Source organism: Electrophorus electricus, chromosome 5 (assembly GCF_041902795.1).
Source record: "Electrophorus electricus isolate QZ-2024a chromosome 5, ASM4190279v1, whole genome shotgun sequence".
Taxonomy (NCBI): Eukaryota; Metazoa; Chordata; class Actinopteri; order Gymnotiformes; family Gymnotidae; genus Electrophorus; species Electrophorus electricus.
In genome coordinates, this window is record NC_137501.1 from 5,792,706 (window position 1) to 5,932,412 (window position 139,707).

Consider the following 139,707-nt stretch of genomic DNA (forward strand, 5'->3'; position numbering starts at 1 on the left):
CCACGCAGATCAGACGAGCGAGCGGAGTCTGTGTGCTTCGGTGGAAAAAAAAAAAAACATTTGTGAATAAGAGATGCCATGTGAGCGTTCGTCCTTACCATCAGCACCACATCCAAACCCATTCTGAGAAAACCAGCTTGCAGGGCCCTGCAGAAGCATCTCAGCTTTTCTGCACATCCAACATCCCCTCGCGCCCTGCTGGAGCCAACAGGGCGTCCGCAAGTGGGGGAGAGACGCAAGAGTCACCTGCTGCTCCTCGACTCCTCCAGTCCCTGTGTTCCCTGGCACGGCTAAAGGCAAGCTGCTGTTCCCTGGGGGCTTTCCAGGGACACTGACAGCCCATACAGCTCACAAGACTCGCCGCACGAACTCTCACATACACACACACACACACACACACACACAGTTTATCATCTGAGATGGTGTGTGACCGACACAGGAGTCCAAAGGCCACTGGAAATCCCATCATTACATCTGCGTGGCCTGCCGGAACTTGGGAACACACACCGCTGTCTCCTGGCCCTGATTGGATCACAGCTGCAGTGTGACACGTTGTGTTCGCTGAGAGCACTTTCTGAGGGTTTTCTCTGTGATCACACTTCGAGATCACTCCCTGAGAGCACATTCCGAGAGCACTCACTAAGGGCGCTCTGTGAGTCTTAACCAGTCTGTGCCTCTTTAGCCGGGCCCAGTGCTCCTGTTCGCTGGGGCTCAATTTGCCAGCAGGAAGAATGTTCCAGAAAGCGCCCAGGGTCACTGTCCCAAGGAACCAGGCTGCTTAAGCGTCAAGGTAGCACACTGGTCATCAGCACCTCCGTTTTACCTTTACCACGGCAACGCACGGCCTCAAGTTAATCATTGACCCCCTGATGCTGATCTGGAGGAGATAAGGAGGTTTCACTCAGAGCAAAGCAACTTTCTTACGTTGCATCTCCCTGGCTTGCAATACGCGGAGCATTAATAGGGGTCAAGCTTCAGGACACTTAAAATGTGCTTCCCGTACAGTGGGACAGAGGACACTGACCCTGTGTGACCCCGAACCCTTAGGTTGTGCCGTGCCAGAAAAAAAATCATGTTGTAACTCGCTGAGCTGCGTTTTGAAATCTAATGTTTCACCAGCACATTCATTTACAATGCACTAATACCATCAGCGCAGGCACGGGTGCACACATTGGCAGTTTATTAATGCTCCATTGATTTTGACAAGGCAGCATCCTTTCCTATATAGGAGCTGAACGAATAACATGGGTTATGTGGCTGTGATGGACTGGACTACACAATTCACACTTGGGTTGGGATGCTCACTTCAGGCCATTTAGTTTACAAGTGTTGTGCACGCGCATGTGTGTGTGTCTATATATATCTATATATATATCTATATATATCTATATATATCTATATATATATATATATATATATATATATATATATATATATATATATATATATATATATATATACACAGAGAGAGAGAGAGAGAGAGTTCACATCAGTTTCTGTGAACGTCTTTTTGTCCATGAGTAGAATAAGGTCACTGCAGTTCAGCGTTGATCTTGTTGTGGAATTCAGAGCTCAAGCTGTAGGCCACTGCAGGGTTATGGCACAGTATGCTTCCTGGCTGCATTCAAGTATATGTTTACTGCACTGTCTCTGAGCATATGGAAACCTCTCCCTTTTCCTGTCTAAAAGACACAGCAGAATGAAGCCTTCTCCCAGGAGGACGACGGCAGCTGTGGCCAGTATCTCCACTGTGCGGGTATCCCAGCCAGGTCAGCTGGAGAGTGGGTGATATTTACAGTGCTTTCACTGTGCAAGCAGCTTTGCAGTACAGCTATCAGCTCGAATATTTCAAGTATCAAGACCATCTTTGTGCATGTGTGTGTGTGTGTGTGTGTGTGTGTGTGTGTGTGAGAGAGAGAGAGAGTAGGCGGGGGGCATAACACAGAAAATAGAGAAGGAGAGAGAGAGAGAAAGAAAAATAAGGCAGTTAGAGATTGAAAAAGTTTGGTGCTCTTCATCTCAGTTCATTCATTTTTCATTAGAGAGAGGAGGAGAGAGAGAGAGAGAGCAAGAGAGAGAGCGAGAGAGAGAGGAGAGAGAGAGAGAGAGAGAGAGGGGGACAGAGAGGGGGCGAAAGAGAGAGAGAGAGAGGGAGAGAGAGAGGGGGGGGGACAGAGAGGGGGAGAAAGAGAGAGAGCCAATTTAAGTCTCACTGCACCACACTCTGATGTTCCTCAGCCTCAAAGCCATAATCAGGTACACTGAACATTCAGAACTACCTCCATGTCCCCGTCACCATGCTGGAGTAACTCCGCTGCTCCGCACTGCTCCCACCTTGTTCTTTAGAGCAAAGCGTCTAACCGTTAAAGTTCCTCAGCTCCACGTGTGTCACTGTGCCCGAGGCCAGCTCAGCTCCCGCAGCGTGGTGGAACACTCACCCGACCTGCTCCCCTGCACGAGCAGGTGCAGAGGGGTCCACCTTGGTGCCTTCACTGGGTGGCAAGCGCCACGCGGGGTGCCAGCATTCCAGTGCAGACCCACCGCTGAAACCGTCTTCCTCGCTGCCTGCTCCTGGTGCCTGGCTTCCTCCAGGGATCTGCTCCCAAACCCAGAGCTCCTGCAAAGGGTTCTGGAGTGCTGCGTCCTGTCCTCCAGCGCTTTTACTGCAGTAACCCAGGCAGGCAGTCCAAGTGCGAGCTTCGCACACACAGGCACATGCACTTTCTCTCTCTTGCTCTTTCTCTCACACACACACACACACACACACACACACACACCGAACAGTGGCGGTTGTGCAGGAAGCAGAGACAGCAGTAAGAAGTGATCTGCTCTCTCCTGCTCTCTCCTCCTAGCGCTCGTTCTTTCTAGCACGCCATCTCCCCGCCTGTCTGTTCTGCTTGTCTCTCTCTAGCTGAGGCTGCCGTCTGTAGTTGCAGGTTCTCTTGCCAGCACTTCAGCCGTATGCGGTATTGAGAGAGTTGCTCAGGGGATGCTAACACAGCAGGAATTCTCACAGCACTCTACTTTCTCCCCTCCCCTCCCCTCTCTCACCCCTCCCCTCCCCTCCAACCCCTCCCCTCCCCTCTAACCCCTCCTATCCAACATCGCCCCTCCCCTCTAACCCCGCCTCCTCCCCTCTAACCCCGCCTCCTCCCCTCTAACCCCGCCTCCTCCACTCCCCTACCCCCACCACCTCTCTCAGTCGCATTATTCTCTCTGTCCAATTCTTTCTTCTCCTCCACATACACCCCTATCCTCTCTCTTATATATATGTGTGTGTGTGTGTGTGTGTGTGTGTGTGTGTGTGTGCATGCGTGCGTGCGTGCGTGTGTGTGTTTTATAAGGACCTCTGTGTGATGATTACAGAACATGGAATTTGGCCATTCTGATCGCTCCCTGTTCCATTCCGTTGCTTTTTTTAAATCATTTTTTGGTTGCTGAGGTTAAGGTTAGGGACAGGTTTAGATGTAGGCACTCCAGTGTTTCTCACTGCCTCCATCCTTCTCCCAACTGTCTCCAGTGTTTCTCACTGCCTCCATCCTTCTCCCAGCTGTCTCCAGTGTTTCTCACTGCCTCCATCCTTCTCCCAACTGTCTCCAGTGTTTCTCACTGCCTCCATCCTTCTCCCAACTGTCTCCAGTGTTTCTCACTGCCTCCATCCTTTCTTAATAGACTTAATAGACACCTGTACTTGTACCTCCACACTCCTGTCTCTCTTCCTGTCTGTCTCTTCGGACCCCTACACTCCACACACTATCCCAACAGTTGATCTGCATTTTATGAACTTCACTGTTGTTGTGTGCTTTGACTCAGTGATGCAGTGCATTAAACTTCATTGAGCTCCTCTGAATTGCACGGTGTGTGTGTGTGTGTGTGTGTTTTATGAGCATTTGTTTGCACTTGGTGCAAACAAATCTTTTTAGATCTTCTTGTCCTAATACGTATGTTAGAGCAGGAGAGGAAAGGTCAAGATGAATAAGATGTCCATGCTGCTGAGCATGCTAGCTCTCCCTATCAAACCTCACTGCACTAACGAGTAACAAGCAGGCACACAGGTAAAGGCACCTGCCACAGGTAGGTGTGTTGCCTCAGGTGAAGTGGTATTGTAGTGACTGAGATACTAATAGAGCTATTAACTTGCTTCCCTCTAGTCTTAGCCTCTTATTTAGTGTAGCTTTAAGCTTTAAGTTTGTTTTTTTTTTACTAGTTTTGCAGAATTACGATAACTTAAACTCACAGGTAGGTTTTTAGATTTTTGTGCCCTGTGTGCTCTCTGGTGGTTGGGATGAGAACTGCACTATGGTGACTTCGGTAGCATTTTCAGCCCAAGCAGACAAGATGATACATCATAACAGAGCACTGATCTCCCCTTCAGGCTTAGAAGACAAACATATGGCACTCAGTTTAGTCTAATTATACAGTGGCCCATATACAAGGCTACATTACCCTCAAAGCCATATACGGTGAGACAGAAACATATGCAACGAGAAACCATATATCAGCCATTTCCCCTTATAGTATAATCCGTTATTTTAGCTTTTACTTTTACTTTAAAATTACATTAAAATGCTAAATATGTTTTATATAGATATAATTCATAGACAATTCATTCATTTGAGCATTTAAAACTAAAACTTGCAGTAATGCTTTATATTCTTGTTTTTATTTTGTTGAATGCGGGAAAACAGTGAATGGACATGTAAGGTTTTTCATTGCCAGGGCTCATATTTTAAAACAGAGTGTGGTGTTGAATAATGTGTGCATTATTAGCTGCTCTGAATGTTAATGCTGGTACCCTGCGATTGAACACTTCCACCAGCTAAAGTCCCCCCATGAAGCCTGTCAATAACTGAAAATAATTAATGGCTTTTTTTCAGAGGAAAACATTTCAGAATGCTGGGAACATACAGCAGCAGGCATGGCATTACCCATGGAAACTGAGTATAGTTCCTGGAATTTGTTTGTTTGTTCGAATACCTGTCAATGTCTTATTTTGTCATAGAAGTTAATTACAGTGAAGTTGCTGACTCTTAAAATATACAAAAGAAATTAGACCATCCTCCATCATTTTTGCAAATTTTGGATAGCTACCTCATAGTTACCCTTAGGCTTAAAAACTCGAAACATTCATTTAACAAGTTTAAGCAAAAAATGGAATGGTAGACATAAAAAAGGTTAATGCAATGAATTTTGTTAACTTCCCTCCTCAATAGCTTATACTAGATAAAGAAACTTTTTTGAGACATTTTTTTGAAACATTAAACTTGTCACTTTTTTAAGGAAAAACCTTCAGGCCCCGATACAGATCCACACACTTGTTCAGACACAGATGGCCCTCTCTCCCACACTGCTGAACAGCTAAATGCCCTGCGCTTGGTGCAGTGGCACGTGTAATGGTTGGAATTAAGCTCCGATTAATAATAAGATGCACACCTGTGCTCTGCTTGTCCTCGGTGACCGTAGAACCTGCAGCAACACTAGACATCAATACTCTCTCTCTCTCTCTCTCTCTCTCTCTCTCTCTCTCTCTCTCTCTCTCTCTCTCCTTTAGCCCACCACTGAGAGATAGCACATCTTTAAAGGGTAGGAGGAGAAAAACATTCTCTTGGGCTGCTCTCTCTAGCTTTTGCCCTCTGTTCCTTTTGACTTTTGTTCTTTAGTTCTCTAACTGTTGCCAAAATGACCATTAGAGGCACCTCCGCAACACACACTCTCCTGCACTAACAAAAACGGAGTATTTCTAACAAAATGATCACCTCACATATCTGGTCAGCTCTAAATCCTTTTGTCCACTGGTAATATGGTCAGTTGGTTAGTAGTAATAACACATTAACATTTCAAAACTTCAGCAGTATTATTTCATTAGAATTGGACAATGGATATTTTCATTAAAATGACCTTTTAACACAAGAAAATGCGACATAATGGTGTTAGTTATGCATAATTATTGCTTGTCATTCAGTTAAGAAAGTCCACTCCATGTCAGAAGCCACCATCAATGCCACTCCTCATATTGTATTAAAATCTAAATGTATGTATGTCATGTAAAGGTGATTCAGATAGACTAACATATTCCAGAACAATCTAAGGGGACTACACAGACAAGAACATTCACTTTTATCTAATATTACTTATCTCTCTCTAAGTATTCTTAAAGCAAAAAAATGTCATGACCCACCATTTATGAAATTGTGTTCGTATTAGTTATGACGGTCAAACAACAAGCCGAACATCAACAGAACAAGTCAGCCTGCTGGAGTTGTGGAGTTTTAGCTGTCCCACAGATATCATGACACAGCTGACACCGAGGCCCTGCGGGACCTGAAGGTCTCGAGAACCTGGAGGCTGTTAGAGGAAGAGACCTTCGAAAGCTTCTGAGGCTGACGGATGGTTTCACATTAACCAGAAGGAATGGACCTTCCGCAGCCAACGCTGAATTCAAACCGGATGTTGTGGTTGTCTTAAGCTTTTTTTGGTTGTACCGTAAAATCCATGAATGGATTTATATTATGAGCCATGTCACTAAATGTTTTGTGTAATATATAAACAAATATGTGGAAGCAGAAATTCTCTTAGATTTAATAAAGAACAATAAATGTTGCCAACAACCAAAAGGAAGCAATATGCAGATCTTTTTTTAAAAATTAGATATTAAAAAATCGGGTAAATGTGCATCTTTCTAAATTTAAAAAATGGCTTTCATATTGCTATATCAGACTGTAACTCTCTGCAGAACAATCTAATAGAGATGAAACTATAACACTTCCGTCTTTAGGTAGTGCTGGGTCTTTGGTCGCTGCTCATGAGGAGGCGTGAAAATTTCCTTTCGCTGTCTGGCTTCATGGTCCCCCATACACACGGCTACGAAGAGGAACGTCCCTCCGACCACCAGCAGAAGGCCGGAGAACCAGGCGGAGAACATGGCCTCTCCATACTCCCACCGCGGCATCACGTCGGGCAGGCTCTCATCCCAGAACTCCACCACCATCACGTACGCGATCAGTGATACCGGCACCAAGGTCGTGACCCCTGACACCCAGATGAGCACGCCGCCAAGGACGAGGAGCGTCCTCTTCGTCCTGTGGCAGCCCGGGCCGATGGCCACGCCGTCGAGGCCGAAGAAGGCGGCGGCCACGCCGAGCAGGCCGCTCGCCACCGACACGCACATGAGCACGCGTGAGGCTAGCGTGATCGGCGGCAGGGCCAGCAGCGACTCGAAGGCCTTGCAGTGTAGGCCCACCTCCTCGGTGAAGATGCACATGTGCCACAGGCCCTCGTACCAGTTCTCCATCTCGTTCAGGTCCGAGTTCATCGTCTTCCACAGCGGCAGGAGCGTGGTGACGAACGTGGTCACCAGGCCGCCGAACGACACGAACAGCGATGCCCTCTGCACTGCCTTGGGGGTCAGCAGCACCATCCCGGCCTTCGCGTCTGTCAGCTTTCCCTCCGTCTGCCCAGCCAGCCGCTCCGATCGGCAGTACCCCACTGCCGGCGACCCACCCCGCCCCTCATCAGCAGGCCCGGCCCACCTCCCGTACGGTGGGCGTTTTAATAACAAAAGCAACCTGTTCGCTTCCAGCTAATCCCTAAGCATGCGGGTGCTCCACAAGAGCTGTTCTGTTCGGCCGACGTTGATGGATATCGTGGTGGGGACAATAAGGCCTTTTTAAAAGCAGGGAAATTAGATATCTGCACACGGTTGGGCAATTGGAGCTTCTGCGGCGCGAAACATGAGACAAGCGTGAGATCACAAAAGAGACTGCAGGGAAAAGTCGGAGAAACTCCCGATTAAGCGTCCTGTAAGGAGCTTCCATCTCCCCATAGGGGTTACACAACAGGAGAACAGCTGTATTTTGTACACTGTGTGCACAATTATTTGGCAAGAGAGTATTTTGACCATATCATCATTTTAATGCATATTTTCCATCTCCAAACTGTATAAACTTGAATGCTTACTGGATTCAAGCAAATCAGGTGAAGTGTATTTGTGTAATGAGGGAGGGTGCGGCCTAAGGAGATCAACAGCCTACATCAAGGTGTGCAGAATTATTAGGCAGCTTCTTTCCTCAGGCAAAATGGGACAAAAAAAGAACTTTAACTGAAAAGTCAAAAAATGTAAAAAGTCTTTCAGAGGGATGCAGCACTCTTAAAATTGTTAGGATATTGGGGCGTGATCACAGAACCATTAAACGTTTTGCTGCAAATAGTCAACAAGTTCACAATAAACGTGTTGAGAAAAATTAACTACCAAAGATTTGAAAAGAATCAAACCTGAAGTGGTCAGGAACCCATTATCCACAGTGTTGTCATATTCCAGAACTGCAACCTACCTGGAGTGCCCAGAAGTACAAGTACATGTCCAAGGTGAGGAAGGCTGAATCCCAACCACCACTGAACAAGACACATAAGGTGAAGCGTCAAGGCTGGGCCAAGAAATGTCTGAAGACAGATTTATCAACGGTTTTATGGACTGATGAGATGAGCGACTCTTGACGGACCAGATGGACGGGTCCGTGGCTGGATCGGTAACGAGCACAGAGCTCCACTTCGACTCAGACGCCAGCAAGGTGGAGATGGTGCTGTGGGCTGCTATTATTAAAGATGAGCTAGTTGGACCTTTTCAGGTTCAATATAGACTCAAAATCAACCCCAAACCAGTTTTTAGAAGACACTTTCTTCAAGCAGTGGTACAGGAAAAAGTCTGCATCTTTCAAGAAGACCATGATTTTTATGAAGGACAATGCTCCATTGCATGCATCAAAGTACTCCACTGCATGGCTAGCCAGTACAGGCCTTAAAAATGAAAGAATAATGACATGGCCCCCTTCCTCACGTGATCTAACCCCTACTTGTGGGCCCTTCTTAAACGGGAGATTAACGGTGAAGGAAAACAGTTCCGCTCTCTAACAGTGTCTGGGAGGCTATGGTTGCTGCTACACAAAAAATTGATGATCAACAGATAAAGAAACTGACAGACTCTGTGAATGGAAGGCTTATGACTGTTATTGAAAAGAAACCCTATAAAATCAGTCACCGATTTTTTCTTTAAATGTCAGAAATGTTTATTTGTACATTTTGAGTTGTTTGATTATTATTCTCACTTTATCAGATGAAAATAAACCAGTGAGATGGGAAAATTTCCGTTTTTAATTTAGTTACATAATTCTGCGCATATAGATAGTTGCCAAATAATTATGCACACATAGATATTCTCCTAAGAAAGCCAAAACCTCACTTTGACTTTCTTAAATATTCAGGTTAGAGGTTTACTAACATTTTGGATTGACCGACAGCACTGTAGTTGTTCAATAATAAAATGAAGCTCTCTACACGCACTGCTGTGGTCGTTGTTGTGTGCTGACTGAATTAATGGCCCTAGTAAGTTCAACACTTGCTCTGCCTAAACTGGGTCTGGTAATGGATTTCAGAGAACTGGTCCACACAATCAAGCCTGAACTCAGTCTCCTCGCCACTTGTCCTCAAATACGCAATAAGGATGTCCTTCGCTGCGCTCTTATGCATAATTCATTTTTAAGACAACAACGCATTTACATTTAAAAGGGTCAGATCTTGAGTTCATAGTGCATTACTGGACACATTCCATAAACAGTTGTCCATAAAAACATGTTTGGTAAGCTCCAGTTCATGAATATATTAATCTTTGATCGCCTCCTACAACTGCCTGCTACTTCCTAAATTGTCCCTCTATGGTACTTTTATGAGTGAACTCTTGCCTTATCATTATTTTCCACAGAGGTCCATTGTTTTGGCTTATCTCGGTCAAATCTCAGGTAATTGAACCTGCAAGTCGCATGGAGGACACTACGAGTGGGCAAGGCTCAAGGTTAAAGTAGGGGTTGCATTTCTGTGCAAGCAGGGACATTCATTAAGGATCTCAGAGCTGGCACACTCATCCACAATTAGATCTACTGATCTACAGCCATTTTTCACCCACCTAAAGCCTAAATTACTAATACTTATAGCAAATTCCCAAATTGTTCTCAAATCAGAACTTAATTTAAAAAGTGAGGCTAAAGGTCCCTTTCAGGCAGCTTCTGTGATCACGGTCCCTCTCGCAGTGAGTTCAGTTATATCATTCAGGGGTTACCTGGTTCACGTCCTTAAAGGAGCCACATGACTCATGTCAATGATTAGCCCATTTGTGATAATATTCAGTATATTCAGTATTGGATTAACTTAATTCAGTTAGTTTAAATATAGGGCACAGGACACATATTAAAGATATTCTTGGAATAAAGTGTAGTTTCCGTAGTGACTTACCATTAGAAATCCATTTTAGTCTCATCTTAAAATGAATGTTGGTCTCATGTCATTTTTGCATACTTATCTACTTGACTACCAAGTATTGCTTACTTCTGAGTTGTATCGGCCTGCTAACTGATTGGGGACAGGTGAGACTACAATCAGAACATACAGCCCATCTGGGGAAGAACAAGGATGTTTCCAGTTCAGCGCAATCATTTACCACAAAACACAGATTTTCATCAACAGAAAAACAAACCCATGCTGACCACGGTTAAAACGATCAACCAACTGCAAAATTTTATATATGGTCCTCCAAATACTTTAAGGTTTTCTGTACTCTTGATATTTGCCATTACACTGGAAACGTTGCCTGGCAACGGCGAGGCGGTGCTGCAGTCCAAAGGTTCCGAGCGACCCGAGTGAGCCCGGGGATGGTTGCACAGGCTGGTGGGCGGGTGTAAGAGTGCACGCTTCTAACGTGAATGGGCCTCCTTGTGCTGCCTCCTAAAAACGCACTTTCACGTCTTTTGTTTCATCCCTTTCATCCGAAGGGCAGCACGGATCACAGGGAGGTGCAGTTGGAGAGGGACATACCACCCACACAAACACCCGGCCACCAGCAAGAGGCCGCTTTCAGCTGGTAACTGTAAACCTTTCATTCCATATCCGGCAGGCTATTGTAGAAATCAGATGTGTGTATATACTAATATGACTAATCGATAAATAAATAAATAAACAAACAAACTATGTATATATAGCAAGGGTTGATATTTCATAATATACATTTAAAAGTACTTAGGAGAGTCAACTGATGAAGTTTTTAAAAAGGACTCATATTCGCTATCTGAATTACTAAGACAACCAAATGAAGTCACGTAAAGGATTTATTAACATTATATGATCAGGTTACGCAGGGCCCATAAAGTCATCAAAGCAGTCACAGAATAGAAATGGCACACAGTAGCATGTGAAGCCGTACATATAATCACTGAACTGCATATTGTCCTGAATAACTGGCAATACTGAGATTGAACAAACCCAAGGGTTTAGGCATAAAGGTTTGAGCATTTAATATTTACAGTATGCAGTGTGTGTATATATCTCTCTGTTAATCATTTTTAATTTTCATTTTGTGAAACAGGCATTTTAAACCTATAAGCAAAGTACTGAATAAATGGAATAATACATTTGTCAGAATCCCCCACCCCCCTTCAGTAATCTTAAAACCATGCGAATACATTTTGCACACATTTGGGTGTGCAGGATACTTTCAGGTAATGAACATGGATCCTTCAGCATAGATATGCCAGTCGTCAATGCATAACGTCTCCATAAACGTAGCCTTTACATGAAGCTGTGTTTACAGAGTCTACACAAGGCCTACATGTCTCTCTCTCTCTCTCCCTCACACACACACACACACACACACACACACAGAGCAGGGAACAGACAAACAGGGAAGGAAGGAAACAACAGATATGAGACAACTGAAGAGTCAAACAAACAAACAGATGAGAAGCAGAGAGAAGGTCATGCCTATATATCGGAGCCCATCTCAGCACATTGTTTATCTGATATGTGAGATGCCAGGGACTCTATGATGTCCAACAGCAGTGGCTGGCTGAGCGATCGCAGGTTGGGGAGCTTGGACACCTTTAGGGGAAGCAGAGCAAAACAAATAAACAAACTGTAAACAAACTGTAAATAAAAACAACACCAGCCAGATAGGAGTGCAAAGCAACCGATAAACACACAAGCAAATAAAACAGCCAAAAAGAATGGAATAAAAAGCAATTTGGATTATGGTATTTTTATTTTGACAAGTGGCGTTTTCATGCTGCATGCAAACACAACTTATGATGTATAGGCTGATACACTGACATTTCATTACTGAAAAGCAGATCACTGTGAATTGATCATACTGATTGTCATTGATCACGTTAATTTGGTATAGATGCAAAGCCAGTCTCTCTCTGCTGATCGTTCTGATCATGTGCATTGATTAGAGGCGACGGGGTCAGCCGTGGTCTGGGAGCCAGCACACCCGCAGGGCACCAGTCAGCAGCACACCCACCTTGATAAACTGGTGCACTATAATATGCAGGCAGTGCTTCTTCATGTCCAGAGCCTGGGTTTTGTCAGCTGCCTCGAGTATCTGAGAACCAATCAGACGACAAAGCAAAAGACAACCCGATGAAACGCTGTGATCTATAACTAAACAGAACATCTATGTAACCCAAACCTCAACAACTAGATGGGAGACATCATACTGTATCAATGTCCAGTACAAGAGACAGGAGACCAAGCACTAGAAAGAGTATTAAACCGGGCCAACAGCTGTCAAACACTGTCAATGTGGACAAAAAAGGGATGAGAATTTTCTTCATTTATTTACTGCCAAGATAAGAAAGACAGAATGCCTGCTTTGAGAGGACAGCATTCAAAATGTTTCATTGGCCTTAAATCTAGGATTCAAGGAAAAATGCTGTTTGAACCATTCACAAGACAGCACACAAACAAATTAAAAATAAATCAATCAATAACCACACACCTAAACTGTGCATGCTGCGATTCTCGTCTTTTTAGGGCACATTTTGCTTAGCACCCCAAGCAACCTTGGTGACAAGGCCAGCTGTTCAGCTGTGCACAACACAACATTTTGCCTCAACCCTCCAGGACGTGGCCATTTGTAACAGACGTTTCCGTTCTGAAGCTGGAGCAGGAGGCCTCACCTGCAGCACATTCTCCACGGTAACGTTCATCTCCAGGTTCTGCTTGCAGTAGGCCTGCAGCCTGTTGTTGGAAAAGCCATAATAGTATGGCGCAGCAAACAGGTACCTGCGCTCAGGCTAAGGAGACAAGGCAACGGGCCCCTCCGTACGGAGCAGCCGGGACAGATAAAAAGGGAGGGCCTGGTGCAGCTACTACTGACATTTCATGTTGCGTTTCCCGCTTGCGATCCTAGCCTTTGCTCATTCTGAATCTAAGAATATTAAAACCCTCTAGAGATAACAAACTTGTACATTTGCCCCATTCTCATCATTTAAAAACATCTCACGCACTTATTTGTCTCAAGAGTTATTGACCTAATAGTCACACAAACACACACAAGTAACAAGGCATCTAGTATTAGCCATCAATTTTATATAATTTGGCAAATACTCTTATCCAGAGCAACACACATATTTATAGTATATGCACTGGGAATCGGTCCTATGACCTTGGTGCTGCGTCACATGCTCTACAAGGTGAGCTACAGGAGCCTCACAGAAGGGAGAGGTGTTTGGAAGGATACAGCGAGTCCTCTGGAGGCATGTTGACGTCTCCGTAGTAAATGTAGCGCAGCATGGACTCGAAGGCCTGCTTGCTGGGCACCATCTCGCCTATGGAGATGTTCACCTGTCCGTCTTCAGGCATGAACGAGCGGAACATCGCTTCAAAATAGCTAACAGGAAAAATCAACCAGTCAGGACGCAGGATCAGTACACAGAGAAAAGGGGCAGCAAGGGTACTGGATTCGGCACTCAGGATTCAGGATTCAGGCTTTTGCTCTGTTCCAGTTCCAGTTCCACCTAAGTAACCAGGGGAAGACTAGTGCTAACTGGCCCCAGGTGTGCACAGAGCTGCAAAGGAACAAAACGACAAACGTGCTCCTCAGTGATTGTATTAAACACCTCTTCGCTTGTCATGTGTTAAATTTAGAGATCAGCACTGGCTGTTAATTTAAAAAAATAAATAAATAAAAGTAGGCGTTGTCAAAATGTTGAACTTCTAAGTGGAGCTGAGTGTACAACACCAGTAGCAATCCAATGAAAAATAATAATTGTAATAATAATAATAATAATAAGTGATCCGGATAAAAGGCGTGCTACTGTCGTTACAGGCATGTAAGATACTTATGGCCACAGAGTGCCTGCTGTGACTCAGCAGTGCATCCTACCTGGAGCGGGCTGCCAGTATGGCTTTATGAGCTGGACGAGGATGGCCGTCCAGCAGCAGGATGATGTCACAGAATTCCAGCCCCGCCCCTTCCAGATAAGCCTTCATGTCCTGCACCAGAGACGTTCCTGAGACACAAACCCCAGGACAGGTTAGGACAAGGACTCAGGTTGGCCAGTTTTTGTTTTTGTTGTTGTTGTTGTTTATGAGGTGGAGGTCACTGCCTTCATCAGCGCCCGCGTCTTTACAGCCTAGCAGCGAGGCCCGAAAGCGTGTGGACATGTACCTATGTCCACCGGCTGGTCCGAGTAGACTCTGGGAGGAGGTTGCTGCTTTCTCCTCACAATCTCCACAATGAGCGGTGTGGACAGGAGCTCGAACTCTTTGGTCATGATCACCTGGTTAAAGTGGGTCTCCTTCACTACAAAGTTAAGGCAATGCTCCTGTGGACACACAAACGGAGACACGTGAGGAGATGAGCAAGGACCTTGTATGTTACAGATGTTCTCATTAAAAGCTATAGCTCATGTCTGTTGATTAGATGTCACTTCTACACTCCAAGCAGTATTACACAACTACAGCTTATGCTATTAAATGTAGCAGAACCTGGATTCTTGGTTTTTGTCTACGTGACATAGACTCTGATGTTTATTATGAACTTAACAGAGGAGGAGAGAGCATGTCTACTAGTCTCACTAGCTCACGTCTAGAAGTCAGCGCAGAGGCTCAGAGAAGTGAGCTACATCACCGTGTGGGTCCTGTCGGCCTGCCCTCCAGCTCTACAGACACAGCGAGAACTCCTGCTTCCTTAGTGTGATTTGTGCTAACAGCACTCGTCACCTTGAGTTGGTCGAGCTGGAGCTTGTTGGCGTTCTCGCACACGCTGAGGACGTTCTGCAGGTCAACTGAGGCCTCGATGTACTGCACGCACAGCTGCTCCAGTCGCGACAGCTTGAAACTCAAGGCAAGTTTATAAACGTCCATGATCAAGAGGACGTCCTGAACATGACCTGCGGGGGAAGTCAGAACAGACAGAGTGATATCGTACCACGACAGTACACTCTGATGAAATACGTCTATTGCACAACTCCAAGCATTTAGTGGCATTGGGTAATATTAACATCAGTTAATCTTGTATTTATACAACTTCTTCATTGTGCATGTCTTATCTTAACAGATTATTCTGGATTCAATTCAAACATCTACCAAAGGCTCTGGGGCCTAAGTTTTGCATCCGTCATGAATGGCAGGTGCTGGGAGCTAACCTCGCCGCGGGTACTGGATCTTGTCTGTGTACAGGAATTGCATCAACACTTCAAACGGCTGGGCCTCGGCCTCCCTGATGGACACCTCCAACAGGGCGGGGCCTCCTGAGGACCGCCCAGCACCGGGGCTGTCCTTCTGCCTGCCTGCGGTGGCCTCCTCGTCCTCCGCACCCGCCTCCTGCTTCCCCTTCTACAGAGACATGGTGCATCAGAGCGCATACTCGGAGCCATCCTCTACAGCTCACGTCTAAAAGTATAACGCAGCGTTCCTTTTGGATGCGCTTGACGCACTGTTCAGGTGCACATATATGACATCTTTTTAAACATCTAGTTACACTACATAAATTATTTCATATTTCACATAGTATTCTGGGACATTTTTATTAAATTGTAATCTTGCGCTAACTTGTTTCTGTCGATCTCTGGCCTGAAGAATCTTCTTCCGCAACCACTGGCAACGGGCCGTTACTATGGCAATATGACCTAGAACTCTCTCCTCCCTCTGGGGTTTTTGAGGGACATGGAAATGAATGAGAATATGGTCAGAAGCCGTACATTTTTACACAATGGAAGACCATCATGTTCATGATGTTATTAAACGCGTAAAGCTCTTTCAACACAAACATTCTCCCAACCTCTCCCAAGATAAACTCCACGTCACAGAACTGCCGGTTCTCCCATAGCTTGCCATAATCTTCATGAAGAGTGCACTTCGGATAACAAGAGAACTAGGAGAAGGGAGACAGGCTCAGGAAAGGAGTCTGTGTTTTAAAATGGAGCAGTTTGCCTAATACAACTTACAGTGAATTCATGCAAACAGCAAAACATTTTGCAAAGATCATGCTAATCAACAGCTGTTGGGTTGCCTTCATTGCCAGTCACCTTGGCAACTCCCCCCCCACCCCCATTTCTTTCTTCAGGTTTCGCACTGTCCTTCAACTTCAAAAGGCAAAAGACAAGCGTGCACGAGAAACAGAACCAAAGTCCTGCAAGATGCTGTGTGCAGCAGTGAGACAGTGCTCACCTGAAACCTGTACATCTCTCCACTGCGAACATTGTTGTCAACGGTGCCTCCAAATATGTACATGGCGTCGTGGATGACAGCTGCTGCATGGAAGAGCCTCCCACTGGGCATCTGAGCGAATACGTTCCTCAGTAATGAGCAATCTCAGTAATTCCTCAGTAATCCCAGTAATGAGCAAAGATGCAAAAAAAGATCTAAACCGAATGATTACATAAGCCATCTACTTAAGACAGTTAGGGATGCATCTTAAGAAACCTACTCGCCACCATCTTCCCAACATTCACAAAAGAAACCCATGACCTAGACTTAAGCTCACCGTGTAACTGATGCACAGTATTACTGGTGGAATTACCTCGCTGTCTGTGCTGGGCTGAATCACCTCCCACGTCTGAGAGTCTACGTCGTAGCAGTGGAGCTCGTTGGGCAGCGTGTTGTCTGCCGCTCCCCCGAACACGTAGAGGTGCCGGTCGAAAGCCACCATGGTGTGGCCGTAGCGCCTCTGGGGGGGTGGGGGCGAACCCCTCAGGAGGTGCTCAGTGGGGATACGGGTCCATCTGTGGGGAGGAGTCGCACAGGGATTGGTTCCTAACACACAGGCTTGAATTTTACGCACTCGCATACTAACAAGAAGGAAGGAACACTCGAGCGACACCCGTTAAGTGTGTGTTCTTGTTAAGACTTCGTGTGTTTGAAGAAACAGCCTGAGCTTCAAAATCTGCAGCTGACTTTGTTCTCAATGAGACACCAGTTTCTTCTAAGTGGTCGAGATGTGATTTTAATCCTTCCTAAAACCTTTGCTAACATTCACAAAATTAGTTTATAGTACTGCTGAAAAGAACAACAGAAATATTGATTTTAAAAAACTTGATGCATCTCTGGAGAACTCACATATGACCTTTAAACTCAAACTGGAACAGATTGTTGGTGATTTTGGCTCCACTTTGGCCGGAGAAGACAAACATCTTGTCCCGACACACAGCTACAGGAAAGTTACAGCAAGAGGGGGGGATCTCACCACTCTGTTCAATCTGATGAGCAACAGCACAACAAGGCCAGCACACATTAAACAACAGGACATACTGGTTCCTCATATCCTGAGTCAATGTCTTAAACAACTTTTAATAAATGAAAGCACATATGAGAACTTGCTATAAACTATGTAGCAAATAACTCCAAAGACAAGCTTTAACAGGTGTTTTCCGTTATCGTCACTCTGAAGCTTATAAAAGGCAAATATTGCTCATTTAAGATGCTTTACTGTCAGTATGTTAGTTTTAATCCAAATCTACAAAACGTAGCCTTAAATCCTTATTCACCTCTTCCCAACAAGCCTGCTCACGGTCCTGAAGACCAATGGTCCACATGTCATTCAACCTGTGAATACAAATCAGATCTGATTTATGCCATCGTAGCCTTCACAGATGAATACAAATGAGTAAAAACAGCACAAGTTCTTCCAAAGCACCAGCCTTCCCTGCGATGTGCAGAGATCAACACCAAACACCCCACCAAATACATTTAGTTGGTCTTAAAAAGGATGGTACCTTGCATTTCCATCATAGCCAGCAAAGATCCACAGCTTATCATCATAGACGGTGGCTCCATGGGCGGACCTGGCTACTAACCTGAAACAGGGGCATTCGACAGACTTTACACATATGGCCCCTTAAAACTCAGTGGCTGATTTTCTCCAAATGTCAGCACTACAAATCTACACCTCACCTCCCCTCCACTTTCCACTCTGTCCACTGACCAGTGGCAAACTTGTACTCAAACAGATCATTTTTGTTCTTCAGGTTGGAGTTTGAATAGATATCCCCTGTGTAGCCGCCTAAAACAGCGCAGACGGCAACTTATCAGCGGAAAGTGTTATTGTGTGAAAAGTGTCTCCGAGAGTACCAGAATGTTAATAAGAGCGTGTTATCCAAGGAGTTAAAAGTGCATTCTGGTCCTGAGTTTACTGACACACCTACCAAACACAAACATGCTGCTTCCATACACGACAGCGGAGTGGTGATATCTGGGGGCAGGGGGGGTTCCAGTGGTAAACGCCCTGTTGAATTACAAACATCAATGTCAGTAACAAGCCAGGGTATGAGGTATTATCCTAACAAGGATAAGCTTTTCCTTCACAACAATCAAAAATACAGTCACCGAGGACACGTACCGACACCATGAGCAGTCCTTCACATCGAAACGCAACAGGTCGTTGAGCATGTTTTTCCTGTATGAAGGACAGATGTGAGACGTTGGCAATCCACCTACGAGGGTTTTTATTTCCATTATAAGGAGAAGGTCCAATCTCTTACCCATTGTCGCCTCCAAACACGTAGATGGCGTCCCTGTACGCCACCACTGTGTGCTTGCTGCGTCTACGAGACAGGGGTTACATGTCAAATCCGCGACACTGGCGGAACACTGACTCCGCTTACAGGGGTACAAAATGATTTACCTTGCACCCACGAACTCGTCGCACGGCGGGAGACGCCTCCAGCGATGCACAGTCTCGAACGGACCGAAGTTGAGCGTCAGATACTCGACGCTGTCCGAGCAGCTGTGGTCGAAGTCGACGCTCGGGGCCACTTTGGATTTACAGGACATGGCTCCAGGAAACCATGACATTCAGTTTGAACATACCACCGCAGTCGTAGTTAGGGCCCGGAGAAGACAGCGCACCTGACCTGGGGAGCCAGTTAACTTAGATTAGCTAACTCAAACCGCTTCGCTAGGCTTGAAGATAGCTAGATACCCAGCTATATGCAGCACAGTCCAGAGCGCATACTGGACTAGTTAAGGTTTTTTTTCTCCCTGTTTTAGAGAATCTTTACCGAACAGTACGGGACTAGGAACATTACTGGTTGACAATTATTAACAATCTACCTGCTGTCATCATCCCAACTTCGCTTGCTAGCTAGTCATGAAAGCTAACTATTCATATACCATTAACACGTTGAGTTAATTTACCAGTTAGATCACGGAACATGTAAATCCAGTTTCAAGCAGTCCACACGTACAGTACAAGAGAAAAAAGTACATGCGATAATGAGTATTAATGTAATGTCACCCAACTACAACAACTCTCAGATAACCTAGCTATAACCTAGCGTTAGCGATGCTACTTCCCATACCATGGGAGGCGCCTGGGGAACAGTTGCCATGCGTGATTTCAGCGTTTGTGATTGGTGCACAGCTTCTCAGTGACGTGTGTGTGTGTGCCTGCGTGTGTGTGCGCGCAGGCACGCGTGTAATACATTTTTGCTTATTAAAAACTCCTGTTTTTGCTTGCTCGAAAATTTGCCACTTTTGCCACTGAAACAAATCGTCTGTAGTATTTATTCTTAATGGCTCGTATGTGAAGAATTAAAGTGCCTAAAAAAAAACGGCCTATACGCACTGAACTCTGATTGGTCCACAGCCAACAAGGGGCGGGGTAATGCAGGCGCAAGATAACCTGGACTCGCGGCAGCGAAAACGCGCCAAATTCTGAGTCGGTGTATTGACAGGAATATAAACACGACTTTTGCTGTAATGGAGCTAGCTAATTAGCTAACTTCGATATATTGGCCCAGTTAATAATAACAGCTTTTCTGAACCTCCATGCTAAGCAGAACCCTCAACTTGGTTAGACGGCACAACTTTGGTAAAAGTGACTGGGAAAACGGGCCGTTAAATGTAAACGCTTTTCGATATATTGCAGCGGCTGGCTAGCTAGCGTTAGGTTAGCAGTGGTAGCTAGCTGGTAAACTCTCTTACCAAACACACTTCTATCGAGCTAGTTAAGAGAGGTTAACAACTTCTGCTGACTTTCTTCGGCCTTTCTTGTCAGTGTTCTTGTCCACGATGGTTTTACAGAACAGCGGGCGATATAAAGCGGACCGTAGCGGAGGAGATCAGGACAACCCGCAGTAAGATGTGACCTGTGCTACCTAGCTAACGTAACCTAGCAGTTAGAATTTTAGCTACCTGTAATAGTCGGATTAGAAACATAGTGTGTAATTATATTAGCTATTTTAGCTGTCTTCTGGGCAGTTACTAACAGCCTGACGGTACCGTTTTCTTCGTGCAATAATGTAATGTTGGTCTCGCACGTAGGGATGACGTTTCTGCCTTGTCCGCTGTCAAGCGGCTTGAACGCAGTCAGTTTACCGATGAGATGGACACACGCTTCGGCTTCGAGAGGATGAAGGAGCCTGGCGAAAAAACTGGGTGGCTGATCAACATGCATCCGGTAAGACTGAGCGTTGGCGATTCAAGACAACCACGGTTATTGTTCCTTTCTTTTTTTCATTTAACTTGGATTTCGGTAAGTTTTGTATTTGTAATACGGAGTGATTCACCCAAGGAACATGATCATTTGCGTCTCTTTTTTGTCACGTGGATGCTAAAGTACTTGTAATAAGGTGCTGGGACGTCTACGTTTCTAACCTTCAATGCCTCACTCCGTTTAGACAGAGATTCTGGATGATGACAAGAGGATGATTAGTGCTGTGGATTACTACTTCATCCAAGAGGATGGCACCAGGTTTAAGGTGATGATCGTCATTACGAATGAACATTTAATGTGTTTGTGTATTTTTTAACCCCTCCATTACAACCTATAACATGCAACACTGCTTGTTTTAATAGGTTGCACTGCCCTATAAGCCGTACTTCTACATAGCCACTAGAATGGTGAGAACGCTAAATGCATTCAGTGCAGTATACAGTACATGTGAGTCAAAAGTAAATATTCTGAGTGGGATTTATGGCAATGTGACATTTTGGGTGTCATCCTCATCCATTTTTGTGTAGAACTGTGACAGAGAAGTGATCTCCTTCTTGTCAAAGAAGTTCCAAGGGAAGATAGCCAAGCTAGAGGCGATCTCCAAGGAAGACCTAGATCTGGTAAGATGTACTCAGTTTTTTATTCATTCAGACATTATTCTATCCTTCTTTAACACCATTATTTGAGACCCTTGGTTTAGTAGTAGCTGTTCAGTTGTTTATAATCTTTGAATCTAAACGTATTTACTGCCATGTGTTTTTGTACTGTATATCTATGGATTGTGTTGTGTCCTGGTTTTGTGTTTCCAAGCCTAACCACCTGGTGGGATTGAAGAGGACATGCATCAAGCTGTGCTTTAACACTGTGGACGACCTGGTGAAAGTAAAGCGAGAGATCTGGCCAGCTGTGAAAAAGCACAGGGAGAGGGAGAAGTCCAATGACATCTACACGAACATGCTCTCCAGGTGTCTGCTTTAGCGGACGGTTGTCTAGTGTGGCTTTGTACTAGTGTAATACGCTCGTCATGGCGTATCGTTAATAAGATCGTTAAAGTAAAGATGGAAGCCTTCTCTTGCATGCTGGCGATTGTCATGCAGCATAAAATTTGATGAAATTCTAAATGAAGTTTATAAAAATTCTAAAATTGTGTGCATTGATCACACAGCCTTTAACATATAAAATGTGTGTGTGTGTGTGTGTGTGTGTGTGTGTGCGTGCGCATGCTTGGGTGCATGCGTGCGCTCCTGCATGTACGTGGGGTGCAGTGCGCTGGTAGGGGGAAGCGTGATGTCACCCGAGGAGGATGGCTCGTCTAAGAGAATGGCCGACCAGCTGGATAACATTGTGGACATGAGAGAGTATGATGTTCCTTACCATGTCAGGCTGTCCATCGACCTCAAGATTCATGTGGTAAAGGCACACATCTCAGACCTAACTCCATTCACAAAGCGCTGATGGAACAATTGGAGAGAGGGAGCATTTTGTTTGATAGTCGTGTGATCACATTCCTGTGAGCTCTGTTAATGCTAGAGCTATCTCCACTGTGCTGCAATGTTTTACTAACGAACAAGACATTGATTTTATTTTAGAATCAGATAACTAAACGTAACTCCAAGTCTGTCATTTTAAAAGCAGTACTCCAGTTTTTCAGCCTAATCCTCTACCTGAATCTGTAGTTCATGTTAGTCACTTAAAATGGACGTGTAAAGGCCTTTATTGGTCTGTATCTTTTAGAACTGCTGCTAGGCAGCGTCTCTCTAACCATCCTTGTTTGGTTCCAGGCTCACTGGTATAATGTGAGGTACAGAGGCAGTGTTTATCCTCCAGAGATTGTGCGCAGGGATGACCTGGTGGAAAGACCCGTGAGTATCAGTATGACAGAAGTGTAGCTATTTTAGCATGATTCCAAGCACGTGTGCTTTTGTGTGCTCACTCTGTAGCCCTCCTTGGTCTCCGTCATTCACAGGATCCTGTAGTGTTGGCGTTTGATATTGAGACCACTAAGCTGCCCCTGAAATTTCCTGATGCAGAAACGGACCAGATTATGATGATCTCCTACATGATTGATGGCCAGGTTTGACTCGACATGTTAATATAGACTAAACTAATTACATGGTTCAGTATTCTATCAGCCCTTATCACTTTGTGTAACTAGGCTTTGAGAGAGTGCTTATGGCCATTTGGGATTTGTCACTTTATGTCCTGGTAGGGTTTCCTGATCACAAACAGGGAGATCGTCTCTGATGACATTGAGGATTTCGAGTTCACCCCTAAGCCGGAGTACGAGGGTCCCTTCACTGTATTCAATGAGCCAGACGAGGCAAGTGAGGGGGAGCTCTCGCCAGCTGCTCTCCAGAACATGGAGACTTCTGCTGCCACACTGCTCTTTATGCCTGAGGAGAACTTCACTAACAGCATGACTTGTGTCTACTTCACAGGCTGCTCTTATTCAGAGATGGTTTGAGCACGTCCATGAGACCAAACCCAACATCTTTGTGACTTACAACGGTGACTTCTTCGACTGGTGAGCCCGAACATATGGAAGTGACCTCCTGTCGCCTTGGCATTCTAGAGACCTCTGCCCTCTTGTTTGTTCCTTGAAAAACTTCATCCGCTATGTTTCGCAAGCACACTTTGTCACATAATTGATATGGGATTTGTGGAAAGTAAACCTGTAATCAGCCTTGTCTTGATCGCCGTTTCTGATCGCTGCTGCCTGTCCCTGTTTTTCTTCCCATCAGGCCGTTTGTGGAGGCTCGTGCGGCCCAGCACGGACTGAGCATGCACCAGGAGATCGGCTTCCAGAAGGACAGCCAGGGCGAGTACAAATCCAGCCAGGCCATTCACATGGACTGCCTCAGGTATGGCCAGCAGGATGGGGACAGGGCAGAGCCCACTGGGGGAGAACTGAGTTAAACAGAACACCGCTGCTTTAAATTTATATATATATATATATATATATATATATATATATATATATATATATATATATATATATATATATATATATACATATATACATATATACATATATATATATATATATATATATATATATATATATATATATATATATATATATATATATATATATACATGTGTATGTATGTGTGTGTGTGTATGTATATATATATATATATATATATATATATATATGTACATGTGTGTATATATATATATATATATATATATATATACATATACATACATATATATATATATATATATACATATACATACATATACATGTATATATATATATACACATATACATACATGTATATATATATATATACATATACATACATATATATATATATATATATACACATATACATACATATACATGTATATATATATATATATATATATATGTATATGTATGTATATGTGTATATATATATATATATATGTATGTGTATATATATATATATACATGTATGTATATGTGTATATATATGTATGTATATGTGTATATATATGTATGTATATGTATATATATATATATATATATATATACATGTATATGTATGTATATGTGTATATATATGTATGTATATGTATATATATATATATATATATATACATGTATATGTATGTATATGTGTATATATATATGTATGTATATGTGTATATATATATATATATATATATATATATATATATGTATGTACATGTGTGTATATATATATATATATATATATATATATATATATATATACACATGTACATACATATATAGTGGTAGGTGAATATCCATATATCTCTCTCTCTCTCTCTCTCTCTCTCTCTCTCTCTCTCTCTCTCTCTCTCTCTCTCTCCACACACACACACCCTGTCTTAGGTGGGTAAAGAGAGACAGTTACCTACCAGTAGGTAGCCATAACCTGAAGGCAGCAGCCAAAGCTAAGCTGGGTTATGACCCTGTGGAGCTGGACCCAGAGGAGATGTGCCGCATGGCTACAGAAGAACCCCAGGTAGAACGCTCTCTGTAGTCACACATTCACAGTTACTTGGTCTTATATTTATTGATCTATAGTAAGATTTTTAATATAAATGGACTCTGTTATGAAATAGTCAACCACCTCTACACAAATGGAATCAATTATCTTAATAGATTTTGAATTGTTCTCACTGATGTTTTAGTTCACTCGCTCTTCTTTCATTTCCGCGGTTTTGTTTAACACCAAATCTAATTATTCTTCCATTGCATCATTTCCAGACCTTAGCTACTTACTCTGTGTCAGATGCCGTGGCCACCTACTACCTCTATATGAAATACGTCCATCCGTTTATCTTTGCCCTGTGCACCATAATCCCCCTGGAGCCTGACGAGGTGCGTGTTCCAGTGTTTTCCACGAGATGAGGATATCTGGTTCAGAAACCTCCCCTTCCTGTGCTCTGCCTCTGGAAAAGTACTGCAGAAAACAAGTGCTATTTAGACTTGTACTTATGTTAAAATTTTTGAAGTTTTTTTTTTTTGTTTTTTTTTTTACTAAATAATCTTATTATAAAAATGTATTTTATTTATACCCAATAGAGCCTCAAAATCATTGTTTTGCATTTGTGTCCCTATATTGTAGGCTAATGCTTTGTTCCTTTTTGTGTGTGTGTGTGTGTGTGTGTGTGTGTGTGTGTGTGTGTGTGTGTGTGTGTGTGTGTGTGTGTTTTCTCAGGTGTTGCGAAAAGGCTCAGGAACGCTGTGTGAGGCGTTGTTGATGGTGCAGGCGTTTCATGCCAACATAATTTTCCCCAACAAGCAGGAGCAGGTGTTCAATAAGCTCACAGAGGACGGCCATGTTCTGGACTCCGAGACTTATGTGGGGGGCCATGTTGAGGCTCTAGAGTCCGGAGTCTTTCGGAGTGACATCCCCTGTCGTTTTAAAATGGTATGCGCCAGTCATCCTGAACATATTGTCATTTTGTGTTCCCAGCGTGAGTTTAATCCAAAAAAAAAAAAAAGGTTTTATTTTTGCTGTGGTTTGTAGATGTGTTGGATCCAAGGAACTGATCTGTTAAATACAGTACCCAAACCCATCTCCTGAAGTTTAGGTTCATTTTGTATATTCAGTTTGGGTTATACATTTTAATTTTAATGTCAGTTTAATTTCATTTTAGTTTGTGTTTGTGTTGAAAGAACCCTGCAGCATTTGACGTCCTGCTTCAGAGGGTGGAGAGGACCCTTCGTCACGCAATTGAGGAAGAGGAGAAGATTCCACTGGAGCAGATCACAAACTTCAGTGAGGTCAGTCTGACTTTAAAAATATCAGGGGGGGGGGGGGGTTGCATGTTTTTGTTTTTTTATTGTTATTATATGCCAGCCGGATCACTTGTGTTAAAAAATGATGATCGTATAATTCCTGATCAACTCTCATTTCCAGTTGTAATCAGACCATGTCCTTTTCCCACCCTCAGGTCTGTGATGAGATTAAGAGGAAGTTGATCTCTCTGAAGGAAGTGCCCAACAGAATCGAGTGTCCTCTTATTTACCATCTGGACGTCGGGGCCATGTATCCCAACATCATCCTCACCAACAGACTACAGGTCAGTTCCTTACCAGCAGGGGGCATCAACCCTCCTCCTGCAGCGCAGTCATTAGACTATATGCAACATCATCCTCACCAGCAGATTACGGGTCGGTCACTTAAGCCAGCGTATGCAGGATCAGTAGTCTTCATCAGATCGGTGTTCAGTGGCCTCTCTGGGGGATATCATGCTCTGCGTGTCTTAGCTTTAGTTCCATGCTCCGACTGATTCAGTGACCGCGCTAATAAACGACCCCGACAGCAGCAGTGTCAGGTGTATCAGAGCACAGCACGTGGGGTGTTCAAATCGCCACGACTGACTGGACATTTGCCTTCCTTTCTGCCCCCGCCTTGCGGCGTCCAGCCGTCAGCCATGGTGGATGAGGCGGTCTGTGCTGCATGTGATTTCAACAAGCCTGGAGCCAGGTGTCAGCGGAGGATGGCATGGCACTGGAGGGGGGAGATCAGTGAGTGTTGTTACTGAGGGCTGTTACCTGGGGGGGGGGGGGGTCTGTCTGCTCCACACACTTTTTACACCGCCGAGTTTGGGAATAGTATCGTCATATTGTGTATACTGAAGATCAGACCATGTCTTGGTCAAGTCTCAAGTCTAAAGCTTGAATTAGGGTTTTGGTTATACGCTGTATGGATGGTGTAGCAATCCAGTTCTTATCCATACGAGAGGTGTGACCTCTTTGGTTGTCCCCGACAGTGCCTGCCAGCCGTAGCGAGTTCCACCGCATCCAGCAGCAGTTGGAGTCGGAGAAGTTTCCCCCTCTGTTTCCTAACGGCAGGCCGCGTGCCTTCCACGAGCTCAACAGGGAAGAGCAGGCTCGCCACGAGAAGAAGCGTCTGGCAGGTGGGCGTCGCTCACACACACTCACCAGTCCCTGTGACTGCGATTAGGGAAGCCTGAGCATTAGAGAGAGATGTCTCAGCTTCCATGTGGTAAGACCTGTCTCTAGTTTACAGCGGCGTTTTGCTTGTGAAAGTGCACCACCATATGCGAGTGTGTCTTGGAGACTAGACTCTCAGCAAAGGCAAGACTGGAGTTGGCTTGCATTCTTTCCTCAGACTACTGCAGGAAGGCCTACAAGAAGGTCCATCTGACCAGGCTTGAGGAGAGAGTCACCACAATCTGTCAGAGAGAGAACTCCTTCTACGTGGACACGGTCCGAGCATTCCGAGATCGACGTTATGAGTTTAAAGGACTGCACAAGGTGCTGTTTGGAGTGCGAATATTCCAGACTTGACAAACGTTCTATAGATGTACTTGCTCAGCCGGCAGAGATGTTCTTGTGTTGGCTTATACACCTAATGGTTAGTTCTTGTCTGTCTGTCTGTCACTGTCGTTCACTCTGGCCGTCTCACTAGGTGTGGAAGAAGAAGCTGTCCGCGGCTCTGGAGAGCGGCGACGCGGCCGAGGTGAAGCGCTGTAAGAACATGGAGATCCTCTACGACTCTCTGCAGTTGGCACACAAGTGCATCTTGAACTCCTTCTATGGCTACGTCATGAGGAAAGGGTGCGCGAATGAGACACCACGGTCACGCACCTTACACAGAATCGCTGCTTTTCTCTTAGCCTTTTTACAGTAGTGCCAGACTCCGGAAACAGAGCAAGAATATCCCTAACTGGTCCCAGTACGGAGTCTATTAAACACTGGCTCAAATATTTGACTGTGGTCTCATGAAAGATGAGCTCTTTTTTTTTTTTTTTTTTTTCCTTCCTCGAACTTTCTGTTCATGGCAGTAAATGTTTATACAAGTTTTGTTGTTTGTGATATTTTGTCGTTTTCCTTTGAGTCATAATATGTTTTGATGCAGATTTTTCTTTTACGCTGATGCGCTGTTCCACCCTGTAGGGCGCGATGGTACTCCATGGAGATGGCCGGTATTGTGTGTCACACAGGAGCCAACATCATCACCCAGGCCAGGGAGCTGATTGAGCAAATTGGGTGGGGATCTCCATCTCTCAGTCCAGTTCACTTTGCTGCCCCCCAAGATGGGAAATTTAACAAGTGATGCGCTGGCGTGCTGTTAACTCCACAAGCTTGATAGTCATTGTAAAGTTAGGGAGTGTAGGCCAAATCGGCGGTGTTCCCAGTAGGCGTGAGTGCCATCTGCTGATAGTTTACCTGTTGGTTTGGTGATGCAGGAGGCCCTTGGAGCTGGACACTGATGGGATCTGGTGTGTGCTGCCCAACACTTTCCCAGAGAACTTTGTCATCAAATCCTCCAATGAGAAGAAACCCAAAGTGACTATAAGTTATCCTGGTGCCATGCTGAACATAATGGTGAAGGCAAGTTCACTCCTGCCCTGCCCACTGAAGGTTATGGAACACAGCTAAAATAACTGCAGGTACCGACATGTTAAGTGTGTGTTTTTTTTGTTTGTTTGTTTTTTTTCACTCCTTTTTGGTTTCCATGTTATCGTGTGCAGGAGGGATTCACGAACCATCAGTACCAAGAGCTGGTGGACCCGGCCTCGCTGACCTATGAGATGCGGCCAGAGAACAGCATCTTCTTCGAGGTGGACGGCCCATACCTGGCTATGATCTTGCCCGCCTCCAAAGAAGAGGGCAAGAAGCTGAAAAAGAGGCGAGTAGGCAGAGGTCATGACCCCAGACCACACACACCCACACCCTCGTAGAATGGTGCTGCCACCTGAGAATCAGAAGCATCAAGGCACTGATGCCATTTTGTACCTAATAGTATAACTTTATGTAACAGCATAACTGCAGGTAATGCTTTATCTATAAGTAACGCTATATCTATGTAATGCTATACATATATATACATACATATATATATACACACACACACACACGTATATGTGTGTGTGTGTGTGTGTGTGTGTGTGTGTGTGTGTGTGTGTGTAACAGCATAACTATAAGTAATGCTATACCTGGAAGTAATGCTATAACTATGTAATAGCAAAAATATAAGTAATAGCATAACTATGTAATACTATAACTATAATAGCATAACTATAAATAATACTATAAGAAATAGCTTAACTATAAGTAATAGCATAACTATAAGTAATGCTATAATAAGTAATAGCATACCTACAACTAATACTATTACTAGATGTAATACTATGACTATATGTAATAGCATAACTATTGACTTGAGTAATGCAGTGGACTTTGATTAACATTGTCAATAAATCAAAATTAAATTTAGTGTTGTGCAATGGCGCTTTGTATGTGTGTGTGTTTCCTTGGCACTGCCAGGTATGCCGTGTTTAACGAGGACGGCTCTCTGGCGGAGCTGAAGGGTTTCGAGGTGAAGAGGAGGGGTGAGCTCCAGCTGATTAAGATCTTCCAGTCCTCCGTCTTCGAGGCCTTCCTCAAAGGCACCACCCTGGAGGAGGTCTACGCCTCTGTCGCCAAAGTCGCAGACTATTGGCTGGATGTGCTCTACAGCAAGGTAACATGGGATATGTGGTTTTGATGCAGCTCGCAGTATCAGTGGATAATAATAGTGTTTTGGGGGACCCCTTTGGTTCGTATCATGTGATTTGATAATGTTCGTTTTCACCTCTGAAGTTTTAAACATTTATTGCTTGATTTTCATCATAATGTTTTAATGCAAAGTACACATATTATAAAAGGAGCTGTACAAATTAAACGTTAAAGAGGAAGTGGAGTGTTGGAGGAATGGCATAACCTGGTTCGTGTGCCCTCTCTACCTTCCTCCCAGGCAGCCAACATGCCCGACGCAGAGCTGTTCGAGCTGATCGCGGAGAACCGCTCCATGTCGCGGAAGCTAGAGGACTACGGCGAGCAGAAGTCCACTTCCATCAGCACGGCCAAGCGCCTGGCCGAGTTCCTCGGCGACCAGATGGTGAAGGATGCAGGCCTGAGCTGCCGTTATGTCATCTCCCGCAAGCCAGAGGGCTCGCCTGTTACGGAGAGGTGGGGCTTAGGGTGTGTGGAGGCATGTGTGTGGTTGCTTGGGGGGGTTGGGTCTAGGATCCACAGAGCACTCATGGAACATCTAAGGTTGATCAGAATAGTCACATCACACAATTTAATAATACGATGTGCTAAAGGACTCGTTTGCATATTAAAATCTTTGGTGAGATCAGCATTGCTAAGGCCAATATTTCAGTAACGAGTAATGAGAGCATGTGTTGCCTTGTTGTGAGTGCCACCTAGCTGTTGAGTTTGTGCTGCCCTATTCTGAATCGTTTTAACCTGAGATGGTTTGTCTCGTGTACGTGGCTGTCCTCTCTCTCTCTTTCTGCAGGGCCATTCCTCTAGCTATATTCCAGGCTGAAGCTGGCGTTAAGAAACACTTCCTACGCAAATGGCTAAAAATGCCCAGCCTCCAGGACCTGGACATCAGATCGGTACATGGAGGTCATAAACACACTTATCCATTATCCGTCTTCATTTAACAAATGATTGACTTGGTGTGTTTGTGTTAGATCCTGGATTGGGGTTACTACATTGAGAGGCTGGGCAGTGCTATACAGAAGATCATCACCATTCCAGCAGCTCTGCAGCAGGTGAATCTGCACATTACTGTCATTTGTTCTCATTTGTCTGTGAATCTGATTTTATTTATTTTGCTTTGTCATTTATATTTTTAGGGTATTTGTAAAGCACCTTCCCTTGCCTAGATTTTGATTATGACCGACTGTGGGATTTATTTATTTATTTATGTGAACGGATTACTTACAGACTGCATGCGTGTGCATGCGCTCACTCGTGTGTAATACTCATAACACTCATAGCTGTTCTGATTTTCTCACTCAGGTGAAAAACCCTGTGCCCAGAGTGCGTCATCCAGACTGGCTGCATAAGAAACTTCTGGAAAAGAATGACATCTACAAACAGAAAAAAATCAGCGAGTTATTCACCAGTGAAGGAAAGAGACAGGTACACATCAAACCTCTCTCTCTCTATATATATAAAAAAATATTATACACACACACACAGCTCGACCATTTTGCCTCTATATCTCTAACTCCAATTGCACACAATTAGTCTCTCTCTCTCTTCCTCTCCAACAGGTTTCACATCAGGTGCAGGAGGCAGGTGAAACACCTGACATGGAGGATTTTGGCGTTCCACAGCGCCCCCTGCAGCCTGCTGTTCTAATCAGCACAAAGAGAAAGCGAGCCTCTCAGGGAGAAGCCAGCCAGACACAGTCTCAGGAGCTGGAGCTCACGCAGTCCTGGAGAGAGATACTGGGACCACCGCCACCAATGGGTACAACACAGGTACTACAGCCAATATAATGCTATCCGCTCAAAAAGGGTATTCCAGTTAACACCTGCCATTTCTACACATGAGCCACTGCACCAGTACACAAAATGTGTTGTAGACACTGTTCACAGTGTTCTCAATATTGATATTTTTATGAATACTGGAAACAACGTGTTTGTGTGTTCAGGAGGAACGCTTGGTCTGGCTACGCTACCATAAGAAGAAATGGGAGCTGCAAATCCGCCAGAGGAAGGAACGCAGGAAGAGACGTCGCTTGATTGACGGGGAGGCTCAGCCAACCGGAGGCGGCGTAATCAGGGACGGGCCTGTAACAGGACTGGGAGGTTTCCTGCGGAAGACAGCCCGGAGCATCTTAGATATGCCCTGGCAAATAGTACAGGTGAGCAGCTAAGCCAATCGGGACTTCAGTATTTGCTGAAGTGGCCAGTCCTGTGTGAGGTGTATGAAGTGATCAGATGCCTTCTTGTGTTCTTTTTGTTGGCTAACCCTGACACCTAGATTGCGGAGACCGGTCACCCAGGCTTATACAAGCTGTGGTCTGTGATTGGAACTGACCTTCACTGCATGAAGCTCAACATCCAACGAGTGTTCTATGTCAATCAAAGAGTACCCAAGCAGGAAGAGGGGCCCACATGCAAAAAGGTCTGTCCCCAGGTCCAATCAGCTCACTGCTTTTACAGACGACTCTTAAAATCACCAGGCACCGCTGGTGAATGAATGTTGGTTTTTGGTTGGGAAAAGAAATCTAGAGTGAATTGAGGTTTGAAGAAGGGTTGTTGTCCGCAGGTAAACCGGATTTTGCCGCGCTCCAACATGGCGTATTACCTGTACCAGTACTGTGTGCCAGAGGACATGTATCAGGAGCATATCAACGAGATCAACGCAGACCTCTCTGCCCCAGACATTGAGGGCGTCTACGAGACGCAGGTAAAAGCGGAGGACTGAGCACGGACACGGTTTTCTCTCTGGCCGATCACATTTGGAGAAAGAGTTTCACAAAAATATCAGTAGCCATGACAGTTAACCGGTAAATAAGAAATTGCAGCTTTCGTACTTTTATAACATTTGTAGGTTTACAGTGGAGACACTCGGCCAGTGCACAGATCCCCAGAGAATGGCTTTGATCATTATCCACCAATCAGTGACGCTCGCGCTGCCTTACAGCCTTTCTGTTTGCATTACATGCATAATTGATGTGTTTATTCAAGATCAGATAGAAAGTCATTTAGAAAGCCCTAAGTGCTATAGAGATTATGGTATCCTGATATGAAATTAATTTTTTTCAGTGTTTATATAAGAAGCTTGTAATCAATTAACAGAGACCTCTAATGTACCCATTAGTAAAATTGCAGATTTGCTTCCCTAATTTGAATTTGAGGGTTAATTTAATTTGAAGCATTTGATGTTTCTTGTTTTGTGAAGAAAGCGAACAAATGAGGGGAGTGATGTGCTCGTCTAAGTCGCACAGTGCTGGAAGGGTGCCTCAGCCTTCCTCTCTTTGGGGTACACACGCGCTTGTCCCTGCGCAATTCTGAGAATGAACTTTTTAGATCCCTCCTTATGAAGTTTGTAAAGCAGGTGCCAGACTTGAGTTCAGCAAACCCCAGTTTGCAAAGGGTGTTATTTTAGTTTTCATGGCCTTGCCTAGTTTGTTTGAAACGTCACAGTGGGAATTCCGTGTGTGTGTGTGTGTGTGTGTGTGTGTGTGTGTGTGTGTGTGTGTGTGTGTGTGTGTGTGTGTGTGTGTGTGTGTGTGTGTGTGTGTGCGTTTGCGTTTGCGTTTGCGTGTGTGTGCGTTTGCGTTTGCGTGTGTGTGTGTTTGCGTTTGCGTTTGCACATGTGGCCTTATCCTGCAGGTGCCCCTACTGTTCCGGGCACTGGTGCAGCTTGGCTGTGTTTGCATGGTCAACAAGCAGGCAGTGCGGGAGCTGGCCGGCCGCGATGCTGACACCTTCGACCTGGAGCACCTGGACATGAGGTCCCTTGCCCAGTTCAGCTATCTGGAGCCAGGTAACACCCATCGCAACACCCCACGCTCAAAGCACGAGCGTGACCCTACATGCCGCACACCCATTTGAGGTCACAAGGCAAACTGGAAACTGTGTTTGCTCTTCATTGCTTGGTTTCCCCACTGGCAGTGGGGAATGGCTTATGGAATGCTTTGTGTTGCAGGCAGCGTGAGACACATTTACCTGTACCATCACAGCCAAGGCCACAAGGCTCTGTTCGGCCTCTTCATCCCCTCACAACGGAAAGCCAGCGTCTTTGTGCTCGACACGGTTCGCCCAATCTCTCCTCTTAAAAGAACCATAATTTTTATTTACTTACCTTTTTTTAACTTTTTGATCCTGAATACTGACTTGAGATATGCTAAATATTTCCACTATGCATGCTCATTTGATCTGCCTCATGTTTATGGGTAATCTGTACTTGGTTCATCATGGATCTCTCAGGTACACAGCTGTTGGACCTCCACATACTTCGCTCCTTATCTCCTCGTTAACCCTCCTCCGCCCCCTGCAGGTTCGAAGTAACCAGATGCCGAGCCTGAGTGCGCTGTACGGAGCGGAGCGCACGGCTCTGCTGGAGAAGACCAGTGAGGACCTGCTGCCCCCAGAGAAGCACCTGTTTGAGGTGCGAGCTGAGATGGACATTAAGGCCGTCTACCGTGCTGTGCAGCGCATCATGCTCAGCTATAAGGTAATCTTATACACACCCCTACCTCGTAACGACTTGGCACACACATGTTCTATAGATCTCATAGCACACGATGTGTCAGATAATGGCCAGTAGTACCTGGTGTTCTGATTTTGTGTGTGTCTATGCATGTTTGCATACATGTAGGAGGAGAGGCGTGGCCCCACCCTCATCGCCGTGCAGTCCAATTGGGACGTGCGGCGACTGAGCACGGCCATGGCGGTGCTGGAAGAATTCCCCGTGGTGCCCATCCACGTGACCGACGAGATCAGCTACAACGTGCTGGACTGGCAGAGGCATGGAGCGCGGCGCATGATAAAACACTACCTGAACCTGGACAGCTGCCTCTCGCAGGCCTTCGACATGGCCCGGTACAGCGCGCGCTGCACACACGACCTTTGCCTTTCCCCTCATTTCCTTTCCCGTCCGTTTCGCCACGGCCTCTAAGCTCCCTTCTGCCGCCGGCCTGTGCAGATATTACCACCTGCCCGTGGGGAACCTCCCCGAGGACATCTCCATCTTCGGCTCGGACCTCTTCCTGGCCCGTCACCTGCGCAGACACAACCACCTGCTGTGGCTGTCGCCGACGGCCAGGCCAGACCTGGGCGGCAAGGAGGCAGACGACAGCCGCCTGGTCACGGAGGGCGAGGAGCGTGCCTCCGTGGAGATCAACACACAAGGCTGCTACTCCACAGGTACGTGTGACCGGCCGGCAGCCCAGGCCGGCAGCTCCAGCAACGCCCCCTGCTGGTGAGGAGCCCGGCAAACGGATGTGGAATTGGAGCAGTTTTCTGGTTTTCTTTCAGTGTGTGTGGAGTTGGACATTCAGAGCTTGGCCGTCAATACCATCCTCCAGTCTCAGCATGTTAATGACATGGAGGGCGGGGCCAGTGTGGGCGTGAGCTTTGACGTCATCCAGCACGCGTCCCTGGAGGAAATGATGTCAGGCACTCCGGGGTCAAACGCAGTAGCCAGCTACGATGAAACCGCCCTATGCTCCAGCACATTCAGGTGTGTGCGTGTGCGTGCGTGTGCGCGTGTGCGTGCGCGTGTGTGCTCCAAACGCATTACCAAAGATGTGTCTTTCTCTGTTTAATAATGCTGTGTGTGTGTGTGGCACAGGATCCTGAAGAGCATGGTGGTGGGCTGGGTGCGGGAGATCACCCAGTACCACAACGTCTATGCTGATAACCAGGTGATGCACTTCTACCGCTGGCTGCGCTCTCCTAGCTCACTGCTGTACGACCCTGCTCTGCACCGCACGCTGCTCAACATGATGAAGAAGATCTTCCTGCAGTGAGTGACCGCGCGGCCACGCCCCTTCACATGCACTCATCTCCGCTGAACAGCAGAGGTGCTCAGGATGGAGCGCTTCCTTTTTGGGCCATATTATTAATATTTTGCTAGTTGCTATACGTTTTCTCAGCCTCTTAATCAGAATTTAGCTGCAAGATTCTTTCTCTCTCTTTCTCTTACACACACACACACAGACTGGTTGCTGAGTTTAAGCGTCTGGGCTCCTCCGTGGTCTACGGGAACTTCAACAGAATCATCCTCAGTACCAAGAAGCGCCGTATCGACAATGCCATCGCATACGTGGAGTACATCACTAACAGGTCTGAGCCCAGAAACAGAACGCGCGCACGCACACAGCGCAGGCCTGTCTGCCTCAGGTCCTGCATGCGCTTGTGATCTCACTAGCCTTTGATAGTGAGAGCTTGTTTAATAAAAATGTATAATATCCAATAATATATTGCTGTAATATAATATATTGCTTTTTTTAACCCTTATTACAGTGTTTGTCATTGCAATACTGCTAATACATACTTTAGTGCTGTGAGCATGCTTCCCAGTTTCAGTGTTGCCAGAGTTATGTTGGTGTATTTGAGTGATCACAGTATTCATATAGCAAATGTAGATCATTACTGTCAGAATAATGCAGACTGTTGTTTATTCATGTGACACCAGTGTGTTCTGATCTGTGCCTCACAGTCACGCTATCTAGCCGTTTAATCGCGGTATGGCTGCTATTGTTCATAAACTAAAAGTACCATCGCAAAGCACTGAATTTAACTGCTCTTTGATTCTGCACGTGGTTGCAGTATCCACGCGCGTGAGCTCTTCCACTCTCTGTCCATCACCTTCTCCCGATGCTGGGAGTTCCTGCTGTGGATGGATCCTTCCAACTACGGAGGCGTGAAGGGGAAGGTGCCCCCCAGCGTCCTGTACGGAGAGGTGGGTTACGAGGGGTTTGGGCTGCACTTTCCACGGGGGGGGGGGGGGGGGTCAAGGTCGTCAGTAATAGGACAGTGAACATTTCGACTGGTCATTGGATTTGAAATGTAACAGTGATTTGTGGTGTTAAAAGCGCAGCTGTAATTTGAGGGAGTTTTTTTTTTTTGTTTGTTTGTTTTTTTATTCACTTAAGCCTATCGATTCTTCCTTCCGTCTCTAAACATGAAACAACGGGGGGGGGGGGGCGAACGGCATGGAAAAGGAGAGGAAAGAAAAGAAGGAAGGAGCGGATGAGGACAGCGAGAATGATGAAGATGAAGATGATGAACAGGAAGGTGATGAGCAAGGTGGAGATGAAGATGACGTGGAGGACCTGATTGAGAGCAACTGGAACATCATGCAATACCTACCTCAAGCCGCTTCTTGTCAGAAGTACTTCCTCATGATCATCTCAGGTGAATTTAGCTTTTTCTATTCCCTGATTTTGTATTTAGCGTCTCTCCCCCCCCCCCCCCAAATCTCTTTCACAAACACCTGCGTGCGTTCCAAATTATTTGCTATTATTTGTAAACATTTTTCCTGACGTGGTTAAGTGCCGGGAACGTTTCATTTACTTTTCCTCACCATGCTGTTCCCCCTTTGTCGTGCCCCACTGCAGCTTACATAGCTGCTGTGTATCACAGCATGAGGGAGGAGCTTAGGCGGAATGCTCCTGGAGCCACGCCTATAAAAAGGCGGGGTGGGAGCCAAGGAACCCAACAGCCTGCTGGGGATGTCAGTGCACTGCCTGGTAAGTCACATGTTCTGATTACACTACTGTTTCTGAGTGCATAACTGTTGACACACCATGAACAAACACTTTAAATTAAGAAAACAACTAATTCACTTTTCGGTGTTTGTGTTGTCTTTACAGTTGTCTGTTGTAGTATACAGTCATTTCGATTAATGTATTCAGTTGAGTGAGGTGCTAGACATCCGTGCCGCTGTAACCCTCGTACACAGAGCTGTTTACCTTGTCTCTCCGTATCCCTGTGTTCCCGCAGGCCTGATCACATTCTCTCAGGAATACGTATGCAGCGAACTCACCCAGAATGTCTTCACCATCACGCAGAAGATCCAGAAGAAGGTGTCCGGAAGCCGTGGCGTGACCCTGCCCTCCGAGATGTTCCCTGTTCTGCCCGGGTCACACCTGCCCCTCAACAACCCTGCCCTGGAGTTCATCAAATATGTGTGTCAGGTGAGAACGCGGGCCTCCGTCCCCACAACTGGCAATGGGAAAGAGCTGTGATTTGAACACAGTCAGTTTAACCACAAATGTTCAAGTGGGCACCATTTATCTGTTAGAGCACTGTTTTCCATACAGAGCTTTGGTGACTGCAGCCTGTCCACAGGTTTGCTCTGTTGCAGTTGTAGCAGGTGTTTAGTGGTGGTCTTCATTGCTTGCTTCAGGGGTGATGGAACTGTGAAGGAACAAAATCACGGCCAGGTTGGGACACCCCAAGCACTGTTTGGACCATGCTGCGCTGCAAAGCCGTGCCATCATCAGTATTTGTTTGAGGGCACGTGTACAAAAACGTGGTTAAATGTAGAAGGTGGTGTTTAGTGAGACTGGCATGTCTCTGGCTTGCCAGGTCCTCTCGCTGGACGCTAACATCACGAACCAGGTGAATAAGCTAAAACGCGATCTCCTGCGTCTCGTGGACATCGGTGAGTTCTCGGAGGAGGCCCAGTTCTGTGACCCGTGCAACTCTTACATCCTGCCAGAGGTCATCTGCCACCACTGCAACTTCTGTCGCGACCTTGACCTCTGCAAGGACCCTTCCGTAGCCCAGGTCAGCACACATGTCAAAGGGGATCAAATGCAGGCTGCGAGGAACTTTTGTATTGCATTGTATTAAGCTTGATATGGCTTGCATTTGACTGCCGTTCCAGCTCTGTGTGCTGGGTCGGTTGTTGCTGGTCCTGCTGACCCTCTTCCTGCCCCTCCCCTCCACCAGGATGGCTCAGTCCTGCCCCAGTGGTTCTGCTCGAACTGCCAGGCCCAGTACGACACCAACGCCATCGAGGTGACCCTGGTGGAAGCCCTGCAGAAGAAGCTCATGACCTACACGCTGCAGGACCTGGTGAGCGGCGAGCACCAGTCACGTGCGCCTTTACCGCGGAGACGGGCGCGCCGTCTCAGGATCGTGTTGTAGTAAATGTGATTACGTGGGCGTCAGGGTGCAGGTGCAGCTCCTCAGCTTCCCTGCCTGTGCCGGCTTGCTCTGGATCGTGTTTCATGTACTCACTGCAGCGGCAGTGAAGTGGGAGGATTTTGTTACGGGGCATTAAGGGTTTATTGGGAAGTTTCAGAGCGAGGGGGGAAAATAAAGCTGATCTGTGCAGCTGTGTGCAGGTACCATGGGTTAGATTCATGATTCTAGGATGTATATTTGTATGTGCATGTATGTGAGGTGGGGCTCGTGGATTGGTTACTGAGTTTAATCTGTATCTCGGAGCAGGATCTGTTCGCCGTCACTGGCTCACATGCAGCGGTGTGAATGCTGTCTGCACTGTGGTGATCGTAGAATGAGGAATGTGGTCTGCAGTGTGATGATCAGAGAGTGATGTGAATGAGGTGTGCGGTGTGGTGATCGGAGAGTGACCTGCTTTTTGCTGATTGCAGGAGTGCGGCAAATGCAAAGGGGTGAAGGAAGCCAACATGCCTCTCTACTGCAGCTGCGCAGGAGACTTCAAGCTCTCATACACCAGACAGGTCCGGCCAGTATGGGCTTTGCTCTGCCAGGGGCCAAGGCTGTGGTTGGTGCTCTCCCTGCTTGCGCTTCAGTGACCCGTAGGGGGCCTGCAATGATGGGTGTTTGTCTGTTCTCTTCTCAGAGCTTCTTGGAGCAGGTCGGCGTCTTCCGGAACATCGCTGCACACTATAACATGAACTTCCTGCTGGAGACCATCGACTGGATCCTGAGCATGATAATTTAGTGAGAGTGTGTGTGTGAGGGAGGGAGAGAGAGAGAGAGTGAGTGGGAGGGAGAGAGTGTGTGTGTGTGTGTGTGAGGGAGGGAGAGAGAGAGAGAGTGAGTGGGAGGGAGAGAGAGTGTGTGTGGGAGGGAGAGAGAGTGTGTGTGGGAGGGAGAGAGAGTGTGTGGGAGGGAGAGAGAGTGTGTGTGGGAGGGAGAGAGAGAGTGTGTGTGTGTGTGTGTGTGTGTGATGTTTATTGACTCATTAAATTGTATTTAGGACCTGTTTTTATCATTATATACTGAAAATGTACAAATCTTTGTACAGCTGTCTGTACAAATCTTGAACCTACATCACTTTCTATAAACGTTTCATTTTCCATTTTTAGGATATTGGGGAAACAAATGTATAAGTGCTAATTACTGACAGTGTGTTTTATTTGAATTAAATATTTTTATACACAAAATAAAGCCTTGATTTTTAATCTTTAGACTGTAGTAAGGTTTTGCAGGTAAAGACAGCTAGTCTGGCTTCCATAGTCTACTGAACAATTGTTTAAAGTGTTTGCTGCTCTGCTCACACTCAGTAAAGTTTTACACATCATGCCATTGGTAGGACTCTGCGGTAATTGCCTGGTTAGACAACACTCCTTTTTTACATTTAGGACTTAAGATACTACAGCAGTGTTTGTCAGCTCCTGTTTAGGACCCCTCAAACTCTGGATTGTTCCATTTCAGGGCACTTTTGCCAATATCCTTCTGAAACGACCAGGGTATGAGACACCAGGCCACTGCTGTCGCATTATCTCTGAGTTCAAGTCTAAAGCAGCTTTTCTAATTCTAAAGGAGGTCTGATTTTCTATTTTTATTCATTGTGTTTGCGAAATTTCTTCTATGCAGTTGATAAAATCGAAACATTTTTTCATTCCTACTTTTTAGTGCCATGTCATGGTGAGTGTTGCTCTCCACTTTGTACGAAGGACTATGAAACCTGAGGAGACACCTTTACAGTATTTATCAATGTGTCCAGTCGCTGTACACTTCCAACGGGATGAAGTAAAGTCTGTCCTTCAGTACCTCAGTCTCACTCTCCCAAATATAACCCCAGATGAGGGTGGTGTCCTAAGATGAGTTCTGTGATGGAGATGGTTGAAGAGTAATTTAACCTGTGAGTCTAGTCACATTTCAAAAAGTGGTTCATTTGGGTTTGGCTTTGTTGTTGGGTGAGAATTTGGTGCTCAGGAATTATGTGGTTTCTCCTGTTTAGCTGTTACTGTCGTGTTCATGCAGCAAAACGAAGGAAAATGTGAACATCAGGGCTCCGGTTTTCTACCTTTTATAGTGGTGGTGCTCCTGGAATTTATACAATCAATATCGGTTATTAGAGAATGTGTTTATTTGGAAATACCCAGTCATAGATGTGTTTTGAATGGTTGAAGCAGACCTCAGCCGAGGCTGTGTGGCTGCTGTGAGTACACCCTGTCCTGGTTTCAGTCTACTGGCTTGCCTGGAGAGGTGTGGGTTTAAGCCGGTCTCTTAGGAGGCTGATCCATAAACCTCAGACGCTGGAAATCGATTAGTCACTATTCATCAGACTGAAGAGCTAGGGGGGGTGCGTACTCGCTCTCCCTCAAACTCATTACAAAGGCCCATCTCACAGGAAGAGACGACATTATCACGTTACAACCCAGAAAGTGCTCCTCGTCATCCTTCCTGCTTTGGAGGCGCTTCTTGGAAAATGAGGATAAAAGGAATACATGTGGGGAAATGACTGAAAGTCTTTCTTCCCCATTTAGATCTTGAAAATAGCCACATGTGGGAGAGCACGTGCGCTAAATATCATGGCATTGCTCTTTCTATGTCATTTTTGGTTTTTTAAGATGTTTTGTTTTGGGCAGAACAAATATTATGTGATGTTTAGTCTTACATTTTGATCAATCATTTATGTTAGGGTAATGTATGAATGTAAAACTGCAGTTGTTATCACATCGAATGACGCATGCCACAACAATATTGCTAGCCAATATGTGATATTTATTACAGATTAAGATTATTTGATATGTGGTGTTAGATGCTGCATGTTGAAGCCAGAAAAAACAGAAGGCGACTTTGCTGAGCAGACCACTGCAGACTGCCTGCTGTCTGGTGTTCCAGCAGGGACTATATTGTTTTTGTTTGTTTGTCTGGTTCGGTTTGGTTTTACTTTGCTTTTTAACCCAGTCCTTTACCTAAGACTTTCGTTCATGTTTTGTTTTCTTGTCATGGTCAGGGTTTCTGCGTGACCTCAGTAACTGGGGGTAACGGTGGGCAGGGTTTCACAATGGCACGCCCTCTGAGAGGTCAGAGTGGGTGGAGCCATAGCTTGAGATTGTGAGCTGTGTCACTGCAGGTGGGCTGGACTCCTTAGATGTCTGAAACAACATTAGTAAAGCAATGTGTTACATTAAATACACATTAAATATCACGCAAACTAGTAGAAGTGTAAATAAATATTCTAGGTGTACTGTACTATATATTTTGTCTCTTCAAGATGTTTTTTTTAAAGAAATGGGTATTGTAGGACATTGCTAACAGATTTCTCAGGTTAAGGACACTGCCAAACTCAGCATTCAGTTTAGCATTTTCCTTTCCTTTCCTTAGCTGTGGTACAGCAAAGACCAGAGCTGTGTAGCAGTGCTCCTTCTGGCCAGCCAGGGCCGGCTGTCTGCACCCCTGAAGCACAGGAATGCAGGCTCTGTGAAGGCTAGTTCTTTGGGGTTCATATCCTAGCGGTTCCACTTACATCATCAAACTTCCTCTCACTGTAGACCTCGTTCTTGTCAATGAACGTCAGCATGATCCAGTCACAGATAATAGAGCACTATGACACGATGAAGGTTTTGCATTGATTAATGTTGGTGCCTTTTCTCATATCTTCTTTAAAATAAAGTGTTACGATTAGAAGGCTTACTATTCCCACTGATGTCATGGCTGTGACTGTATTGATGATGGTGGGGATGAGGCTAAATTTTCCTGCCTGTAGGGGAAAAAATGTATACAGAGAAAGTGTGCGTCACTATTTCAATGTAACTGCACTAGAAACCCCAAAACAATTTATTGTGAGTAACATTACATGTCCATGTACGATGATGTCCAAACGAATCCCATAAGCTTTTATAAGCGATCTGTACTCCTCACCATCCTTGTAATAGTACTTGGCAAACCTAAAAGGTGTTTCAAATGTCAAAAAAACAAACAAAACACTTGAGAGCATCACACAGACAAAAGAACTGTGGAGGAAAGACAATGCAGAGAATCATGAAGGTCTCCTGGACCCTCTACAGCTCGGGCAGTAAAAATGACCCATACCTGAAGTGGTACCCAGAGCTGGGTAGGTTTCTCCTGAGGTCCAACCTCCTAAATGAATAACTGGGAATACATGCTGATGGGTCGACGTCGAAGTCACACTTCCAGTTAATGAACACACCGATGACCCCACCCTAAGAAGAGTCAGCCAATGAGAACCTGTTAAGTGCTATGCCACAGGAGGTATAGCTCAGTGGTAGAGTGTTTGACTACAGATTAAAAGGTCCCTGGTTCAGATCTGGGTGCCCCCTTAGGCTGGTGACTAAGCAGTTTTTGGTCTGCTTTACTAGAATATCCAACCAGAAGGCTGACTTCTAGGACACAAGCTAAGTGTTTACTAACCAAGGTGTATGGTTCAGTGCTGTAGAACTGCTTGGAGATCTGGCTGCCCCCTTCATAATAACAACTTACTTTTCAGTAACCATCTGCTTAATTAGTGAAAGCAGCAAAGCAGTACTAAGAAGGTAGAACCACAGGACTGACCTGGTGTTTGTGATTAGGTTAAGCCCCCAGTTCTTAAAAAAAAAAATTCTAACTAGAAGGGGGCACCCAGACTTGAACTGGGGACCTCTTGATCTGCAGTCAAATGCTCTACCACTGAGCTATACCCCCTCCTGGTGACAGAGTGTAAATTGTTCCTTATACTTACAGTTCTGCAGAGTTCGCTAAACTTTTCTCTGGCTTGCTCAGCAATGTAGCCCAGTCTAAACACAGGGCAGTAAGGGCTCGTCTTCGAGTGATAATGACATTTCAGGAGTTTCTTAGGCTTTCTCGGTTTGATGTTTACCCTAAATCATTAGAATGACAGAGGACTGTGATGAGAACCTCTGAGCTTTAATAAACTCAACCTAGTTGAGGAATTGAAAAGCTCAAAAATACAAATATCAGTGTTTCTCTAAAAGCTATACATAAATAAGATAGTAGATTCACCTGAGCACTTTGAACTTTGGGAAGTGGATGGCATTCTTTATGAAGACAGTGAAGTTGATTGCTTCCACCAGTGCTGGCTCCCTTCCAGGAGAAAGGAACAACCCCGGAATGATGTTTACAGTAGCATTTTGGACTTAATCTTTAACTACAGTCATCTGCCTTTCACAGCTTTTATTTACCTCACTGCAGCAAACTCTTCAATGGGACACCAGCTTCTGATCTCACAGGTTTTGAATGTGTAGTTGTAGTAAGACACACACCGTCCTGTTCTCTGCCCTGTTATAAGAGTGGAATTAGTCGGACATTCATTTCCACCTATTTCACCTGAGAGAGTGACCAGAGTTACTCATTTGCACCCTTTTAGAATATAAGCATGAATTTCTCATGTGAAATCTGCTGTTATTAGATTTAAGACATTTGTAAAGACAAGGGTTGTGTTTTTTCCCACTGCTTCGTCGGGGCTTTTAATTAGTCTTTAAGTCCTTACCATGACCGTCAAAGTCCAGCTCACCCTTGACGCAGTCAGCATCTGTTGTGCAGTTTGCGTTGGGCACGTTGTAATGCTGCACAGGCAAGCAGTTCAAAACAAGCAATTCTCCAAGATGAAAGTTGACATCAGAGTGCACAGAATGTGAGTAGCTGATCCACAGGTGTCTGTCTGTGGGTGTCTGTCTGTGTGTGTGCGCGTGCACGTGTGTGTGTGTGCACGTGTGCGTGTGTGTGTGTGCGCGCGTGCGCGTGTGTGTGTGTTTGGGCTCACCTCAGCACACTTTCCCTGTCTTTGGTCGTACGTCACCTCCCTCTGTAGAATTGTGCTGATGACATTACCACCCTAGAGAAATAAGGACAACTACAGATTCTGCTACAGATTTGAATATCTGAGTTTACAAATCCCGTAAAATGCTTGGTGTCCCTTAACACCACAGCCATATCAAAAGTGTACATATTTTCACATAGTTTGGTCTCCAAAACAATGAACCATAGAAGACCCCTTTTAGAATCTGACAGTTCTGCGTTTAGTGAGTCGCGTGTGCATCTCTCGCCTCGGATGGTGTGACGTATTCTGTCGTGTCCCTCACGCTGTCTCCCAGCATTCCCATGCCCCTCATCTCGGTGTAGACCGAGCTCTCTGGTCTCGTCTCCGTGTCCTGATATGCCTTTTGACTGATAAACACATACCTGCATGGGGGTGGGGGAGGGGCGAGGTTCAGGACAACAGGCGCAGAGCAGAACCTGAAGACATATTCCTGAAAAGTCGAAAGACTAAATGCGGGCACACAGTACAGTACATAATGTATTTCAGACTGGCAGCATGATATAGCGAAAATCTTCCATTTTTGATAAACAGAGATGCCCTTTATTCTACTATTTCTAATTAGAATTGTGTTAGTAGTTGCTGGCATCGTGCCTTATCAGCACATTTGGCATGAATGGACCATCTGACTCATTTCCCTATAGCTCAAAAATGAAGAAACAGCTCAAATGATCGAAAACACCAAGACAGCAGCCATTAACAGCATTAACAGCTGATGCATACAGTGTATTTATCAAGAAGTGACACAAGTGCCATCAACACAGTTACGTTCACAGGTACTGCTGTGTTTCAGAGTTTCGCCTAATCCTCTGTGACCTGAGTTATACATTAGCAAGGAGAATCCCTCACTGTTGAAGCAATGGCTGTCAGAGTATCCTCACTGTAATTGAATTTTGTCCATTGGATTGCTCTTGCAGAAAACCTTCATTCTTCTCTACACATTGAATCAAGCTTGCTGTCTGAACACCTTTAAAGCATTAGCTTCTAAGGATGTCTGTCTAGAAATAAAACTGTGATTAAGACCATGCTTACTGTGCTGTTGCTTGAACTCAAGGAAGAAGTATTGGAAACATCCTCTGTCAACATTTTACATGTATGAAGGTAAACAATGCCAAAGCAAATTTAAATGCTCAAATTTTTAAACATCATAAGGAATATGCAGAATCAAGTAAGGCAGGCGTTATTTCCCTTTGAACAATTGTTGCTCATGACACAGTCATCTACGTTACCAGGAATCTTTGAGAAAAATCTCCCAAAAGCTTATTCTAACCACTGCTCCCTTTCAGCAAAATTAGCATTTAAAAAAAATGTATCCATGCAGACTAATACACAACTAAACACTGTGACCTTCACATGTATTATGGCAGGTTTATGTTATTGCATTTGTTTTGAAAGTAGCCTATAACATTGTACTGTCTCATTTGTCAAGGGTTTACTAACAGACACATAGGGCTCAGTGCTGTAGGTATAATTACTATTCAAAACATCTTTTTTTCCAGTGTACTGGTGAAAATAAGTAATAAAATAACAGAGCTTTTAGATACATTATGGCTTAAAATCTAACATTGTAATATTTCTTGTTATTTTATTTAATAATAACATATACAATAAAGAGATAAATAGTATAAAACATAAAAAGGCATTTTTAGATATTTTATTACATACTTGTATATTTCAGTAGGATTCCTCTCCTATATCTTTTGTCAACCTTAATGTTAACAGAATACTAGACACTACTGTTGTAATAGATATTACATCAAATAATACTGAAATACTTGTGTAGCCTCCATCATAATCTGTTAATTTACTAAGATCATGCAAATACCTACCAAATAAAATATGTGATGACCAGTAATTGTACAGCTCTGTAAATAACGCCCAGTCTTCTGTTCTTCACTACCATTATCTTTGGTGTCTCATAGTCCCAAAACCCCAGAAAAAACTCCTTGAAGAACTCTATAAATCCCATATTGTAAAGAGCCACAAAAATCAGTGTAGAGAAGATACTGAATGTTCTTGAACACTTTCACTAAGATGAGTTCTCTCTCTCTCTCTCTCTCTCTCTCTCTCTCTCTCTCTCTCTCTCTCTCTCTCTCTCTCTCTCTCTCTCTCTCTCTCTCTCTCTCTCTCTCTCTCTCTCCATTTTCTTCAACTCCCAATAGGTCATTATCTAATTAGGGAGGTTCTTCTGCTTGTCAGTGCTGTTTATTAATGCCGTACGCAGGACAGAATTGTAATAATAATAAGTTGTTCTGGATACTCTCACATTAAGCACCTGAAAGAGCTCAGAGCCGATGCTTTAAAAACTACAGATCATCAGCGATAACAGAAATCCTGTACCCACAGTAATCATCACATATATTATATCCCCTAACTACAACTGTCTGCGATGTGAGTAGTGACTTTTCGTGAAACGTGTATGTGAGATGTAAAAAAGGGAAAGCAGTACTTATTTTTATTCAGGCATTTGTCTGGGCAGGCGCATGAGCTATTGGGTCACGATTTGACTGACGTCGCGCAGCACACGTGTAGACGAAAAACACGTTAGTTGTGCGTCCCAGTCGTTGTTTTTAACGTGTTTTGTCCATACGTAACGGAATCTATATATTTGTGTTTAGTGTAATCGGTAATCTTAGAATATCCCGCAATGGGAGGCTTACAGAAGAAGAAGGTAAGCAAAACAAGTGTTCTGTCACTTGAGAATAGCAGGCTGCTCGCTCGCTAGCTAGCTAAGATACTAGCTATGCTCACCTACGCCTTTAATCCAGTTTGATGGTTAGCGTTACAGCATTCATGGCCCCTTAGCGATCGACGTTAAACGCTTGACTCTAAAGGTCGACGGTTCTTCCAGCTGTAACCTACGTGGAAGGTTTTGAGAGTATGCTAGCCAGAACATTGGGAGCTTGTCTTGTTTTCCATGCGCTCCATCGCACTTCTGTTTAACTCGCTAGCGTTAGCTTGGTTAAACGTTGATGGGATGGTGGTTGTGTTTCTTTTGGTCAATACATGTCTGTTCTTTCTGTTAGGATCATTCCTTTTGCACAAAGCTAGAATTACCTTCACTAAACCTAACTTTAGGATATTCGGCATAGATATAAATTGCTATATTATTCTCTTTAACAAAAAAGGTCACCAAGACATTTCTTATTCTTGAAAAGATTGAGCGCTTTTGATTCAGTAAGGAATAGTTTTAACCACCTTTTTTCTGGTGCCTCTGTACTGTAGTGTACTCATGACCTTGACAACTTAATAATAAGTGTTGGTTAAACATGTGTAACTTGTCTTCTTTCCCTGCAGTATGAGAGTGGGTCTGCCACCAACTACATAAGCAGAAACAAAGCTCGCAAGAAGCTGAGTTTAAGTTTGGCTGATTTCAGGTCAGTGTTGGGCAAGAGATGGTCCTAATGACAATAAACAGGTTACACGTCCTGAAAGAGGTGCAACCTTGTCATTAAAAACCACATGATGTTATTAGTAAATATCCCTGTAAATGCTTCATCTTATTCATGCACTCTTTTCAGTTTGATTAATTTGTGTTTCTATGCTCACTGACATGCTGAGATTGTATATGTGGTTGTGTGTGTGTTTAAGCTAATAATAGGATGCCACTCTTCTGTGCAGGCGGTTGTGCATATTGAAAGGAATTTACCCACATGAACCCAAACACAAAAAGAAGGTGAACAAGGGATCCACAGCCCAGAGGACCTTCTATCTCCTCAAAGACATCCGCTTCCTCATGCATGAGCCAATAGTGGGAAAGTTCAGGGAGTACAAAGTATGTGTGGCCTGTTCCAATGGAGCTGCATGTTCAAACCATTTCTTTGAGTGACTGTTTTGTGTCTTTGTGCCGATAGCATTTCGACAATTGGATATAAACCATACTGGAGCGTTACCATACTGTTATAATATATAAAAGAAGAATCTTTTCATATTGTGTCTATATTCACAGAACATAATTGACATGAAAGCCGTGCATGTTGCTGTGTTTACCTGGTAGATATTTGTGCGCAAACTGCGGAAAGCATATGGCAAAGCAGAATGGGGCACAGCTGAGAAGCTGCGAGGCAACAAGCCTGGATACAAACTGGACCACATCATAAAGGAGAGGTGGGGAAAGAGGCCGTACCTCCTTTAAACAGCAGGGGGCGCACTTGCATTTTACAGGCTTCAGGGAAGAGCCTGCCAACAGCAGGAATTTGGCGCTGATTTGAGGACAGATGTGAGTTTTGATGGCTGGACAGTCAGTTCTCAATTTCTGACAGGTATCCCACGTTCATCGATGCTCTGCGCGACGTTGACGACGCCCTGTCGATGTGCTTCCTGTTCTCGACTTTTCCGCGGACAGGCAAGTGCCACGTTCAGACCATCGAGCTTTGCCGGCGTCTCAGTGTGGAGTGGATGAACTACATCATCACGTTGCGCTCTCTAAGGAAGGTAGGGGCTGTGTGGACTATATAGCACTGCTGCCTTTTATCGTCACATGGTTGTTCACCAGTGGTGATTGTTAGGAATCAGCTGGATTTGGGTTAGTTAGCATTGATATCTGTCTGTAAAGCGTCCTTGAGTTTGAGAAAGGCACTATATAATGTAACTTATCATCATTATTATTATTATTATTATTATTATAATTTACCCAATCTAAAGTTAGCATTAACCATAACCACTAAAGCCATGTTCTGCCACGGGCTTGACTCATGCCCTTGTAACAGAGCTCACGGCTGTCCTCTGTCCTTTTGATAGGTGTTTCTGTCCATTAAAGGAATCTATTACCAAGCAGAGGTGCTGGGACAGATCATCACGTGGCTTGTACCATATCAGTTTGCTCATGATGTAAGTATATTGGGCCGCATATGTGCAAATTATGTCCATAGGTATCAAGTCTGTTCAAGGTCTAGTTTCCCAGAACGAGTCTGTGCTTGACCACAGTGCTGATCTTTGTCACGCCAATGTCGCAGAAGGCCGAAATATGCCCCGGTGTTCTGTGAGCGGTGATGAATCTGGGTATTCATATAAACCAACAGGATCTTCATTTTCATCCAAATATTGCAGGCCAGTCTTTAACCATGTCTCACTAAGGTTTCGCCAGTGTCTTAATATATTGTGAAGCATATCACATTCTGTACCAGTATAATTGTAATTTAGTGGTATTACAGCATGCAGCATCGGACGTTTGTAAAAGCACTGCCTATATTTTTGTGAAACCTTTTCCAATTTTAGCATTGCTTTGTGAAAAAGACCTACTTTGAGAAACTTTTACAGTGGTTGAGAGCGGTTTGCTTTCAGGTTTTCTGAATGCCTAAGACAGGCACACAGGCGTGCGTTTGGTGCAGAATCGTGGAATGTAACCTTGCTATGATGCAGGCTACGGGTGGAACTGACCTCCTCCCCAGCGAACGTGTTTACAGACACGATGACCCGCCCCGCCTGTTGTTGACATTACATCCACCGATGCTCTCTCCCTGCCTGCATATCAAACACATTGTTAATAGATTTGAGTCTAAAACAAGCTAACTTAACACATCCTCGTCTGTTTACACGTGTTGCGCGGTGGCACACTGTGGAAAGGATTTTCTGAGGTGCGATGATGAGCTCGTCGCCGTTTAAAGCCATAAATGTGTGTGCGCGCGGCTCTTCCTCGGACAGCTCTCCTCGTTTGTCTAGGGTCGTGTGCTCTGCTCTCTCTCGCACTGCGGGAAGGGTCACGTGGACAACACAGTCGTGCTCTTGGAGACTCGTAAGAGAGAAGTGATGAGTAGGAGATGCGTTCTTCATCCTAGTCAGCACGCCTGGTGAACGGGTCCCAGTATGTTTTTTTATCTGCGCTTAGATGAGTTATACCCACACCCACACTGAGTAAAACAGATCAGTGTTGGAAATACAGCTGAGGAATATTGGATTCCTTCGTTGTTTTTGTAAACTTTGACCAGTATCAGTTGACGTGTGATTAAAACTACAGTAATAAACAATCACAACGCCACTATCTGTTGCTGACTTATAGACTTTTCCTTCTTTTCTTTTTTAAAATGATATATTAGTTAGTGTTTTGTTTTACAACACAAGTGCGTAAATCGTGTGGTGGAGTGACCTTCACTGGGATGTTACTGAGGCTGCGCTTGCTGGCTGGCGTCACAGGACAGATGGCTCACAGGCTATACCACTTATAAGAGCAGTAGACTGTTAACAGTGCTAGGAAAACTGTCCAGTTCCTTTTTTTAAGTGTGTGTGTGTGTGTGTTTGTGTGATCATTCAGCACCCTACAGATGTGGACTACAGGGTTATGGCCACCTTCACAGAACTCTACACTACTCTTCTTGGTTTTATCAACTTCCGCCTCTACCAGACCCTCAACCTCGTCTACCCGCCGAAGGTGACACACTCACAACCAGCAGTCATGCTGCACTTTGATTTGTTGTCTGAGTTTGGCTTTTATTGCAGCCTTCTGTCCCTAAGTGTGTGGACTTGGTCCAGGCTTGTTTATGGGGTGTGTGTGTGTGTGTGTGTGTGTGTGGCTCTGCCTCTGCTAGCTGGATGGGAAGGGAGAGGAAGAGTCGCGAGCCGAATCGGAAGAGGATTACGCCATGGACTCCGAGCGCTACATGGAGGTTCTACTTCACCTCTTTCGTCATTCCAGATTTTCCCACCCTTGTTTTGGCTCCTTGCTCATGACCTAAGCGACCTCAGAGAGACTGCAATCTTTCTCTCGCCCTCTTGTAGAAACTGTCAGCGCTGAGTGCAAGTCTCGTTCGCGTGGTCTCCACAGCAGAAGCAGAAGAGGCTGAGCTCGACCACTTCCCTGCTGAAGGGGTGAGAGAACTAAGACCGCCCCACCTTCACCCGACCCACGCCCCACCCCGTGGCTCTTTTGACCTAAGGCTGGATTTGTTCTGCGTATCACCCTATCACACACTAACCCCAACCCCCAGTCTCGGCTGCCCTGTTTTGAACCAGGCGCGTGCAAGTGTTAATTACTCGTGGGCCGTTCTCCATTTCACACCTTCACACACAGGAGTCACACTGGAGGACCGGTCACCACGGTTACCGGATCACGGCATTAACATGCAGTGTGATGGCTCTGTTCTGTGTGGTGCAGTTATCTAACATCTGCTCTGCTTCCCTTCTCGCCTCCTCGGTTTGCCGAACCCCGTTGGCCTCCTGTCCCGCGTCCCGGCGGGCTGCAGGAGGACGGCGAGAAGCTGGCGGAGCGGTTGAAGGCCCGGCAGGACCAGGACAGACAGGAGAAGCTCTTCGAGGGCCTGAAGTTCTTCCTGAACAGAGAAGTGCCCAGAGAATCTCTGGCCTTTGTGCTAAGGTGAAGGAAAGAGCAGGAGTCCACTTTCAGTTGCCATGCTTAGCTCTCCGTTGTGTGTGTCTGTGCGTGCGCAGGTGTGAACGCATGTGTGTGCGATACAGAGAAATGAGTTGGTTTTTTTTTGTTTGTTTGTTTCGTTTGGCCTGTGTCATTGTGTCTAGGCATTACAATGCAAAGGCAAGCAAATATATTTGTGTAACACAATGAAAATCTCTCTCTCTCTCTCTGTCTCTCACCCACTGGCAGGTGTTTTGGAGCACAGGTCTCCTGGGATAAGTCTCTGTGTATTGGTAGCACATACGATGTCACTGACGAGACAATCACACACCATGTGGTGGACAGACCCAGCCTGGAGAAACAGTATATCAACAGGTCAGACACACTCTCACACACACACACACACTCACTGCAGTGAACCTGCTGTCTGTTCTTCAGAGCCTTCACCGAGCTTTGTAACACTATTGACTGTGGACTGGCTTTTAAGGTGCTAATACATAAAGCAGCTGCTTTGAAATTCAGAATATTAATGTCCTTCTAATTGGAGTCACCTGCAAAGTCCCTCTCTATATGTAAAACAACTTAAGCCTTAGAAGTGGTAATATACAAAAAGAATAGAAGCGATTTCAGAAATTGCATACATTTCATAACATTTTTTAGGGGTGACCCTCTAGCAGAAATTCTGCTTTGTGGAGGTGCAGTGTGCCTTAAGGTTTGAGTGTGTGTGTATTACAGAATCCTTTTATCCGCTAGGGTTGTTTTAAAAAATACGAGCTGTCCCACAATGCCGTTCTTTCAGACCAGAGTCCTCTCCCTGCCTCTCAATACCCTTCTGTTATCGTCTTTGTGCGTGTGGGGGGGGGGGGTCTGTGCATGCATGTGTGTGTCTGAGAGGGTCTGCATTAAATGACCCCATAGACAGTCACAGTTCATATATGACACGCCTACGCACATTCATGATTCACTCATATAATGCAGTCCAGCCTCTTTCCGTCATGCTGGTCTCACAATGGCTGTTGCTGTTCAGTGGATACATTTGTACTGTGCGTGCCACTGCCGGATGGTGCGTATGCATGCATTGAAAATGAGTCATTGGTCCCCCGGCCTGTAGCAACAGCATGCGTGCAGGCCTGCGTTTCACTTCTTTACGTGGTCGAAGTCTGGTTTTTGGGTTTGCAGTCGTTGCGCTGTGGCACATCTGACATGTGGTTTGTGAATTGCTGGCTCGGACGCTGCAGGTACTACGCACAGCCCCAGTGGGTGTACGACTGCGTGAACGCCAGGATGCTGCTGCCCGTGGAGGACTACTTTGTGGGCGTGACCCTACCTCCTCACCTGTCTCCGTTCGTGGAGGAGAAGGAGGGTGACTACGTCCCCCCAGAGAAGCTCAAACTCCTGGCTCTCCAGAAAGGAGAGAGACCTGGTGGGTAGGAGGTTGTGTATTGTTGCCCGCTTGTGTGTGTGTGTGTGTGTGTGTGTGTGCACGTACGTGCGTGCGTGCTCTTGCATGTAACCATTCATTCCTGCGTGTTTCCGCACGTGGACCTACTAATGTGATTTAATATCCTCTACTGACCAATCGTAGAGCAAGAGGAGGAAGAAGAGGAAGAGGACAATGATGATAGTGAGGAAGAGGAGGATGAGGACCAGTCAGATGATGAGGATGAGCTGAAGGGCATGGAGGAGAAGCAAGCTCTGGGCAAGGTAAGCAGATGCATCCCAGTCATGTCTGTGTGGGAATGAGCGGAGTGGACTCCAGTAACATAACCTGTTTTAACCAGATTCCACTGCAGGTGGATGTCGCATAGCGCTGAACCTTTTTACTGAGATGGTGGCAGTAAGAAATAGCTGAGAGCATCTTTGGAGAGTAACAGCTAAGAGGAGAAGCTGCTCCCAAACTTGGCGTACACCGGTGTTTTACAAACAGAAACTGCGGATGGCTGACCACACGGCCCTCGTTTGCCATGCGCTCTAATTTTTCTGCCTTTATTTGCGCTTGTCGTCAGGTATGAGTAATGAGAGGGGCATGGCTCAATCGAGTTGGCCAAAGTGCACATGAGCATCTCTTAAAGCTGCAGACGTGCTCAGTTCATACGGCTGCAACGAGACTAGAGTCCTTAAAGTCCAGCAAGTCATTTCTGATTCAGTCTTACTAAAAAAAAGGCAGTGACTACTTCAGCTGTTAGCAAGGCAATTAAAACAACAGATTGTGCCTTTCCTTTGAAAATAAATAACCTACGTTTTAGGCCTCAAGTTTTTCAGCTGCGTCTAACGAGTTGCGTTCGGAGACGTGCGACTCAAGACGTGACCCAGCACTCAAAGGTTAAGGCGTGCAGCATGTGTGCGCATGTGCCCGTGAAGTGGTCACACGCGGTCAGTTCTCACACCTGGGGCACGGTCGGTAACCTTGTTTGTGCCCTGTGTCACCTGGTACTTGGCAAGTGCCGTGGGACTGTTTATTTTATGGTTAGTGATTGCTCCACTGGGGACATTGTTTGGTGTAAAGGTGAGTTAATTAGTTTCAGGTTCCATTGAACAGACACATTTGGAACTGTAGCATTCATCTTGCTTAGTGTGATGTAGTATCTTCTGTACTTAAATGACAGAAATAGAAAATATTCATATATAGCCCATTCTGATACAGTATTTTACATACATGTATCGCAATGAACTGGTATTTTTTACATGTCAGAATGGGCTGGTAATTTATATGTATCGGAATGAACTGGTATTTTGCACGTGTGTCACAATGGGCTGGTATTTTACACGTGTATCGGAATAAACTGGAATTCTCCACATGTTGGAGTGGGCTAGTATTTTAACAGTTCTGACTGTCTATCAAGCATAAATAAGTGCTCCCTAGAAAGGCTCCAGTGGAGATAGGTGCCAATCAGTCTTTAAGTCTTGGTTTTTAGGCTTCGGATCCTTCACCGTCTTGATGCAAAGTCCTAGCAAGTCGTTCACCCGCAAGTCAGCTCGAATCCCAAATCACTGACGCTGAAATTCAAGTTAAGACACAAGTATGTCTGAAGCACCAAGTCATTACAGTCACGACTTGAGTCGACTTCACTCGTTTGTCCCGAGTCTTCACTCGTTTATTTCCCGATTATTTCTGCAGTCCGTCTGCCTGCCTGTCTTTGCGGAAGCGGCCAGGTGCGTGTCTGTCTGCTCTCAGGGATGAGGAAATCCTGGCTAAGGTGTCGGGTGTGCCGGCCCATTGTTCTCTTTCAGGCTTCGTCGGTGAAGGTGACCCCAGGCGAGGCCAAGCCGGTGAACCGGCAGAGGGCGGAGCAGGAGGCGAAGGCAGAAGAGAAGAGGCTTGCCGTCATGATGATGAAGAAGAGGGACAAGTACCTCTACGACAAGATCATGTTTGGGAAGAAGAGGAGCGTGCGAGAGGTGAGCGGCGGACCGCCACGGCCGACACAAATAGTCCCACATCTGAATCCGCCCTCTAGTGCTTTCTGTTCCGTCACATCCGCTGAAGGCTAATACCTGTACTGTAATAGTTTAGGCGTTTATAGTATATATCATGTTTGTCACACACCATATTTTGGTTTGATGAAAGGGTGTTTTTTGCATTTTCCAGAATTGTTTTATTTAGTTTTGTATAGGCTGTTTATTTTTAGTTTTAAAAATTGGATAGGATGTGATTGGGTATAACTGCAAAATAAAATAAAATACAAAAAATACGGATAAATAATGCTAAAAAGTAAACACTTATAATAAAATGATGATGATGTAAGTATTAAAAATAAATCTTGAAGGTGGAAACGTGCTTTCAGTCCCATGACCTGCAATGAACTCATTATTGAACCTGCAGTACCCACGATGCTCTGCTATTCATTAACCCAATGTATCCTCTCCCTCAGGCTAACAAGATGTCAGCCAAGAGAAAAGCTCTGGATGAGGCCAGTAAAGCTAACAAAAAGAAGAAGTTGAAGAAGTGATAGAGGGAAATGAAAGAACTGTTTTTTAATCTATTAAAATAATTCTGTGCATTTATTGGTAACAATGCGATAAGTCATCTTTCTATAAAAATGCGAATGCTAAAGAGTGGAAGAGTCATCGCTTGAGTATGTTTATAAAATCTTGTCATTGTCATTTAGCCCTTGAAATTCTACAACACATCATCCTGTTACATTAAAAATGACCCATTAAGTGTCAAAAGCACTTTTGGAATACTCACCATTTCTTCCAGTCTCATGTCTTGTGAATGAGTTCAAAGAGGTTTTATTGTCATTTCAGCTATATACAAGTACACAACAAAAATGAGACAATGTTCCTCCAGGACCACGGTGCAACACAAAACAACAGTGCAATAGACAACATGCTACACAAGTGCAAACAGTCCAATATAGTGCAAAAATGTCATTAAATAAACATTAAATAAACAATAATAAATACAGGACAGGACAAATACAGAATGAGTAGACATTGCAATTATTTAGTCTATTTAGTTTATTTAGTTTACACAGTACTGGGCATATGTAAAGTGAGTTGTGCATAGGAGTCAGTGACATACTACCCTGAACATAGCAGTCACCGGTAGCAGCCAGAACAGTTCAGAGTACAGTGCTGGTTTAGTACAGTACTCTAGCAGCAAGTAGTTTGTGTGAGGTTTGACTTCGGCACTAGTCTGGTGCAAAACAGTGTGTGAGTTTGTATAGATATGTATGTACGCCTGTGTGTGTGTGTGTGTGTGTGTGTGTGTGTGTGTGTGAGAGAGAGACTGTATAAGCATGTATAAAAGTGCCCATTTTGGAATCTGAATTGGAATTGGGAGTTAGCCAGAGTTCAGGAGTCTAATGGCTTCTGGGAAGAAGCTGTTGCACAGTCTGGAGGTGCAGGACTGGACGCTGCGGTACCTTCTTCCAGATGGCAAAAGGGTGAACAGTTCATGTGAGGGGTGTGTGGGGTCTTTCACAATGTTGGTGGCTTTCCGGATGCAGCGTGTTATGTAAATGTTCGTGATGGAGGGAAGAGAGACCCCAATGATCTTCTCAGCTGTTCTCACTATTCTCTGGAGGGTCTTGAGGTCAAAGGTGGTGCAGTTCCCAAACCAGGTAATGATGCAGCTGCTCAGGATGCTCTCTACAGTACCTCTGTAGAAGGTAGTGAGGATGGGTGATGGGAGATGGGCTTCCCTCAGCTTCCGAAGGAAGTAAAGACGTTGGGCTCTCTTGGTGATGGAACTGGTGTTCAGGATCCAGGTGAGGTTCTCCGCTATGTGAACACCAAGGAACTTGATGTTCTTGACGATCTCCACTGAGGAGCCGTTGATGGCAAGCGGGGAGTGATCTCGCCTTGCTCTCCTGAAGTCAACAACCATTTCTTTTGTCTTGTCAACATTCAGATACAGGTTGTTGACCTTACACCAGCTCACCAGTTCTCGCACCTCCTCTCTGTATGCTGACTCGTTGTCTTTGTTGATGAGACCCACCACGGTCGTGTCATCAGCGAACTTGATGATGTGATTCGAGCTGTGCATTGCTGCACAGTCATGAGTCAGCAGTGTGAACAGCAGAGGGCTGAGTACGCTGCCCTGGGGAGCACCAGTACTCAGTGTGGTGGTGTTGGAAGTGCTGCTTCCAATCCGGACTCACTGAGGTCTACCAGTCAAGAAATCCAGGATCCAGAATGAGTCTTTTTGTCATGGTCCATTCAATTATATTTCATGTGACAGTAAACTTTGGACTCTCAGGTTTCACTCTTCATTCTGGCAGAGGTGAATACACTTTAATCCTCCAGCCTCCGTTTCACATTCGCAATGAATTCTTCATTACTCGTGAGCACTCAGAGCCGCATTCCCTCGTTTGAGCCGCTGGGTTAAATAATTCATCTGTAGCCCCTCTCGGCGTGTGTTTCAGTGCTTTAATGAAGGATGTGGGTCCCAAAGGCTGGGGAGCAGTTGCGTGGTGGGGGAAAGAGAAAACATTAGGATAATTGCGTGCGAGAGCTGATACGCTGGGTATTGTAGGTGTGTGAGTGCCCGTAGTTTAAACCCTTACTGATGCACACAGTGTCGAGTCTCCCGTAGGTGGATGCGTCGAGGTTCCAAAGTTCTTGTCAAGTTTGCTCACAGAGTTGTGTGTGTGTGTGTGTGTGTGGGTGGGGGCAGCTATGACGTCACTCCTCACCTCTTGACCTTCTGTGGGTCAGGTGTCTCATACCTCCCCTCCTCTTCAGCGGTGTTTGGTCTCACATTCACTTTTCTCGCCCGCTCTCGTCAGCTTGTCCTTTCTGAATTCCAGCCATGCTTGGTCTCGCCCCGACTGCCTGGCACGGGAATGGCCCTCTGCGCAGGAGTGCGCGCGCATGGGGTTGCTGGGAAACAATCGGCTTTGTGTTTGCGGCCAAAGGGAGGATAGGGTGATCGACATAAGCGCTCACTGGCTAGCTCGTACTATTTAAGGGGTTGGGGGTTAATGTAACGTAGCAAGATCACCCCATGTATATCTCAATGGCACTGAGAAAAGTGGGAAAACACTCATAAGTGGATGGACAGAAAAATCTGGCTGGACTACTGCTGACGTCAACAACTTGACTCTTGGAGGCCTTCCATTTCTGAGAGGGTAATCTGTAGGAAGACGGATCGTGGAAAACACAGTCGCGTAGTGTGAAAGTGGCACAAACTCCCCATGAACTGCACCACTGGAAAAATGACACGCGAGCTTTGAATTCCTCCACCCTTCCTGGTGCTTTAATTCCAGGTACTCTGTTCCCACGGGTCACGCTATTGTTGCCTTTGAAAAGGCTGGCCCCGTAAGATCACGGTTCTGTGTGTGCAAGCCGCGACGAGACCCCGAGGAAGCAGGGAACTGGAAGCCGGTCACAATCCCTAGCTTTGTTCTGCGCGAAGCGCTCCCACGTGGGCTAGAAGCCCGTCTACCGACCTTCAGCCGCGTCTGAGCCTGTGGCTGCAACTCCACACTGAATGGCGCTCTGTCTGGGAGGAGAATAGTCCCGGGACCTCCTCCCTCTTTTCTTTCTGACATTAGGTCCCCTGCTCATATTCCGGCTCTCTCTCTCTCTCTCTCTCTCTCTCTCTCTCTCTCTCTCTCTCTCACACACACACACACACACAAAGGAAAGAGTGACAATTCCCAGCAGTACGGCTGCTCCGCCGCTGCAGCGACCGGTGGGTGTCGACTCCCTTCTACTCTCATACCTGCGCTTCACCGGCGTTGCAGCGCCAGAGAGAGGAGCGCAGGGCGGGGTTTTGCAACAACAGGTGAAACGGAGAAAGGCGAGAGCGACGCGAGAACTGGCAGACGTCTCGTGAGCAGCACGGCGGGGTGAAGCATGCGCCACCGACCGCGTGTGGCCCGCGGGTACCCCCGCTCGAGCGGCCGTGACGGGGCTCCATGGTGCTCGGTTCCGCTCTGCAGCACAGTTCCCCGTCCTTCAGCGCGACCGGCCGGCGTGAGCCTGTCCACACAGTAAGGTACTGCACGTCTGCTCTGGACCCGCTGTTTACCGTTTGAGACCTTTTGTGGTGCCACCATCGGGTGTTTGCTGAAAGAATGAATTAGCCTTTCTGTTTAGTTTAAATAAGCCCTGAATTAATGAGAAACCTGTAAGTGGGTTGAATTAAACAGAGTAGTCGGGTAATGGTACCGTTGCGAATGGGGAGTACCGTGTTTCAGCGATAGTTCACGCTATGCGTCCCCCCCCCCCCAAGTTTCTTCCCGGAGTTGGAGCGAAGTTGTAAAAGCTGCGCATTTGCTTATTATGATTCAATTCACTCTGAGGCAGGAAAAGCAGGTACTATATTCCTGAGACCATACAACACTGCAACAACACAGGACTGTTTATTCAAACCTTTATTCAAAGCTATAGTAGAGAACAACGGAGAACATGAATACACACCGGATATGTTTCTCTTTCTATATACACTATATTTATGAGAAAGCAACTAGAATATTCGAATTTATCTGCACCTGTTGTAATAAAGTATACTAATAAGTTAAACTGTAAATCACATTTCTGTGAATTCAAGTATATTCATTAAGGCTTTCTGCACTTGTCATAGTAAACTATATTAGTAAATTATACTGGGAATCAGTGCAACTTGAAATGACCACCTAAATAAATTGTACATGGAAGTATTTGGTTTTATTTAACAGAACAACAAAAGACCTTTCGCTAGTTCAGTTCCTCGTGATAAAACCAAACCCAAGAGTTCCATACAGTGATCACTGGGGGTTTTCTGTCTAGGTTCAGTTTAAAAGTAAAGGTTTCTTTATTTGAACTAGAGTAATAAAAAATGTTTCTGTTTTTTCCATCACCACTAAACATGTTAGTCAATTGTAAAAAAAAACAACAAAAAAAAAAAACTAAAAAAAAAAAACTTTTTTTCTGTCACTAATCTCAGAGGATCCCTGAGGTGGTAAAGGTCTCTAGGTGACGACTGGTTATAGCTAAAGAAGCGTGTATCAGCATACATGAAACTCTCGCTGTGATTCACCCCACAATGGGCAGACAGCCAAAAAACTGAGAATTTGGGAAATTAAAATGTGAAAGTTAACATACTTGTACAGTGTTGAGAAGATTTTAATGTTAATGTTCTGTACGGAGGTGTGTGTAGATTCAAATTTTCTTTGCCTTAAACATAATACTGCTGTCATTTGTCATAAAAATACATTTGTAAAAAATTTGTTGGAAGGGTGGAGCACGAAATCTATTTAATCTTTGAAGCGTTTGCCAAGGTCCAAGGGTGATCTCCCACTTTGCTTCTTGTCTCCTTCCTGTGGGCCAGCATCAGCACATTATACAATTAGCATACATTTCTCCAACTGAAGAGTCCGAGCAGCAGGTGTCCCGTTACAGTCTGTGGGGGCGTTGCAGATGGTCAGAGGTACACGGGGATCACTTACTGTCTGAATGCATAATTCATCTGTTGGCCAGCGACACGTTGGGGAAAGGAGGGGGGAGGGGGGTGGGGGGTGGAGGCTTGGTGGTGGTGGTGGTGGTGGAGGGAGGATGGGGTGGGCTGCAGCCAGTTTCACAGTGCAGTCCCAGAACACCAAGTGCTCACATGATGAACAGGGTCCCAGTGTTCAGATGTTGCTTTGTGAGTATCTTGGGGTTTGATCATTGGCAGTCCTATGCTTTTGTATGCTATACTGTAATGTGAACTTGGCTAGATTGCTGATAAAGTTTTGCTCAAGCATAATGGGAAACCTGTTTTCTTAATCCTTTTTGTTACATGTGATTGTCTGCTTTTCCTTTATCTTCTTTAATTCTTGTTTATCTCCGTATTTTCCATAACACTGATCTTTGTTAAAACAGAATTTTTCAGTTTGACTAGTTTTAGCAGGCACAATAGATATGAATCAGCTATTTTGGGGGGCTGGATACATTTAAACACTTTAAAACAAAATTGAAATGTAACGTTCTAGACTCCTGCATCTGCTGTTTTACCAAGTCACGTGGCGTAAGCTGATGCACCTGGGTCAGCCTGAAGCTCTTTGGAGGACAACAGCGGAGTGCCGAGCAGGACAAATTGGGAGACGATGCCCACGCATGATGAAGGTTTCTCAGCATTAATCAGCGTTAATCAGGGGTGACCAGGGCTGGGTGGAGGTGTAGGTGGAGGTGTGGCTCCCGCTCAGGCTTCACTGTGGGGCTGATCGCCTACAGCAGTAGTAACGTGACCTGACTAGTAAGGAAATGTGAGGCCCTAAAAAACGCTGCACTTTACTGTCCTTTACCTTCTTCACCATTTACCCCACTTTGTCTAGCAAAAACATCTAAATTCATGCCTCTTTATGCTGTCTAAGTAAGAGTGTTATAACAGGGTTATAGTAACTCAGGTCTCTGCAACACCGAAGGATAACAACAAATCCTTTTAAGACAAATCTGTCCTCACCACTGCATTTGCAGCGTGACCGTGACGCTCTTTGGGGGCGGGGCTGGCATCTGAGCGGTCTGCGGCTCCTCCTCTTGCAGGTGTGATGGTGGGGAAGCAGTGGCGGTCTGTGTGTAAGGGCCTGGTCCTGGGGACAGTGCTAGCTAGCTGCATGATCCTGTTCTACTGCCTGTCTGCTCCGGAGGTGCAGATCAGCTTCCCTGAGTGAGCCCCGCGCTGCCTGCACTTCACCACATGGCACCACACCGATCATATTTCCCCATCCGTGAAGACAGTATGCAACTCTGTCAGATGCAAAAACTGATTATTATTTTCTGGAGATCAAGTTCAGGTTTCTTAGTATCGATGCAATGTTACTGGTATATTTTAGCGAGATGAGATCGAAACTCATATGCCTAGCACTTTCATCCATCATTGTCATCCCTCCCCCCCACCCCAACCTGCCCCCCCCCCCAGAGTTCCCGTGCCTTACTCTTGTGCCCGCCGGCCGTCTCCTGACCGTGCCTCCAGGGCGGGGCGGGGTTGGGCTGGCTGCGTGCCAAAGGTGGACGTCATGTTCATGAAGACTCACAAGACGGCCAGCAGCACCATCCTGAACATCCTGTTCCGCTTCGGCGAGAAGCATCGCGTGAGATTCGCCTTCCCCAGCATGCGCAACGACTTCTCCTACCCCTCGCCCTTCCACCACTCACAGGTGCAGGGCTACAGCCCGGGTGCCTGCTTCAACATCATCTGCAACCACATGCGCTTCAACGAGGCCGAGGTGGCCAAGGTCCTGCCGGCCGACGCTGCCTACGTCACCGTCCTGCGGGAGCCGGCCGATCTCTTCGAGTCCTCCTTCCACTACTTCGGGCGCCTGATCCCCTTCACGTGGAAGATCTCCGGCGATGACAAGCTGGCGGAGTTCCTCCGGGACCCCGAGCTTTACTACGATCCAGAGGGTTTCAACTCGTTCTACCTCAAGAACTTGCTTTTCTTTGACCTTGGGCAGGACAACAACCTGCCTCCAAACGACCCGCGAGTAGAGGCGGCCATCCGGGCGATCGCCCGCCGCTTTCAGCTGGTCATGCTCGTGGAGCACTTCGAGGAGTCGCTCATCCTGCTCAAGGACGCCCTCTGCTGGGACATGGAGGACCTGCTTTTCTTTAAGCTAAACGCTCGGAAAGGCTCCACCGTGTCCAAACTGACCCCTGAGCTCAGGGCCAAGGCCTTAGACTGGAACGCCATCGACTGGAAGCTCTACCAGCACTTCAACACCTCCTTTTGGAGGAAAGTGGAGGTGTACGGGTGGGAGCGCATGGAGCGGGACGTGGCGGAGCTGCGACGCAGGAATGTGGAAATGGCTGCCATTTGCATCGAGGGCGGCCACGCCGTGGACGCCGGGAGCATCCATGAGACTGCCATGCAGCCGTGGCAACCCATAGGCGAGAAGTCAATTTTGGGATACAATCTGAAAAAGAATGTAGACAAAGCACACAGAAAACTGTGTAGAAAGATGCTCACCCCAGAGCTTCAGTATCTAACAGACTTAGGGGTCAACTTGTGGATCACTAAACTATGGGGTCACATTAGAGACATTCTTCACTGGTAGATGTGGGTAATGGGCTATAGCAGGCACATGCTTGACCTCTGACCTTCACTGAAGATTATCACTGACCTCTGTAAAACAAACTGAATCCTCTGTCTGTGTTACAAGAGAATGGAGACTGCACACAATTTTCAAAGTGATGAGTGATTGTGATTTCCAGCAAATTCCTTGTCTTATTCAATAATTGGTCAATGTTTTTTTTTTTTTTTTTTTTAATGAACTCACGTATTTGCAGTATATAGTTGCTTTAGTCAATCAAAAATCAAAAACAAACAAATCATTGACACTAGTTATATGACCTCAAATAGCTATTTGAAGTCCCTCCTTTTTATTAGGGTTTTTGGGTTTTTCTTTTGCCTTCTTTTTGCATGTTGCCAATGCCATATCAGTAATATTCTGACGAGTCTTGATCACTGAAATGACAGGTGGCTTCAGAGGGCACCAGGATACTGTGTGTTCTTCTTTCACTTGTAATATGAAGAGCCACTGCTAATGTGACAACTAGCTGTGCCTAAAGAAAAGAGCTGCACTGATGATGATGTGTGCAGTTCAGATCTGTGCTTACGGAGAGAGAACGAGAGAGAGAGTGAGAGTGAGAGTGAGAGTGAGAGAGAGAGACAGACAGACCTGGTGTAAAGGAGGCCCTTACCAAATGTGAGATTATAGTTGCAACAATAAAATAAAAACTAACATAACTGCTGTTAACTGTGTACTTCATCATCTTCATAATAACTGCTGACACAACTTTCAGTGAATAGCCTTGTTATTATCCATATACTGTTTGATATGTGATTTGATACATGACTAAGTTATTTTAGCAGGCATTGAACGTGTTTATACAAAATTGTATGTGACGAAGCTACTGCTGTTTATCCACACTGAGGTGGACCATGGTCAGTTTCCTGGGAGATTGGACAGCTTACCTGGAGCGCACAGGTAAGTTTGCAGGTTAAAAAGAAAGCATTCATTACATCTGTGACACACTGGCATGATAAAAGCGTTTTTGTTCTGAGGTCATTATTTAACTAGCATCAAGGAAAATTACATCTAGATTTTGTTTTCTGTTGCAGAAGATCCTTGGAGAAGTCCTTTCATGTGAGGCTTTTATTAAATGCAGTACTTTAGTACTTTATTCAAAAGCAAAATTGTAAAATTGCAAACAAATTGAAAAAGACGAAGATATTCTGAAAACCTTCCTTTGAAACAGACTAAATGTTTGTCAGTCTGTCTTTTCTGTGCTACTTTCTTATACGAAGGTCCTGGAAATGAATACCTCGTTGCTGTGATCTGCGCCATAGATGCCACTAAAGTCAGGACGTTTCCTCAGCAGTTCAATGGTTTCTGCATAACAAATTTGTATGAATCTGAATTGTTGGCATATTAATCGCAACTTCGATCATAAGAACGCCACCATACGATACATCGACTTTGAACGACGTTTTCCCGGTCGAGGGGGTATGTGTGCATTAACGGAATCAACACTGCCACAGCGGTGTCGTGGTATGTAGGCCATCGGACTCATTGGTGCTAGTAAAGTTTGAAGTGTCGTCACTCATAACTGCTGAAAGGTTGGAGGGCTTGTCAATAATGAAACAATCTGTAGTCTCAGACTACACACCTGCAAGGTTCTTATAATGTATGAAAGCAATGGGTGGTGGGATTATATGTCGTCATTGTGTATTGGTATTTCGTTGATCCTCAATAACATGATAAATGAAACCAAAAGACCACAGCTCAACCTTTGCGTAACAGCACCATCAGATGAATTGAGGAGCACATGACGAGCTAAAGCTCTCGACAGCGCTTATTAACAGTTAAATGCAACTATCGCCACTTTCTTGTGGTTTCCCATATAAAAAGCGCCCTCTGTAATGCATTAGGAGGAACGGGTGATTACAGTTGATACTTTCATAATTTCACTCAGCTGACAAATTCATTGCTGCCATAGCAACAACTAGCATAACAGATATAACAGATATCTATGATATGATATGGCAATAATTCAATGTCCATTAGTATTACAATGCCAAATCCTTAATCCTTAATCCTAAAACTGGAAATGACACATTCTTAATACTGATGGTCCGAATGATTAGCAAGACTTCTCTTGGTTTCTTCAATGTAAACATCTCTCGCAAGTAATACAGTAGACTCCTGCACTTTGCTTGCACAGTTAATGGAGGATCTCTGTCTGAAACCGTCTCTCTTCCTAAACCATTGACCTTCAGTGATCACTGAAATTCAGATTACACGACACTGTAGGTAGTCCATTGACTGTTCTTCTCATACATACACACACACACACACACACACACACACACACACACACACACACACACACATATATATGCATATATATATGTGTATATGTGTATATATATATATATATATATATATATATATATATATATATATACACACACACACATACATATATATATATATATATATATATATATATATATATATATACACATATATACATATATGTGTGTGTGTGTGTGTGTGTGTGTGTATACACACACACACACGCACGCAGACACTACAGTACATTGCAGTTATCACCTGAAATCTTTGGATTTTGGATTTTATATTTATATTTATATAAATATAATATATATATTTCTATCTTTGAGAATTTCTGTTTCTTAATAGTCAAACGTGTTCTAATTCAGCCAGCATTTCTAGTTGTGTGTTAGTAAGATAGATTTCGGAGCACTACGACATCGGAACATGTTCATAAAAATAATAGCAATGATAGCTAGATAAATAATACAAATGTTTGTGTGTGGACGCGAAAAATAGGAGAACGTAAAAACAGCAAGCTGTTTCATGCCGGGTGGGTTTTATTGTCGCACTGAGTGTAGCTCGTAGCTATTTCGCTAAGGATTGTGGAAGTGTGTTTTAAATTTTCAGTGAGTAAGAAATTGTAAATTATTTTATTGGATAGTGTACCTGTTGTCAAAAAAATGGGGAAACGACAGCATCAAAAGGATAAGATGTAAGTTTAGACTAACCCACAAGTTGTCTTATAAAAACGTCTTTTTCTCTTAGGTTAGCTAGCTTGCTAACTAACTAAGATTGCTAACTACCTACTATGTAGCTAGTACATAGTTGGCTACCTAGCTAGCTAATTCACCAACACGTTTAATGCTGTCTTCTGTGCAGTAAATTATAGTTCTAAATCTGCAGAAGTATTTAATTTAACGGTTGATAGCTTAGCTATCTGCCATCGCCGTCAATCAACAGTATTCTCAGCAGTTATTTTAATACTCTGGTAAATGCCGAAAGACTGTTTGGTCGTGAGACTGCCCCTCTACACATAGAGCTAACCTGCATAGTTTTAACTTTTTAGATAAGGTAACATTGGTCCACTGCGCTAGTGTGTGTTTTAGTGGACCATGTGGACTTACAGCATGTCTGTAGCTCGTAGCTAGGAGTGGACGTCTAACGGCGTTTTCTTCTTCTTCTTTCCCTTTTCAAGGTACATCACCTGTACAGAGTACACACATTTTTATGGAGGCAAAAAGGCAGGTACGTATCTGGAGGATGTAGCTGAAAAAATAAATGCTCGACATTGTTTTGTTAATATTTATTTATATTTTGTTGCATTTCTCACGGCTTCCTTTTTTTCTTTTTTAAATTAAAGAAATCCCACAGGCCAATTTCAGGCGATTGCCCTTTGATCACTGCAGGTGAGTTTTATGCTCTTACAATCTACAATAATATGGATTTTCTACATGTCAGAGCGTCGAGAAAAGTCATTTTTTCATAAAGATATCACATTGGGCCCACCACCTAATAATCTACTAATTTTGTAGGGCCCCTGTCTGACACAGGACCTTAGAATCTTCCTAACTTAACTTGAGGGCTCCTCAGGGCTGTTACTTAAGATGGAGTTTTAGCTCCAACAAATCCTAGGGGTGATTCCAGTCAGTACAGAAGAGAGTGATGTGGTTGTATTGTCATTTTATGTATATTAATATTTTTATATAAAACCACAGGTTGTGAACCTTTGCTATGATTAAGTTCAGTATTTTTTGGTGTCTTTTTTGTTGCTTAGAATTCTTTACTCTTTAGTACAGAATTGCTGGGATGGACTTCATCCAATATTATCAGTTGGTGTGGAAAGCAATCTTGATAAATCTGAAATGGTGCATGATTTAATAGAAGGACTGAGGACATCAGGTTTGGAATTGCAGCCTTTTCCTTTCTCAGTTAATAGAACACTCCTTTTGCAGTTTGTCTCTTCAGCCATTTGAGTATCCCATGTGCACTTCTGAAGGTGTGGTCTTTGACCTAATGTGAGTATATCACGTTCTGTCTTAGGAAGCAGTGATTCCTTTAATATATAATTGACCTTAGAATTAATTTTACTGTTCACAGTTGCGCTGGTGATTGAAGTGGTTATACTAATGTAATGCTGTAATATTTGGCCCTAACATAACTATGTAGAAGGTAATTTGCCTGCTTTTGTCTCTCCAGGAGCATAGTTCCCTGGATTAAGAAGTTTGGAACCAACCCCATCTCTGGAGAGGTATGCTCTGCAGAGCACAGGCCTTGTGAGCTTCTTGTCTGACTGTAAGACAGTTAAAGCCATTTGGAAGGCTGTAGCCGAGTGAACCCAGTACTCATGTGGTTCACCTAGTAGAGCAGAGATCCTAGCAACGCACAGACTGTGCGTTCCATTCCCAAGGTGCACTTGTGTACTGATGGTGCAGTTTATTTTTGATAACAATTGGACACCATCAATTTGTTGGCGTCGGCTAAATGATGAACATGTAAATGTAAAACACAAAACTAAACCAATCTGTTGTCTCTTTGGTTACCTGGGTTGTAATGAATCCATTCAGCCACAAGAGGGCATAAGACTCCACTTGCTGAGCAGACTTGGTGAAAATGGTGGGGGAGAAGGAAAGAGTTTATCCAACACAAAGGAGAGCTAAACCTCAAACTCTGGCGGGTTCAAGCATGACTCTGTTTCCAGTCACCTTTAAAGTGGTTGAGGAGAGGTTGTATAAATAACCCGCCTTTATTCTCTGCTCCAAGACCAGGATGAACTCACCTTGCTGTTCTCACATCACATTCACATCACATCATATTCAAGCAGTCTGTGTTGGAGTGTTTTGTTTGTTTGTTTTTTCTCCCGCTTTTTTGGCCCTACCTGGTCAGTGTTTAGAGAGCGTTTTAATGCATTTCAGGTGCTTTTTTTTTTTTTTTCTTGATGCTTCATAAAGATGAACTGCATAGTTTTTATTCTTAATCCGTTTTAGATCTGCTCTGCAGTGTAAGAGTCCAAAACATGTGAGATGTTTGCTGAGCAGACTGGAGCAGTCTATGCTGGCGCTGGATAAGTGCTGTGTTCTGGGTGTGTGGAAGGTCCTACACTGGGTTCTTCATTTGGGGAGGCTATTAGGATTGTAAAGAGGTGTGTGCATGCTGCATGCATAGTCAGTGTTGTGCTTCTCAGATAAAATCTTAACTACTATATAGATTTTTGCAGATTTTTGTGTGTGTAATTGTTTATATCTTAATCAGTATCTCTCAGTACTCTGTGTCTGTGTGGGTGTGTCTGTGTGGGTGTGTGCGCTGGGGTGGGTAGGGGGGTTGTTTGTGTCTGTGTTTTCCACACATTTGTTTGTGGGGGGTTTTTCTGCTTATGGATTTTATGCTGCATGTCTGAGCATGTGGGTGTGTGTGGGTGTGTGTGTGTGTGGGTGTGTGTGGGTGTGTGTGGGTGTGTGTGGGTGTGTGTGGGTGTGTGTGGGTGTGTGTGTGTGAGTGAAAGAGAGAGAGAGAGCGAGAGAGAGAGCGCTGGGCACCACTGTCCCAGCTGGGCACCACTGTCCAGTTGATGGATGGGGGAGGGGGTTTGATGGCATGAGCATGACTCCTGTGGAAGTCTTGTGGACATGTCTGGACTTATCTTCAGCATAGACAGCATGCCTGTGTGTGTGTGTGTGTGTGTGTGTGTGTGTGTGTGTGTGTGTGTGTGTGTGTGAGAGAGAGAGTGTGAACAAACAGGAACCCTTCCTAGCTGTCACAATTCTCTGTATCCAAGCCCCAGAGCAGAAACACATCCCCCTAATAGGCTCCCTTATTTGTACTTTCTCTTCTGATGCAAGCTGACCTTTGTAATGTCACCTTGTTGAGGCAGTTTTTCTTAAGAGTATTGTAACGGAGAAGCAGCAGTGCTGTGGTGGTCCATCGGGACTGAGTGCTTTAGCGGAGGTTCAGTTGGCTGCTGTGGAACAGAGCAGTTTGACCAGCGTCTAAGAGCCTAAAGAGGCAGCGATGATGGCCGATTCTCACAGATAGACTGAGGGTCTTGTCCTGGGTTTAAGATGAGCTCTCCAGATTGAGTTAACAAGCTTGCACTTCCCATCAGGCTTTTCTGCTGTGAAAAAACACACATGCACGCACGCGCGCACACACACCCCAGCATGCCATTGTTGCAGTTTCAAAACATTACATCATCGCGGTGTCCGTGAAATCAGCTGAGAAAAATCCCATGACGTGCGCTTGAATTCTGCATGAGCGGCTCGTTGGAGGAACAGCCTGAAACGCGATCGGCTGCGGTTGTCGCAGTAAGGGAGACGGGGAGAGAGGACTGGCATCATCTGCCAGTTCTGAGCACCAACCGCATGTTTCTTCACCCTTGACTGAGCAGGGTGCTGCCTTCCACGAGGCAGCCAGTGTGAATGTAGAATCGTGTTTCTCTCTCGCGCTCCGTCTCTGAACCGCCCCTGAGCTCGGAAACCCGGAGGCTCTGTCGGTCTCGTGTTACACGGCGTGGCTGAGATGTTTGGGAGGAGGCTTCTCTTGTCTTGAACTGAAAAGCACCTCCATCGGTACCTCCATCCACCCAGTGTGCCCCAACCCTCTTCCCCCCTCTGCTCAGGGCTCATGGCTGAAAGGACACCATCCACTCATATGTGCAGTGTCAGCTGTGATGCGTCTGAATTGTGGTAGGTTATGAATCTGACCGTTGGAATTGCCATGATCTTGTCAAATGCCACAGCCACAGAGCACGCCAAGGCATCCCTAGCAATTGTTTTGCTCGAAATACCTGCGAGACAATCGTAATGTTAATATAATAATAACTACATTTATGTAGCACCTTTAATACACATGCTTCCAGCACTACCGCGAAAAAGCCAACAAAAACATTGGCATTGGAGTACAACAGAAATAAATCAGTTTGTGCTAAACAGAAGCAGCTGGCTGAAAGACGTTTTTCGTTAACGGGGGACGCGGCAGGCGTGTGAATTAGCCGTCCTGAGCCCAGGTGGAGTTCCGCTCTTCCCGGGCCCCTGGTGGTGTCGTGCAGCCGCCCTTCGCCGTCCAGCACAGGCCTAGCGGGCCCTGATCTACAGTGATGTGTGAGGTTTGATGCGTCCAAGCGCTGCCCTGCAGTATCGATGCGTATAATCCCACAGGATCGGCCAGTCTAGCTGTATCATATTGCTCCAGTGGTTAAAAAATAGCCTCTGTAGGAGAACCGACTCCCAAATTCCCTGTTTAGGAAGGGCGTTCGCCGTGCTCGAGTGAGCAAAGGTTATTTTATTCATCAGTCCGGATTGGGGAGCCAAGATGCCAGATCACACGGCAAGCAGCACTTCACCACGCACACAGTACACAGTTTCTTTATAACCATATAGTTATGGCTGCACATTCAAGTTTCCATCAGACAGGCAGAACTCATGACACCACCCTCTAGTTCCCCCAGACAGGCAGAACTCATGACACCGCCCTCCAGTTCCCGCAGACAGGCAGACAGGTCTTGAGTAATGCTAGATAAACAGTGTTGTTTCCAAGAAGCCAGGGCAGATCTATTCTAGAGTGCTAATCACTAGTACCCTATCAGTCTCTGTCATCTTGATGACATTATTCTAATATACTAGTCATGTGGTATTACTATAATTTATTGATGCGCAGCCAGATAAGCTATAAGCATCATGTCACATGACCAAGACTGCTTCACTGCCCTACCGGTCTGTCACAGCTGCGTGAGCAAAAAGTAAACACTGAACGTCTCTGAGTTCCTGAATCATTAAGGCAATACTCTGAAACACATTTTTCTGTTCTTTTCTGAGGTTTTCCCAGGACACTATGGGAAATGATAACTTCCTTGAATTGTTCTTTGATGCTCTTTTGTTCACTTGTATGTTATAACTAACATGAATATTGTCAAGTATACTATGTACAGAATTTGCGATTGCTTTTATTTTCAAAAATTACAGAAAATATTGTGATATAATTTTAAATAGTATCGCCCGGCCCTCCCTCACATCCCTAGTGGTTTGGGAAGGGCAGGTATCCTTGCATGAAGGTCTACCACCGATTCTTCTTTTTTTTTTCTCCCTCAGTTTGGACAGAGCACTCTCAAACCATTTCACTGCGAGTTCTACTGTGTATGACTATGTATGTGACAAATAAACCAAACTTGAAACTTGATTAATGCTGCAGAAATACTCCCATCACACGCCGGCAGTGACACCAGCTTGGAACCTTGGGACATGTGTTGTCATGTGCATGTGAACGCTGGTGGATGTGACTAACCTAACGTGTCTGTGCAAGCTGATGAACGCACCCTGTCTCTCTCTTCTCCAGAAACTCGAGGCCAAGTCCCTCATCAAGCTGAACTTCAGCAAAAACAACGAGGGTAAGCGTCTACACCGGCTCTGCCCGTACGCGTCCCTGGGCGACAGTTTTTAACGATTCCGGTTTTGTCTCTGTGCTGATTTTGTCGTGCGTGGTCAGGGAAGTACCACTGTCCCGTCCTCTACACCGTCTTCACCAACAACTCCCACATCGTGGCCAACAGAGTGACGGGCAACGTCTTCTCCCACGAGGTGCGTCTCCTCACCCCTACCATGCTTGACGGCTCCCTTGTCTTCTTGTATTAAGACTGTGTCCATCAGAAATGGCTGCATCTTTAATAACTGGACCCTAAGAGGATGTGAAGGTAATTATTTGTGTGTGTGTTGCCCAGGCTGTGGAGCAGCTGAACATCAAGACAAAGAATTACAAAGATCTGCTGACTGATGAGCCATTTACTCGCCAAGATATCATCACACTGCAGGTGTGTGTGTGTGTGTGTGTGTGTGTGTGTGTGTGTATATGTAACTGGGACTGGGAACCTCTGTGCAGCTACATCATAATAAAGTGTAGGAGCCATAAAGATACAGAGTGACAGAGGTTGCCACAGGTCTGGAAGTGAAACCTAACCATGAAAAGAGTGAGACCTCCAGTCTCTCCAGATGCTGAGCTGGGTGATGGGTGGTATTGTTTCAGAGAAAGTGCGTGTGTGCTGTGTGAGAAGGTTGATTTGGTCATAATTGTACCTGTGAGCAATTGATCTGAACTTTCTAGAAATCAAATGTGTGTGTGAGAGAGAGAGAGAGAGTTAGCGAGGAACACCTATGGCAGAAGGGCGACAGGCACCCAGTGCAAGTGTGATGGGCAATCCCAGCGTGCCCTAGCACTGGTCGTTTTGAACCGGGGAAAAAAGGACCGGTCACAGCGTTTGGACAGGAGCAGGACACAGGAGAGTAGATGGGAGTTATTCTGAGAGGTGAGCCAAGGCGAGTAGATCTTTCTTCTCTCCCTGGCCGTATATAGTGTGCAGTTCACAGTTGGAAGAAATAATGTCACCTCGACCCAGGTGCAAGATGCATGCATGCATGTGTGACACGCTCGCACACAGCGCTGACGGTACACGAAGAATGCAGCGGACCAGGGTCCGCAGCTGAGAACGAACGTACACGGTGTTCGAGTCCGACAGTCCAGGGGCATCAGAAGGGCCCGACAGTCTTGACGAAGACGCAGCAGAACCTCCTTCCGGACCGCGGCGGTGTGGGAGGGTTCGGAGGGGGTCGTCCCTGTTGCTGGGGTCCACGAGCCCTCGTACGCCGCGCGAGTGGAAAATGTCCCTCCCGGGGCGCAGAGGAGTGCCGATGACGCGCCGAGCTGCCCGCGATCAGAGCCGTTGCCATTCCTGCACCAGACAGCCATGCAGCTGTCGGGGACGCTCACTGTGGTGCCCCCTCGTAAACGAGGCGTGAGGACGGGGGAGGTGGGCGCCGCAGGGAATCTAGACGAGTGGTCTGGGACCTCCTCAGGTGGAGGAGGGCGAGGAGGCCGGTGGGGGTGCGATGGCGAAGGTGCCACACGAGCTGCCAGCTGCTTAGGATGGTGCCATCAGCTCAGATGGTGCGGAGGTTATTCTGGGGTTAAGTCTGAAAGGGCATATGCGTGGGTGCGTTATGAAGTATGCAGGGTTTATTTTGGTATTGGGAAGGTGGAGTACAGTAGCGGGGTGAGTGGAGGAGAACTGATGAACGAACACACACAGACAGACAGACACAGAGTCCTGCTGGATTCAGGTTTAATTTGACCTATTTTGATCAAATATACTCTGATATTTGTGAATATCCTAATATTCTCTCTCTCTCTCTCTCTCTCTCTCTCTCTCTCTCTCTCTCTCTCTCTCTCTCTCTCTCTCTCTCTCTCTCTCTCTCTCTCTCTCTCTCTCTCTCTCTCTCTCTCTCTCTCTCTCTCTGTGTGTGTGTGTGTGTGTGTGTGTGTGTGTGTGTGTGTGTGTGTGTGTGTGTGTGTGTGTGTGTGTGTGTGTGTGTGTGTGTGTGTGTGTGTGTGTGTGTGTGTGTGTGTGTGTGTGTGTAAATATAAATCAATAAAAATAGCTGAGACGGTGAGCAGAGGACCTGAAGTGTGTGTTGGTGTTTATGGTATTATATTTAAAAAAATTTTTTGCTAACTGTGCCACCTTGTTTCTTTTTATTCCGTAGGACCCCACACATTTGGATAAATTCAATGTCTCTGACTTTTTCCATGTGAAAAACAATATGAAGGTTCTGGACCCAGGTTAGTGTGGCTCCAGGTTCTATTGTTTTTAATTCATCATGTCATCAAACATGTGTAGGTAATAACTGCTGCTAGTATTTGTTTTATATTTTATAAATGTTTCTAGTATTAGTAAATCATTGGTAATTTCAGCACGCTGCCATATATCATCATATATATATATTATATATTCTAGATGATAGTTTGAGCTCAAAGAAGTAGGAGTTGGCCTTATGTTGACATTCAGGATCTTCACGTCGTGGGATTCATTAAGTTTAATTAAGTAACCAAATAATACAGGTTACCTTGGCCATGGTGATTTGAATAAATTAATTGGTTAACGAGGCAGATCTCCCAACAGCCCCAGTGCTGCTGAATGAAGGGCGAAGGGCATAATCAGTACTGTGTAACCAAAGGAAAACCCCCCACCTGTCACGACCTGCCAGCCATGGTCCAGAACAGCAGACGATGTGCAGAGTAGGAATGAGCCTGTATGAAGGGGAACGCCGTGCGTCGGCTGTCCCGGGCACTGTTGTTTGTTTGTACGCCATTTGTTGGTTCTCTGCCTAGATGAAGAGAAGGCGAAACAGGACCCAGCGTACCACCTGAAGAGCACAAACCTGGAGACGCGCGAGACGCTGGCTGAGCTCTACAAAGAGTACAAGGGCGACGAGCTTCTCGCGTCCACCATGAAGGAGCCTGAGGCCAAGAAGACGGACAAGCTCAACGCTGTGAGTCCCACCGCCCTGGAACGTCCTCGAGGAGCTGCCGTCTCTCCCGCAAAGTTGCGTTTATTTCTGCGGCGCATTTCCAAGGCGCACCCTCCTCCTCAGGGCCTTGCTCTTCCTCTCGCTCCTCAGCTGTGTGTTGACGGGGGCCGTAGTCGAGGACACTTGGTGTAGCTTCGGACCGGGGCCTCTGTAGCGTTTCGGGTTGGGAGGTGGTAGGAATTGCTATGGAATTTGCTGCGCTGTGAAGTAGGTCATGTGTGTGTGTGTGTGTGTGTGTGTGTGTGTGTGTGTGTGTGTGTGTTTGAGTATGAGAATGAGAGTGGCTGGTTTATGAGGTGAATCCTCTCAGATGCCACTGTCATCCAACACCTGGAGCAGAAGATTTTGCCTATCCGAATTTGTGTGCAGAGATGCGTGCATGTAAACACAACCACACATACACAGCACAAGGCAGTGTGAAACTGTAGGCAGCACTCATGATGCGCGACAAATCTGTCACAGTGTCGCATCATGTATGAGCAATGGAATGTCGGGAGAGAACACGCCGCCTCACTAACAAAGCAGCTAACAAAGCGTGGCCTGAATGTGAGTCAGCATGACCCGGGCCACATCGCTCCGCCGGCCCACCCTGAGCGCTCCTCCGCGCTGGGCCCCTGGCACATCTGCCCCGTGCCCGGCCCATTCAGCCGGCTGCGGCTTGGCTCGGACACAGGCACGGATACCGGGCTGCTTCTGCCAGGCTTGTGCTGGCTTTGCTTAGCCTTCCTTATAACCTGGTAGCAGGCCTCCATGTGCTCTCAATTCAGCCTTCAAGAGTGTGAGATTTGCCCTCTGCCCCCATGAGCCAGAATGTTGCGGAGGAATGGTGCAGGACGGAGCCTTGCATGGAATGCTTCGGGACAGCAGAATGACTGCAGTCAGCGGGACTGACTCAGACCGGTGCCATGTCCCGCAGTTCTGGAGAAAGGACAACGGACTAATAGGACAGAGAAAAGTCACTATGGAGTGTTTGAGCCGAGCCGAGCCGAGCCGTGGGGCTGGGTCGAGCCGAGCCAAGCCGTGGGGCTGGGTCGACAGAAGGGAGAGAGTGCTGTGCTCTCCTCCCTCACTGGCATGTGCTTGTTTTCCTCTTTCACAATCACACTCTGTTCTCTATCTGCAAGGTTATGCTCCAGTAGCTCCTTGTTCAAATCTTTAAAAAGAAATGATAAAAGTGTCTTGCATAATATGAGTGTAATCATATGTAATGCTTGCAACACTCCCAACATCTGTACTGTGCTCTTACTCACTCGTACGCTCACACAAACATGCGCGCACACAGGCGAGCTCTCTCTCGCTCTCTCACACTTACACTTTCACACCATGTTGCTGTCTTCGCTCACGTGTTTCTTTTTCTCTCTCCCTACCTGTCTCTCTTTGACACATTGTCTGTCTCTACATCTGTCTGTCTTTCTGACACATTGTATCTCTCTCTCTCTCTCTTTCTAGGCTCATTACTCCACTGGTCGGGTGTCTGCCTCCTTCACCTCTACTGCGATGGCTCCAGCAACAACACATGAAGCAGGTAAAACTCTCGCACTCTCCCAGTGCCGCTCACGCGCAGACTGATCCATCCTCTGTGCCATTTGTGGTAAACAGCAGTCAGCCCTGTTTGTGTGGCTGCTTTGGACGAGAAGTCCGTGTTCCTGTACACGCACGTGTACATGACTGCGTTGCTAAGACGGTCACCTTAGCAGGTAGCAGTTGTGTTGGCCTAAAACCTCTGCACACCCGTCCTCCACGTTGTAGAAAGCTTTCCCCCGTCCCCGCTGTGTCAGAAAAGGACTGAGGCCTGTAATTTAGTGGCTGCGCTGGGGTGTTACGGCTGCCCAGCGGGGCATTTGACTAATTTCACAGGGCACAGGCACTTTTATGGTCGTTTGTTAATTTGGTGGACAGAATCAAATGTGTCTGTAACAATTGCTGGTACAACAGGGGTGTGACATTTCCAATCCACCAGTGCAGCGGTAATTCTGAACCCATTTGGGGTTTTGCGCTCTTAGCACATACGCAAGGGCAGCGTGGTATTTTCCTCACTACCAAACAGCACAGAAAGAAATATCAAATGTATTACTCAAATATTATTATTTAAATTTTACTTAATCATCATGCTTTGAGCACCATATATTTTGGTGTGCTGACTGTGCTTCCCTTCAAAGTAGGGTTCCTACGGAAATTGCTGCTGTTCCTACAAAATTGTTACTTCAGCTCATGTTCCGGCTTTAAAGGGAATAAGAGGAGTTAATCAGATTGGATATTGCGGGACCTTCTGATCACGTTTTCAGTGTGGTCCGACCTCTTCTTGTAATTGTGCCGGATTAGTGTGTATGTCAGTCGTGAAAATGGCGTCAAGATTGCTGCCAAGCCCACAGGAGCCTACGCTGCATTCTGATGCGTTATTCTTGCGCTCGTGCTGAGTCCATGAAAACGGAGCCCTGAATGTTCATGAACGAATGGTCTGTGTGTGTCTGTGTATGTCTGTACTGGCTGTGCTGGGTGGATGTGGGCGTAGGGGTGTGATGCACAAAAGACCTAAGGCCCCTGAGACGATATGGCACACAACAGCAGGATGCAAGATGCTAGCAGACAGGGTGTACATGGAACACCATAACCAAGTGTATAGAAACCATCTGATGAGTACGGGCTGCAAGTTCCAAGGTCTTGGAGGGATACACCCCAAAAAGTGGTGGCGAATGACATGACCATGCTAAGATCCTGTGAGGCTTACAGATATAAATAGACAAAATGGCTCACCAACCGAACATAGTAGTGGTGGATAAACAGATGAAAAGAGGTCAGTAGTGATGGATGTGCCAATCCCAACATCAGGAACAAGGAACACAAAAAGCTCGAGAAATACCAAGGGCTGAAAGAAATCTAGAAAAGATGTAGAAGGTTGTTCCCATGGTAGGTACCTTTTGATTCCTGTAGTAACCAGAGCACTAGGGGCTGTGACCCCCCGACCTGGGAGAAAGGCTCCAGCAGATCCCAGGAACAACATCCGAGATGCATTCCTGGCAACAGCTAAGATACTATGCAGGACTCAGGCTCCCAGGCCTCTGTTAGAGGACTCGAGCTTGAAGGAAAAAGTGGAAGGAAAAAGTTTTTATTTATATATATATATATATATATATATATATATATATATATATATATATATATATATATATATATATATATATATATATACTCTCTCTCTATATCTATATATATATCTATATATATCTCTCTCTCTCTCTCTATATATATATATATCTACTCTCTCTCTCTATATCTATATATATATCTATATATATATCTATATATCTATCTATCTATCTATATATCTATCTATATATCTATCTAGAGAGAGAGAGAGAGAGAGAGAGAGAGAGAGAGAGAGAGAGAAGATATATATATATATATATATATATATATATATATATATATATATATATATATATCCTCTCTCTCTCTCTCTCTCTCTCTCTCTCTCTCTCTCTCTCTCTCTATATATATATATATATATATATATATATATATATATATATATATATATATATATATATATATATATATATATATATATAATATGAGTGGTGTGAAAAAGTGTTTGCCCCCTTCCTGATATCTTGTTTTTTTGCATGTTTGTCACACTTAAATGTTTCAGATCATCAAATGTAAATATTACACAAAGATAACACAAGTAAACACAAAATGCAGTTTTTAAGTGAAGGTTTTTATTATTAAAGGGAAAAAAATCCAAACCTACATGGCCCTGTGTGAAAGTGATTGTCCCCCCCAATTTCTCTAGCCACACCAAGGCCTGATTACTGCCACACCTGTCCGCAACCAAGACCTGTCTGACAAAGTGAAGTAGACCAAAAGATCCTCAAAAGCTAGACAGCATGCTGCGATCCAAAGAAATTCAGGAACAAATTAGATACAAAGTAATTGAGATCAGTCTGGAAAAGGTTATAAAGCCATTTCTAAAGCTTTGGGACTCCAGCGAACCACAGCGAGCACCATTATCCACAAATGGCGAAAACATGGAACAGTGGTGAACCTTCCCAGGAGTGGCTGGCTGACCAAAATTACCCCAAGAGCGCAGCAACGACTCATCCAAGAGGTCACAAAAGACCCCACAGCATCATCCAAAGAACTGCAGGCCTCACTTGCCTCAGTTAAGGTCACTGTTCATGACTGGGCACAGTTAAGGTCACTGTTCATGACTGGGCACAGTTAAGGTCACTGTTCATGACTGGCACAAATGGCCTGCATGGCAGAGTTCCAAGACCAAAACCACTGCTGAGCAAAAAGAACATAAAGGCTCATCTCAGTTTTGCCAGAAAACATCTTATACAATACAAAATACTCTGTGGACTGATGAGACAAAAGTTGAACTTTTCGGAAGGTGTATGTCACATTACATCTGGCGTAAAAGTAACGCAGCATTTCAGAAAAGGAACATCATGGCAACAATAAAATGTGGTGGTAGTGTGATGTTCTGGGGCTGTTTTGCTGCTTTAGGACCTGGAAGACTTGCTGTGGTAAATGGAACCATGAATTCTGCTGTCTACCAAAAAATCCTGAAGGAGAATGTCCATCTGTTTGTGACCTCAAGCTGAAGTGCACTTGGGTTCTGTAGCAGGACAATGATCCAAAATACACCAGCAAGTCCACCTCTGAATGGCTTAAGAAAAACAAAATGAAGACTTTGGAATGGCCTAGTCACAGTCCTGACCTGAATCCGATTGAGATGCTGTGGCATGACCTTAAAAAGGCGGTTCACGCTCGAAAATCCTCCAGTGTGGCCGAATTGCAACAATACTGCAAAGATGAGTGGGCCAAAATTCCTCCACAGCGCTGTAAAAGGCTCATTGCCAGTTATCGCAAACACTTGATTGCAGTTGTTGCTGCCCAACCAGTTATTAGGTTTAGGTGGCAATCGCTTTTTCACATGGGGCCATGTAAGTTTGGATTTTTTTGCCCTTAATAATAAAAACTTTCATTTAAAAACTACATTTTGTGTTTACTTGTTATCTTTGTCTAATATTTACATTTGCTTGATCTGAAACATTTGTGACAAACATGCACAAAAAAAAAAATCTCAGGAAGGGTACAAACACTTTTTTTCACACCACTGTATGTATAAATGGTGAGTAACTACTGTAGTAAGAGATGCTCGTAGCGATATTCAAAGTTGTAATGAAGTATACAGAGAAACAGGGTGTTTTAGGTGGAGGTCCTTTTCTCCTGGATGGAACCCACCCTGGGTAACTGAAGACCGGACAGTCCTCCAGGAGCAGTTCCACCCAACTTCCGGCTGATTACCTGCTTTTGTACCATATGGAGTGGGGCCCAGAAAAGCATTGGCAAGAGAACCAGAGGATGCAAGCACCTCTTACCAGTGGATAAAACTCGAAATGGAGCAACCATCAGTCACCACCTTTATATGGATGGCATCAAGCTGTATGCCAGAAGTGAACTAGACATCAGCTCACTAATCCATCTCACCAAGATATGCAGTAATGCATCGGAACGTATCCTTGATGGTTGCAAGGAGAGAGAAGGTAGTTAGAATATGGGGATCATGCTACCAGCAGGTAACATAACAGATGTTCGGAGCAGCTACAAGTACCTTGGAATCCCACAGGCAAATAGAAATCTGGAAGACACAAGGATAGCAGTTATAGCCAAATACCTACAAAGAGTGAGGCAAGTCCTGAGAAGTCTGCCAAATGGGAAGAACTAGATCCGGACTGTCGACACCTGAGCTCTACCAGTCATCAGATACCCCACTGGCAGGATCAGCTGGCCAAAGGAGGAGATAGAAGACACCAGTATCAAGACAAGAAAGAGTGCACGCTAAATGGATGCATGGGGGCTGAGGACTTGTGAGCATCAGAGCCGCCATCTAGGATGAAACAACCAAGATCCAGGAGTACATCTGGAAGATGGCCCCAGTCAATACCTCAGGCAGCAGGAACCATCCTGGGAGGATAAACCACAGCATGGTAATGTCCTGGCAAATAGTGGAAATGGCTGATATGGAGAAATCCTCCCAATGGCTAGAAAAGGCTGGACTGAAAGAGAACAGAGGCACTAAACATGGCAGCATGGGAACAAGCTCCAAATACAGGATCAGTAGTGGCTGTGATCTACCACACCAGGCAAGACCCCAGATGCAGGCTGTGCATCTTAAACAGAGACAATCCAGCACATAAAACTGGGATGCAAGATGCAAGCAGGCAGCGTGTACATGGCTGTACATGGCAGAGCATAAGTGGCTGGCATGGAAACGGAAATATCTTTGCTGAGTACGGACTGGAAGCTCCGATTTCTGGTAGTACTGTGAGAAGAGCTGGAAAAGATGTGGAAGGTGAAGGCAAAAGTGGCTCCCGTGGTAATCGGAGCACTAGGAGCTGTGACCCCCAAACTTTAAGATCCCAGGATCATCAGAGATCTCTGTCCGAAAGAGCGCAGTACTGGGAACAGCCAAGATACAGTTCAGGAACCTTATGCTCCCAGTCCTCTGGTAGAGGACCTGCGCTTAAAGGGAATGGACCGCCCGGAGGAGGGCCAGTGAGGAGTTGTTGTTTTTTGTGTGTGTGTGTGTGTGTGTGTGTGTGTGTGTGTGTGTGTGTGTGTGTGTGTGTGTGTGTGGCAGATATGGTATGACATGGCTTATGTCATCTTAAATACACTTTAGTAAACATCGTCTTGTCTTATTTGGACCAAGAATGATTTATAATTGTTGCATGATGGGAATGCTGTGATTTAATCATAAACACCTACAGAACTCTCATCTGGAACGACTAAGATTAGTCCAGATGCTCAAAGCACACACAAACAACAAAATCAGAAGTTTTAGGAGCTGTTTTGCATATTGCAGTGTACTGTGAAGGCCAGAAGTGCAGCCCTAATGTGTGTGTGTGTGTGTTTGTGTGTGTGTGTTTGTGTGTAAAATGGTGATTCTGTTCTCACTTCTCTGTTCAGATGCTATCGCAGAGGATGCAGTTCGCTACCAGTACGTGAAAAAAAAAGGCTACGTCCGCCTCCACACTAACAAAGGAGATCTAAACCTGGAACTGCACTGTGATAAGGTTGGACTATACTTACTCACGCACACACACACGACTGAATATTTATGGCATTTAGCTGATGCTTTTATCCAAAGTGACTTACAGTTGTGACTGAGTACAACTTGAGCAATTGAGGGTTAAGGGTCTTGCTCAGGGGCCCAGCAGTGACACCCTGGCAGTGCTGGGGCTTGAACTGGCCACCTTCTGATTACAAGTCGAGTACCTTAACCACTGAGACACCACCACCCTACACCGGTGAATACACACATTTGTTTTATGTGGGCTTTGAAAGAGTGGATGAGTGAGTGAGAGGCAGCGCTGTCTGACGACCTAGGTCCTGAAATTTTAGCAGCGTGACTTACGATCAAGTTCTTTCAATTCTCGGCACTAAAACGAGCAGTGTAGTAAACGGACACTGTGCACGTGTGCGTGTGTGTCTGTGCATGTATGCTTGCTCAGCAGAAGCTGAGTGTGAGATATTTTTCTTCTTCTCTTCACACTGCTGCTTTTGTCATTCTCCATCTCTCACTGTCTGCCTCTCACTCTCTCTCACACACTCACACACACACAAACACGCGCGCACCCCCAGAGAGAGACACTTCGACACATCATCTCTCTAAATGTCCCATTTAATATACGACACTCTCCCTTCTGTGTCTGCTGAATATACGACACTGACACCTGTCTGTGTCCGGTGGGGGTCGTTAGGTGTGTTGGACCCGCTTGGTTTTCTTTTCCTCTTCTCGTCACTTTTTTTTTTTTTTTTTTTTTTTGTCTGCTCTCTTCTGCTCTGGGTATATATTCCCCCCCCTCGCTCACTCGCTCTCTGTCCACTTTCTTCCCCGGCTCGCCCTGCATCCTTGTGCGCTTGTAATTTATTCCCAGGTGTAACGCTTCTCCAGTGAAGTTATGTTCCGCTCGGCCCTGGCCCTGGACAGCTCTTGCCCATAACTCGGCGCACAGTCACACTCCTTCAGTGGTCCATGGTGACTACACTGCATACATCGCAGCAAGTGCAGTCATACGGCTACCTCTGATGAATACATGCCTTTATTCTTTAGCAATCTCGAGGTTTGAATGGGTTTTTCACACAGAGCATTCTGCGACATGAGAATTACAGAAACGTTGTTTAGTCTGTTTTAACCTGACTTTTATTTCATTAATGCTTTCAGTTAAAAATATTCCTCATAAAGACGTCACTAATTGATTTGCTTGATTATTTATTTAAAAGCTGGTTGTTAACAAAAGTGTAAAGGGTCGTTAACATAAGCACGTATAATCATTGCACAAAAGCTTTTGTAGTTCATATGATTGTTTATGTTACTGAATCATAACCTTTTAAAACCTGCAGTGTTTGTTGTCTGGGAAGTAACAGTCTGTAATGGGGCGGCTAAGATGAATGTGAATTATCTCGGCACGTTAAGTGTTTGGACTGGGTGGAATTCTGTGGCCCTTCATTGATTAATTCATTACCTTTACTTCAGCAGATGGCTTCACTGAAGGGCCATACTGTTAAGTGGCTTGAAAAGTAGATGGACTACAGATGGACTACATAAATATTTCTCTCAAAGACAAAAGCTAATCATTTTCTGTTTTAATCCATACACTTATGAATAAAAAACGAATAGTGGGGGAGGGAGGGGGAGAATGAAAAAATAATTTGTGTGTGTGTGTGTGTGTGTGTGGTCAGTTATTGCATATGTGGTGCACACTATGCCTAACCCAAAGACAATCCCGAACACATTACTTCTCTCTCTCTCTCTCCCTCTCCCCTTTTTTTTCCTGTTAGCGGGGGGGGTTTGGTCTCTCCTACTGAAACTGTGCTGTGTGTGTGTGCCTGTCAGTAGGGGTGAGTCATAGAGACAGCTCTCCTCAGTCTTGGCCTCAGTAACCAGGCACTGTTTTTGTGTTTCTTCATTGGCCATCTCCTTGTCAAATCAGGATAAAGAAAAGAAGTCCCAGTGATGATAAAATTACTCTCCTCTGTCCTCCTTCCTCCCACTTGCCTGTAGCCCCTCCCCTTGCCTGTAGCCCCTCCCCTAGCCCCACCACTCTTATTCTTTGCACCACACACAGTTTCTATTTGTGCCTTCCTGTTTATGAATTAATGTTTTTATTTTGCTCTACTAACCTCCCTCTGTTTTTACAATTTACAGTTTTATGGCATATGAAATAACATTACTCCCTTTTCCCATGAATCATTGATTAGTGATTTTTTTGTTTTGTTTGTTTAATGAACTATTTATTTATTTGTTTGTTTGGCTGTGTTTTTTTTTTGGTCTATTTTCTGTTAATTGGATGCTCTGTGTGTGTGTGTGTTGTAAACGCAGCAGCGAGATTCAAGTGTGTGTGTGTGTGTGTGTGTGTGTGTTGTAAACGCAGCAGCAAGATTCAAGTGTGTGTGTGTGTGTATTTTTTGCATCTCATTGCCTGGAGGTTCTGCTGGAGAAAGGTGTCTGCACACACGACACGTATAGGATGGGAGGGTTAATTATGCGAATCTTGCAGGGCTCTGATCTTCCAAAAAGCCTCTGAAATGACTGCAATATTGTGGACAGGGGAAGAAAGAGCCATATCCCACAGCTCTGTGCAGTCAAAGGCAGGGCATAAATATCTCATCACCATAGTGATTTCCTCTGCAGCAGCTACACAGGCTCCCAGCCTTTTCTACCTTGTAGAATTTCTAGTAATAACTCACAGTAGGGGGGACCATTGGTGACTCAGACAGGCTCTGGGTTTGGCCCTGTTATTATTTCTCTAACAGTTTGCCAGAATGTTTAGTTCTACCAGAACATTGCTTGCACAGCTGATGAAGGACCTCTATCCAAACACATTTATTTGAAGAAAAAAACAGCTGGATAAAATAACATAAGAAACGGTGTTTTCAGTCCACAAGTGCTGCAAGGAAAATGAGTTATTCCATTTTAAACAACCCGTTCCTGATAACTTTGGAAGAGTTCAGACATCAGTATTTATTAGAGTACCACAGATTTTCCTGTCTCTGAATTTCAGCTTTCAAAAGTCGGCCTGCTCTCCACTGGGCCTTCATATTGCTCTCTATATAAGATGTGGTTCAGGTGATCACCTACTTAGCACCTCAGTAAGTAGAAAGAGGTGTCTGTGTTGGAGTGAAATGGCTGCCATACATATAGAGATGGGATACTGGCGTGATCTCTTCATTTTTCCCAGAGCTCTACGTGTGTTTGTGTACACCCAGTAGCTGTGTTTTTACACAATTATAGCTTGTAATTATATTAATTGTACTTACCCCCCCCCCTTTTTTTTTCTTTTTTTCTTTCTTTTTTTTTTTTTTTTTTTATACACGATTTACCCACTCCCACATTTATCTCTGGTTAGTTTAGTCTGGTCCCATCTGCTGCCCATAAAATATCCAGCCAGCTTTCCAAAATGGAGCACTGGTGAAGATCTGTGTGACTGCAGACCCAAATAGCAATATATGGCAAAACACACAGGAGTACAAGCTGTTTCTGATCAAGTTCTTATTTGCGTATGCGTCCGGGATGGGGAGTGTGTAGCTGTATGCGTGTACGCAGGATCATATTTCAGCAGTCCTGCTTTCTCTTTTCAGGTGCCCAAAGCTGGCGAAAACTTCATAAAGCTGTGTAAGAAGGCTTACTACGACGGGACAGTATTTCACCGCTCCATCCGAAACTTCATGGTAAGAGCAGGGTCAGCCCGTGTCCCGACAGTCGGTCCCGGGCCCCGCACGCTAGGGTGCCCTGATGTCCGCACGAACCAGATGCAAACTAGATGTAGGTGGCATCAGACGTGGAAGTCGCAGGGCATCGTCTGCAGAAGCAGGATGGGTGTCGCAATAACTTCATACTTCTGGGTGTATCGAGGGGCGCGGTCTCTCCAGCGGAGCCTGCTTGCATTATTTATGTCCGTGTCTGTCTCTCTGTTATAAGTCTGAGCTGTGCTCTACTGGAGACCAAGTCGTCTTGAGCACTGATTTTACACTGGCTCAAATATACGCTCCGTATACACGTCCATGACTATTTGTATATGAAGTCTGTTTGTCCATCCTGAATTGTTACACGTGGTCATTTTGTTTTTCAGATTCAGGGGGGGGACCCCACAGGCACCGGAACAGGTAATACAACTTTCTGTCCATCTCCGTTGTAGTTGTTTGCATGCACAAGTGCTGTCGCCCGCTCCTGGTACCCCATCGCGGCCGGATCGTTTCGGTTGGGAAAGGCCCACCCGGTGGCGTTTCTGGAGATGTGCTCGCGGAGACGCCATCGCTCCTGCGGCGTGGCTGCGAGGACGCGGGGGTCATCGCGTAGGTCATTCTTCATGTCAGACATCAACTTTGAAGCCGGCCACAGCCGGAAATCAATTATTTTGTCCAAAGAAATCCCAGCACTTCTAGGCATTGAGCGGTCACCTACGCAAGCGCCAGAGCCTTGTTCAATCACACGACACAGCAAGTGCAGCTCAGAAAGGGCTTAAGATGCGGCGCACGGATGCACATGGGGCAGGCCTGTCCCCACAGCAGGCTGCAAGGCAGTGTGTAAACACGCTCCAGCATTCTCGGAAGGGTATGAAATGGCTCAGTGTTGAATGCCCCCCCGTTTGCATCATTTTTCATGCCTTGTGGGAGGAGGGGCTTTGACTGCTGCTCGCCGTGTATAGTATCTTGGTGTACGTATCCATGACTCTCTCCCAGATATGAAACACACTCTGAAACACAAAATGTCAAACGGACGCTTTTGAAGAATGTCTTGACCATTTAGTAGGTCTGGATGGTAAAGCAAACCCCACACCCAACCGATAAGAGCTATACGAGGTAGGGAAAGGAGATGAGGAAAAGCAAGAGCCCACAGACTTTCTTAACGGGGCGTTTATGATGGCAGCTACAGGCGCATCTAGGTTTTTGTTAATTTTATTGCTGTCTGGATGTGAGAGTTTTATCGCTGCGGAAATATGTTTATGCGTCCTCCTGATAAACTAATCCAATCCAATTAGGGGTTTTTGGAGAGAAACTTCATGTCAGTGACACCTTTGGGAGCATCTGTTGTTGGAAGGAAGCTGTAAAATCGGCTGGTGAGATTGGAAGGATAGAAGTCGAAAGGCGTAAAGCGCAATCAGACGAACTGGACTGGATATGTAGGGGACTATTCGCACAGTACTCTCCAGTTGTACATGCTGTAAGAGCTCGTTCAGCATCGCACGTGTTGTTCCATTGGTTTCCGGAGGATTCCACCGTGTCCGGACGTGTGGCGCGTGTTTTGGGGGGGGGTGCGCCAGCACTGGAGCGGCGTGCTGAAAGGACGTGTTCGTAAGGATGAACAGCCCATCAGTAGAGGCCTGCTAGGTGGATATATATAGAGTTCACATCATTAAAAATGCATCAGCCTCATCCAAACAGGAACTCGGGTTTAGAGGCAGACACAAAGACGCTATATCCAGGTATCTCCGTGTGTGAAAGACGCTTCCCTGCTGGCTGGGGTGAACACGCCAGCTGTGTGAGGTTTTTCGGACATGAATGGCTTGCTTACTGGCTAGCCGGATTGCTGTTATAAACTGGCCAGAGTTGGGGAGTAATTCTCTCCTACCTGATCCTCTGTCAGTACTGGAACAAACCCACGCTTCCGCTCACCAGCCAAGCTTCCTTAGTGGCGGACAGGTTGGGGACAGACAGGAAGGGCCAAAATGGCCGCACAAGGAGTGAAGTTTGTGTTGGAGTCCAGGCGAGTCATTTCTTCTGGGGAGGAGTCCAGGCGAGTCAAAGCCTGAAGGTGATCTCCGTAGGCCTTGCGGGCTTCATCTCACACCTCTGTTAGCACGCAGTGCTGCAAGTGAGACGTTCACAGCTTCAGTGAGGCTGCGCTACAATGTGTATGCTGGCTGTTGTAGATTTATTACACTATATGTATGTATAAACAGGGCCTTCATGGGACTGGGGAGTCCACCTAATGACATTTATTAGAAAGACTGCATGTGTTAACGCCCTTGTAGTTGGAAACCCAACAACTACATGTTTTGGAGCATCGTTTTGTAAAGATGTTGCGCACACAACCATATACAGGTGTCTGTCTCTCTTCCTCTCTCACACACACACACACACACACACACACACCCCTCTTTCCCTCACTCTTGTTTTCAAATTCACAGACACACTTGGGTAACATCCTGGCAGATAGGAAAGGTCACCTTTAGCTATGTAGCATTGAGCTCTCTAAATCGGTAGACGTGAACCTACCGTGTGTGTTTGTGTGTTTTCTACTGTGCTTCTAAACACAACAGGTGTGTATGGGTAAGAGAGGCATGTTTTAAACCCTATTCAGTTGTGTGCTCAGTCACAGCTTTGAACCTGTTAAGCAGAACAGCAGAGACAATACCTTTTAAAGACAAAAATACACTGCTTAGACTGTAAATCGGGCATAGCTGATTTAAAACTCTAATAGCCCGCACAATTTTCAACTGTAATGCCAGAAGGGCATCTCCTGTTTGCCAGCTGGAGACATCTTTTCAGGAAAGCCCGTGTAAGTAACTTTTCTCATTCGTGCAAACCTTTTGAAAGCCTGATTGGTGAGGCTTCTACACCAGAGGCTAGTTGTACATTGTTGTCTATAGTAACAGTGCTCTTTCATGGCTGCTTTGACAAGTTGTCCTTTGAAAGAATGACGCCTTATAGACTCGACACAATAATTCCATTATACCACTGATCAAATTAGAGCATCATGCACAGATCAACACGCATTGGATAGATAGACGTGCTAACACGGTTACCCTGGCAACCCTAACGAGTACGCAATCTCACACGTGCGCTGAAATACAACCTCAGATGCACATGCCCAAGTGCATGTGTGTGCATCTCTCTCTCTCTCTCATGACATGAGGGCTGCATGGATCTGTTCTTTGATCCAGCTGAGTGAATATAGCTTTCACTGAATATAGTTTTATATTCGTGGGGAAAAAACCCAAAGGGATCGTCCTTGTTAGTTTGATTGGGCACTTTAGAGTCAATATCGGATCACTTCCGACCGGATATTGGCCGACTGGCAGAGCCTTCATGACACCGCATGGGCTCTGACGCCGTGGTGGTGTGGTAGTGGGCATTGCACTGCTATGAGAGCGCCAGGCACCTCCAGGCCGCAGGAGTCTGTACACGTGTCGGCGTTCCCGCCGGCTTGAAAAAGATCCAATCAGCGCCAGTCCTGCGGGCACTAACCGAACCTTAATTGAGAGTTGAAAGGTGGCTGACACAGCCTGTGCATCGCAGCAGATGTGCGCTTAGCGGGCATCTCTGAGAAATGAGTGCGTTTAATGAAGTGGGTGGTGATTGAATATGACGTGTGCAGTCATTTACAAAAACAGCTGCTTTGCCTTGAGCCGTTTCGAGAGATCACCTGGAACAGTAATGAATGACACAAGTCGCCTTATTACCCCCTCACACAAGTTTGCTTCTTTCAGAGTGTAGTTAGCTGTGTGACAGTTGTGCTGGAGCTTGTTTTCTGATCAGCTTTGATTTGCGGTGACAGGAGTTTCATCCTCATATGCTTTCGCCCCTCCCTTTTTAATCAAGACTGTGGTTTTGGGGGGGGGGGGATTGGTCTCTGCAAATGTCAGTGGGCTCATAAATTATGCAGAAATGCCATCCAGGGAATGTTTACGAGGCCATGCAACTTTTAAAAGCAGATTGGTGAGCAGCAAACACATCTCAGTGTGGTTCCAGCAGCTGCCGGGCCAGCCGTTAAGAGTCCGATCCAGGTTCAGCCTGTTAATTCGCGCTCTATGGGAATTGGCATGCGAATGAGGGAGAAGAATCAGAGATCATCTCCTGCGAGAGGGGTCCGATACTTTTGTGTCCTTAGAACTCTGGGCATGAGTGTACTTAATCGGGTGTAGTTGAGAGGTGCTGGTTTGGACCGAGGATGGCGGCGTTAGGTCTGCACACACGTGCACAGATACAGCCGCTCGCCGAGAGCAGACCGTCCCACAGGGCTTTTATTGGGCTGGATGATGAGTTAATTAGCGCACCAGCTCTGGGGGGCTTCAGCATGGGGGAGGTTGTTTGTGAGAAAGCGAGCACCAGTGCGGTGTATGGACGAAATGACGGCACGCTGAGTGTGATGCCGCTTGGTGTTCCCCCACAGCGACCATTCGCAACGTTGTATTTTGTGGAGTTTGTCCCGGTCATCGCACTTAATGTGTCCGTGGTATTTTATTATGTCTGCTTCTCCCAGACATGTGGTGTTTAGAACTGAATGTATGTTTTGTTGCTATGCGCTTGTGCAAGATGCGTAAAAAAGCACAGCAGTGGTAGCAAGTGCAATCGTCTGTAGTGGCAGGCTATTAGCGCTACATTGTGTTATGTTATGTACCACTGTTTATGACAGACAAACAAATGATGCCCCTCTGGCATAACAAGTCTGTCTTCTGTTTTTCATTTTTTTTCCTCATTGCTTTGCTTTTTTTCTTGCTTCCTCATTCCCGCTTGTCCTCCTCCTCCTCACTGCGACACCTTGGTTGTGTGGCTCTGTCCTCACACTAGGCGGCGAGTCCTTCTGGGGGAAGCCATTTGCGGACGAGTTCAAGCCCAACCTGTCTCACACGGGCCGGGGGGTACTGAGCATGGCCAACTCGGGGCCCAACACCAACAAATCCCAGTTGTGAGTGTGTTCACCCCCACACAGTGACGGTAGGAAAGGTGATGGCATATCTCGTTCTCTTTAACGTTCTCTCTCTCTCTCTCTCCCTCCAGCTTTATAACCTTCCGTTCGTGCACGTACCTGGACAGAAAGCACACCGTATTTGGCAGGTGACTGTACCTTTGGTTGAGTTAAGATTGGAAACAGCCTTTGCTTTGCCCAGGGCCTCCGCCCCAGCAGTGTGTGTATAAGGTGCTAGTGAGGAATGCCTGTCATCCAGCATGTGTGTTCATATGTTCTTGTTTATTATGTGTATGGTGCTCTGTTTGTGCATGAGCGTGCACCCTGCATAATGACTGAGTCAGTCATAAATGTCTTATTTGCTGTGCTCACTGCAAGGCTTATCCTAGGGAAAAGCATGCCTGTTGTTTAGCTAGAACATTCCAGAACACCAGAATGATCACACACACACACACACACACACACATAAATCTTACCTCCCTCGTTCACCAACTGTCTTGCCCATTTGGCAGTGAGTTGTAATCCTTGGGCTCTAGCTGAGGAATTCAGAGACTTGTCAGCATAAGTCTGAACCAACAATTCTCTCTCTCTCTCACACACTCACACACACACCCCATCCTTACGCTTGCATTGATATACTGAAGGATCTTCATCCTACTGTATTTGCCAAGCACGGCTAACCTCTGCACACAGGAACATACTCCCTCCCCCTTATTCAGGGAAACGCACACACTTCCATTTGGATAGAGAGCAGAAAGCAAACAACACCCGCCCCCCCACCCACCCACATGCGTACACACCCCTGTACCACTAGCTTATTGAGGGGGGGGGGTGCAAACCCAAGCTCTCCCACGGCAACCAGAGGCCCCGAAGGAACAGCTGGAAAAGAGGAAAGAATTCTGTACGTGTGTGCCTCCTTAATAATGGTGCCATGGGCCATATTATGCAAGTAATTAGGTGCTGGTCTGTTTTACTTCTTGTATAAATTGCAATTTGCACATTATAAATACTTTTCTAACTTGGATTAGCTTTATTTTCAGGTTTTATTTTCTTGGTCATGAAATAGTTTAAATGAGTGTGCCTTTAAAATATAAATAAATCGTTATTCCTTAACGGGAAGTTTATAGTTAATTGGCCAACAGTCAACCATCTGTTACTGGAAAAGTAATACAAACGTGCTTGTTTATAGCTTGCTTGTATGGGGTTAGGTAGTGTCTTTTTCCAAAACCATATGCAGGACACAGTTTTGTGTAAACCATGGCGTGTTGACATCCTTGGACCTTTCTGTATCTCTCTCTCGCTCTGTGTTTAGTGTTGTACTGTTTTTACCATTTCACAACATCTTTTCGCACCTTAACATTTACTTTTTGAAGTTTCTTGGATATCACCTGCACCCACTTCCTGACCAGATTTATAGTGTGCCTAATTCCTTGCTGGCTAATTTTCTAGCAGTTTCTAGGAGCCAGTTTGCATTATCTCCTCTAGCTGGGGCAATCCTGTGCAAGATTTCTGATTTTCTCTCCCTCTCTCTCTCTCTCTCTCTCGCTCTCTCTCTCTGTCTCTCTGTGTCTTTCAGAGTGGTGGGTGGATTTGGGACCCTCACAGCAATGGAGAACGTGGAGAGCGACCCTAAAACAGACCGGCCCAAGGTACGTGCTCCAGCTCTCCTCCACTGTGACACGAGTCCCTGTCCCCGAGAGGAGCCGCAGCGAGCAGGGAAGCGTGGCTGGGTGCTGAAGGCGTGCCTCGTGGATACCCTAGCCCGCTACCCCACTGCGTCGCACACCTGAGCTCACACCACACACCTTTGGCACTGAAGGAGGAGTTCTCATTGGGATTACCCCTCACTTGTACTCTTGGAGCTGATTGTCTTGAATTTTTTTATTAAGTATTTATTTAGTCATTCACTCATCCGCTCATCCTGCACTGCAGCTGTGGCAAAAAATTGTGCTCCCCCCCCCGCCCAATCCTGCGATCTGCTGAGCTTGCGTACAGACTTATCGGAGGTTGTATGGGTGTGAGAGTGACCATGCGCCTCGCTGAGCAGGTCTCTGAGAGCCCCTCTGAATGGCTGCGTTGTAGTCTCAGCTGTTAGAGGCAGTCAGAGTGCTACAGCCTTGTGTCTCTGAATAGCTTCAGTTCTCTGAATGCTCTTGTGCCTGTTGAATCATTCTCACTGGGGAAATTGGACCGGACTTTCAGGGAGAAGATACCCACTATCAGATTGAGCAGTTTGGTGAAGGCAATTTAGATTTAAAGCTAGAGCTAGTTGTGAAAAACTCAGGGCTGTAGATGACTCATCAGCGCACAAACCTTCCATAGGCAGGGGTGGGCAATATCATCAAAAATGCAATACCCTGATACTTTTTACAATACATGATATGTATCGCATTAGTTTGCTACAAAAACAAGTTTATACAGACATAATGCAGCAGTAAACCATTAGTGCCACATAATAAAAATGACAAATGCTGAGTTTTAATTCAGTGTGTACAAAAATATTTTTGTAGCAGAAAGAGACCGAAAATAAGATTATCACATAATCAGCTAACATTGTGTCAGCAGTTTGTTAGGATGGAGTTTTTATTTCTCGTGACATCACTGGGTGTTTTACAGGCCCTTACATTGCTGGTCTACATCTCTCAAATGTAGTCTAGAAATACAGGCATGAGTGACACATGACCACGTTTATTTCTGGGTGTACATGTGTATCTCTGGTATGTAGGATATCAAAGCAGTGTTTTAAAATAAAAGTGTTACATTGATTATTAGTATGCAAATGAATGAATGTGCATGTTGACTGCTTTTCTAACAAATGTGTCCATTTTCTTAGCTACTAGGTACAGTGTGGTGTAGTGTGCTGTGGGTGTGGGTGGGCAGGTGTTAACCGGGCAGCCCACACCCCTGCTGTGTGTGTGTGTGTGTGTGTGTGTGTGTTTGGTAGCGGGACAGCACACACTCCTGCAGTGTGTGTGTGGGGGGGGGTAGCCGGTCAGCATGCACCCCTGCAATGTGTGTGGTAGCCAGTCAGCACGCAATCCTGCACTGTGTGAGCTCTTCTCATTTATTTCAGGCATTCCGTTCTTCAGACACCCTCAGTGGTTGTGCTAAAACCCCTGATTGATTTATGTCTCTCTGCCCCACCTCCCTTTACAGGCTGAGATTAAGCTGCTAAGAACTACCGTGTTTGTGGATCCGTATGAGGAGGCGGATGCACAGGTTTGCGTGTGTTTATGGCTCGTGGGGGAAGGGCTGTATGGCCCTGCCACTATAAACCTCCATATTTCAACATGAGTGCATGCTAGGTCGTAATGTTTCATGTCATAATGTGAGACTTGTCACTTTGCTTGCTTATGTGTGCGCGCATGCTGCAGATAGCTGCCGAGCGGGAGAAGGAGACTCAGAGGCAGGAGGAGGAGCGAGCCCAGAGCTCCACCTCTCTCAGCAAAGACAAAGGCGAACAGCAGCCCAAAACCTACAGGCCCGGGGTCGGCAAGTACATCAACATGGCGGCGGCGTGAGTCTGCATGCACACTCTGTAATGAGGGCTCCCCCGCACAGCCAGGGTGAAGGCTGTCCTCTGTCCCTCGGGTTCCACTTCAAGCTTCCATCACTGCTTCTGAGGCATGGTGAAGCCTCGTTATGGTTGCCTGGGGTTGGAGGAGACTAGGCTAGAAATTAAGAATCATCGTGCGCGAGAGAGACAGCTCACGGGCCTGTGTGAGAGTATAGATCAGCGGGTGTTTGGGGGTGTAACATTGCTCAGTAGGGTTCAGGATATGAACAAAGCTCACCATGGAAGCAGTGGGACATCACTATAATTATCCTGCCCCACCCCCACCCCCCAACTGATCCCCCCCCTCGCTCTCTCTCACATGCAGAAACACAAACACACACACACACACACACACACAAACCAGCTGTACAAGAGTTGCTGTAGACACATCGCATTCTCTTTTCCACTCTCACACACACACACACACACACGCACCTAAAAACAGACACTAACAAGCTTTGCTAGTCTTAGTTCCCCCACTCTGTTCATTCTAATGGGATCCGTACTATTTACTCTGAATTTTCCTGTTGCAATGCATGCAGGTTAATTCTCTCTCTCTCTCTCTCTCTCTCTCTCTCTCTGTGTGTGTGTGTGTGTGTGTGTGTGTGTGTGTGTGTGTGTGTGTGTGTGTGTGTGTGTGTGTGTATGTATGTGTATGTATGTGTATGTATGTGTATGTATGTGTATGTATGTGTGTGTGTGTGTCTCAGGAAGCGCTCTGTGGTGGATGATGACTGTAAAGCCTCCACCAGTCAATCAGCAAGCAAGAAGATCAAAGGTAGGAGTGACTTCGGTGACTTTAGCTCATGGTAGCCAAGCATCTCAGCTCACCGGCAGACAGTATGGACTCTCTGCAGACTGATTCTCATGCTTCTCACTTCTTTTGGGACGATTTTGTAGTTTTAGCTAAGGTTTGGTTCAGCTGTTTTTTTTCTTTTTTTTAAATAAAAGATCACATCTGTCACACAATTATTGTAAAATAGTCCTCCTTGTATTTTTTTCTGTTTCTTATTTGAACAACAATTGTTTATTTGGCAAAGTTGACGTATTTTATGCCAGAAATAAATCCATTTTCCAAAAGCTTGTTGTCGTCTCGTTTCATGCTGGGAGTGTGTCCATCCTTTACAGTCTGTAGTTCATCCACAGCGGTGCCCACCCTCTGTCGGTCAGTGCAGGAGTGGTCCTTCTCCATCCTGATGTCCCACCTTGGTCGTGTGCCATCTGTGTGGCCTTCCAAACGCTGACATTATGCAGGTGCTTTCAAAGGAAGTCCTCAAACCCAGAAAGACAACTGTCCTAGAATGTACCAGTTTCTGCAGTATTGTCTAGGAACTCGTCTTTTTTTGTACAACAAACACGGAGGTCTTTTTGGCTCTCACTCCCTCTGTGTGTGTGTGGGTGTATGTGTGTATAGGTGGGAGACAAGCCTTATGGGTGGCTGTCGCTGTCAGTTATGTAATGCTAGTCTGACAGAGGGGGTGTCTTGGGCAAACAACTGGTCAAAGTCTGATCTGGCATCATGTGTCAGGTGTATCGAACACGAGATCTCCCACACGCCACACATTGGTAAACACATGTTAATCGTTAATTAGGAAGGACTCACTTTATGAATCTTTGATGGCTGGGAGTAATTTCTTAGTGAAACGTTATATCCCCTGAACCAAGTCATCTCATACAGATCGAGGAAACGTCGCGGACTCCACTAAAACATTCATGTTTGGTAGTCCCAGGCAGCTTGGTGTTACAGCAAATCTCTCGGGAGTTATTTTTATATTCAGTGGTACTGGGATACAGTCAGCTCTTCACAAATGGACACCTCAACCTACCCAGACGTGGAAGAGTAGCCTACAACCATATTCAGGTAAATTAATTGTTGCTTCAATGAAGTGACGACAATAGCAAAGAAAATCCATATATAATTAGTCTAGATAAAAATGAAGCTAACAAACTTACAAAGTGGTAATTAAAAAATAAGTACGAGGCATCTTTGCGTAGGAATGGACGTTTTCAATGTTTGACGTGAAATGGAGGCAAAGCTAGAAAGCAAGGTTATGATGAGACGCAGGGCAGTTCAGGCGCTGTTCATCAGGATGTCAAATGGTAGAACAAAAGACTTCCACATTGTGAATGACTAAAATGATATATAAAAAAAAAAAAAAAAGCATGCTTACTTTGCAACTAAAAAAAGGCGCAGAAGCAGTGATTGAGGAAATGGCCGAACCTTCAAACCCCCTAACTGGCCCCGGGGAAGCCCCTCCGATTCACCTTCTGTGTTGCACTAGACCATCCTCAGTTCCCTGGTCCTGATCCCGCCCGTTACGCGATGATCTCTCAGGTCAGCACTGCTGACAACATCGCTCATCCTCTGCTGTCATTGCTGGTCTAGTCATGAAATACCGAAGCGTAAAACTACAGCGTTGCATAGAACAAGAAAGGCTGACGTTTAAGGGCAAGAGAACAAAACACCCGCGGCATACGTGTGCTCGGAACGCCTGCCCGTGCATGCTGGGAGCACAGCTGCTCCAGAGATCAGCCGATTGGCTGATGGCAGGTAACCGCTCTTTGTCTGGTTGCTGTTAGCAGCTCAACAGTGGCTGTTGAGTGGCTGCTGTTACAGAAGGGTCTTCCCTGGCAGATATGGGCCCTGTGCCATCTCCACTCTACCCACACTGTGTGTGTGTGTGTGTGTGTGTGTGTGTGTGTATGCAAATGATGTAGTGAAACTGCACCTGTATGTGTATCTCAACACGGCGTCATATTCGGCCTATGTGTAGTAGAGCGGATGTGGAACAGTGTGTGTGCTCTTTGGGGTTGTGCGCTAGTCTTGATGCGTGACCCAGCTCATGTACACATTCCTGTAAATGAGTGTTGAAGTCAGAGAATGTGTGCATGTGTAAGGGAGGGAGTGTGATGGATAGAATCTTTAAAGTGAGTCTAAGCGAGGCCTTAGAACCCAGCGGGGACAAAGCCTCACGCGCTGACAGCAGTGTAGTGGCTGGGTGTGTGTAGGCACACAACTTTGTGTTCGATACGTATTTATTCCTTTTTTTGGACCCGCTAGCGTGCATACACATTTCTCCAGTCCTGCTTCACATGATTTAGGATCTCTTTTCCAGGTCACTGTTACGCTATTAAAAACAGATTTTCTTTGATCTTTTTACTTTTAGATATAACTCTGAAAATATCCCCCTTTCAAGGGATATTTTTCAAAATGATGTTTCTATGCGATTCCCTGCATGCGGTGCTCATAAGAGAATCCCTGCTGTGTCACATATGGGTCATTCTTTATCTTTATCTTTCTCCATGGTTTTCACTTTTAACTGCATATTTCATTCCTCCCGTTTAATTTCCGTTCCCCCTCATTTCCGTTCCCCCTCACCTTGTCGTCTGACAAAAAGGGACAGACAATCATAAAGAACATGATCAGCCCTCTCGCGCTCTTCATCTTTCCCTCCCTCTCATTCTGGCTTTCTCTTCCTCGGCCCAAGTGTCCCCCGGTATCTCTCTCTTTCCCTCTTTCGTCACTCTTCGGTAAGAGCCTTATCAGGGTTTTTTTTTTTTAACAGAAGCTGCCTGGGTTTACGGGCAGAGAGCTGTGCGCCTCCTCGGTGCCCTGCTCAGGTGATGTAACGTGGGACAGCATGGCCTTCATGGCCGCGGCTTTCAACTCTAGCCCTCAGATCCAAAATCTGCTCCTGGTTTTCTGTAATCCCTGGATCTTTATTTACACCATACAACACGTGCATAAAAATCACTGCCCATATTCTCCAGGTAGGACTGAAGCATTTCATCAAAGTGTCCAGTCAGTTCCATTAACTCTTCACTTAATTACCCAAGATAAAATCTAGGAGTGGAGACTGTATTTAAAGTCCAGAGCTAAACACCTCCGTGCTAGTAGAATCTAAGTGGTATTCTGTGTGATGCATGGCGATCAGACCCCTGTAGCTGGTGCCTGTGTGCAGAGGCTGCTTCTTTTACATCTCCATTTTTATTCTGCTAGACTGATGACTCACCGCACCACAGTTATCTGTCTGCCAACATGTCCCGCTTCCTGTCTGTCTAGCTGTGCATCTGTCAGTCAGTGAGGTCACACTGCTAAACAGGAGTGAGTCTTTTAACGCGCTCACCTGAACGCTCGGGTAGGGCGCGCAGCTTGTGACGCCAAACTTGTGTGTTCGGTTCCCCGTGAGCACACGTACTATTTTACACAGAAACACCAGTCGCTCTGGATAAGAGTGTTTGCTAAATGCTAGAAATGCAAGCCTGCAGGCCTCAGATAGTAATAAAAACAAGCTTACGGCTTTCCACCTGCCTCGCTGGGACCAGCAGCGGAGGAGCTGACAGTTGTCCGAGTCAGAGCGGAACAGCTTGAAGCTGCTTCTTCCCAGATCTGGACTCCTGTGTCGTGGATCCACACCGCCTCCCATGCCTGAGCTGGGCTTTCCTTTCTGTACATGCATGGGATTGTTGCTGACTATGTGGGACGCACAAAGGCTGCAGTATTCCAGCAGTGCTCCTCTCTCCCAAACCCAACCAGGCTCGGTGCCGCACTGCTGGGGTTGGACTTAGGCAGGCCTCTCTCTACCTGAAAGCCCTTACCTCCTTAAAGGGACCCAGTCCATTAAATACAATAACGTGGGAATCCACATATAAATGTACACAGATGCCCATTTAAAGGAGTTTATCTGGCCTTTTTTCCAGGTGCTGTTAGAATGCTTTTCCTGTCCATTCCACAGGGAGCTGATTTCCAGTGGGGATGCTCTGTTCCCTGAGTAAACACCAATAAGGGCTGTGAGGCCCCCTGAAGCCTGGGGCTAGAGTTGGGAGCCAGCCTTGTGGGAGAAGCTGAGCTGGGGGCAGGGAACGCTTGCCTAAGGCCCTCAGGCATCCACCAGCAGGTTGTGTGAGATAAATGCTGTATATGATATGTGGGGTGAACTCTCCATGGCACATATGGGCATTTAGAGGAAGAGGCCACAGTGTCAGCCAAATGACATGTTTTCATTACTAGCAAAACAGAGACCAGGCCTTAGAACAGAGTGTCTCTTTGTGTGTGCTCTGCTCTGTGGATGGGTGTGTGCTGTGCTGTGTGCATGTATGTGTGGGTGGGTGGGTGGTGCACACATGCTGCTCCTGAAATAAACACCAGGCTAAATTTAGCATTAGCCATGTCCCTAGAGGCTGTAACTCTTAACGGCACTCTAATGCTTGAACCGAGGAATTCATCTTAACTTCTGCGCAACGTGTGTGTGTGTGTGTGTGTGTGTGTGTGCGTGTGTGCGCGTGCGTGCGCGCATGAGAGAGAGGGAGATTGTAGACAGTATACTGTAGACAGTACACAAGAAACTGGTTATAATAGATTTGTAATGTAAAAAGAAATGCCTGTGAATTTAAAGGTGTAGAATGCCAGCTTACATTTGAGTGTGCTTACATCCACAGTTTGGAGCATAAAGAAATCACGACCCATTACACTGGACAAGTTCCAATAATCATCTGTAAAGATGGCAGGTTGTGTGCAGTTCCTTTGCTCTGTAGGCTGCAGCCCCAAGCTGCCACCAGAGATGTGCTGCCAGCACTGTAATGAGGCAGATCTTGGCTGCTGCTTCCTGCTCGTGAGCGTTCTGCCTGGCTCTCACCAGGTTGGTGAGCTTGTTCGGTCAAGAACATTCTATTTTTTGACCCTGAAAACATTCTCTAAAAGTGCACGTCAGGTCAGGGGTTCTGCAAGGCAAAGCGAGTGCTCAGCGAGTTTGCAGGCGTTTGGCTGGATGCGAACGTTTGCCCCGCAGGGGGCATTCGCATCATCAGTGCGGACAAGGGAAGGAGGCGCCGCTTGCCGCTCAGCATGCCCACGCCCTTTGACCCCGCTGCTGTGGCTCCTCTGCAGGTTTGAGCTCCTCCCTGCACCTCGCCACTGCAGCTTGATTCATCTCCATCCGTCCAGAAGACTTCGCCCGAATCTAAGGGCTTCTTTAGCATTATGGGTGTCCTGGTGCTTGGCATGTTAAGGCGAGCACTCCGAGGGCACGCTGGCTTCTCTTTGAGGCAGTCTTTGACGCATCTGCGCCTGCCGTCTGCAGACTGGTCTCTTGCTCTGGTCAGCAGTTTTCTTCCCTGATAACTGAGTTGGGCCGTGTTCCTTCCCCCGGTGCTAAGTTCTGGACTCTAGCCGGCTGGGACTCGCACACCCGAAGCCTCGGCCGGGTCTCTGGTCTGATTGTTTCTGTCTTCACAATGGCCTGCTTGTCTGCCACCGCCACAGATGGCGAGTGGCTCCTGCGCTGGGTTCCGGATGAGGTCACATGGAAATTCAGTTGGAGGAACCCGGCAGTAACACACGACTGGCCAAGGTGCTTCCAAGCAGCGAGTTTCTCGGTTCCTTTTGCTTCTTAAAATGGAGAAGTGTGGAAAAAGGTGTTGCCATTCCAGAGCTGTTCACCCAGTGCATGATGGCTGCACCCTTGGCTAGCTGATCGTCTGGCTTTGAACTGTTGAATTTTAAATTCACTGTGATTGATGCCAGAGCTAAAATAACTCTACTATGTCTACTCTCTCTGGTAGGGGTCACAGGGTTCACACTGTGTGTGCTTAGTATGACTTTGGTTATGCTTCTCTCTTTCGTCTGCTGTGTAATAGCTGTCTTTTTTTGTGTGGGTGTGGGTGTGGGTGTGGTGTTGAGGGTGGTGTGTGTGTGTGTGTGTGTGTGTGTATGTATTTTTAGATAGATGCTGTGCATTTTTGGAAAGCTGACTAGAGCAATTCTATCCTGGCACCAAGGAGAGAGAAGGTGAGTGGTGTGTTGTGTGTGTGTGTGTGTGTGTGTGTGTGTGTGTGTGTGTGTGTGTGTGTGTGTGTATGTGTGTGTGTGTGTGTGTGTGTAAGAGAGAGAGCGAGCGAGAGAGAGAGAGTATGTGTTTGTGTGGAAGAAAGAGGGGATTACAAGTAACATGAAAAAATGGAATCTAAGAAATAAATGTTACTGTCTAATAATCAAAACAGCCATTAATCTGGAAATGGAGCACTCTAATAATATTTATGTGTGTTCATAAGTGGGCCAACGTGACAGGAGGCGGGACAGGGAAGACATGGAGTATGGCAAGGATAGGGAGAGTGGAAGAGCTGGGATGTTAGTTGGGAAACAGAGAGAGAGTCCGCAGACAGACATCAAGTGTTAGGAGCAAAGAGGCATAGATCGCAGATCTGACTACTCTGTGTATTTGTGAGTCTTATACATAAGAGAGAGAAAGACGAGAGTAAAAAAAGAAGAATTCAATTGTGTGTGTGTGTGTGTGCCTTGCACGGCGTGCTGCTGGTGTCGATGATGAACACTGCCTCTCTCATCTCCTCCACCTAAACCACCGCCAGCCACACAATGGCTCCTCACCATGTGCTCCAGCTTGTGTGTGTGTGTTATAATTCTCGATAGAGGTCCAGCATGGCGTGCTGCTGGTGTCGATGATGAACACTGCCTCTCTACGGTAATCTCCTCCTAAACCACCGCCAGCCACACAATGGCTCTTCACCATGTGCTCCAACTTGTGTGTGTGTGTGTGTGTGTGTGTGTGTGTCTGTGTGGGCAGGTAGTGTGATGGAGCTGGAGGAAGCACTATGTGATATGAGCCAGGTGAAGCAGTGTTCTAGCTGTTCTGAATCACTTGTTACACGATGTTCTGGTACACCCCACCTACAGATGACCTCATCTTTCTGCTCCCTGATTGAGCTAGAAACCTGCCTGTGAAGGATGTGCTCAGTGAAGGATGGGTGCGTGTGTGTGTGAGAGTGAGAGAGAGAGAGAGAGAGAGAGAGAGAGAGAGAGAGAAGGTTAGGAGCTTGACTGTGTGTTTGAGAGAAAGGGGGAGAGAGAGTGCTTTTGTGAGTGTGTGTGTGTGTGTGTATATGCATACGCACGAGTGCATTTGGGAGAGAGTGAAAGCGAACAAGCCAGAGAGCACGTCAGCACTGTCACCGTGGTAACAATCGATGTTGAGAGCTGGTCCCTAAGAGGTGCGTGGGATGCTGAGAAGCTGTGACATCATCTAGGAAAACAACTTCCTGTCCAGTTCAGGACACACAGTGATAACATAGAATTATCCATACCTCATCATAATAATGTAGCTCATCATAAATAAGGACATTTTTCTTGACTGAAATGGGAATAACAGGGAAAATCTAATTTAATTAAATATACAATGTATATCTACCACTGGATAATAAACATGATCATTACTCTGTGGGTTTTCAGAAATGTATGTGTACGTGTGAGCATGAGCATGTGTGTGAGATTGTATGTGTACATGAATGGATATGTGTGTGAGTGAGTGTGTATCTGTACATGTGTATATGTTTGGCAATCATGACTTTAAGGTACTGTTGCTGAGGCCTTGGTGTTATGTCATCAGCAGCCCAAAATAGCAGCAGCACTAAAGACTAATCGAAACCAGATGCACACACACACATACAGACAGACACAGGTTACTAACATTAACACAAATATACACACTATACACACAAGCTTTTCCCATGTCTCTCGCCTTAATCTCTCTTACACGCACATCACACACCCATAAACGCACAAATAACCTCTAGTCCTCTTCTGATATAAAAGTGCAGGAGGCTCTATACGTGATAATCATATTACAGATCCACTGTGGGATATTTCTCACCATCTGCTTGTCTCTTCTCTTGCACAGCTGGGCTAAGAACTAGGTTCTAGTGCTGAGACTCTCAAGGCACTCTGGGGCATGACTACAGTAAGGATTACAAATTCCTTACATCCTCTTACGTTTAAGAAGTGTGGGAACCTTTGAAGTGATCCAGCTTTCCACACAAACGGCTCCTAAAATGTGATCAGCTTTGATCTCTCAACAAAGAATAGACATATACATCTTAACATATATACTTATTACATTATTTAGCTGACACTTTTATCCAAAACATCTTTCAGCAATTATGGCTGAGTACAACTTGAGCAAATGAAGGTTAAGGGCCTTGCTCGGGTACCCAAGAGTGGCAACTTGGCAGTGGCGGGGCTCGAACCAGTGAGGTACCTTGACCACTGGGCTACCACTGTGCCTGTCTTTTTTCCAGTTAAAGTCATGTCTGTAAGGGGACAATGATCAGGTCAGGGGTGTTTGACCTGCCCTGCTGCATAAAAAAGCTCAAGGTAGATTTCAGAGGACACTGGACAAAGAAACGCTGAAGATTATCAGGCAGAGAAGATTTGCAAAAGCCCCCCCGCTGTGAGGCAGCTCAGAAAGGGAATTTCACTGCCGTTACGGCTGTGTGAGGAAGCGTGAGGATCTGTGTGAGTGCGTGTCCTACAGTCATCCAGCAGACTTTTACAAGGACCCTGGGGTGACAGAGAGCCTCCGTCTCTGTATTTACGAGTCTACTGTGTGAGAAACGCTCAAGAGTCGTGTTCATGGGACATTACCATGGAGGAGACATGTTAACAGCCACAGCAGCACCCCACCCCACGCGCGCTTCCCAAATGTTGAAGGCTGGCTGGGCTTGGACGTCAGGGAGCAGCACAGCAACAATACTGCATAACAGATGAGTTGAAAGTTTTTGACAAATGTATGCAGCATTATGTCTGGCTTAAAGAGCCCCAGGCTGGGATAACTGGGCCAGTGCAGTCAACCTCTGTATGGGTGGAGTGAAGGATGGAGTGAGGCACTCATGCGGTGAGTTCCAGCCAGAAATGGGTCTCCCGTAATGATTGATCAAACTTTAAAGGCATGGATCATGGGTGAATTAATTGGTCTTCCTCACCTTTAAAAACTACAGTGTGTGTGTGTGTGCGCGCGAGTGAGTGTGTGTGTGTGAGTGTGTGTATGTGTGAGTGTGTGTGTGTGTGTGTGTGTATGTGTGAGTGTGTGTGTGTGTGTGTGTGTGTGTATGTGTGAGTGTGTGTGTGTGAGTGTGTGTATGTGTGAGTGTGTGTGTGTGTGTGTGTGTGTGAGTGTGTGAGTGTGTGTGTGTGTGTGTGTGTGTGTGTGAGTGTGTGTGTGTGTGTGAGTGAGTGTGTGTGTGAGTGTGTGTGTATGTGTGAGTGAGTGTGTATGGGGGGGGGGTGCTGGTATGCCTGGTACATGGCCCCAGGGGCTCAAACACACTCCTGTGTGCAGTTCAGCTACGGTGGTGCTAGCCACTCCTCTCAACTGCTGGGTCAGGGTCTGGGTCTGGGGTCGGGGTCAGGGTCTGGGGTCGGGGTCTGGGGTCGGGGTCTGGGGTCGGGGTCAGGGTCTGGGTCAGGGTCTGGGGTCGGGGTCAGGGTCGGGGTCAGGGTCTGGGGTCTGGGTCTGGGTCAGGGTCTGGGGTCGGGGTCTGGGGTCGGGGTCAGGGTCTGGGTCAGGGTCTGGGGTCTGGGTCTGGGTCTGGGGTCGGGGTCTGGGTCAGGGTCTGGGGTCTGGGTCTGGGTCAGGGTCTGGGGTCTGGGTCTGGGTCAGGGTCTGGGGTCTGGGTCTGGGTCAGGGTCTGGGGTCGGGGTCGGGGTCTGGGTCGGGGTCTGGGGTCTGGGTCTGGGGTCTGGGTCTGGGTCAGGGTCTGGGGTCGGGGTCTGGGGTCGGGGTCAGGGTCTGGGTCAGGGTCTGGGGTCTGGGTCTGGGTCTGGGGTCGGGGTCTGGGTCAGGGTCTGGGGTCTGGGTCTGGGTCTGGGTCTGGGGTCGGGGTCTGGGGTCTGGGTCTGGGTCAGGGTCTGGGGTCTGGGTCTGGGTCAGGGTCTGGGGTCTGGGTCTGGGTCAGGGTCTGGGGTCGGGGTCTGGGTCGGGGTCTGGGGTCTGGGTCTGGGGTCTGGGTCTGGGTCAGGGTCTGGGGTCGGGGTCTGGGGTCGGGGTCAGGGTCTGGGTCAGGGTCTGGGGTCTGGGTCTGGGTCTGGGGTCGGGGTCTGGGTCGGGGTCTGGGGTCTGGGTCTGGGTCTGGGTCTGGGGTCGGGGTCTGGGGTCTGGGTCTGGGTCAGGGTCTGGGGTCTGGGTCTGGGTCAGGGTCTGGGGTCTGGGTCTGGGTCAGGGTCTGGGGTCGGGGTCTGGGTCGGGGTCTGGGGTCTGGGTCTGGGGTCTGGGTCTGGGTCAGGGTCTGGGGTCGGGGTCTGGGGTCGGGGTCAGGGTCTGGGTCAGGGTCTGGGGTCTGGGTCTGGGGTCTGGGTCCCGGGCTCTTAATATGCTTGTGTTTTTCCCTTCCATTTTCTCTTTGCTATGCCAGCGTTGGTCTTTCCTCTCAGTGGACACCCCCTCCCCCATAGTTGGAACTCGGTCAGAAAGATACGGCCTCTGTGAATGAAGAAAGCTCTAGCTGCCCTTGTCTGTCTGACTTTCTCGCTCGCTCTCTCTCTCTCTCTCTCTCTCTCTCTCTCTCTCTCTCTCTCTCTCTCTCTCTCTCTTCCTCCCACACTGGGAGGCGAGTCATAATGTGTCCCGTGGGAAAACAGGTATCAAAGCTTCTGAAAACTCACAACATAGAATGAGAGAAGTGAGAGGTGAAAAGCTTGCCCCCCCCACACCACCTCCTCTACTCTGCCTCTACTGCCCCACCTTACTGATACTGTTTTTTTCCTTTAGTCATGTTCCAGTGTGTCTGTACGTCAGCCTTTCCAAACCATTAAAACAACACAACTGGGACTTTCCTGTCTCTGTAAGGAGTTTCTCATGGCATTCATATATGAGCAGCACATACTAGGTTGGGCTTCTAGGTATAAGTCAGCCATTATAGCACTGTGGTTTTATGTATATGGGCTATTGTTTGAAGCATACGCAAATAAGGCCTTAAACAGAGCCTGTTGCTAATAAAAAAACAGGAGGTCCTGTACACGGACACTGTGGGAAGTCTTTGAGATCGTAGTGAATGTTGAGCAGTGACTCACAACTGTGATTAGGACTTTCTGATATTGCTCCATGAGTGATGTACCAGAAGTGCAGTTATCTCTGTCTGTTTTCTCCTCATCAGTCACACACAGACACAAACACACACACACACACACACACACACACATTTTTGCACACAGAGCATTAATTAAGACCTTAATTGAGAAGATGTGAATCCCGGGTCTCTGAAGACTCCTCATTCACACGCACGCACACACAGTTATATAACAGCGACTGATGAGAGCTCTGGAGAGACAAAGATAAGCACAGAAAATAGCAGTTAAATGGAGGAAATCAACATAATTTCTCACAATAATGATGATGGCCATGTGGCAGTAGTGCTGGGCATACTAATGTCTCACTATTGTTCTCTGATCGTTCACTACTGTTCTCTCAACTTTCACTACTGTTCTGTTAGGGTTCACTACTGACTGACCCCCATGTCGTGTCTTTATAAAAACTGACTCTGCTTGATAAACGGCGCTCCTATAGGATTCGTGTTCAGAGCTCTGATAACAGCATCACCTAAAGCTCTTATGCCAAACAGTGGAAACCAAAAGCAGATGTTTTATTGTGGCTCAGCTCTGACAGCTCAGTCACCGTCTACAGCAGGCTGACTCATTTAAAGTGCCGTTTTGTGATGCACGTCCTGAACTAAATTGAGCTATTAAAAGTGGTAGAGTTACCCAATGCGCCTGTCCAGAAAACAGTTTTTTTAAAAAAACAACCAAATGCCAGACTGTGAACACATTTCCAGTTTTAAAAACTGATGTTTCCATTTCACATTTACCAACCATATTTGTTGGCTATACTGTAGCCCACCAGGAGTTGCTAGTATTTCTCTACAGTGGATGGCGGCTCTGGGTCCCAGTTTAGAAGAGCTGTATGTATGAAGGGAAGGGCTGAGAGGTGTGTGGATGTTTGGTATGTATGTGTGGACATTCAGTGTTGATGGCTGTATCGGTGAGCTGACATGCTTACAATGTCGGTTTTGCAATGACCTTCTCCTCTCCTGTTGTGGTCAACTTAGTGTCTACACGCACACAATCAGGCACATTCGATGCCCTGTATACTTTGTGGTCCTCTTTCCTTTGTAATACTTGGCAATGTGCCCATACTGAAAGAAAATGTGCAGATGCCATCACGGAGTAACAACAGCATGTGCATGTCTGCCAAGTTCTTTATTCATAGACACTATTGGCCCTCCCTCGCTCCTTTGGCCTACATTTATGGAAGTGAAAGACCTTCTTACCAAACGAGTGCTTGCTGATATCACGGGGCAGTTTCAGTCTTTGTTACTTAATGATGGGGAGGGGTCTGTTCAGAGAACAGCGCAGCGCAGGACGTGTGGAAAAGAGAAACTCAATGCAGTTCTATATTTAAAGGTCAGGCTTTCAAATTACAGGCCAGAGGAGAGATTGAGTGAGAGGGGGGAAAAAGAGGACTGAGAACAGTGTTTTCTGTCATGGCAGTAAAAAGCTATATTGCAGACAGGTGAGTAATTGTGGGAAGTCTTACAGACCATTTTAATGTCTCGCTCACACACACTCTTTGACTAACACAGAGACTTCTCCATGATGTCACTCGCACTTCCATGATGTCACACGCCCGTCCATTTATTGATTGGATACTCAGTCTATTTTCACACAGGACAAATATCCACATGACACTCTGGGAATGTGCACCTGTGTGGTAATTAGTAAACCTCAGGATCTGAAGTGGGATTGTCTTTGTTCAGCTTGGTGGATGTCAAGACGGACATAGTTCAGCTCATCCTGTCAGGATCACTTTATTTGTTCAGTGTCTTGTCACTGGTGTGGTATTTTCCCAGATCCAGTTCGTCCATGTGCTAAAGTTAGCTTAGGGGAAAGGAAGCAGTTTTTCCTCTGAACAATATGAAATCATGCCTGGAACATTCTGGAGTTTTTGGGTGTTCTTTTTTTTTTTTTATGAGTTGCCATAGAAACACCACAGCACAGTGTAGCGAGGCAACAAATGCTAACAATTGCTGTTGTCGAAGAGCTACTCTACTAAAGGAAGTTACCAGATGAGAAATAATCAAATCGTGCCCTGTGGTGACACATTTGTATTTACCTTCAAGCTTTCATCTCACTCCTTTCTTCAGATTCCTCTCTTCTTCAGGTCATAGAAGAGAAACCCCTCAGCTAGAGTTTATGATGTGTGTGTGTATGTTATCACAAGGTGGCAGTGATAAATCATTCAATACTGAAACTGGAAACAGGGAGCTTCTGTCACACTGGTAAACACACACACACACACACACACACACACACACACACACACACACACACACACGCGCATATTCATGCATAAAAGAACAGGACCTTATGTGACATGAACTCACATAAAAAGAGTCTTTTTCTGACCTGACTACATACTGTGGAGATATTTTGATCCCCAAAGAACACACAAACAGACAGATAGCGCATTTGTGCTAAGTGTACTGAATGTGTCAGATAGGCAGTCCTTTGATTGTGTTATCTGACTGCCCCTTCAGCAATATCTGCTGAAGGCACTGGCCAGTCCAATAGCCTGTAACCATTCAAACAGCCACCGTTTCACAAGGCAACACAGCTATCTGCACTTGGAAACCATAGAACATTCTTAGAACAAAGAGAGAATGAGATATTGTCCTAAATGAAAAGAGAGAGAGAAAGAGAACACAATCAAGTCTTATCTGGTTTACCCAGAGACTTTGTCCAGTAGTCCTGTGTGTTTATTGTCACTGACCTATAGTCAGGTCAGTAGAGCTGAAACAGCCGTGATAAGCCAATTCAGAACTTGGTGCCCAGACAACAGAAACAACCACACTCATCCTGATCAGACAGAAATGAACACTGCATTTGTAGTTTATCTGTCTGTTTGTGTATTGATCTGTCTATTTCTGTGTGTGTGTGCATTTATTTAACAAAAATCATTGGAAGGTCTTTCATGCAGTCTTAACCTTCTTTCACGTAGCTGGTAATCCAATTTAAATAGTTGCCATGCTGGAAATACAGACTCCAGCCTACTGATGAGTATTAGATGATGACATCGTAAAGGTTGCCTGTTTGTTAGACCAGTGCTGACATGTATTATGTATTGTGTGTTAATGTACTTCCTTTCTTAGTAAATCAGTAAAGGATACTGTAACAAAGAGAGTGCAAAAGAGCGAGAGAGAGAAAGAGAGTTGTTTCCCAACTCAGAAAGAGGGAAGTTCAGTTCTGACGGGAACTACTAAGCATGGTTTATGATCCATTGTTCAAAAAGCCCTTCACTGGGGTCAAAGTGCATGTTTAGATGTGTGTGTTTATACCAGGTACACTCCTGAACCTTGGAGGCCAAGGGGTAGTAGATTTACAAATGTGTGTGTTTCTACTGTACATAAACCAGGAAACCAAAATACATCCGTCTCACCAACTAAACACACTCACACTCTTTCTCTGTAACAGAAGGTTCCATTCAGTAGGCTGGAAGATCTGGGATTACAGACCTTGCTCTCCAGCCTGTCTGAGCCCATAAGGGAGTATAACACATTTACATTTCTGGCATTTAGCTGCTGCTTTTATTCAAAGCAACTTAGTTATGACTGAACACAACTTGAACAAGGTTAAGGATCTTGCTCAGGGGCCAAACAGTGGCAACTTGGTGGTGGGTCTTGAATCAGCAACCTTCTGATTTCAACTACCTTAAAGGCCTTTAACACCTTGAGGTATTGATATTGTTCTGTTGTGAGCAATATGTGTTTAAAGAAAGAAGGGGGTCTTTTAGGGTTTCGGGGATGCCAAAGGTCCAAGTAGTTGTATCATCATAACGATTTCAGAACTGAGAACTGATCATCCAGACCCCAGTTCCTAACATGAAGGAAGGAGATGAAGACAGTGGTAAACATATCCTGATACTACATACTACCCAGAACATGCTGCAGTTAACAGTGGTATGAAAAAGTGTTTGCCCCCTTCCTGATATCTTTTTTTTTGCATGTTTGTCACACTTAAATGATTCAGATCATCAAACAAATTTAAATATTAGACAAAGATAACACAAGTAAACACAAAATGCAGTTTTTAAATGAAGGTTTTTATTATTAAGGGGAAAAAAATCCAAACCTACATGGCCCTGTGTGAAAAAGTGTTAAAACAAATTAACTGTGGTTTATCACTTCTTTGGAAAGCTGAGTTCAATTTCTCAAGCCACACCCAGACCTGATTACTGCCACACCTGTTCGCAACCAAGACCTGTCTGACAAAGTGAAGTAGACCAAAAGATCCTCAAAAGCTAGACAGCATGCTGTGATTCAAAGAAATTCAGGAACAAATGAGATACAAAGTAATTGAGCTCTATCAGTCTGGAAAAGGTTATAAAGCCATTTCTAAAGCTTTGGGACTCCAGCGAACCACAGTGAGAGCCATTATCCACAAATGGTGAAAACATGGAACAGTGGTGAACCTTCCCAGGAGTGGCCGGCTGACCAAAATTACCCCAAGAGGTCACAAAAGACCCCCCAACAACATCCTGCAGGCCTCACTTGCCTCAGTTAAGGTCAGAGTTCATGACTCCACCATAAGAAAGAGACGGGGCACAAATGGCCTGCATGGCAGAGTTCCAAGACATAAACCACTGCTGAGCAAAAAACATAAAGGCTCGTCTCAGTTTTGCCAGAAGACATCTTGATGATCCCCAAGACCTTTGGGAAAATACTCTGTGGACTGACAAGACAGAAGTTGAACTTCTTGGAAGGTGTATGTCCCATTACATCTGGTGTAAAAGGAACGCAGCATTTCAGAAAAGGAACATCATAACAACAGTAAAATATAGTGATCGTAGTGTGATGGTCTGGGGCTGTTTTGCTGCTTTAGGATCTGGAAGACTTACTGTGGTAAATGGAACCATGAATTCTGCTGTCTAAGAAAAAATCCTGAAGGAGAATGTCCATCTGTTTGTGACCTCAAGCTGAAGCGCACTTGGGTTCTGCAGCAGGACAATGATCCAAAACACACCAGCAAGTCCACCTCTGAATGGCTTAAGAAAAACAAAATGAAGACTTTGGAATGGCCTAGTCAAAGTTCTGACCTGAATCCGATTGAGACGCTGTGGCATGACCTTAAAAAGGCGGTTCACGCTCGAAAACCCTCCAGTGTGGCCGAATTGCAACAATACTGCAAAGATGAGTGGGCCAAAATTCCTCCACAGCGCTGTAAAAGGCTCATTGCCAGTTATCGCAAACACTTGATTGCAGTTGTTGCTGCTAACCAGTTATTAGGTTTAGGGGGCAATCACTTCTTCACATGGGGCCATGTAGGTTAGGAATTTTTCCCATTTATAAAAAGTTTCATTTAAAAACTGCATTTTGTTTACTTGTTATCTTTGTCTAATATTTAAATTTGTTTGAGCGGAAACATTTAAGTGTGACAAACATGCAAAAAAATAAGATCTCGGGAAGGGGGCAAACACTTTTTCATACCACTGTACATGAAAATGAACTGCAGCTGCATGCGCAGATGTTCAGCACTACTGAAACAATAGCACACATGTGGTATGTGATAAATGGAAGAGGCTAGCAGAGAGTCTGATCGGTGTACTATTCTGGCATACTGCTGACTTTGATGGCATGAGGCCTTGGACATCTCCAGAGTACTTTGGAAATGTTATGGAACCCAGCAGGGAACTAGAAAAGCAGCTCTGCTAAGTTTCTCATGAGTCTACTGAATTAAGTGCCTTAGCCCACTGACCCACATGCTTATAAAGTTCATTACAGCAGAAGGGCTCTCCAGTCATCCATGAACTGTTGGTGAAGACAGAAATGCTAAACACTTTGCCTTAAATGAATAACCCAAATGGTGGTAGTTTATCCATGGCAGACTGGTTTCTAAGGTAACTAAAGGAAGTCATATAATTACTGGGGGGAAAAACGTTCCTGGAATGAGCCACACCCTTCCTCCCAGTGAACTAAACATTACTACCTGATAAAGTGAGGCGATTTTCAAGGATTTCTACCCACTACTTAGTACTTAATTTTATTGCCATTTAAACAACTTCCCTGACGACATCACAGAATGGTCAGACTTAAGATTTTTAGAATTAGCAATATCCTGTAGTAAAATCAAGCCATCATTAAAAGGTTGGTGTTCTCCAAAAACAATGTTTAACAGCAACAAAAAATATGTTAAACCAAGCCCTTCAAATGCCATTTAAGCTTTATTGTGGTATGATAGTTTTTACAATACAGTGAAAAACAGACAAATGTGACATTTTTACTGGAACAGAATGCAAAGCAATGCAATCAAGTAGAATGGAGAAAAAAGCAATGCATTGATGCTTTGAAGAAAGAAAACCAAAAAACGGGCACAACTTATATAGCCATTAGGAATACATGCGTTTAACAGTCCTAGGAAAATAACTCTTCAAACTTACAATCATTTCCTTTTCTTATCTATGATGCCTTAAACCTAAATACCTTTTGCATGATGAATCCTATAGATTGAAGTTTTCTAAAAAGTTTAAAACCAGTGCCAACAAAGAAAATGGCTAAGTGGGGGTAAACTAAACTTAAAAATAAATAAACAACCATTAACAGAAATATCAGAACCTGGTACTTAAGAATATCACACTTGATTTTTGGTTTTCCTAAGTGGTTGAATTTCCAGCAGTTGAGACGTTCTTGATTGCGACTATACCTGTGACACACAGCGGCGCGCTGAACTACGGGACCCTTAAACAAAAGCAATTATTTGGCGCACAGTGACAGGGACACTGTCCTCGCTTGCTTCCTGTGTGTCTGTCTGCATGTTTGTCAATTCTCCTGGTGCAAAAGTTTTGTCAGGTGAATCCAGCTCACCGCTGTACAATACTAAACTGGGACCAGCAGACTTGGTCTCAGCAACAGAACCAGAAGGGAGGAGAAGCGACTCTTCAGATGAAAATAAAAAGCCTCATTTTCACCACTACGTTACAAGACAGCAAACAAAGCAAGTCTGAAAGAAAATAAAGAAGGAACATGACAGTCAACAACTAAATGTCATGAACAACGAGAGGAAAACTAACCAAACACCTGCACAAGGTTATTCTCTCTCTCTCTCACACACACACACACACACACACAAAGCCAGAAGTACAGTCAACAAAAGTGCTTCAAGTCAGGGAAGTAAAGGAACTAAACCAGTAGAAATATGTATATAAAACCTTAAATATGTTACTTTATGTACAAAACTGAGACAGGGACAATGTCGTCTGTAACTCTTGCTGTTATCTTTTTCAAGTAGGATATCTCTACAACTATTTGTTTGCATTTACTTTGACTGATTAAAAGGTCACGTGACCGGACTGACCTTAACGGCGATGAACGCTAACTGAGGGTTTGTCACCGACTCAATTCCTTACCTCCAACTCCCAAAGCTTCATAATAATCCATTTGAACTCATAGAAATCTACAATATATGACCCTCTTTCTTGCAACTGGAAGAAAGCCCCACCCTTTCCATTTGAATAACTCAAAAAAAACAAAAAAAAAAACAAAAACCCGACCCCTTTAATGCTCTGCATAATACAACCACTAATTTGATAACTCCAACTCTGAAAGCTAGAACTACAAAATATATTGGACCATACGCTTCTGAATATAGTCTTCAGTTGATAAACGTTCTGTGAGGTTATGAGTTTTCTTTTATTTCTTTTCTTTTTTGCCCAAATGGGCAACCATAGATGCACTAGATTTATGGAGTCATGCACTGCACAACAGAGAAGGATTTTTTTTTCCCATTTGAAGAGGCACAAGATTCATGTTGCTTAGAGGCAAAGGCGTGAGGGGAGGACCACATGAAGGACTGAGCCACTCGCATGCGCGCTCACGCGGCCTGGGTAAAGTGCAGGTGGTGTAAAGTGAAAGCGAAAGTTACGGATTGCGTTTGTTTTAATAGCAGCACGGTTTTTTGTTGGTTTTTTTGGGTTTTTTGTTTTTGTTTTTGTTTTTTTGCAATACGTCGTTTTTGTTATACCCTCCTGCATTTAAAGAAGGGCTTTGATTCTTAGATTGTTAGTAATGTCTACTTCTCATCCACATTCTTGATCAAATCGACAAAATACTAGTGTATTCAAAATACGCCACGTGCTTGCAGCTCTTTAGGGAAAAGCACCAAAAACAGACAAAACTGAGTTTTGAGTTTACCGATTCGTGAACAAAAAACAAAATGTAAAAACAGCAAAGTTTATAATCTAAAGGGAGATGATCATGCCAGCAATCACCCAACCCTCATTCAAAGCATGTAATACAATCACACGATTTTTCACGAAAGGCCATGAAAACCACACAGACTTTTGCCTCTAAACCCCACGAACAAGGCCTCTGCAAAGTGCAAACAAAGTAACTGCATTCAAGTATGCCATAACGTAATGCGTGAAGCACACCTGCACGTGGCTGACATGCATGCGTGTGTCCGAACATATGCATAAGCACGCGCGTAATCACACGAGCAAAAATAAAAAGAAAGAAAAAATCCCCAAGAAACAATATATCCGTAAAGACTTGTAACCATCAGAAACGACATGATGCATCTGACAAAAGGTAGCGTCGCGTGTTGCGAGACGTGCGATTCAGCACCCCACACCCACCGCTGTCTGGTGCGTTCAGACATAAAAAAGACAAATTCAACTTCATTTACTTATTAGTACTGATGCAAAAATGGAACCTGCCACAAATGCCACCACTACCACTAAAAGCTACACGTTTCGCATGACTGCGCCTACAGCATCAGTTACAGCTAGAGGCGGGACCAGCTCCTGCTCTGCCTTCAAACTGTACTGTATCGGAGGGTCACACAAATTGCACAGTGAAGTCATTGTAGGAAGAGGGGAAAGACCATGAAAAGCAAAGGAGTAGAATCGCAAATACGACAGAGTAAACTATCAGGCCTATGTCAACAAATACAAAATGCCACTGCAGTACTTCAACTCCACCCACTGGCCCGCCCCCTTTCCCTAAGCCCATCCCACAGAATTCGTGATGCTGCTACATAGCTCCACCCCTTTCCACACACCAAACCCAAATAGCCGTTTTCGTGTCAATCATTTCTGCCTAGTGTACCCGGACATCCCCCAGTCCCAGAGCCTCCTGCCATTCCAACACAGAAGGAATGAGCACACTCATAAAAGACACGTCTCTGAGACGGAGGGGAAAAAACACTAAACTGTCACTTCAGTCTGATGGGGGAAATTCAAGAATCCTGCATTAAAAGAAACATTACAAACACACGTTTGCTCTCTCTCTCACACACACACACACACCTCGTCATTCGCTGCTCATCCACAATGAGAGGGGTAAGAAAAGAAAGATGATACTGTTAACAGCTTGTGACGGGTGGTGACACATCAGGGTCAAACACACCAAAACCAGTAACCAGTAGAAACCCGGAAGAGAGGCGGAGCAATTCTTCAAGTCTGGATGTGTACGTCTGAGAGGGGAGTCTTGGTGACCACGGATAGCCAGCTGGAATCTCCTTGGGTTTTATTTTCTTCACCCCTCACTCCCCATCCCACACTCCCTTCCTTCCATTTTCAGAGTCTCAGAACGATCCGGTTGAGTCTGTATGTCTCAGGAGAAGGGTAGTGTGTGTGTGTGTGTGTGTGTGTGTGTGTGTGTGTGTGTGTGTGTGTGTGGTGTCACTCTGATGTCCGCTACAAAGCGGCCCAAGAGGTCACTGAGCAGAGGGGAAAGTGGGCGGGGCAGTGGGCGGGGCTTCACTCCCAGCCGTTGTCCTTGATCATGTGTGCCAGCTCAATGATGAATTTGCCCTCTTTGTATTTCTGACTGCTCTCAAAAGCGTGTTCCTGTCAAAACGAGAAGACATCAATCTCTCATTTACTTAATTAGTATATCAAGCTATGCTTGTAACAAAAACACCCCCCCCAACCACAATTACCATTAGAACCCAAAAAACTGTTAAGACAAAGCTGCATGTCTTACTAATCTATTAGTGTTTAGCACACAGCAAGCTCAGATACCTGATACCAAGATATATAAATAAACAACTAAACATGTGTGTGTACGTGCGCGACATATACACACACACACACACACACACACACACACACACACACACACACACACACACACACACACACACACACACACACGCGCGCGCAGGATCAAATGAACTCCTTTTCACTCCAACTCAGGACACTAAGAGAGCCCACGGGACAAACATATAGCAACAAAAAACAAACCAACAAATGTCACCACTGTTGTCTTTTGAATGAACACTTAAGGCTGGGTTGGCTAGAGCAGGCGGGGGTCTGTGCAACTCCCGTGCCCTGGTCACACATTTAGAATCATTTTAGATGATTAAAAAAATGTTTTATTTAGAAATCCCTGACAGCAATCTGAGCCAAGCTTCAATGCTGAGCCAAGCCAGTTGGAGGTAGCTCAGTGCAGCGTGCCACTGTGCTTTCTGACCCACACGTCCAGACAGAAGCTTGCCCAACTCCCCAAGCTCCCAGACCCCTACAGCTGCTTAGGTTGCCTGAGGCTGGCTGTAAGACTAATGCAGAAGACTCCGCCATGGTTTCTACCAGCATTGGACAATTTAAAATGTTCTTTTTGGAACATGCACTTACTCTCATGGAAGCCTTGCAGCAGATACACGATCCTCTAGACTCTATTCAGCAGAGTCCTGACCAGCGTTCTGGGGACACTTAAATCTCTTGAGGCCTCTGCATCAGACCATAGTGACAGGATCGTCCAGTTGGAAACCGAATGTAAATCTCTGAAGGTAAAAATTTCTGTACACTTGGAGAAACTGGACAACCTGGAAAATCATTCTAGTAGGTTTAATTTGAGTTATCGGAATTCTAGACAGCACGGAGGGTGCATAATTGGTGGGCTTTATGAGAGAGATGCCTTCAGAGGTTTCTGGCCCTGAGCAGTGAAAACATAAACACATCCAGGTGAGGTGTCATAAGCTGGGCCAGTCAGAGGCAGATGGTGGATCCAGTTTCAGTACACTGAGGCCCTTCATCATACGCTTTCATTAGTTCCAAGATAAGGAGCAAGTTTTCAGTAAGGAGGGCTTGTCATTTCATGGCCACAAAATCAAGGTTTTTTTTATTTTATTTACAGTGCCGTGCTCTCTGGGAGGGGATCCATGTCTTGATATCGTCTTATATAAAAAAAACAATATTTTTGTTGTTGTTTAACATTATATGTGTTTAACACAAAGTTATTAGAGTTATCTCCTGGAATGATGATGGCCTAGAGTCATGGCCTGTTCTTATTACACATTTTTAAATTTTAATCGCAGGTATAGTTTTTCTCCAGGAAACTTGTGTATCTAAAGTGTCTAAATACATTACATTGTGTAAAACCTGGGTTAATCAAGTGTTGCACTCAAATCATAATATGCAGGCCGGGGGGTGCTGCTGCCATTCTGATCAATAAGAGGATACATTTGTTACCTGAGATATATATGATTAGAATGAATAGTATATTATTGTAAAAGGCCTCATTTCACTTGAATAAGATAAACTGGTTAATATGAATGCCCCCAATTCAGATATAGGTTTTAGGAACATACCTATTTCTGTTGCCTCTATTTTACACACATACACAAATAAAACCCCCCGTACACACAAATATTAATAAGGAGAGATAACTTCAGTGCTAACATCAATTTCTTGTCCATGAAAATGGAGTCCGTCATCCAGGTTGATGATTTGGCTCGTTATTTGTTATATCTGATCACGCGGCCGTGTTGTTGGATATTAGTATACTTGTCGTCAGAGAGACTATCCTCAATGGCTCTTTAACCCTATGTTGCTTTCTGCTGGGAATGCTTTCAATTTACTTTCCAGAGTTTTCTGTTCCTCCCTTTACACCTCAGATAGCCCAGTCAATAGCAATATCATGCACTCTTTCTTAGATCATTAAAATGTCTGGTATTGGACTCTGCTACAGTCACCTGCCAGGAAATGTCTAAATCTATTAATGCTGTGAATATTGGCGAAACTCCCGGTCCTGATGGCTTCAGAATAAACATTTATAATAGATTTTGAGACCAGCTGTTATTGACCCTTAACACAGACCCAAGTTGTAATTGCACTCCTATACCATCCTATTAGTTTACTCTGTAATAAGCATAGGTTTGGCTAAGTCCTGAATAAACACTTACAAGGTGTTCTTCCTTCAGGTGTACTATAAAATCAAACAAGTTAAAGTAATTTCACTGATTTCCAATATCCAAAGACACTTCTGACTTGTCCCAGGTATTACAAGCAGTTATTTCCTTTGATCACATAGAATGGGATGTTCGCATTACAGTTTGGTGATAGCCATTTGATCCGGGAAATGAAGGTTTCTCCAGCGCCATTAACTGGCGTTTGCACCAACTCTGTCTGCTCCTCTCTCCTCTTGCACTGAGGTGCTCGTCAGGGAAGCCCTTCTTCACCTCTGCTCTTTAATTTGGCACCAGATCCTCTCTCAGTTGCCCTCCATTCTGCCTCTTGCTTGCACGAGTTTGTTCGTCATCGGTTTAATTCTGAAGCCTCCTTTTACACTAGTTATCATCGAAATTCGACAAATGCTTTTTTTCAGTTGTTTCCACAGCTGCCTGTAGATTTACCTTGGGAATTATTTTTTTTTTAAACTACAGTTTATGCTGACATAAAAAGGGTCATTTGGATGCTTTATAATATTTTATCTCTTTCAGAAATGGATATTTCCAAGACTGGGGCTAAGTGGGAGCTAAAACATTTGTCCCCTGTGGGCTATTTTGGGCATTTCTGCTGACCGTACTACATTTAAGTCGTGAGAACGGGATACTACTGCCTTTGCACTACTTTTGGAAAGGTGCAGAACACTTATCAGCTGGATGTCCTCCACTCGTCCAACTTACTCCCTTTGGCTGACAGATGTGGGCTTTTTTCTGCATCGCGAAAGGAGAAGTTTAGTCGTGGTGGGTCCACAATTTACACAGGCTAGCAGCCTTTCATTGGACATTTTAAGACACCTCCTTAACCACACAGCTGGTGGACTTTCATTCATTGCTATTATTATTTCTATTTCGTGTGTGTGTGTGCGTGCGTGCGTGTGTGTGTGTGTGTGTGTGTGTGTGTGTGTGTGTGTGTGTGTGTGCGTGCGCGCGCGCGCTCGCGTGCGTGCGTGCGTGGGTGTGTGCGTGCGTGCGTGCGGGTGGGTGTGTGCGTGCGTGCGTGCGTGTGTGTGTGTGTGTGGGTGTGTGCGTGTGTGCGCGCGTGTGTGTGTGTGTGTGTGTGTGTGTGTGTGTGTGTGTGTGCGTGCGTGCGGGTGTGTGCGTGCGTGCGTGCGAGTGTGTGTGTGTGTGTGTGTGTGTGTGTGTGTGAGTGTGTGTGTGTGTGTGTGTGTGTGTGTGAGTGTGTGTATGTGTGTGTGTGTGTGTGTGTGTGTGTGTGTGCGGGTGTGTGCGTGCGTGCGTGCGTGCGTGCGTGCGAGTGTGTGTGTGTGTGTGTGTGTGTGTGTGTGTGAGTGTGTGTGTGTGTGTGTGTGTGTGTGTGTGTGTGTGTGTGTGAGTGTGTGTATGTGTGTGTGTGTGTGTGTGAGTGTGTGTATGTGTGTGTGTGTGTGTTTCTTAATCTGTCTTTGGCAGGCTGGGGAAGGGAGGTGGCTGTATTGACATACTTGATGATTTTTGCATCATTGCGACCCATATAAATTGTTAATAAGAGTTCACCTAAAACCTTTAACAAGGCTTGTTAGTGGGCTGATTCTTCCCCACAAGTCTAAGAGATCCCCTAAGCCACACAAACATGTTCCCAGTCTGGGCTGGCAGAAAGGAGGAAGAGCAGGAGGAACGTACGTATTTCCAGCCCAGAGTGGTTTTACAGTTTTCACAGTAGATGTCTGCCACGGCGTGTAAACCTGTGAGGAGAACCCTCTCCTCGGCTGGGCCACAGCCCACATTCACGCTGAAACAGAGAGAAAGACAGAGAGAGAAGTTGCTTTATCTGCCAATAGCTTAACACTGACCACTCACTGAACCCTAAACAAAAAGCATGTTAATCTATAACCAGCAAAAGAGGTGATTTATAGGGTTGTGGACCATTATGTTGTTTGGGATTGCTAAGGGAAAGGGGATATTCATTCCCTCCACTTCAGTTTGTTTCTCTTGGCTTCTTTCAATGTTATCTTATATTACACATTTAATTCTGTTCACAGATAGTTTTGCCAGGTAGTAACCGAGCTAGTCCAACAAAAGTCTGTACAGTCACAAGTTCAATTAGAGAAAACAACAGGTTCAGTTACCAGCAGCTGTTCATCCTCATGACTACTGTTTCTAAAACAGAATTTGAGCTTGGCTTAGTGACTGTGCATGCACACACTCCGGTCTACACTCTATAAAAGACAAGTAGGTCTGTTTCTCTCTCTCGCTCTCTCTGCAGCTGAGTGTTTTAGTGTTTAAACAGCTATTATGTCTAGATGGCCATATTGAGGATGGACTTGGGTGGCAGATGTAGACACCGATGGACAGGTGGAAGAGGTTAACACTCACACTGAGTTGAAGAGGTAGGCACGTCCCTGGCTGCCTTGGAATGACTGAAGAGACAGATGGGGAGAGAGAGAGAGGAAAAAAATGTTAGATTTGACATAGATAGCCATGAAATCCAGATACAACAGCTGTGTGTGTGTTTTGATATTTTTGTAAAGTACTGGCTTAGTGTAAGATTTTCAGTGTACCATTTTATTCTGTATTTGTATGATACATTTTGTATGTCTGTGTTTAACATTTGCTAGGAAGCTGTAGTTTACTGTACAGGTAGGTAGGTACAGTTGTGCTCATAAGTTTACATACCCTGACAGAATTTGTGATTTTGTTATTTTTTTTCAGAGAATAATAATGATAATACAACAACTTTTCTTTTATTCACGTTTAGTGGTTGGGTCAAGCCATTTATTATCAAACAATAGTTTTTGCCCTTTTTAAAATCATAATGACAACAGAAACAACCCAAATGACTCTGATCAAAAGTTTACATACCCAAGTCCTTAATACCGTGTATTGCCTCCTCTAACATCAATGACAGCTTGAAGTCTTTTGTGGTAGTTGTGGATGAGGAACTTTATTTTCCCAGATGGTAAAGCTGCCCATTCTTCTTGGCAAAATGCCTCCAGTTCCTGTAAATTCTTGGGCTGCATGAACTGCACATTAGAGATCTCCCCAAAGTGGTCAATGATATTGAGGTCAGGAGACTGAGGTGGCTACTCCAGAACCTTCACTTTTTTCTGCTGTCGCCAATGACAGGTCGACTTGGCCTTGTGTTTTGGATCGTTGTCATGTTGGAACATCCAAGTGTGTCCCATGCGCAGCTTCCGGGCTGATGAGTGCAAAGTTTCCTCCAGTATTTTCTGATAAAATGTTGCATTCATCCTGCAATCAATTTTAGCCACATTCCCTATGCCTGTGTAGCTCACACATCCCCAAAACATCAGCGATCCACCTCCATGTTTTATAGTAGGGATGGTGTACTTTTCTTGAAGCTGGACAACAGAATCCCTAATTTTCCACTTCTTAGAGTTTGAGTTTAGACTTTGAACACTGCTGATTGGCACTCAATTCCTTGGATATCTTTTTATATCCTTTCCCTGTTTTATAAAGTTCAACTATCTTCTCCCACAGATCCTTTGATAATTCTTTTGCTTTCTCCATCTCATGCAGGGGTCTGTCAGGAGCCCAGTAACTTACTGATTGAGAAGCAAACAGATCACAGGTGAGGATGGTTACTTTTAGTAGCCATTTAAACCTGTGTGTCAACTTGTGTGTATGTTATTATGCCAAAGCCTCCAGGGTATGTAAACTTTTAAACAGGGTCATTTGGGTAGTTTCTGTTGTCATTATGATTTTAAAAAGGGCAAAAACAATTGTTTGATAATAAATGGCTTGACCCAACCACTAAACATGAATAAAAGAAAAGTTGTTGTATTATTATTATTCTCTGAAAATGTTTTTTAAAAAAATCACAAATTCTGTCTGGGTATGTAAACGTATGAGCACAACTGTAGGTAGGTAGGTGTGTGCGCACGTGCGTGCGTGCGTGTGTGCGTGCGTGCGTGTGCGTGTGTGTGTGTGTGTGTGTGTGAGAGAGAGAATAAGGGGCTGGTGTTCATGGAAACTCCACCTAACAGTGTCTGCCCAGCTCAAGGGCTCCAACACATGCACTTCATCAATTCATAATATGTATGTGGGTGTGTGTGCGTGCCTGTGTGTGGGTTACTATGAAAAAGCTCTTTTGTTTAGAGGTTTGAGTTCATGTTATACTAGTTTGCATTTACATTACTCTTTGCACTCTTTGTGTGCGTGGGTGTGTGCACGCGTCTGTGTGTGTTATCCTACAGCATTGTGCGCACACAGTGCTCTGGGCAGAAAGAGTGAGAGAACACCAATGCCTTTCTACTTCTCATAAAAACAATAAGAATTTGGAGTGTTTGGCTGGTGTGGTTTCCACTGGCTGTGTCTTTCAGGCTACTTCTGTTCCTGTAATTCCCCAACACTCACTCAGTCACTCTCTGCTCTTCCTTCCTCCTCCTCCTCTCACCCTCTCACTCACAGACCTGGCGATTTTAAAAGGATTAGACTTTAGTTATTTCAGTGTTAACCCACACCCAACAAGCTGGCTGCATCAAGACTGTGTGTTGGCTGTAGTGTCTGCACTGAGAGCCTATCACAGGCCTGCCCTGCAGCCCGCCTACAAACGCACACCTCCGGAGCATGCCTGAATCATGCGCAGGAGAGACCCAACCTCTCCAAACGCACACCTCCGGAGCATGCCTAAATCATGCGCAGGAGAGACCCAACCTCTCCAAACGCACACCTCCGGAGCATGCCTAAATCATTCGCAGGAGAGACCCAACCTCTCCAAACGTACACCTCCGGAGCATGCCTAAATCATGCGCAGGAGAGACCCAACCTCTCCAAACGTACACCTCCGGAGCATGCCTAAATCATGCGCAGGAGAGACCCAACCTCTCCAAACGCACACCTCCGGAGCATGCCTAAATCATGCGCAGGAGAGACCCAACTTCTCCAAACGCACACCTCCGGAGCATGCCTAAATCATGCGCAGGAGAGACCCAACCTCTCCAAACGCACACCTCCGGAGCATGCCTAAATCATGCGCAGGAGAGACCCAACTTCTCCAAACGCACACCTCCGGAGCATGCCTAAATCATGCGCAGGAGAGACCCAACTTCTCCAAACGCACACCTCCGGAGCATGCCTAAATCATGCGCAGGAGAGACCCAACTTCTCCAAACGCACACCTCCGGAGCATGCCTAAATCATTCGCAGGAGAGACCCAACCTCTCCAAACGCACACCTCCGGAGCATGCCTAAATCATGCGCAGGAGAGACCCAACCTCTCCAAACGCACACCTCCGGAGCATGCCTAAATCATTCGCAGGAGAGACCCAACTTCTCCAAACGCACACCTCCGGAGCATGCCTAAATCATGCGCAGGAGAAACCCAACCTCTCCAAACGCACACCTCCGGAGCATGCCTAAATCATGGGCAGGAGAAACCCAACCTCTCCAAACGCACACCTCCGGAGCATGCCTAAATCATTCGCAGGAGAGACCCAACCTCTCCAAACGTACACCTCCGGAGCATGCCTAAATCATGCGCAGGAGAGACCCAACCTCTCCAAACGCACACCTCCGGAGCATGCCTAAATCATGCGCAGAAGAAACCCAACCTCTCCAAACGCACACCTCCGGAGCATGCCTAAATCATGCGCAGGAGAGACCCAACTTCTCCAAACGCACACCTCCGGAGCATGCCTAAATCATTCGCAGGAGAGACCCAACTTCTCCAAACGCACACCTCCGGAGCATGCCTAAATCATGCGCAGAAGAAAGCCAACTTCTCCAAACGCACACCTCCGGAGCATGCCTAAATCATGCGCAGGAGAGACCCAACCTCTCCAAACGCACACCTCCGGAGCATGCCTAAAACAGCCTGCCACAGGAAAGAGTGAACCTCTCCAAACACACACCACACACACTCAAAGGTGTCAATTAATGATCTAATAATTCATTAATCAAGCTAGCAAAGGCAACAAATACTGCTAGGTGACGAAATTCACTATAAATGAAGGTTTGTTTATGTGCATGCATGTGTGCAAAATTATATATCATGCATGAAATTGGATATTATGTACAATATGAGAGTAATGTGATAGACAAGTCTATATGATCTCCAGGCCTATAAAGGATGTTCTGCATTATTTGGATGCAAAATGTACAGATTTGTATAAAGCAGCTCATAACTGACCAATGATGGATGAAAACCACTGATATGAAAATGTTCTTGCTGATTAGATCCATATATTACGTAAATATCCCCCTCTGAAATCAGCCTTTAGGTGTTAATCAGAGAAAGAGCAGCATCCAGGGAACATTAGCTGAAAGACTAATGCATCCAGAGACTGTGTAGTGAAAGATCTGGGGAACTACGTGCTTTCAATAAGCATGCATTAGGGAGAGGCTGCAGAGACATCTGAGGGACATGTGGACGACGCTCCGATCAGTAACGTTCCACTGCCATGCTACTGGGAATGCAAAGCACATGGGAATGGCCTTGAGGGTCCTTCAGAGGATCCAAACACGCAGGTAATGCAGCTGTACTTCCTGTCCTTACAAGAAAAATGACAGCCTAAGCAAAAATAAAAAATAAAAACACCACACTGCAACACAGCCCTACATCAGGCCTGTGCCAGCCCTACACTGGCCGGCCATCCTTGCCAGTTAGCAGGGCCTGCGCAGACAGGAGAATCCGCTTTATTTTTCTACTGCACAGGATTTGGGAGAGAAGCCAGGGGCTTAGCACACACTAACACATACACACAAGCTGGAGCACATAGTGAGGAGCCATTGTGCCACACAAACAACAGCTAAGGCCGGGCCATGCAGACCATGCAGACCATGGGATTCTGCTTGCTCTTCGTCATCACCACAGCACCCAAGGCCACTGGCTCACTGGCTTTGTCGTTTGCTCATATACTATGAGCAAACGACAAAGCACTTTTGTAAGTCGCTCTAGATAAGAGCGTCTGCTAAATGCCGAAAATGTAAATGTAAATGTAAAAGGCAGCTTTCGGAAAGCAGGACTTAAAACAAAACAGAAATGAATAAATAATAAAAGAAAGTGTGAAAAGGTGCATGAGTTACAGTTTTCCTCACGGTTTGTGTGTGCAGGATGCGCAAACAAATACTGCACTTTACATTTCTTCATTTATGTTCTGTGAAAACCCGAATGCATTTCTATGCATAGCAGCACTGAAAAGACGGAAACAGTAAGGCTCCTGGCCAATGGGCCCTATTCCATAAAGGTCATGTGATCCAACCTTAGCCAAAAGGTCAGTACCACACCTTTCCTGCTCCACAGAGCACACCATTACTCAAAGTGGATTTGACTTTTTCCCCGTGAAAAAAACTTTTTTTTAATTCTCACTACTTAAAAGGAACAGATACTTTCATTCTAGTCTGGTATCTGCGCCATGCGAGCCAGAGTGAGAAGGCCGTCCTGGCGCATTTGAGCCGTGAGGCTGGTGGCAAGGCTGTGAGTCGGGCCTGGGGAGATCTGCCGTGATCGGTGTCCATCAGCCCGCTCAACCTTGTGCCATGGCCTGGCGCATTCTCTGGATGCCAGGCCTCAAGCAACTGGCCGACATCCAGTGAAGCAATCCCACAACACACACACACACACACACAGACACACACACACACACACAGACACACACACAGACACACACAGACACACACACAGACACACACACAGACACACACACAGACACGGACACAGACACGGACACAGACACGGACACACACACGGACACACACACACACACACACACAGACACACACACACACACACTTATCTTCAATCACTTCACTTCCTGTGGGCAAGATGAATTCACTTCCTAGTCAAGGGGTACATGAAGTACAAAGCAAGGTGATTATACCTCACTGTGAATTGCATGAAGACAAATTCCACATCCCCTGAGCTTAGTGAAAGCATAACCTTGTCTTAAATGCAGTGCTGGTCTAGTTTATCAAGGTGTGTGAAAGAGAACTGCTATCTTACAACACAACAATAACCTACAGTATTGCCTTCACATGAGCCACTAATAAAGAGCTATTTTTCAACAGTGTCAAAAATGCTGGTCATTGCATTCATTCTAAATATAATGGCACCTACAAAGAGGTTGAAGGGTTTTAAGAATAAACACAAGTCTAGGTCACTTTTAAAAAAAAACAGCAATCGCAACACTCTATCGTCCCCCCACCCCATTCCAAACTGTCACAGAAGATTAGAAAGCATCAGAGCCAGTCTGAGATTTCAGGTCATCTACTGAAATGATGGATTATGTCTGCACCCACGCAAAGGCTCCCCACCAGCCAAACAATCGGGCCGTTCTTCTGCCGGCCGCCACGTGTCTTTACGCCGGAGCTGCTGTGTGCAGATCTCGTCCTACCCGCGCTCTCCTCCTGTGCGGCTGGCCCCGGCCAGTTAAAGCAACCTGAGATCTGCGTTGTTAAAAACAGGACAAGTGGCTCATTTACAGTGGCTGTCAAAGGCCCTTGCTCCTGCACGGAGCTGTGCTCAATAGCGGCTCTGTCCCGTCCCCGTCCAATCAGGGCCCTATTGCAGGTGCAGTTAGGGAGCTGTGATCCTCCAGCTGATAAACAGGGTTGGCTCATCTGTTAGCAGCGCTCAGGCAGAAGGGAGAGAGAGCGGCTTTTCCACTAACAGGATTCAGTCTAACCAGCAAGCCCTAAACAAGTTACTACAGAATAAGGTCATAATGTAACCTTTGAATAAATAAACAGATAAATAATCATTTACTTACACATTTAAATTAAAATGATGAATATCCCATCAGACCTTTTTCGAGGTTAGAATTTACATGCATGCACCCACCAAAACCTGTTACAACAAACTGATTTGAAGAAATTCCTTCAGGACTATGCTTCAACACTTCAGCGCTACAATAAGGCTTGTTATACAGTGACCAGAACCTGAAAGCAGGAACATTGTGTTTGCTTCTCCATCACTGGAGAAACAGACGGATGGCCTGTGTGGGATCTGGGCTAGAGAACTCAGGGCCTTAGCCACTTGACAACCGAACACCAGCCAGTCTCGTCTGATGCCACTCCAGAAGTTGTGAGCTGTTCATAAGCCAGCAGAAGCCAGCTAATGCACTGTGTTAGCGCTGCTACCAGTCTGGACCACCTTCTGGACAACCAGAACAGTGATACCTCGTATCGGCATTGGATACAAAGGGACATAATCAGCTTTCTGAATGTGTGGTACACCAAGGACACATTTGGGGTTAAAGCCTTTCAAAGATTCTATAAGTTGGCTTCTTTTATTAATGTAAAAATGTGTAATGGACAAAGTCACAAAGTTTAATAGTTTTTAAAAATATGACACCTTACTGTTCTAACAGTACCCATTGTTCTTTGAGCACTTTGAAAACTGGATCATTGACAATGGTATCTTTAACTAAATGTCCAGTCGTGTAATAGAGTTAAGAATTGTTGAGGTACTCTTGGTGTATTTTTCAGTTTTTGCCCTCACAACAACCTCCTAATTCCTCCAATACAAACATAAACAAAGGCTTTCTCACTGTACAGACCAACACAAAGTCCTTAGCATGCACTAGAGAGAAGGTCCAAGATTCAGACCATCATCTTCCCAATGTTACAATCAGCTTATGGGCAATGTTCTGGCTATTGTGGAAGGGAGAGGGGAGGAATACATAACCAAGCAGGGTACATCTAAAGGCCACTGTCCATCCTATCCACTCCAACTCACATCCATAAAGCATGTAGAACTTCTCAAGTGCTAAAAGCACAAAGTCACTGCACTCTTTCAGACATGTGGGCAGTGTTATCTGATACGCCAATGACCCATTTGGGCTGCTATGACTTTAAAAAAAAAAAATAAAAATAAAAATTTTAATCATGAAGATGCTTCTGTGTGGAAGACACCTTGTTGGAACAATGCAAAACAGTTTTTGAGGTTGAGGGAGACCAGTGTGAGACCAGTGTGAGACCACCATGATACCAGCGTGAGACAACGCTGAGAAGTGTCCACCTGTTTGATGTGCCCTCTCACGGCCTCTCAAATTCTCAGCAATTCTACATTACAAATTGTAATTATGAGCTTATGGACTGCAGTCATCTGCTTAGTCTGTTAAAGTTGACAGCAATGGAGAATGTGTGATAGGAGGCTGGAACTGGCTCAAGTTGCACAACCTGAATATCAACATGCAGCTATTACTGTTAAATTCCAGCTGATAAACACCAACATACTGCCTTGGTTGTCATGGCCACTGCTAAACCTTAGGCAAGGTGCATTATATCTCCATGAGGATTGCTTACCTATACAGCAGTGTGGCTGCTACTCTACAATAAGCCGATAGGAGATGGGTATGGTCGATATGATCGCAGGGCTGCTGTTTTGTTTGAATGGAGCGTTTTTTGTTTGAGCTTGTGTGGGTCACAGTGTGCAGTACGCTCTGAAAATGTCAGCGATGTGTATATGCATTTAAAAATAGTCTCAGGCTGAAAACACAGTCTGCAAACAAATCAGCAAAGGACAGGGACCTCCCTCACTTTCTAACGGACTGGGGAAACGAGTGAGCAGTCATTCCGCTGCCACTCGCAAATGATAGAATAAAATTCACTGTGTAACTTGGCAATCGTAAAGAGGAATGTTCAGAACATGTTCAACATGATTCAGATTCAGGTTGCCACACAGTAGCAATGAAAAGTTTGTTTCCCCAAGTTCACAAGTTCAATGCTTGCGCATTAGCTGTACCACAGAATCATGGAAATGACTCAAAACAAACAGCTCACCATGGAACAGGAAGCACTGCCACAGGCCAAACAATCTTTGCATTATCACTTTCACATTTATTTTGTCTAGTCACTATTCACTACAATTTTGTGTCAGTTCCACATTTTCTTTAAAACAAGGTAACAAAGGTGTAACAAGATAAAAGTCAACCATTTAAAAAAAGGTGGCTCACACACAAAAAAAAACAAACAAACAAATACACAAATACAGCAAACAAGCAAGGAAACGTAAACGAAAGCCTCCAGAACTATCAAAGAGATCCTGTTAGCACTTTGGCCAGGAGGGACTGAGTCTGACAGATGCTGTGCATGCTGGGAGTGGGATCATCTCTGACTGTTGTGTTACTGGTGTAGGTATGTGGCACAGTCACACATGCCCCCAGGACTAATGAACTCTCTTGACTGCGGACAACTCTGGATGCAAGCAGCTGGTATGAGGTTTGGGCAGGTTTGTGAGAAGCAGCAAAACCAAACGGGTAGGTCAACAACAACAACAAAAAAAAAACTCATTAAAGAAGGATGACAGGGGACAGTAGGGGAAGGAGTAGAGTGTATTGCCTAGAAAAGGTGGTGTCATTGTGTTACTAGGTGGTGTCATTGTGTTACTAGGTGAGTGTCATTGTGTTACTAGGTGAGTGTCATTGTGTTACTAGGTGAGTCATTGTGTTACTAGGTGAGTCACTGTGTTACTAGGTGAGTGTCATTGTGTTACTAGGTGGTGTCATTGTGTTACTAGGTGAGTCACTGTGTTAGTAGGTGGTGTCATTGTGTTACTAGGTGGCGTCATTGTGTTACTAGGTGAGTGTCATTGTGTTACTAGGTGGTGTCATTGTGTTACTAGGTGAGTGTCATTGTGTTACTAGGTGGTGTCATTGTGTTACTAGGTGAGTGTCATTGTGTTACTAAGTGGTGTCATTGTGTTACTAGGTGGCGTCATTGTGTTACTAGGTGAGTGTTAGAATGTGTATATCTGACAGTGTGTGAGTATGTCTGTGTAAACCTCTGTATGTATATGTCAGAGTCATTCCATAGATAGTGACTTTGTGTGTGTGTGTGTGTGTGTGTGTGTGTGTGTGTGCGTGCGTGCGTGTGTGTGTGTGTGTGTGTTCAGAGTTTATTTGTCACATACATAGTCATACATGGTATAACTGCCAGTGAAATGCTTTTTGTAACTGCTCTGTCCGTGGCTGAGGAGAGATGCAGGGGAATGGAATGCAGTTTACTGTATAAATAAATATGTTATGTGCGTGTGTGTGCGTGTCCATGCTTCAGAGCCATTTGCCCACCTTCGAGATGAGCTCATCGTGGTTGGCCAGATGTGCTCGACAGTGGATGCAGCTGTAGGTACGGTGGCAGCTGGGCAGGTAGGCCTGGAAGGTCTTGGACTTGGTCATCTTCACCATCTCACAGTCACGGCTCTCCTCACTGGGCTCTTCGGCGCTGGCGCTGGACGAGTTGCAGCTCTGCTGAACTTGCTGACAGAAGAAACACTGGAAGATGCAAGCAAAAGCCGTCGTTGTTGTGGAGTGGGTGTGTGGGACGCTCCACACAAACACCACAGGAGAAAAAAAAAAAAAAACCTTCGGAGAATTGGGGAAGGGGAGAAAGATAAAGAAAGAGAAAGTGGAGGGAAGGAGAGAGAGGGAAGGAAGAAGAAAAAGAGTGATCACTCCAAAGTGTTACACACAGCCTCAGCCTGCAAGAGGTCAAAGGCTAATAGATACCCAAGATGAATACACATTAAAACACTGTTCATAAAAGGATGATTTCAGAAAGGTTCATATAAACTGCAAAAAAAAATAAAAAATAAAAATGCATTAACAGTATCAAAATCTTACATAAATCTTATCTGTGAAGCAACGTCTTAGCTTTAAACCCTGATCAGGAAGTCAAGAGAACCTAATCATTTCCTATTCTCATAGGTGAAGTTACACTGACCTGCAAGGCAATGAAGTCACTGTGCAAATCTAATGATGTGTGAATAATAATGTTTTTCTCCTCTCTAGTTAGTACCACATAGTTCTGCCTTTGGCTCTAAATCTTTTTTAGGAACTTTTTCTAAAAGTGCCAGCAGTCTAGTCAGTCTCACTAGCAATCCAGTCAGTCCTAGCAGGCCTCCCCATACTCAAACAGCTCGCCTCTCCCGTGACCAGACCCATGTCCAGCACATTCGTAGCGAACGTGTCTGTTGGTTATGTCTTTTATAGCGGTGTGTTTGTGTGTGTCCTATTTAATTGTTTGTGGGTACTCATGCTTTGAATGTGGGTTCAGTCTAGCCAGCCCAGTAAAGTGCTTGTTCCAAAATATTTGACGGTTTCACAAGTCCATTCAAAAGTGACAGCATAGTTCTCATCGTGGCGCAGACAATGTGAAATAACAGGAAAGTTGCAGCAGTCCATAAATGGATGGCCCAGTAACACTGTGCAAAAGAAAAACAAAAGCACTTCCGCAGCAGAACAGGAAGTCTGACTGCCGCTTGTGCACGCCAAACGAAGTGCGCGCGCTGCTGCTGCCGCTGGCCGGCGAGTGCCCGAAAGGCGAAAGCAAGCGGAGTATCCCTGAGAATAACGTCTGTACGCGGTGTCAAGACCTACTGTGTAAAACTAAGCCTATTTATGTCTTTGTTGCAACTACAAAACATGTTCGGTTCACTTATTGGCCTAATTAACTGGGCGCACTAAATTATGATCAGGATGTATATAAGCTATAGAAGAGATTCAGCCGTGAATCCGCGGGACTAACTAATCAACATATCTTATTGAGTCTATTGAATGTTGTCAGACCAGAGCTTATCGAAAACGAAGAAAAATACAAATCGAAACCACAGCAAATTATATCGGGGGAGGGGGGGGCGGAGAACGGACGCTATTCACTGTTTAACCATTTACAACGTTTTGGCACTGATCTCAGACAGAAAAACACCAGCACCCACGTTGGTACCTGAACTACAAGTCATTCGGTTCAACAATAACAGGCTACAGTTAACGAGGCTGCTGCCACCAAGTTAAGGGTGTCACGACACGTTAAAGAACAAAGACCGTTCGCCAAGGCAGCATGCTATCCAAGACACGCACAAGGAAGCGCGTTTAAGGAGAAGGCTAAGGAAAGCCTTACAGCTGCTACGGTTGAATTGGGGCAAAGAATAAAACCTTTCTCTGGAAGGCCTCGAATAAGAGCACAGAAATCATGAGAATTGAGCTCCGGTCTTCACAGCTTCTATTAGGTGTGATTACTTTTAATGCAAACTTCCTCGTCTGTACGCTACTCAGGATTCCTCTCCGTGCTTATATATCTTTACTTGTATGTGTGACAACCAGTTACATGACAATACACTAAACATCCAGTCTGACTAATATACTAAAGAGCATTCAGTATACACAACAGTAAAGACGCAAGCGCCCAAAAGTATTGTGGTCAGCGTGATCTTTCAGAACACACAAAGGACAACGCGCAGAACACGAGGATGCAAAACAAAGGGCTCCAGCGTGCTACTTTGTCAACACGGAGGAAGCGCAGCACTGATACAGTTCAACATTTGCGCTTTCACCCAAAGCCGACATGACGACGAGTGTGAAACTATATTTATTCTGGTATCGTTATTTAATCAGTGAGTGGCAATCGGCTTGATTATGAATTACTTTTTTGTTGTTGTGTGTGTGTAATAACTAACGATCATTAAGGCGCTTGGAACTAGCTAAACATTTCCTCTTTCTAGGTCAATCGACAGGGAAACAGACAGTAATCAGAGACACCTGCCATTACAGTAACAGTAAAAAAATATATACACTGTCCTGTTCTTTTAAATCCAGAAGCTCTGTAATAAAGATTAAAAAGCCTCTTATCTCACCTGCAGAGGATCCCCTCAATGTAATGCGTGGCATATATTTTTACACTGCAGAGCTGGATAACAGTTTTCACAGTAGGCTGCGGGCTGTTAGATTATTGTCTTCTCTCAATTGAAATAGTGCACTGAATCCCTGAAAACCCTGAATAGATTGCCACTGTGTCCTGTGTGCCAGATATCGTGTTCATTTCTGTGGTCTTTGTTGTACTCTTTGTGTTTGTGATGATAAACGTCACGAGTAGGACGGACCGTGGATTGATTGGCATTTAAAAGCTCCAATAAGGAGCTGCTGAGGAGGGCTCCAAGGTAAACCAGAACCCGGATGTGTAAATAAATACAAGGTGATGACCAAATAGGTTGAGATATTGATCACTGCTTTGTTACCAATAGTTGGATGAATGTCCACATAAATATAGCTTAGCCAACACAGTGAGCGTGGTCCCTCTGAATTTTATTTAGCATCCTAAATAAAAATGACAAATGATCCAAAGATAATGCTATTATAGTCTTGTAGTATGTCAGAAAAAAAAATGCTTGGTTCGATTTTCTGTGCCTGATTCAATCTAATGAATATAAATGTTTAAGTGCAGACCCTCCTCTGATATCACTTACATTTGTGTTAGGCTATTCCTAGACGCTTAAGATGAAAAGAAGAAAAAAAAGACCTTATGCTATAAGTATTAAGAACTATGTGTCATCATTTACGGCAAATAAACAGATTACATACATATTAGGGCAGTATTACAATCCGTTCGTCCATAGCGCGATGAAAAACAGTCCCTCATCTCTATGCGTCAGAGAGCATCTGCTACACCTAATAAATAATAAGTAAGAAGACGGCCTAAAATAAATTACAGCTGCAAATCACCTTGCAGTATAGTAGGAAGCGACGAAAATATTTGTGTCATATTGTTACAACTTGTGTTGGACAGGTTTTGTTTTGGAAACATGCAACTTTCGTACCATATACTGTCGCCAGTGTCACCGTATCAACATTTGGCTACGCTAAAGATCATTTTGCAGATGTGGAAAGGAAGCAAAAGGAAAGGACTTCTTTTACCCACACCGCGCCAATGCTGATCTAATTGTCGGTATCAGTGAACGGGAGAGTGCATGGAATAACATGAAGTCTTCGGCTAAATAAGGAGGCTTGTCGCGTCGCCACCACTGTCCTGATGATGTCATATGTTTTCATCCTGCGATCCCTTTCATAACACTTTCTCGCCACATTGCCAAATCACGATAACTAACATCAATCTATACAAATGGCATTATGCATATAATACCACGCAACATAACACAGCCGGGTCGTACAAAAAGTATATTGTGTAACTATAAAAAAAATTAGGCGCTTCAGTGTGACCTTCGCTAAAGCACTTACAGGCAATCAGTTTTAAGGAAATCATGCAAAGTGCTTTCGTCATTATAAGTCGATTACTGTTTGTATCGACGAAGCATACATTGAAACACGTGAAACTGTGTTTATACATAAATATTAATGCAAGTCCTTGGGCAAAATAACGAATACCTTTTGGGAGGACTTGGAGAAATTGTTTTCCCCACGGCAGGGTTCTTCTCATTCAATAGCGATGAGGTCCCACATGTGTCACGATTGTTCTTTGTTCAGCGTCTTATCATATTTATTACATTTCAAAACCGACTCTGCGGATTTTTCAGTGAGATAACGGTTTGGCTACACGACGATGCAGGGTGCTGTCAATGTGCGCTCCACTCTCACTAGCATTAGAACGCTGGGTCTTCATTCACAAGTTATTTTTCAGTCTGCGCAAGCAAAATCGCCGACCACCGAGCCAGGATTTCCATGAACAACCACATAAAGAACGTATAACTTGCTCTTAGCTCGCTAAACTCTTCGAATTGCGTTGCAGTCTCCAAAATGGAGCCGATCGTGGACACCAGGCAAGAATTGTTTTTATAGGATTTATCGCTGTATTGTCCAAGATTTCAGATGTTGCAAAAACGATGGCGTGTCATGTCTATTCAGTCTGAAAGTAGCAAGTCATTCAAAGATGAACAAAAAGTGATTACAGGTTAATTATTTGCCGCGGTCAACCACACTATTCGTCCGCACTTGCAGATCTTGGCGGACTGATTCAGGTTATTTGGACCGTTTGTTTTGATAGCACCCGCATTAACGCTTCCTTCGAACCTGTTGGGAGAAAATATGTCATTGACGACGTGCCCTTCCACTGGCGTGGGAACCTATCGGAATCAGAGACGTTCGCTTGCAACCAATCCCATAGTGAGATGGTGTTCGTCAGTGATACGCAAAGAGCCAATCACCGCAGCCCATATGGTCCAGACAAACGTAGGACCGCGCTCACAGAGCCAGGCGTGTTTTTGATAATGCGCGCGACCGTCAAAGACACGTGCCGACGTCGTCGCGCGTTCGTGGATGTCCACATCAACGAGACACGTGGTAGAGGTAAACAGTTAAGTCTACACGCGGATCAGTGAAAAAAAAAAAAAAAAACATACTAGCATAAATTCACACCGTATCCTCAGTTTTTAAAATTATTATTTTTATTTATTTTTTTGCTGTTGGGAGAACTGAAGTGCAGCCTTCAGGTTATCGTCCCTTCTTAATGAGCAATTATGTCCTTTGTTTCTTTGTAGAGACTGAATAGCATTCCTCATGTCCTTAGAAGAAACAATCCAGTGGACTACACTTACTCAGCTACTCCGTTTATGTACACATCTAAATCAATTACAGATGATTATTTAGTGTTTGCGTTTAATTAGTGATTCAATCATTAAATTAGTTATTTGGCAAGGGCTAAATAAACCTCACTAGTCTTTGCTGAAATCAGAGACCGTATACACAATAACTGAAATAGGTAGTGCGGCGATACGTCGCCATCTACCGACATAATAAAGGAATAATTTCAAACTAAATTTGTTATTCGCCAAGGAGCCATAATTTCGCAAAAGTATGGTATTGAAATGTCAAGCAAAAATCTTTCTATTGGAGAAAGATACAAATATGTGTATATTAATCTTCGCGGTATTCCTTATGTGCAATTGTCGGTGTGTGAGAATTTCTTCTAAACGTGGCGTAATACGTCCTCCGCGTCAATGGCCTTTTGGTTCTAGAACAATTTCATCGCTGCCATGGCGTGTTTTGAACCCTTTCTAGTTACTGGACCCTTCTGCGACTATTGACCCATATACTTAAGTGCTCAGTTCAGTCTTAACTCAGTATGCTGATTTTAACAATTATTTTGTTTGAGTGGTTACATTTGTTCCCCGGTATGGATTCCGCTTTTCAACAAATAACTCTTTTCGGACATTAGGCCTACTTAGTGATTTTTGTAGCGAATACATATTGAAAATAGTATTAACAATGGTGCTCTGCTAAACCAGAGAACCTACCGGAACGTATTTAGGCCTACTACATATTACCTTGTTATATGGCTTTTATAAACAGGAAGTGTACTTGCATATTGCCCTTCGTCAGTTTGTCAGATTTTTATTTTGAATATTTAGGGTAAGCGTTTGTATTTCCAGCCTCATGGTCAAACGCTGAGCGTTATTTAACGAACCTGAAAGGTCCTTGCCTCTCGGAGCCCAATCCTCTCGCTCGCCACTGTTGCGTCCAATCGTTAAGGACAACAGAATACTATGGCAACAGAGTTCATGGAGCCACAGCCTTAACAAAAAATTAGTTCAGGTAGATTTTATGAGGACATCTTGCTTTCTTATTGTCCTTCCTTAACACGTCTTCTTCTCTAACAACAGACGGTCCCTACAAATCACTAGGTCAAAATCAATGCTACCCGTAAGTAATTCATTGTAGTCAGTCCAGACATGGGGGGGGGGGGGGGTCGACATTAACTGACAAGAGGCAAAGTAGGATACAGTGTTTATTCTGGTGCGTCTAGGTTATATGATTTGGCAGATGCAAAAGTAATTATATATAGAGCTGTCCATCAGCAGCAAAGACCAACCTCTGAAATAATTACTACGTCTTCAAGGTGCAACATAGATTTCAAATGCTTTAATATTCAATTATAATATTTTCCCCAAATGATAAACCCCCTCCCCTTTAAAAAAAAAAACCCAAAAAACCCACAAGTGACGGGGGTGGGTGGGGTTGTTAAACCTGTAAGCAAAATTCACAACAAAAATGTTCGCATTGATTAGAATATTACTTACAGAGGAGTTTAATACATGGAAACATTTCATTAACAAGATTAATAACCACCAGAATTCTGACATTTCATTTTACATAAAAAAAAGGGAAGAAAAAAAAAAAAAAAAAAAAAAAAAAAAAAGTTGTGCACTAAAAAACCCAAAACTCAAGAAGGCAAAACAGGCAGGGTTAACTCGAGAGGCTGAAATTAAAAACTTTTTTTTTTTTTTTTTTTTTTTTACATTTAAACCTTCCTTAATTGAACCACAATTACAAAAAACAAAGCTGTGGCAAAGAGCACTTAAAATTACATAAACAGTTAAGATATATTTTTGTTGTTTTTATTGTACTTTTTTTAAATATATAAGTATTTAAGAATATACCGCAAATATCACAACTGATCCCCAACAAAACAAAGCTGCACATTAAACCGTTTATTCATGAGTAAAGGCACACAGATCAGACAGGCTGAACACAGACTTGGCTGAAGCTAATTTACAGGGATTTGCTGTTTTATTTATTTATTTTTCCCAGAAAAAGAAGAAACAAAACAACACAAAAAAAAAAAACCCAACCAAAAAACAAAATGGCCCATTCTCTGCTCAAATGCCCAACATCCTCTAAAGTACCAGACACTGCTGAACCATCACAGGATGGCACCATGCTGGAATCACACATGTATTACATGATTAGGCAACAGCAGTAAAAGGCCAGTGAACCACTGAGCATGTCAAGGGAGGAGTGCTTAGCTGAAGCCTGAGAAACTCGAGCATCATTTCTTCCCCATCACTTCCACTGTATCTAATCTTCTGCTGCAATCTGCCAGATTCTCATCCTCCATTTTGCAATAGTTAAGTGCTATTTTACTCTTTATTTGCATGTTGTTCCGTTTACAGCCAAAGCCTATTTAGACCTCAACTGTTTGTTGCCGTCTCTAGGCACAAGCATGCGATTCGCCCACAGCAGGTAGGAAAGCAAAGCTCTGTTTGGCGTTTAGTAAAATAGGAGGGGCATGTTTTTCTGGAGTGAATGCCTACATGGCTAGAGGCTGCCAGTCTCAAGCTTTGCTCTTCTAAAATCGAAACCGACATCATGATTCTTAGGGCTGAGTTTCTCTCATAGAAATCTAATCGCCAAAATAGCTTGCTGTGTGAGTAAAAAGAACCTAGCATGGAAAAACGCACACCCAAAATATACAAGTGGACTGAAAACAGAAATAAATCATAGCAAAAAAAGAAGAAAAGCAACACTACATAGGAAATGTAGGACCATGTAAAGTAGGATATAACAAAAACCTGAGAGTTCCTTTGCGGAATTCCCATAAGTGTGGCACTTCCTTTTCTTTGTATAGAAAGCTTTAACAGTCATGCAAGGACAGTCTTATTGACAAAAGGCAGGAGGGACAGGGAAGAGTTTGGAAGAAGGGAAAGCAAGAGTGTGAAATATACCAGAAAAGAAAAGGAGAGCACAGATGAGGAGGCACTGGATTTTTTAGGTCATTAAGTGTTTCAGTAATAATGTTTTGTGGCGAGAGATAGCCACACATTACCCTCAGAAAATTCTATACCCTCTCCCATCTGCTCCCCCCCCACCAGAAACGCTCAACTCAGAGCTCACATCCACTGGTAAACCCACCCCTCCCTGACCAACACCAGCTAAGGTAATGCCCTGCCTCAACCCCGCCGCATGGGCCAGCTTCTACCAACAATATGGACAAATATAGTACACATTTGTCCACGGTGTCAAAATGACCTCAAGAGGAGTCATTTCTTTGGCGCTTGAGCTCAAGAAATTTGTTTTCAACTGGACACCAATCTAGAACATGATCGAGGGGTTTGGGAGACTAACGTACTAATTTAATCCTTCTGAGAACTCAATGCTAGTCACTGCTGTACCTGTTATCTTTCCATAGCCTGGAGACAGCTAGAACCATGCATCATGCAGGAACCTGTTACATTACGCTAAACACAAGACTAATTGATTGGAGTAGGGGGAAAGGTATTTTAGTATTTAAGTATTCAAGAGGAACGTGGAAAAGTTCATTAAAAGCCTGTGAGTGGCACCGTGGCGGATCGAGAGTCGCACCCTGTGGATAAACGTGTGTCCACTGCATACGTGGGACAGCAGCAGAGGCCTGAGCCTCAGGGGCACTCAGAAAATGGCTTTACAGACGCTTGACAGAAAAAGGCAGATTTGTAAGAGTACGACTAACAAGAAGCTAGAATAGGAGGAGGAGAGCGTTTACACCGTCACAGACTGTTACTAAAGCTTAAGACAAAAGCATGACCAGCAGGGAGAGCTCATTGTGAGCGCCAACTCCACAAGCACCTGGCCAAGCCGCAGAAAGGAGGCACACACAGAGGTGGTTGTTTTGGATCGAAGAAACAAGGATTCTGGTGACTGTAGTTTTTGTCTTGGGTTCAGCAAGTAGAAATGGACGATGATGATGATGATGACTGAGAGGACAGAAGTGCCAGCACAATCAAATCCAGCGCAACACCTACAAAGACACATTATAAATGCTTTCATTACTGTAATTCATTTATTAAAGTTACCCACACCACAAAAAAAGTGCTGTAAAAGTTAAGGGGCAGTTTGGTAACATGATTCTTCTATTTACTTGAACTGTACTAGGTGTGTTGTACCTGGAATCAGTGTCCCTTAACTCCAATAGGTGTACTGCACCTGCAGTAGGTGTGCTGTACCTGCAGAAGGTTATGGTCTGTAGCCTGGTTGGAAGCGTGCCGTTTCTTCAAAGATGAGCTCCTTCAAAGTCTCTTTGGGCAAGTCATCCAGCTCCATATCGAA

At 45.1% G+C, this 139,707-nt stretch overlaps 10 protein-coding genes, 1 long non-coding RNA gene and 2 other non-coding genes across 32 annotated transcripts in view; 6 read left to right on the top strand and 7 right to left on the bottom strand.

The window, feature by feature from the left end:
* aifm3 (AIF family member 3) overlaps positions 1-3,002 on the bottom strand; it is a 23,195-nt gene extending 20,193 nt beyond the window's left edge. The window contains exon 1 of one of the 3 annotated variants that reach the window (XM_035530365.2): positions 2,439-3,002. The gene's annotated coding sequence lies outside the window, so the exon portion shown is untranslated. Of the gene's footprint in view, positions 1-98; positions 345-2,279 lie in introns of those variants that run through there. The other 2 variants (XM_035530366.2, XM_035530367.2) reach the window with 2 other exon arrangements.
* Positions 3,003-4,654: 1,652 nt separating this feature from the next.
* Positions 4,655-7,499, bottom strand: cldn26 (claudin 26). The gene has a single exon (XM_081714824.1). The coding sequence runs from the start codon at positions 7,415-7,417 to the stop codon at positions 6,755-6,757; it is 663 nt and encodes a 220-aa protein (XP_081570950.1). The 5' UTR covers positions 7,418-7,499; the 3' UTR covers positions 4,655-6,754.
* A 3,633-nt stretch (positions 7,500-11,132) lies between these two features.
* lztr1 (leucine zipper like post translational regulator 1) lies at positions 11,133-19,643 on the bottom strand. Of its 2 annotated transcripts, none has more exons than XM_081713925.1 (21): positions 19,623-19,643; positions 18,947-19,175; positions 18,804-18,866; positions 18,662-18,718; positions 18,468-18,547; positions 18,217-18,325; positions 18,039-18,119; positions 17,811-17,868; positions 17,383-17,522; positions 16,847-17,048; positions 16,495-16,605; positions 16,106-16,198; positions 15,877-15,972; positions 15,471-15,660; positions 15,046-15,215; positions 14,492-14,648; positions 14,207-14,333; positions 13,562-13,711; positions 12,999-13,104; positions 12,341-12,421; positions 11,133-11,919 (listed from the first exon to the last, which is right to left on the bottom strand). In XM_081713925.1, the coding sequence occupies exons 2-21, from the start codon at positions 19,114-19,116 to the stop codon at positions 11,803-11,805; spliced, it is 2,358 nt and encodes a 785-aa protein (XP_081570051.1). In that variant the 5' UTR covers positions 19,117-19,175; positions 19,623-19,643; the 3' UTR covers positions 11,133-11,802. The 2 variants fall into 2 exon arrangements, with proteins under 2 accessions (XP_081570051.1, XP_026878976.1); XM_027023175.3 differs by lacking the exon at positions 19,623-19,643 and adding an exon at positions 19,459-19,616.
* A 325-nt stretch (positions 19,644-19,968) lies between these two features.
* On the top strand, positions 19,969-39,861 carry pole (polymerase (DNA directed), epsilon). The gene is made up of 49 exons (XM_035529556.2): positions 19,969-20,399; positions 20,587-20,722; positions 20,943-21,023; positions 21,121-21,165; positions 21,286-21,378; positions 21,569-21,723; positions 22,024-22,168; positions 22,540-22,620; positions 22,725-22,832; positions 22,968-23,078; positions 23,197-23,282; positions 23,500-23,619; positions 24,603-24,735; positions 24,981-25,094; positions 25,435-25,647; positions 25,896-26,003; positions 26,174-26,302; positions 26,648-26,750; positions 26,996-27,142; positions 27,358-27,503; positions 27,658-27,806; positions 28,146-28,238; positions 28,439-28,583; positions 28,724-28,881; positions 29,520-29,715; positions 29,989-30,203; positions 30,538-30,640; positions 30,719-30,799; positions 31,050-31,172; positions 31,307-31,516; positions 31,690-31,902; positions 32,022-32,165; positions 32,310-32,450; positions 33,380-33,533; positions 33,696-33,802; positions 34,047-34,223; positions 34,368-34,591; positions 34,695-34,915; positions 35,027-35,231; positions 35,343-35,516; positions 35,711-35,836; positions 36,323-36,455; positions 36,718-36,910; positions 37,114-37,245; positions 37,499-37,692; positions 38,087-38,287; positions 38,453-38,578; positions 39,121-39,210; positions 39,333-39,861. The coding sequence occupies exons 1-49, from the start codon at positions 20,335-20,337 to the stop codon at positions 39,432-39,434; spliced, it is 6,849 nt and encodes a 2,282-aa protein (XP_035385449.2). The 5' UTR covers positions 19,969-20,334; the 3' UTR covers positions 39,435-39,861.
* A 1,581-nt stretch (positions 39,862-41,442) lies between these two features.
* Positions 41,443-46,680, bottom strand: p2rx2 (purinergic receptor P2X, ligand-gated ion channel, 2). Its single transcript, XM_027023178.3, has 12 exons — positions 46,331-46,680; positions 44,731-44,866; positions 44,448-44,519; positions 44,175-44,250; positions 43,867-43,963; positions 43,688-43,768; positions 43,407-43,545; positions 42,761-42,891; positions 42,525-42,615; positions 42,363-42,428; positions 42,195-42,272; positions 41,443-41,823 (listed from the first exon to the last, which is right to left on the bottom strand). Exons 1-12 carry the CDS (start codon positions 46,468-46,470, stop codon positions 41,728-41,730), a joined length of 1,203 nt encoding a protein of 400 aa, XP_026878979.3. The 5' UTR covers positions 46,471-46,680; the 3' UTR covers positions 41,443-41,727.
* On the top strand, positions 42,937-43,008 carry trnac-aca (transfer RNA cysteine (anticodon ACA)). Its single transcript has one exon. It is a non-coding gene; the product is annotated as a tRNA-Cys (tRNA).
* On the bottom strand, positions 43,298-43,369 carry trnac-gca (transfer RNA cysteine (anticodon GCA)). The gene has a single exon. It is a non-coding gene; the product is annotated as a tRNA-Cys (tRNA).
* Positions 46,681-46,996: 316 nt separating the features above from the next.
* On the top strand, positions 46,997-55,995 carry pes (pescadillo). Its single transcript, XM_027023177.3, has 15 exons — positions 46,997-47,172; positions 47,799-47,878; positions 48,123-48,276; positions 48,499-48,608; positions 48,764-48,935; positions 49,242-49,331; positions 50,752-50,868; positions 51,026-51,103; positions 51,216-51,305; positions 51,680-51,810; positions 52,057-52,182; positions 53,046-53,230; positions 53,393-53,511; positions 55,039-55,206; positions 55,680-55,995. Exons 1-15 carry the CDS (start codon positions 47,149-47,151, stop codon positions 55,755-55,757), a joined length of 1,722 nt encoding a protein of 573 aa, XP_026878978.3. The 5' UTR covers positions 46,997-47,148; the 3' UTR covers positions 55,758-55,995.
* A 2,889-nt stretch (positions 55,996-58,884) lies between these two features.
* gal3st1a (galactose-3-O-sulfotransferase 1a) lies at positions 58,885-63,974 on the top strand. 9 transcript variants are annotated; one of them, XM_027023183.3, is made up of 4 exons: positions 58,888-59,254; positions 61,212-61,344; positions 61,762-61,885; positions 62,138-63,974. In XM_027023183.3, the coding sequence occupies exons 2-4, from the start codon at positions 61,326-61,328 to the stop codon at positions 63,270-63,272; spliced, it is 1,278 nt and encodes a 425-aa protein (XP_026878984.2). In that variant the 5' UTR covers positions 58,888-59,254; positions 61,212-61,325; the 3' UTR covers positions 63,273-63,974. The 9 variants fall into 9 exon arrangements, with proteins under 9 accessions (XP_081570055.1, XP_026878984.2, XP_026878987.2 ...); XM_027023186.3 differs by having other exon boundaries at positions 61,238-61,344; XM_027023184.3 differs by having other exon boundaries at positions 58,888-59,249.
* A 2,132-nt stretch (positions 63,975-66,106) lies between these two features.
* ppil2 (peptidylprolyl isomerase (cyclophilin)-like 2) lies at positions 66,107-95,244 on the top strand. Of its 2 annotated transcripts, none has more exons than XM_027023176.3 (20): positions 66,107-66,270; positions 66,754-66,803; positions 66,919-66,964; positions 67,511-67,573; positions 67,755-67,806; positions 71,883-71,934; positions 72,033-72,124; positions 72,265-72,354; positions 74,081-74,156; positions 74,706-74,866; positions 76,355-76,430; positions 81,884-81,990; positions 85,559-85,648; positions 86,050-86,083; positions 90,491-90,608; positions 90,701-90,757; positions 92,185-92,257; positions 93,765-93,827; positions 93,983-94,125; positions 94,875-95,244. In XM_027023176.3, exons 1-20 carry the CDS (start codon positions 66,239-66,241, stop codon positions 94,975-94,977), a joined length of 1,578 nt encoding a protein of 525 aa, XP_026878977.2. In that variant the 5' UTR covers positions 66,107-66,238; the 3' UTR covers positions 94,978-95,244. The 2 variants fall into 2 exon arrangements, with proteins under 2 accessions (XP_026878977.2, XP_081570056.1); XM_081713930.1 differs by having other exon boundaries at positions 66,169-66,184; positions 67,488-67,573.
* A 4,041-nt stretch (positions 95,245-99,285) lies between these two features.
* On the top strand, positions 99,286-104,110 carry LOC145657837 (uncharacterized). The gene is made up of 3 exons (XR_014123706.1): positions 99,286-100,951; positions 101,530-101,642; positions 101,745-104,110. It is a non-coding gene; the product is annotated as an uncharacterized LOC145657837 (long non-coding RNA).
* Positions 104,111-112,201: 8,091 nt separating this feature from the next.
* On the bottom strand, positions 112,202-134,920 carry ypel1 (yippee-like 1). 6 transcript variants are annotated; one of them, XR_014123708.1, is made up of 6 exons: positions 134,275-134,919; positions 132,750-133,560; positions 130,189-130,482; positions 120,536-120,579; positions 116,631-119,951; positions 112,202-115,844 (listed from the first exon to the last, which is right to left on the bottom strand). XR_014123708.1 is itself a non-coding variant. In XM_081713931.1 (5 exons), the coding sequence occupies exons 2-5, from the start codon at positions 130,303-130,305 to the stop codon at positions 115,755-115,757; spliced, it is 360 nt and encodes a 119-aa protein (XP_081570057.1). In that variant the 5' UTR covers positions 130,306-130,482; positions 132,750-132,966; the 3' UTR covers positions 112,202-115,754. The 6 variants fall into 6 exon arrangements, 1 of the variants encoding a protein (XP_081570057.1); XR_014123711.1 differs by lacking the exon at positions 132,750-133,560 and having other exon boundaries at positions 130,189-130,392; positions 134,275-134,920; XR_014123709.1 differs by lacking the exon at positions 132,750-133,560.
* Positions 134,921-136,749: 1,829 nt separating this feature from the next.
* The window catches only part of mapk1 (mitogen-activated protein kinase 1), a 21,996-nt gene continuing 19,038 nt past the window's right edge, over positions 136,750-139,707 (bottom strand). For 2 of the 3 annotated variants that reach the window (XM_027023161.3, XM_027023162.3), the window contains exons 8-9: positions 139,605-139,707; positions 136,750-139,399 (exon numbers count right to left, since the gene is read on the bottom strand). The exon at positions 139,605-139,707 is cut by the window's right edge and continues 24 nt beyond it. In XM_027023161.3, coding sequence (XP_026878962.1) covers positions 139,615-139,707 — 93 coding nt within the window. In that variant the 3' untranslated portion in view covers positions 136,750-139,399; positions 139,605-139,614. Of the gene's footprint in view, positions 139,400-139,544 lie in introns of all 3 variants that reach the window. The other variant, XR_014123712.1, reaches the window with a different exon arrangement.

What these genes read in the sequence shown, in the direction of transcription:
- pes (XM_027023177.3), top strand. Translation starts at nt 47,149, where the DNA reads ATGGGAGGCTTACAGAAGAAGAAG. An exon ending in CCAGAAAGGAGAGAGACCTG is followed by an intron (nt 53,231 to 53,392) that starts GTGGGTAGGAGG and finishes GACCAATCGTAG; the next exon opens with AGCAAGAGGAGGAAGAAGAG. An exon ending in AGAAGCAAGCTCTGGGCAAG is followed by an intron (nt 53,512 to 55,038) that starts GTAAGCAGATGC and finishes GTTCTCTTTCAG; the next exon opens with GCTTCGTCGGTGAAGGTGAC.
- gal3st1a (XM_027023183.3), top strand. An exon ending in GTGCAGATCAGCTTCCCTGA is followed by an intron (nt 61,886 to 62,137) that starts GTGAGCCCCGCG and finishes CCCCCCCCCCAG; the next exon opens with AGTTCCCGTGCCTTACTCTT.
- p2rx2 (XM_027023178.3), bottom strand. Translation starts at nt 46,470, where the DNA reads ATGGGATTTATAGAGTTCTTCAAGGAGTTTTTTCTGGGGTTTTGGGAC. An exon ending in AATACGTCACACCATCCGAG is followed by an intron (nt 44,520 to 44,730) that starts GCGAGAGATGCA and finishes TTATTTCTCTAG; the next exon opens with GGTGGTAATGTCATCAGCAC. An exon ending in GTGAGAGGAAGTTTGATGAT is followed by an intron (nt 41,824 to 42,194) that starts GTAAGTGGAACC and finishes ATGTTGTTTCAG; the next exon opens with ACATCTAAGGAGTCCAGCCC.
- ppil2 (XM_027023176.3), top strand. Translation starts at nt 66,239, where the DNA reads ATGGGGAAACGACAGCATCAAAAGGATAAGAT. An exon ending in CCAACCCCATCTCTGGAGAG is followed by an intron (nt 67,807 to 71,882) that starts GTATGCTCTGCA and finishes TCTCTTCTCCAG; the next exon opens with AAACTCGAGGCCAAGTCCCT. An exon ending in CCCCACAGGCACCGGAACAG is followed by an intron (nt 86,084 to 90,490) that starts GTAATACAACTT and finishes TCCTCACACTAG; the next exon opens with GCGGCGAGTCCTTCTGGGGG.
- cldn26 (XM_081714824.1), bottom strand. Translation starts at nt 7,417, where the DNA reads ATGGTGCTGCTGACCCCCAAGGCAGTGCAGAGGGCATCGCTGTTCGTG.
- ypel1 (XM_081713931.1), bottom strand. Translation starts at nt 130,305, where the DNA reads ATGGTGAAGATGACCAAGTCCAAGACCTTCCAGGCCTACCTGCCCAGC. An exon ending in ACGATGAGCTCATCTCGAAG is followed by an intron (nt 120,580 to 130,188) that starts GTGGGCAAATGG and finishes CTGTCTCTTCAG; the next exon opens with TCATTCCAAGGCAGCCAGGG. An exon ending in GCCTACCTCTTCAACTCAGT is followed by an intron (nt 119,952 to 120,535) that starts GTGAGTGTTAAC and finishes TCTCTGTTTCAG; the next exon opens with CGTGAATGTGGGCTGTGGCC.
- lztr1 (XM_081713925.1), bottom strand. Translation starts at nt 19,116, where the DNA reads ATGTCATGGTTTCCTGGAGCCATGTCCTGTAAATCCAAAGTGGCCCCG. An exon ending in TGGAGTTTATCTTGGGAGAG is followed by an intron (nt 15,973 to 16,105) that starts GTTGGGAGAATG and finishes CAAAAACCCCAG; the next exon opens with AGGGAGGAGAGAGTTCTAGG. An exon ending in TAGTGCACCAGTTTATCAAG is followed by an intron (nt 11,920 to 12,340) that starts GTGGGTGTGCTG and finishes CTTCCCCTAAAG; the next exon opens with GTGTCCAAGCTCCCCAACCT.
- pole (XM_035529556.2), top strand. Translation starts at nt 20,335, where the DNA reads ATGGTTTTACAGAACAGCGGGCGATATAAAGCGGACCGTAGCGGAGGA. An exon ending in AGTTTAAAGGACTGCACAAG is followed by an intron (nt 27,504 to 27,657) that starts GTGCTGTTTGGA and finishes CCGTCTCACTAG; the next exon opens with GTGTGGAAGAAGAAGCTGTC. An exon ending in AGGACCCTTCCGTAGCCCAG is followed by an intron (nt 38,288 to 38,452) that starts GTCAGCACACAT and finishes CCCCTCCACCAG; the next exon opens with GATGGCTCAGTCCTGCCCCA.